The sequence below is a fragment of the Hoplias malabaricus genome, chromosome 2 (assembly GCF_029633855.1).
Source record: "Hoplias malabaricus isolate fHopMal1 chromosome 2, fHopMal1.hap1, whole genome shotgun sequence".
Classification (NCBI taxonomy): Eukaryota; Metazoa; Chordata; class Actinopteri; order Characiformes; family Erythrinidae; genus Hoplias; species Hoplias malabaricus.
The window spans coordinates 8,510,993-8,648,847 of NC_089801.1; the positions used below are offsets into that span (position 1 = coordinate 8,510,993).

Genomic DNA, 137,855 nt, shown 5'->3' on the forward strand with positions numbered 1-137,855 from the left:
ATCCAGATATTTTTAAATTGAGTTTTTTTCTGCATTAGAAAAAAATAAAATAAAATAAAATAAAAATCCACACCAAAAGCCTACAGTTTATTATTTTTTAAAATATTCACATCTTCACGAGAACACAAAATGACTCAAAAATTTGAACTGGATTGGCGACTCAAAAGTGTTCGTAGGGGTGAGTGTGTGTGTTGCCCTGTGAAGGACTGGCGCCCCCTCCAGGGTGTATTCCCGCCTTGTGCCCAATTATTCCAGGTAGGCTCTGGACCCACCGCGATTCTGAACTGGATAAGAGTGACAGATAATGAATGGATGAATGTTGTGTTGACCTTTTATCACATTTAGATGATCTCTGTAATATCTGCAGTCATGTTCACCCTTTATCTTGATCTAAAGTCCTTCACCGTAGGGTATGATTCTCTACAGCCCACATTACTCATCCAGACTGGACCTGACCCTGCTCCAAAGAAAGAACAAGACCGTGACGTACCTGCTGCCGCAGTTTGTATTCGTCGTCCTCCATGAGTGGACACAGGATGCTGTTGGCTGGATATTTTAGGTTGTTGAACAAAACTCTAGCAGCACTGCTGTATCTGATCAATACAGCACAATTTTATAGACCAATTTTATAGATCATGTAAAGGAAGTTGCAACATGGAAAACTTTGAGGCATATTACGTTTTAAAAGATTCTTTAAAAGTTTTCATGATTCTTCAGTCTACATCTGTCTTTAGTGTTAGCAGGTAGTGTCGCAGTCACACAGCTCCAGGGGCCTGGAGATTGTGGGTTCGATTCCCGCTCCGGGTGACTGTCTGTGAGGAGTGTGGTGTGTTCTCCCTGTGTCTGCGTGGGTTTCCTCCGGGTGCTCCGGTTTCCTCCCACAGTCCAAAAACACACGTTGGTAGGTGGATTGGCGACTCAGAAGTGTCCGTAGGTGTGAGTGAATGAGTGAATGTGTGTCTGTGTTGCCCTGTGAAGGACTGGCGCTCCCTCCAGGGTGTCTTCCTGCCCATTTTTTAAATGTTTAAACTATATCTCGAAATCAGAACACATCAAAACCAAAGACATTTACCTTGGCAGCCTAAATCATACCCTTTTTTTTTTAAAGCGGTAAATGCATGCTGCGTCAGACGCAGCACCAGGACAAGTGCTTCATCATGGTCCCACTGCTTAAAAGCTTTTACCTGATCCCCAGCAGCCAGCCAAAGACTCCAGTCTTGGTCCCGCAGAAGTGTGAGGCATCGGTTAGGAGTGATTAGGAAACAGCTACGACATATGACAAGAGATAAGGTCTACACCTTTTTGGGCACACAGTGAGAGATGGAGACTATGTTATACATGCATTAACAATATAGACTGGGGGCATGCAAATGTGTACAAAGAAAACCAAACTGTTTGTAATTTCAAAAGCATTTTAATTACTTTGCACATATTTAACAGACAGGGTAAAAGGCTACAGGTGCAGATCCATCCAGATTAAGTTCAGGTTCATGGTTTTTTTTTTACGTAATAACCAACAGATCCTGGCAGGGTTATGGCATTTTGACTGTGCAGTAATGACAAAAATGTATCGTTACAGTAGTTACACTGACAGAGAATGCACACTAATTTTATCAAGTAGCCAGAGAAAGTAGCAAAATGAGAACACAGCGCTAGAGCCAACGAGCAAGCAGCTGTTTTTTTGTCGTTTTTTTTTTTCAGTCATTACAATTTATCCAGAAAATGCTGCAATTCCAGTTTCCTCACTTAACAAACGATGCCCTTTAGAAGTTATAATACATCTATATTCATATTCTTTTTCTCTAAATAACCTTTAAACATACAATATAATGCAACTCAAGTACAAGATTGATTTTTTTTGTTTGTTTTTGTTTTTTTCTTGATAAAATTAGTCCTTCATAATTAGCCAACATTCTGACCGTTCACAATCATTTCCTTTAACTTTCCAGCATATGTTAATATTTGCCACTAAATGGCGAGTTTTGCATTCAGACGCGTTCGCTTCATACTAAGGTCTTTAGTAGCGAGATTGCCCTTTAAGGAAATTTCTAATGGCTGAAAGGTTTTTATTAGTAGTAACTTAAACCGGAGGACAGGAGGTTAACAACTTAACGGAGTCCAAAGCACCACTGCCGCCCTCCATCAGCAGAAAGACTGTAAACCTCACAAAACTGAGGGCAGATCCTAGGAACGTCTCACGCGTACAAAAACAAGACGAGGAGGAAAGGACGAGGAGACTTAAAGCACTAAAGCGGGTATATTGAAAGTAAGCGAGAACGAAGAAGAAGAAGAGATGAAAGATGTAAAGAAAGCTTATCGAGAAACAGGTCTCTTCCGAGACTGATTTATAATAACGGCCCGAAGCACCTCGCGAGAGTAACGATATTCCTCTTCTAGCTCCTGAGCCCACTCAGAGGAGCGAACAGGCACCGAGTGAGGAGTTTTGGCTCTGAGCTTTGCATGCTGGATTTTCTGCTTCAGGAAGAGGATGTGAAGAATGATAAAAGTAAAGGAACTGTATTGAGGGCTGCTGGAAATGGCTCTACTTCTTTTTGCTGAAGAGGCTGAAGCGCTTCTCTTTGTCTTTCTCCCTCTTGCCAGGGCTGGACTCTGTGGCCACGCCCACAGAGGCGGGGAGCGTGTGGGCACGGCCTGAGGCAGGGGTGCTATGGCTGCTGAGCTCAGAGGGCGTGGCGCAGGAGATTGCTTGGATCCATGAGTTCATCTCCTCCTGCAGCAGCACATGAAGTACAGAAGGTTAGGAAGGAGACACAGGACACAGCTCCACAGTGAATAGCACCATAACCGTCTCAACCCTATCCCTGTAAATGTCTTTACGTACTGCATCTTCCATCAAACAGAGCTCAAAACAAGCCGACAGACAGAACGACAGTGGAGGCAAACGAGTAGAAGTAATCAGGCTAAAAAACATCGTTGAAAGATGTTAGACCTCACTCTCAGCTCAATGAAAAAACAGTAACGCTGTTTCTTGTGCCTGGTGTAATTTGAACATGTCTAAGAAACACTTACATCGTCTTTGGCTTGGAAGAGATACTCATTCCCATCTGAAAGTCTGAAAGTGAAACAGGGAAGAGGAAAGAGTTCAGCACAAATGTTTCTAGAAGCCCCCGAGAGATTCAACACAACAGCATTTCAGAAACTGCACTTACCTGAGTTTGAAAACATGCTTCTTCTTCTTGTAATCAATGGCCACCTCGCTTGTGGAGTCCTTCAGACTGATGGGGATTTCACTGTGGTAGGGGATGCCCTGACTGGCACTCTTGCTGTCTTTGTAGAAGCCCATCTCTTGATTATTTATCACACAGTACACGTTGTGCCAGGATCTGTAATCAAAACCAGGCGGGAACATGGAGAAACTATGATTTAGAAAGCTTGTGTACGGCAGAAACCTACTCAGACACGAGAGCTATTCGTATTTAGCTACCAACACCTGTTTGAGTTAAATTAGCTTGTGTTACATTTGCGGAAGCATGATTTTAAAATGATTTTAGACTTAATTCCAGTGTGTGACATGCTTTGCTCAAAATACCACAGCATCATTCTCCCTCTGCCCTGTTCAGAACGACCTGTTTAGGCATCCGTTCCTTTAAATGAGAACGAGCCACCGCTCAGTTCACAGCGAGAGCCCAGGAGCCAGGAGCGAGGAGCAAAAGCTCTGCTTTAAAGCATTTTTTTGCTTGTTTCTCTTTCTTGTCAACATTTATCTACATTTTTGTGGATCTTTAGTTTTCTGTGTCATTTGAACACAGCAGCTGTGTGACTTCACACTGTGTAAAAGTTTCATGATAAATGGACCAATAGGAATGCTCCAAAATTACTTGGAATTAAATCTTCTTACACTGACTTCCATTAGAATTGAACTTCCAGTCCATAAAATAATAATTTCACTACATTTCATTAACCAGCCACATCTAGACATCGTAGATAACTCCATGGCTCTACAATGTAATAAAGCTTTAGTACAGAACTGAGGTATCACTTCACTGCAGCGTTACCTGTTTGAGGCTTTCTTGTTGTGCCCCTCCCATTCGTGTTTGCGGTTAAGGAAGCCCTCGATCTGGGCGCTGGGTGAGTCCTGGGCCTTTGTCGGGAGAGTTGCGGTTTGACTTACTTTACCCTTGCGACTTCCTGTGGGAGAGGAGCTTGGACTGGGCTCCGACACTCCATTAACGACATCACTTCCTCCCGCAGCATCCTGGTACAGAAAAAGATCAAGTTAGTGATAAGATCCTTCTGCAAAATCCAACACTGCATTTTCAACTCCTCTCAGAGCAAAGCTGGGCAGAAGATGCATCAGAAACTGAGGCTGTGTAGAAACATCTAGAACCATCTTGTCATAAATCAGCAGGAATCAGGAGGAATTTACACTAAACATGTCCGAACCTTTGTAGACACCCTTTAGTTGTAGTGAATTACACTACTTTAGTGGATCTTTATGAAGACTAGGTATAAGACTAGGACTGAATATCTTTGGCATGAGTGACTAGATCCAGAACTAACCATCCAGTATCAGTATCTGACATCACTAATGGTCTTGGGCTGAATTCCATCATCTACTCTAAATCATTCCCAGAAATATATAAGCTGTTCCTGCACCTAAGGAAGAGAACCTCCCAATTAAACACCCTTCATTTCAGAATAAACGTTGGATGAGAAATGTCCACAAGTGTTTGGTCATGAAGTTCATGTTTAAGAGTTGCCTAGTTTCTTTCTTTTGTCACAGGAACCAGAACCAAGCCAAATAATGCTTTCTATTTGTTCATACTAATGTTCCTACAGCAGCCTCAAATTGTTAAATGTCTTTCAATTTAACAACTCCATCCCAGCTTCTGAAGCTATGCACAGTACAATGTGCTGCTGAACCCCGCGCTGATATATATTTTTCTTAATCACCTAATTGTTCTCCTGCTCTATTGTTTTCCATTACGCACTAAGTTTAGAGAATAAAAGTAATTTGGTAAAACTCTCCCCTCTTATCACAGCAGGAGGAGATCTCCATGAAGCTGGGACGACTCAGATGCTTTTGATTGCACTCAGTTTAAGCAAGATGGAAAACAAGACGGCAGAGACATGCATAAAAAAGATTAGGACATTAGATAATGCACACCACACGGCCACTCGGCTGATAAACATAATGACAGAAGAAAACAGCCAGCGGAGACGCACTCAAAAACAAACAAGAAACTACAAACAATTTTAGAAATTGCTTGAGACCATCAGTAATCATTGGTATCATTGGCAGAGGAAGTGATTTTTGCAAGTTAGGATTACAGGATTACGGCATCACACCCACTCAAGACCGTCAGTTTATTACCCCATCTCGGGCTCCTCTCGACAGGACCGATCCCAGGCGCTTTTATAGGGAGCCTTTTGGAGGCTGGACCAAACCTAGACACTTCTACATGGAGCACGACGAACGCAGGACCAATTCTGGGCACTTCAACAACTTTTTTTTATAAAAACCTATCTATAACATGTCAAACATTCTTTCACAACGATGATACACCGGTTTGATGACATGCTTTGACTTTGCTGATAGTGAAATGTGTTTGATAGTTGGTGTGTAAAGGAATACCGCAGTGTTTTTTGAGGCTGATCATCTAAGATTATCAAAACCCATGTGTGAATTAATGAGGTTAATTCTGGAGAGACTAGGGCGGTGCAGTTACTGTCTGATCACAGTTTTTTAAGGAAAATAAGAATCAGCAATATGCTACACCCATAAAAGATACTGTGCAAAATCCCCTAAATTACCCTCACCCACCCCAGTAAAAACATCTGGATTAAAAACATTTGTTAAATGTGTGCGGCCAAATAAGACAGAACTGAACAAACCCACAGTGAGAACAGCAGTGCAAGTAAATTATAGCTGACAACTAGTGTATTCTATTGAGGATATAGTTCTGTGGGCTCTGCAGTGATTACTATTACATTCTATAAGGTTTCTAAGAGTGTTATTATTTTCTAAGCACAAGAAAACTGATGTCTGTTGTCATAAGTTATGTTACAGATTTAGGTTAAGTTTAAATGTGAAGAATTTTCTTAAATGTGTGTCTGTTCTTGTTAAAAACAAACGCCAACTTAAAATATGTTTAAATTCAGCCCCTGATTATTTAACTGTTTGTTATTTGTATCACACAGTTAAGCACCACAACAGTATTTTTAAGACTTGAACTATGCGATGATGTTTTAAATAATAAACAATGCAAACAATGAAAAAATGGAATGACCCACATGAATAAGAAAGATGTATTAATAGGAAAATTAATGTCGACCCATGAACAAGCCCAAGAATAACACCTGATTACAACATTAACAACCAACATTTAACAGATGCTATAAACATAAAATGACCAACATGCTAATAAAGACATGCACAGACCATAATTTATCACAAGCAACAAAAAGACAACACTGGTGAAGCATACACAGAGGGGGCTAATGAGTATCTAATAGTGCGGGAGGTTAATAAACTAGAAAAGAATGTTTGGGAACAAATGTGGTTAGTCTGATAAAGACAAATGATGCTTAACATGGCGACACTCAAGCAGCTCTTAATTGGCCCAAGTTTAAATGTTGATTTCCAGTCTTCACTTCTATTTCTGTGATGAAGAATCACTGAGTATCTTCCCTATTGTTTTACTTAATAGTTGCAAATTAAATAAACACTAACAATAATTGTGTGCCGCTGACAAGTCCGTTTTCCCTTTCTCTCCACAAGAGCATCAACTGGAGGCAGAAAGGAATCTGAATGCCTATTGCCAACATACATTATCTGCAATTGCTTAGAAGGCAGATATTGATCACGCTGGCTCTAATTAGACAGAGATAGAATGGGGTTGAACAGCATTGTTCTCATTGTATGTTAAAATGCCCTAATTGTTCAAAAACAAAAATAGTAAAGTTGCTTTATATTCTTAATTCCATGTAGGTAAGCAAACTATAATGCAACATATTTTCTAAAACAATTTTTGAATCTGGTAGCTGCAAGTATTAACATGTTATTGATTGACTTTCTCCTCCTGACTGCCTGATGTAGCACCTAAATATGGAGAATAGCAGCTTTCAAAAATCTTTTCTTTATCAAATAGTGGACACACCTGCCTTGATAAAACTAGACAAAAATGATCCTCCCTCTGCTTGAGTTCAGTTAAATACCCCAGGACCCAATGGTAGATTAATCCCGTCTTAAACAGGTTTTAGAAAAGATCTTTAACAGTTTAAAAATCTAGCTCAATAAAAAGGTCAAACAAGGAATATAATATTCAGAATCATGTATCAGTTACAGGACGTGACTTTCCTTAATCGCAGAGTAGAGAAACTTTGCACAGGGGTGAAAAAATACAGATGTAACATTTTAGATCCATGTGAAAGACTCGGAGCTGAACAGCCACCAAATTAAAAAAACAAAAAAACAAAAACTACCACCACACAAGCAACAAACCTCCATGCCATGAGCTAACCGAAGACAACACTAATCCTTACCTGCTCATTAACATTAACTCAAACACTCAGTGTTTTAAAGATCTATAGTACTACACTAATCATTACTGTGACATGTTTATTATTGTGGGGTGAAGTGGTGACATTCAAGCGAGGGCACTAGGGGACCCTGTGTAAAAATTTAAACATTTATATGTGGTCAAGAAAAAAAAATCATCTGCCATTTTCAATGTTTTTACCACTATGCAATAAATATACTTTTTATATCATATATAGCTCATACAGCTCCTATCCTCAGTAAGTATATGTGCTAGCTAGTTTCAATTAGCCACGTGTCCCTTCTCCCTTTCAAACAACCTCCCTCAAGCATTTTAAAAGTGCAGAAGCACAATAAATTAACGCTACATTATTTGTGACAACGGAACCACAGATACACGGCTAAATACACTAAAAGTAACAAAATAACGGCTGTTCTCCTCAGCCATCTTTTCCTCACCTTAGGCACCGCATGGTGGACAATATAACAATAAAATATAAAGCTGCACAACGGCTGCAAAAAAAGCTACAGGGAAGCACAGCCATCTACCTTCCAAAAACAAGCAAGATCAGGATAAAACAAAGCAGGAGAACTGACATGGAGTACAGTGGAGTGGGCTGCGGTGGGATTTTTCAATCTGGGAATGAGTGGGATAAAAGAACAGAGAGCAGTATGGTCTCTCTTTCTCTCTTCAGAAAAACAGGAGGAGAAGGTATTCACAGTCCTGTGAGGCCTCGGCGGCTATGATAGCTGGAGTAGCTTTGGTAGGCTTGAGAGCGATAACTAACCCGGGGAGAGTCCTGATCTGTTGGCAGCCCATTTTGAGAGACCTGCTCGCCCTCTCTGGAAACACAAACAAACAAACAGACCCTCATTAACGCACAACTCATGGTGAATTTTATTTGTGGTGTACTATATCCTGGCTTAATGAATCATCATCAAGTCAAATATACAACCCTACTTATTACTTTATATCATTTCTATATTACTTCTTATATTTTATTTCAGTGCGACTGGTTTATTACATTAGACCTCTCATCCTAATATAACTGTGATACCCATGAGTTTAAACTGAAATTCCTTCTTTCTCCTCTTTGTCTCTTCTCCTAAGTTCTTCTGTTTGTTCAGTGGCAGTGTACCTTCCTGTTTATTGTTTGGGAACACTTCCTAATTCAATGATCTGATTGGGTCACCTCTGTTGAGGAGACGCTGCTTCATCGGGTGGGGCTTCTACAGCTGGGGGCTGCCGCTTTTTCTCTTCTTCCTCTTGCAGTCTTCTCACTTCCATTAACTCCATCTAAACGCAATGTTTTTATTCAAAATCAGGAAAAAACATTTAATAATAGAGTGACAAATGCACTCCTTTGAAACTACTCAACAACCACAATAAATCACTGTTGCAGGTACTGGAAACTCCACCCTCTCACCGTGGTAAGTCTCTCCAGAGCAGCAAAGCGCTCCTCCCAAGTGGCAGCTGACTTCTCAAAGGCCTCGTGTCTTTTGATGAGCTTCTCCACCTCGTCCACGCTCTGACCCATTTCCCGGCTGGACAGGTAAGGCTCCTGCCCCAGCAACCATGCCTCGGCAACCCCTGCATCTCGAGAGAACTGGTGCACCTCCAGAACTTGGGGCAAATAAATAAAAACATTAAAATTAACTCCAAGTAGTAAAAGCGAGTATCTACAGTGTTGGTGCTTTAAGAACTCTTCTTTTAAAATGTGCTGTATTTACGTGTGTGACAAGCAGTGTTAACAAGCTGTGGATTGGTTGGAAAGTTGACTGTGATATATTACCCAATCTCAGCCATTCCCATCGGTCCTCCCACTTATCAATCATCTCTTTCCTCTTTTCTGTCAGTTGTAGCAACTTTTCTTTGATCTGAATAAAGTACAAAGGAAAGGTTTGTTCAGAGTCACAAATTACCTTCAGTAAACAAACTATTAACTCAAGTCCAGACGTTTAAACACAACCTAAAATTAATGTTAGATTTATAGTACTGTTGACTGTATGTCCACTTTCATCCGTAACACACTTATATGAGATATAGGAGATATTATGTCATCATGCCATCTGGTGGTCATAAAAATATAGCACACACTGGGCCGCTTGGGGGGGGGGGGGGTAATTATAGTTAATTAGTAGTACTCTTTAAAAATAATTAATAATAACGTTTATATAATAATACTAATGTATTATTATGAGCATTATATATACACACATAAATAAAGAGCCCTGGGTGTATAATCAATCAAATCCACAGTGATTCCTTAGCCATTTGAGGCACAATTGGCTCTGGGTGAGTGGGATCGTGGCCCTCTCCCCATCAGAGAAGCACAATGCCGGCCAGTGCAGATGTCTGCTGGCTGATGTGAGAGGTCTGGGCTGTTGGTGCTCTTCTCAAACACACTAAATTGTCCAGACTTATTGCATTAAGGCAGTTCAAAAAGAAGGCAGGGTTGGTTTCGTGTCTTGAAGGAAGCATGTGCTAGCCTTCGTTCTCCCAGTTTGGTGGAAGTGTGTGTGACTGAGGGAGTTCTAGCTAGATACTGGCTGAAACTGTGACGACTGGGGAATAAATTGGAGGATGACAAAAACACACTGTACTGTAGATATCACTACTACAAATGACTTTAACTTCATTACAGATCCAATGATTGCTTTATACAGGAAATCAAAGCAGAGGATGGAACATTGAAAGAGGAAATAGAAAAAAATAATTTGTAAATCTGACCTCTTCAGAAGCGTAGTGTTTGCGTGCCAACAGAGCTTTCCCCAACTCAATACAGGCAGTGAAGCTGTCATTTCGAGCGTCAATCTCAGCCTTGATACCTTGGTGATTGTTCATTAGGAGTTCCACCGATGACACATCCCTAAACAAGCCAGAAAACATCTTACGTTGAATTCAAGCTACAAGTTAAGTGGCTATAATTGTAGTAGGTAGCACTGCTGCTCTTCACATTGCAGACTGAGGATCAGCTGCCAGCTCCACACTCCACCAATAAGGTTTAAGTATCTGGCTGAGAATGTTTGCTGGAGATATGAGGCCAGCAAATAAGAGACATTTATTTGGCAAAGAATAGAGATTCAGACACCAAACGTATCCTAGCTGACAAACTGTAGATAGGACCAGAGGAAAGATTATACTGTGGAAATTGTGCAGATTATATTTTTGAAAAAACACCTTTAGCTATTCAAATGAATATGGATCAATGCCAAACACTTCTACAGATATAATGATTTTTAAACCACATAATTAAAACTAAAAGGGATTATACGGCTATTATTTCCATATCTGTTCCTCTCCGTCTAATTCTTCCGTCGTGATACTCATGAGGTAAAGCGTTAGGAAGAGGATGCTGCAGAGACAAATGTGATTACACCTATTCTCTCTGCCTCTGCCACTGATATCTCTGTACTGTCTTTCATTTCAGTGGTGCTCTTATTACACTCTCCATCACTCACTCACTCAGCCCAATTTGTTTGCTCTATTTTTTTTTCCTCTTGCACATTATTTGATACAACGCAGAAGCCAATTTCAGGACTAAGCAAACCTGAGCTGTCCACACTGATTACGATAATTACACAGAGCCTTTCCAAGAGACACAAGCAGATTAAAAACTAGCGATGGGACAGTTACCAGTCTAAAGCTCACAGCAGCTTGGTTTTATATGAGGAGGAGCTCATATAAGATACAGGGCTGGACAATAATTCAATATCAATAGATATTGCAATATAAAATATTTAAATAACAATGATATGCTTTAAACACGTTTTCAGTATTTTAATAGACATTATTTACAACATCTTTCACTGACTGACGGTCATTACCAGGCACTATCGTCAGTTCAGCGCACTTGATTTAAAATATTATTACAAAGCCAATAGGTTTATGGTTGAAGGTGATGCCATGATTCTTTTTGGTTCTTTTAATACTATATGCTGTGTACCTGGGCTTCTCCTGTGCATCAATAAGCCTGATGACATCTTCCATCCAGAGCATGAGGTCCCGCACCATGCTGAAGAAGCGGAACTTGTCACTGGTGTCGAGAAGGCGTACACGGCGCCCATCACTGGCTTCCAGCAGAGAGCGCCATGCCTCCAGGATCTCGCCCTCACGCCGCTGGATGTCATCCGCCTTGTCCCCAGCGTAGGCAGACTGCAGACGCACTGCATCCTCTTGCAGTTGTTTTACCTGTGCATCATTAATGCATCATTCAACATCAAATCTGAAATCACCCACAATATTCCACATATATACATGGCCTGTCACTGGACATAACGAATTTTTAGCTCTATACTTTCCATGGAAGCCTTCTGATTCCTGGTTTCAAAGGGAGCCCTCCACCACCCACCTGTGTTCCCAGGGCCTGGATGTCATGTTCGAAAGTGGTGTGCATCCTGTGCAGCGTCTCCACCGTGTTCTGGTCCCGGCCCAGCTCTTCAGGAAGCTTCTTGTGTTTATCTAGGATTCGTCCCAGCACCTCCTTGGCATCATGGTAGAACTTGTGTAGCTCGTAAGAGGCTGCCAGGATCTGGGTACGAGTGTCAATCAGCTCCAGCAGGTCTGCCCACGCCTCATTGAGCCCGTCCTTCCACTCTGCGATGGTTGCGGCATCGGTGTGACCGGAGTTGATCAAGTCGTCTGCCATCTTATTTACGGCATCAACACGTTCCTGGCCAATGTTCCCCGTGTCGCGGGCAAACTCTCTGAAACGATCCTGGAGCATCTGTTACCATGGAAACAAATATTCCATTGATTTTACTCGTCTTAAGGTGGGGAGTTACAGCAATCAAACTCATTTCTATTAAAATTACAGAGCAATAGACAAAAATGGACTTGTATATCAGTAGCTTACAGTCTTTAGACTTTCCAGAGATTCAGTGCTGCAGCTCAGCATAAAAACGACTCCTTCACAAACTAAATCATTAGAAATACTGTTCTGTAAGATTATAATTATAGTCCAGTATATATGTGTATAAATAAGAATATTAGGAAGTGTGTCGTACAGTGACATGTTCGTAGTCCTGGCCCAGCTCATGGGACCCTGCTACCACCTCCCTCTCTGCGATCCACTGCTCCAAATCGTCTACTTCACGGTTTAACTGGAACAGACGAGATCTCTCATCTAGTTTCCCACGTCTTTCTTCGGACAGGTCCTTCAGGCCGGCATATAGCTTGTCCACTTGGGATTGGCGCATGCTGATTCGCTCACTGAGAAGTGAGAGAGAGGGCACGTTGTGTCACTTCAGTATCAGTCAAATAATAATGAATCAAAGACCCGTACCTTATGTTTGTTTGTTAAAAGCTAACATTAAAGTAAATCTAAAAATATGTTTATAGCTCCCTTTGTGGGGAATGTAAATTACTCTAGAAAACAATGTTAAACTGCATTTTTCCACATTCTGCCTACAGTTAAGGCAAAGTAACCCACTGGTTGAGATGAATCATTTAAACAACTCATTCAAAATGTTAGATAAGAACAATTCAAGTCAACAGGTTTCAAAAGTGCATAGAAAATCACAAGCTTTACTTTCTGTGGTAATTTATGGTAAAAAACAGATGTGGCACAGGGAGATTAGGTCTAAATGACATTTCCCTGAAGAAGTGATAAGTTAGTGATGTCACCGCATCTTTTTAAATCAGGGTTTGAGGACCCAAGGACATTCTCACCTTTCCGGATGCCCAGAGCCCACCAAAGCCCTACTGGTCTTGGACAGCTGGTGCACAGTGTCAGCATAATCCTCCACTGCCTGCTCAAGGATCTGGTGTTTCTTCAGCATAGCCACCGAACTCTGCTCGTCCTGTAGTGAGAGTAAGAAAAGACACTGAAAATTGAGGATGTAGATATTTAGACAACAAATAATAGGCTTAAAATCTGTTCACCAGCAGCTACTCACAGAGATGAATGAGCAGTCACAGAACAAATCTCATGAAGCTTATTCTGTTTCCTCTCTGTGTTCATTACTCTACATTATACACACTACATTACTCTAATGATTCAGCAAAGCAACACTGCAATTTTTTACTGATCTGTCTTCCAAGTGACTGTATTCATCTGTAATTTGTTATCTTCCGCACAGAGTTTCAAAATCCCATCTCCTTAATTCTTATTGATTCCTTGTGACTGCACCGAAAAGGAAATATATTTATATTTAAAGCATTTGTTTGTGCAAAACCATATATAAATATATATTTATGGCATTTGGCAGAAGCTTAAATAAAAAGCTTGCAGTTTGAATCCTGTTCAAGAGGAGCATTTTGTCGAGCCACCCCCAACTCCGACAAACATGCCTTGTGAATCTTTATGAAAATTAAAAAAGTTATAGGTGTTCCTTACCTTGGCCTTCTCTTCAGACATCATGTACAGCTCCTGCTCACTCATCCAGGCCTCAGCTTCCGCAGCATCAAAGTAGTACTGCTGAGCCTTGTGTGCTTCCTCCAGACGGCCATGGCGCTTCTCCGCCTCCTGCTGGATCAAGCTCCATAAGCGCTGCAGATCATCTAACCGCTGTCGGATTCCTGCACTGACTGGACTGTCATCCTTCAGTGTGTGTGTGCTCCTCTCAAAAATGTCATCATATCGAGGCTGGTGACCCTGGATCTCCTTTTGAAGGGTCTGACAAATGCAGAATTGGACGGATAGTGATTTAAACACATGCAGACACATTTGTAAATAATTTAGACGTTTAACAAGGTGTGATATAACTTGTATTCTAAATTTGAAATCTATTAAATAAATAGTAAAATCAAGTCAACATTTCCATTTTCATTAAAAACTGACAGAGCAATGAGATACAGTGATGTGAGTTAATCTTGAGCTTGAAAAATCAGCATGCAACATTAGTCACAGTAGGTTTTTAATCACATATTTTCTAGGAATTTCCAAAAACAAATGTTTACACATAGTAAAATAATAAAGGAGTGCCATAATCAAATCTAAGCAACTTGAAAGCTATAGAAGTGATGGAACAGTGATAATAATAAATATAAAATACCCACCTGATTCTTCTTAATAAGCAGCTGCACAGTTTGTAGGTTGTTGCCATGGTCTGTGGACGTGGCCATCGGCATTCTCTCTTCAACCCAAAGCTTTAAAAATAATGAATAAATTATGAATTTCCAATATAAATACACTATCATTTTGTCATCTCAAGTCACTAGTCCACACAGCTCCAGGGACCTGGAGGTTGTGGGTTCGAGTCCCGCTCCGGGTAACTGTCTGTGAGGAGTGTGGTGTGTTCTCCCTGTGTCTGCGTGGGTTTCCTCCAAGTGACTGTCTGTGAGGAGTGTGGTGTGTTCTCCCTGTGTCTGCGTGGGTTTCCTCCGGGTTACTGTCTGTGAGGAGTGTGGTGTGTTCTCCCTGTGTCTGCGTGGGTTTCCTCCAAGTGACTGTCTGTGAGGAGTGTGGTGTGTTCTCCCTGTGTCTGCGTGGGTTTCCTCTGGGTTACTGTCTGTGAGGAGTCGGTGTGTTCTCCCTGTGTCGGCGTGGGTTTCCTCCGGGTTACTGTCTGTGAGGAGTGTGGTGTGTTCTCCCTGTGTCTGCGTGGGTTTCCTCCAAGTGATTGTCTGTGAGGAGTGTGGTGTGTTCTCCCTGTGTCTGCGTGGGTTTCCTCCGGGTTACTGTCTGTGAGGAGTGTGGTGTGTTCTCCCTGTGTCGGCGTGGGTTTCCTCCAAGTGACTGTCTGTGGGGAGTGTGGTGTGTTCTCCCTGTGTCTGCGTGGGTTTCCTCTGGGTGACTGTCTGTGAGGAGTGTGGTGTGTTCTCCCTGTGTCTGCGTGGGTTTCCTCCGGGTGACTGTCTGTGAGGAGTGTGGTGTGTTCTCCCTGTGTCCGCGTGGGTTTCCTCCAGGTGCTCCGGTTTCCTCCCATGGTGTAAGTGAATGTGTGAGTGTGTATGTGTTGCCCTGTGAAGGACTGGCGCCCCCTCCAGGGTGTATTCCTGCCTCCCGCCCAATGATTCCAGGTAGGCTCTGGACTCAACACGACCCTGAACTGGATAAGTGGTTACAGATAATGAATGAATGAATGAATGCAAGTCACTAGTCTGTGTGTAGACTCATGCTGATGTTTTACAGGATTAAATCTTTGTCTTACTTCACAGACTCAATCTACTTTGGCAGTTTGGGCAGAACAGAAGGGGGGGGGGGCGGATTCTAATCCCTTTGATTCTGCCTGAATGAGGTCAATACAGTCATTACTACTGAGAGCCAACTCGCACTGAAGATAAAAACACACCCACTGCTTCCCTTCTCCCTGCAGAACAAGGGTGAAGCGCTAAGCTTAAAAAGTGAGAATTTGCTTTCTACTTTGTTCGCCTCCATTATCCAGTATCCTGGAGTGTTGCTGCAACTGCAGCAGGGCTACACCCACCTGAGGCTGTGTCCCATATACAAAGCGCTGGAAGGAAACTGGAGCATACTGGAACATGATTTAAAACTAAAAGCCAAGTGATATACTGTAGATTGAGAAAACCTATGAATAAACCCTTGAATAACCTCCAATTTGAATTTAAAAACATTGTTTTCCTGAGATCAGAAAAAACAGGTAAACATGCTACTCACAATCTCGTCCTCCACATCACGGTTGAACTGGTGGATCTCACGTGAGGCCATGAGTTTGCTCCTGCGCTTCTTCAGAGGCTCCTGGAGTTCTTGGAACTTTTTCTCCACACCACGCCTTTGGCCGTCCACTTCGTCAGAGCCTTTGCCCTCCTGACTGAGCGCCTGGGCCTGAGAGCGCAGCTCCTCCACCTCCTTCTGCCTCACCTCCACCTGACTCTCCAACATCTACACAACAGGAGAGGAGAAGAGAAGTAGTAGATAGTAGAGAACACAAGGGAAATGGGCAGGCAAGAGACAGGAGAGGAGAAGGGATATAAAGAGGACACAACAGGAAAGAGGATGAAAGTAACAGAGCAAAAAGAAGAATGAGAACATATGGGGAACGGATGGCATAAAAATAAAGACGACGGGGGTTAAGAAGAAAAAAAATGAGGGCATAATTATGGAGAGAATACAAGAGAAAAAGGACAGAGAGAGGAAAACCAATGGAGAGATGGAATAAAGAAGTGGAGGAGGAAGGAAGGGAGACGAAATAGTAAAGAGGCAGAAAGAGGAAAAGAGAAAAGAAACAGCGAAAAGAGGAGGATAAGAACAGAGGAGGAAAGAAAGAAGAGTGAGAAGAGATGGAGAGGAGAGAGAAGGAAAAGGATAGAGGCAAAAGTCTTTAGGAACAGGCTCTCTTCATCACTGGCACATATAGAGTAAGGCATGCTTTCTCACTCTCACTTTCTCCCTTGCCCTGAGGCACTCTGTGATTCTCCCCTCTATTTGTCTCAGTTATTTCCTCAGTTACTCCCTCAGCATGTGCAGTGCAGCTCTAATGCATTCACACAGTAACATACACACCAGTACACACCAAGTAACGCATACGCACATAGCACAGGCTTCAACACTATCGGCATTCTCTTCTTTCTGCATTCCCTGCAGACCCTCTCACACATCCATTTGCATGCGTGCGCACACATTCGCAGTGTGAGCAAGCACCCGAGTCATTTTCAACACCACGGAGGCGAGACAGTGAGAGCGAGCGACATAGAGAGAGAGCGAGAGAGAGATTGCATAACTGCAGGAGGGGGGTGTGGTGGTTATGTAACAGCTAGTGAGAGCTGCTAACTGATGCTCTGACAGCAGCTATGAATGAGCTGAACTCAGCAGAGATCCAGTAGACAAACTAAGAGATTAAGAACTGTGGCACATGTAAAAGTCCCTGTAGTAAACTCTTAGAGCTCAAATAATTTGTTTAGCCATAACTGACTCATTAGGATGTGTCATTAGGACAGGGGAAGAACTGGATTGTCACCTGATAGTAATTGCTAATTACAAAGTACGCTAAAATCTTCGGTCACAATTCTCAAAGGTCTGTTTGGAGGAAACTAAGCTCTAGCCAAGTGTTAACAATAGAGTTGGATCTATTATGCGCTTGGACGGTACGACACACACAACAAACTGAAGAGGATTTCCTCTACAACAGGACAAGAGGAATAAACGAATCTCAAATTCCACTACAGACTACTTCCAGAAACACTTGCTTGGGTTTTGGGAATGACCCATCGCTTGGGGTCATGGGTTAGAATCTTAATGGATCAACGTCTGTGATGAGGTTTGGTGCATTTTCCCTGTGTCTTGTGTTGGTTTCCTCCAAGTGCCCTTCCACAGCCCCAAAACGTTGGTAGGTGGATTGGCAATAAAAGTGTGAAGCCCTGAACAGGGTGTGTTCCTTCCCTGTGCTCAATGATTTCAGGTGGGCTCTGGAGCCACCACAAGCCTCAACAGGATGAAGCAGTTATAGAATATGGAAGGATGAATCAATGAATGAATACTCTGCATCATCCAGATATTGAGAGATCAGCCTGTGGTTATGCGTCAGCCATAACTTGAAGTCAGGAGTTTGCAAGAGCATAACTGCCCTCATACAGCGCAGTGCTAGCGAAAACGCACCAAGTGTGTTGAGATGTTCAACTGCAATGCATTAGAGGCAAATTCCAAGTGAAACCAAAGCTAGCTCCACTCATCTCCAAGGAAGCTAGCCTTAACCCTACATGCTGTTGTACATAAACCTGATCAGACAGAAAAAGCTCTTTAAACCCAAAACCCAGTCAAAGAACTCACATCAGGGTTAAAACCCTCTCAGGAGAAACATTCCCATCATACCTGCTGCTTCTTCAGCAGAATGCTGACGCTTGTCAAGTCTTTGCCAAAGTCATCTGACTGGATCTGGCCCTCTAGGCTGGACAGCCACTTTTCCAGGTCGGCACAGCTCTGGGTGAAGAGCTCCGCCTTGTTGGCATCAAACAGGCACTGGGCCTTGGTCTGTGTGGTGGACTCCAACTCGTCCCACATCTTCTTCAGAGCATCCAGCTTCACCTTCACCACCGCCTCAGTCTCAGGCTTCTCTGCAACCAGAGCTGTTCCATCCTACAGTGGAGATAATGTGGGGAGGGAGGAGATCAGGACAACATCCAAGAGAAAGACACCCATCCGTCTAGAGAAAGGCTGCAAGATCTTAATTAGCTGGATTAGATCTGTTTGATTAGGGTTGGGACCAGTCACCAAAAAGGAAATCTCTAAAAGACTGGAACCAACATTTCAGAGTAGTGCTTCTCACTATGTTTACTATAAGCAAACTCACAAAAAACATGGACCAAGCCATTACACAGGATTTGTAATCCATCTGAAATTAGATTCATTTATTAAAGCTGGTGTAAATCATGCCAGCTATGAAAAGGAACGTCTAAAACTAGTGAATGCTACGTGAGTTAGTTGCAAGCTTTAAAATTGGCAGTGAAATACAACCAAGAGAGACGAAAAATATCTAAATTCAAGAAATAGTTATTTGCTGACAAAGCTAGTGTGAAACAACTTTGTGAAAAAGAGTTTTAAACCTTAGTAATGAAACAAATAGGCATTAATAATAAATCAAATCTGAAAATGTAGGCGTATCACATATTGATTTAAAACTCAACATGTTTTAAAATGTCCAGTAAAAAACACGCACCGTCTGCCGTGCCCTAAAGACCAGCTTTGACAAAAATGATGTTTGACGCTGTGCTTCAAGCAAGCAAACAAAAGTAATAAAACACAGCTAAGAATCTTCAGATCAGTCAGGTCCATCATCCAGATATCATTTCACTCAAACCTTCTGGATCTTGTCCAGCCACTCTTTGTTGGACTGCAGTTCTGCCATGAAGGCCTGGTGCTTCAGCCACTTGCTGTGCAGGTTGCGCGCTTCATCGTATGACATGTCCTGCGCTGTTAGCATCTTCTCACTGATCCACAGGGACAGCTGCACACAAAAGTGGCAATTATGAAGTTTCACAGCAAGCAGCCGAATATAAGACTTGCCCTGTGTGCTGTGTGTTTTTATACGGCTGTCAACGATTATAGAATTACTGGCAAATTGGAGCATTTTCTATGCAGGAGTTTAATCCTGGCTTTGTGTGTCAAGTCTGTTGTAGACAGCGACCAAAACACTCATTATTTGTAGGTTATTATGCAAATTCTTGCATGAACTGGGCACTAAATTAATGACTGCATTTCATATTCCATCATATAAACCATAATCAGAGTAGAATAATTCATTATTTTTGACCATTATCCTGCACCCAATTCACCAGGTGACAACTGGCCATAGGCCACAATCAAAACATTCCTTCTATCATGAATATAGATCAACATTTAGGTCTAATGTTAGGTCAAATTAAGTTCAGCTCACCTCCTGACAGTCCTGCAGGAACCTCTGAAGATCCCTATTGTCCTTCAGCTTTGTGAGTAGTTCGCTGGCTGCGCCACGATTCTTCTTATGCCTGTAAACATACACACCCATCCCATACGCTCAAAACCTTTTAATATTAATGGCTTTCAATGGAACATGTCAGTCAGTCACCATCACTGCTGTGAATGTACAGAATGCACTGCACCTCTCATCAATGGAGCCCACTTTCTCCTGAATGCGCTCGGCGCTGATGTTGCCGTCGCTGACCAGCCTGCGGCCCGTCTCCACTACGGCATTGATCTTCTCTTCATTGGCATCCATGGTGGTCATGAAATCTTCTTGCTTCTTAATGGCTGCCTCTGCTCCTTCCAGAGTGTCTGGCATCTCGGTGTGCGCCAAAACATATTCCTGAAAAAATAAGGAGGAGGAGGAGGAGGAGGAGGGAGGAGAGAGAACAAGCGTCAAGTGGCCATGGAAGCGTGCCGTTTCTGTAAGCTAACAGCAGAAGGATTATACTGTGTCATTGGCTTAAAATCTAAAACCTAATTTAGCTCTAAAGTGGCACCAGAAACGAGCTAGCCTCAGAGCCAGACATTTCTGACTGAACCCATCTCCTGTCATTAGGATCAAACTGACAGCACAGAAAGGCCTTTCATGACAGTCAAACATGAGTGTAAGTGCACTGTGCATATTCATGCAGGTGCACTTAAACCCCTGTACATGCATAATGCAGGTACTGACTGCCATGAATGCATGGGCAATAAGATATATATATTTATGCAACAAAGAGATACACCAAAATAAATTGTCTCAGTAAGATGTTCAATTTGTGGATGAAGGGAATCCTTGTCTTGAAAAAGACCACTTTCATCAGGAAGCCTGATTCAAAAGCCTGGTAACACACCTGGTTGTTGAGGAAAGCCTCGGCCTGCTTGGTGTCTCTCAGGAAGAGCTGATAGGCGTGAGACTGCGACAGCAGCTTCTGCCTGTTCTCCCACATCTTCTGCAGCTCGTTCCAGCCGGTGTCCAAGGCTTGGAGCCTCTGCCTCAGAAACATGTGCTGGGCATCTGTCTGGCCCTGGGTCACCATCTCGCCCATGTCCCTCATCTTCTGATAGTCCTCCTCATAGTTGCGGATCTCGTTCTTGATGCCCTCATGCTGAGCAAGTAGCTTCTCTGCCTCGGCCAGCGTGTTGGGCTTGTCCTCAGAGGCCACCATGGTCTGTGTGCGTGACAGCCAGGCCTGGAAATCATCCAGCTCTCTGAGGAACTGCTGGAGCTTGCTGGCCTCCCCTAGGGATTCTTCACGGTTACGTAGCGTGCCTTTCATTTCCTCCCAAACATCCTTGATCTCACCCAGTCGGCCTTTAATCCCAGGCGCCTGGTCTGGGTGTTCGTCGGCCAGTCGGTCAGCTTCTTTGCCCAGGTCACCCAGTTTGTCCTCGATGGCGTCCAGGTCACGTTCCATGCCGGTCAGCTTGCGCTGGAGGGCCATGACACCGGCCAGGTCATTGCCCAGTTCCTGGGTGGACTCTATGACCTTGGTTTTCTCGCGAATCCAGGATTTGGTCTCATTGCATTCGAGGTAGTAGTTCTGTACGCCAAGAGCAGAGTTGAGGGCATCCTTCTTTCTGTCGACCAGATCACGGAACTGGCTCCACCTGGACAAGGATGGATCATAAGTTTGGTTCATGTGAAATGCTGTAACAGTTGGACAAAAAAACGAATCAAAATTTATTCTACAATCATAAACTGAGCAGTTGCTGTGAAGTTAGCCAGATGCAGTCACTCTTTCTATGCATCAGTCTTTGAATTAAACTTCAGAAGCTGTTTGAAAAGTGCTTGTGGTGAGGTAGAGGATTATATACTTGCTTAGGGTAAGGTATGACTACCCATAAACTGCTTGGAAACAGCCTACATATTGGAACCATACAGGTTTTCAGTGGTGAGATTGGTGAAATATTTTTATACTGCATTACCGTTTAAAATTTATGTGTAGTGTTTTCATTCGCTTGTTTTTATTATAATTCTACAGTAATACAATTGTGTATAACATTCATGTTGAGCCAGAGCAATTATGCCGTTCTAGTTAAATTCAAGTCATGAATAGTCAACCTGTGAGAAAGATTACCTGGTGTTGAGTTTATCTTGCTGGGATTTGATCTCCTTCTCACTAGGGTGACCACTGTGGATCAGCTGGCGGGATATCTGGTTCACCACAGCCACTCGAGAGGCCTGGCTGTTCATCTCTGGCTCCAGACTCTCAAATCTTAAAAACACACACAAATTAAGTACTGAGCTTGTTTCCCTACGCAATATACACTGTAGTACAAGCAGCGGAGGGGAAAATAATAATAATCAACAAGTGCCTAAAATGTCTTTTCATTTGATGATTTAAATATTTACATGGAACTAGGGGCAATTTTATAACAAAGGCATAATGTAATTGATGCTAAATACTTGGTGAATCAGATTTTCTGATTTATATTTTATGTAATTTAAGCCATTTTTCCCTTTTATGCAACAGGTAGTGTGTCCGTGTGTTGCCCTGTGAGGTACTGGCGCCCCCTCCAGGTGTGTTCCTGCCTTGTGCGTGGTTGTTCGGGGTGGGCACCGGACCCACCGTGACCCTGAACTGGATAAGATGAATGAATGAATTTGCAATTACATTTTCAAGAAGAAAATGTACTTCTTTAGAGTCAATGTATAAATCTCTCAGGCTAAGATCATTTTATACCTTTTTGAATTTAGTAATATTTCTGTGATTCAGAGTTAATTCTTCAAAAATAAATTAGAGGTCACATTTTCTTAAATTATTTATTCAAACCAAATCATATAAATACAGGTGTAAAATAAAAATGCAGACGCCTAACTTAATTTGCTAAAGCTGTCTGTGATAAAAGGGAAAAAAACAAATCTTAAATATAAATGGCCACTCTGGCCCCAGGCTCTGCATTTTTAGTGGCAGCTCCCAGTCGGTATCAAGCTCCGCATTTAATAACACAAATGAAAACATGCTTCCTCTCTTACCTGTGCTGAATCACTTCCAAGTCTTCCAGTTTCTCAGGGATCTCCAAGCCATTGAGCCACTGCTCCTTCTCGTCTATCCACAGCTCACAGGCATCCGCTTCGCTCAGCATCTTGTACAGAGCCAGTGCGTCCTGCAGGGCCTGCTTTCTCAGTCTGGTAAGTTCAGCCACTTCCTTATAGCGTTCCTCAATGCCCGCCAAGCGCCCGCTGACCTCGGTTGACTTCGCCTGCTCTTCGGGAAGCGTTTTTGCCTGCTCGTGCAGAGCGTCCAGCACGGGCCTATAGCTGGCAATCTCTTCTGCCACATCCTTGTGCTTCTTGACCAGTGTTTGTGTGGAGAACTCATCATGGCCCACGTCTGCACTGGACACAATGCGCAGGACATCCAGCATCCAGGCGTCCATGTCGTCTGCGTCTGCCTGGAACTGGTGCAGGGCGCAGGCTTCCTGCAGACGGGTCTTACGTGCCGCAAACAGGCGCTCCAATGCTGCCCACTGCTCCTGGACATCAGTTATGCGTTGCCTGATCTTTTCGGCACCGAAATGGCCAGCAGCCACCAACTCCTCGCCCTGCTTCACAGTCTGCTGCAGGCGTCCAGCACGTCCACTCCTCTCATCCTCTAGGGCCTTGTGCTTGCTGAGCAGGCGCACAACCGCTGTCAAGTCCTTGCCGCAGTCGTCTGAAGACAGGACCTGCTCCTTCTCCCGGATCCATCCCTCCTCCTCGGCCATCTCCCAGAAGAACTTCCACAGGCGCCGGGACTCCTCCAGCCGGGCTCTGCGCTCAGCTGCCAGCTGGGTCAACTCCTGGTAGCAGAACTCCATATGGGCCACACGATCACGGATCACCTGTGGGTCGCATGGCTTATAGCCTGAAATGGGGATAGAATACAGGAAAAGTTGCATCATCTCTATTCTTTACTTGGTCAATTATAGAGCTGACAGTAAGATTCAAAGTTAATTCTACTTTTCATCTTGTAGGTCTTAACCAATACATTTCAAATGCATCTATTTCTATGCTAAATTACCCAGTAAGTTAGTCTTCTAAGTCACTGTCAGTAAAGAAAGCTTTTACATGATTTCCTACTACACAAAATGTGTTAAAATGTTTACATGTGTTTTCTCAAATCCATATATCTTTTATCATATATCTAGTTGGCAATATATAGACCTAATCATACAGTATAAATCTTCCCATTCTCTTTTTAGGACCCACCCTCAGAGTCCTCTGCAAACTTCTGTGCGTTGGAGTTGACTGCTTTGACGCGGTCAGCCTGGATTGCGATGTCTGCTTCCACCAAAGCATGCTTCTGCAGCAGGTCCTCCACACCCAGGAGGTGCTTCCCATAATCCTGAGACAGCAGGAGCATCTGCAGAGGCAAGTCACATGCTCCCACATGAAGTTTTCACACACAACCACATTTATTATTTGATGCATTCAGCTTAAACAAGCTGCAAAAACCAAACTCACCTTCATCTCATCCATCCAGTCCATGATATAGAGCATCTCCTGGAAGACCCTCTGCAGACCAAGGTTGAGCTCAAGTCTCAGTCTGCGAGCTCTGAGCAGCTCCAGCAGGTAATCCCACAGTCGCAGGACATTGTCTTTGCGAGCTGTGATGCGCTTGATGTCATGATAGTTCTCCGTCTCCAGCTCTCCGGCCACAGCCACCACCACTTGGACACGCTCCTCATAGGCAGCAATGTCCGTCTCGATGGCCTCATGCTTCTTGGTGGCTGCCTCAACCGCTTGCAGGTCAAAGCCAAAGTTGTCCTGAATGGTATCATTGAGACATCAGCTTATGTTTTGAAATTTAAAAGTAAACAGACCATACACTTTAATATCGTGCTGCTGTAAAAGTGTCAATTTAAACCTGTTATAGCTGACAATTAGATGTTCACTTCTATAAACACTTAGATCACATTAGTACCAGAAGTCACCACAAGGGTTTGCTAAAAGCTAACATTTTATATGCATAGGGATAGCCTTCAAAGCATAGCCTGCCACTGCTTAAGAAATTGCAGCATGTAAATCTTTAGATGTGTACAGATACTGTGAACATTAATTTGCAAATCAATGCGGCTCAGTTCTATCTTTCTCTGTTTTTCTCTCTCTATTTTATATAAATCTTGTAACGTAATGATGCCTTAACTAGTACCAAAAAAAGACTTAAAAGAGAAGATGTGATTAGATATTGTGGTCCATCACTGTGTGTGTTTTGCGTGAAAGCGTATAAGGCACCTGTGAAACGAGTCTCTGGTTTTCACTCAGCCACGTTTCTCTCATTGCTGCTTTGCGGTCAAACCGACGAGCGAGCTGCTCCAGCTTCTCCTGGCGAATCAGCTCTGTTCTCAGAGCCAGCTCTCTCTCATGCTCTGCTTTCTCTAGCCTCTCCCATGCCTATACACACAGTCACCAATCAGTTACGATATACACATCACTAGAGTAATTAAACACACGTGAAATCTGAAAGAACTAATGACTATTGTAGATATTAGGTTCTGCAATCAAGTGATTAGTTATATATTCAAGAAATATGAAATTACAAGAGCATGTACTGGCATTATTCACCTTGTTGATGTCTGATATGAGTTTTCCCTCTCGGGGCATGTAGACTTTCTGATTGTTGGCTCGCATTTTGCTCTGAATGGTGAACAGGAGGACCTCCAAGTTGCCTTTTTCTGTAAACCTGTGACACAAAGAGTACATTTGTTATCAGCATGGAATGCAAACACTGGTAAATTCTTTTGAACAAAAACTCACTCTTACAAGCCTTTAATCAGTGGTTCAGAAAAATATCCATTTTGAGATTTTTGTAGTTTGTGTAATTCCAATCACAGCGCTGGTCTGCTGCTTCTCACTCCTCACTCTCACTCATGGATGCTTGTGTTGCCGTAACACCTTCTACTCCTCTGGGAAGGTTTTTTATCGTATGATGAAACGTTTGTAAGAATTTGATGGCGGGGACAGCAGCATTAGAGAGGTCAGGCACTGAAGCTGAATGATTCGTTTTGGCTCACAAACAATACAAAAACGTATTCCAAATTTACTGGATTGTTCTCCACTCCAGAATACACAGCTGCACTGATCTACGACACTAATCCCAACACTAGAGGGACTGCCACATATCTAGCTGACACTAAGCATTAAGCACTGTGGCCTGCTCATGTACATCTGGTTCAGAGTATCCAATTATATATCATGCTTTTGTGGGAAAATTACACAAGCTGGGAACTTGTGTCCCCACAACGTGTGAATATTAAAATAGCTCAGTTCACTATTACAATCATAAGGAGTGAATAATCACTTGGAAATACTCAATGTCACAATCTATGAACTTTTGTAGACTATGACCAACAGATGAAACTCACTTGGGTGGTTTCTCCACTGTTCGGTAGGTGTTGAAGGCTTGAAGCTGTTGTTGAACACCCACCAAAGAGTTGGCAAACTTCCGATTATTGAGGATGATGATGGTTTGCTCAATCCATTCTAGGAGGTCAGAGGCAAGGGACTCGTACTTCTCAATCATCTTCTCTGTTTCAATGGCATTGTCTAGCACCTGTAACCAACAAAATTTGACCTCAACAAACTGCTGTATGATTCTTGGCTGGAGGGGACTATTCAAAAATGTATCACATTATTATTGCACATACAAAAAAATAAACATTCCTTTAAACAAACTTAAGAAAACACTACATACTGATCAGGGTTGTGGCAGGTACAGAACATATTCAATCATTGAACGTAGAAAAAACACTCTGGACAGGTAGTCAGTCCATCACAGAGACATTATTTCCTTGTGGCAAATCATTTTGTGACCAAGACGTACGGCACTAACAGTTTTAGATTTATCTAACAGTTTTTATTAATCATATCTGGACTTTTTCACCTTTCCAATACGCTTGCCCTCCACTTTCAGTGCCTTCATCTTAGAAAAGTAGTGGTAGTATGTGACAACGTAGGTGATAATTGATTTCTCATCAGGATGGTCAACGCTGATATCTGCATCACACAGAAAATACAAACACAAACTTTAAAAAACATAAAAAACAGAAGCCAGTCTTATTTATTACATTATTCCTGGTTCACACCAACCCAGTCTCACACTTATTCGTGATATAGTCACATATATAGAGGACTGCAATTCGTGACATAGTCGCATATTTACGACATTTTTTGCGACAAAATCACGATCATAAGTGAATGGGTAATTACCATAGAAACACTGAGACAGTAACTCGAAAACCCTTCCTCATTACAGGGTCATTACCCATAACATAGACAAAGGCATAATGCGAATTACATAACATAGGTTCTTATTCCAACATAAAGGCATAAAGTATTTTATTATAATATTTCTCCTAAGCAATGCTTATTATTGTTGTCCTACTTTAGCTTTAACGACAACATTTCTTTCACTTAACATTATTTTGACTAATTTTCAAAAGGTTAATACTGAAAAGAAAATTTCTCTAGCTGTTATTTGCTTCGATATTTTAGCAAATAATGAATTAGTAACGTTATATTTTCCGTAAATAAAAATAAGAACGTGGTATTAACGGATGGTAATGACGCCTTAATGAGGAGGAGTTTTCGTGTTACTGTCGCATTACACTTGAACCGTATATGACGGTTTCTATGGTAATTACCCATTCACTTATGATCTTGATATTGTCGCATAAAATGTCGAAGATATGCGACTATGTCACGAATTGCAGTTCCTTATATATGTGACTATATCACGAATAGGTGTGAGACTGGGTTGTTCACACTTATTTAAGCTAAATAAACATATTTTTCTCAGTATTTAGAGATATTTAAAAAAAAAAAAAAATTTTTAAACATGAGAAAAACGAGGAACATGAGTAATGCTGCATTCAAGAGCAAGTCGGGCGGTGGTTTCCTCTGAGGTCCAACTTGTTTCCCCTGATTCCCTAATCCTAACTACATTACTCTTAGAATTTAGTACAAATTGTACAATATTGTGTGTTTGCATTAACTTAGGCATCTGCATTGAAAATTTAGATGTGTCCAACTTCTGCTTCCAACTATAGAGGGTGTTCATGTGGTGCCTTCTGGTGGGAAACTCGTTTTTCCAATAAAACCGACACCACTTGAATGCTTGAAATATAGTTTATTTGTTAGCTATCATGCTAATTTCAATTTAGCAAAGTCATGTTTTTTAAAGATATGTTCAGTCTAGAAAATAATGCACAATATAGCTTGACACATGATTTAGTCTTACTACAGACCATCATACGGTAGAGTATAATTTGGCTACCTAGTAAGTTATTTATGAAGCAAGATACTAACTCAATGAGCGGTACAAAGATTTGTGAAAGCTACGACTGTTGTCTGGCACTCTGCCTTTTATTTTTACATCCTTTTGTGTGTCTTACAACATTACATTAGCAGCTCAACTTTAACCCCATTAAACTCTCACACCATCAGTGTCCCAAAATCACAAACGCTAACCGAGACGCCTCCAGACAAAACACCCACGTTAAGCTTCCAGACACAAAAATGGAAGGAAGCCTTACGAAGTGTGCTGTCTGAGGTGTTCTCTTAGAGCGTTCTCAAAAACAATGCCCCACTGCTTTCTCACGCTCCTGCTCTTTCCTTCTCTCTCAGCAGGTTTCTGAAAACTCCTGTGGAGATCTCATCAGGATGCGACACTTGCTGCTAAATCTGAATTAAGAATGTGCTGAGCAGCGTCAATAAAGCTTTTATCAAAGAACGTGTAAACTCTCCACTCCATAACAGCTGGAGGTATGCGTGACGCCATAATTGTGTGATTCAAGGGCTCAGCCCAAGGAAGCAGCTACTGTTTTTTTTTGGAAACGTTTAGCTGTTTTAACACCTGGAGCTCGGAAACTGGACTTTCGTGGAATTAAGATCAAAGTGTCAAATTTAACCATGAAACATGAAGCAAATTTCTTTGTATACGAATTCACACAAAGAGAACTCCCAGGTGACTCTGACAAGGAAAGATTGTGCAAAGCCAGAGCCCAATGTCTATTAAATTAGGGAACTGAGAATGGTTCGTCGTGTGCATCACAACTTGTCTTTTAATTTCTCATTCTCACAGTTTCAGAAAGGATGGACAAAACATGAATGTTTTTCAGATTTTAAGTAAAATTGGAGTCACCTGTAAGATAACTCTTTAATAAGAAAAGTTATCACTGTTAATCTGTTTTGCTGGTCCCATATTCAGTAGTTAAACCATTTTTTAAATTTCAGTTTTGGAATTTGCAAATGTATTTTTATTACATTCCCTAATTCAAGTAGATTATATTTTATATAATTCTTTACATTATAAAAAGTTCATGATTTAAATTAAAGTCTCACTGAGGCCTCAATTAAACCCATTAAATTATTAATTTTCAATCGCATTTACACCTTAAAAGTGGTTTAGATATTGCTCTTCACTTCTCGAACTTCATTCGGATCAATGATTAAGCAAAATGTCAGGGACTAAATTGTCTTAGTCTAACAGTTACACAGAGAATACTGTGTATTCTCAGCATGACTGTGCGCAGTGAACTGTGACCCCAGTAACGTGATGGTTCAGTATGAATACATGTACTGTTACACCCCTAGTCAGAAGGCAATCTGTGATGCCAGTATTGCAAAATTAATAAACAAACATTGTGCAGCTCTATGAGAGGCACCCATTTTGTGTGAGGAGTCCATTTTCCCTCTTCTTGCTCGTCTTGGCTGTGGCAACCTGTCACCACACTGTCCTACTTATGGATATAGGGCACAGTGAAGCCTCAAACACTGGACCATGAGGAGCTATAGAGTAACGAGGATCAGTGGGCTTTTCTGTTACAGCAGATGGTGTTCATGTGAAAGCTGAAACTCTATTTCTGGATGTTTTGTGAAGGACACATCCAAGAACTGAGGCACGATCCAGAAACTATGTTAAATTAACACTCATTATAAATGAGGGTATTGGCATTTTCCCTAACGTACAAATGTAATGTTGAATAAACTCCAAACACCCCCTGTGACAAGCTATTTCAGCTGCAGGTGCCCACAAACTATTGGACATACAGTATGGGAGATATATGCATCATTAAAATACGTGGCTCAGTTGACACCATCACAAAAACTCACCTTCTGGATCTAGAAGCTTTGTGAGGCCTAAGTGCTGTTCAGCAAGGTTGAAGGCATTCTGCAGATTGTAATGCGCATTGGACTTCTTCAGCTTGTCAAAGTCTATCAGGTCAGGTCTGTGGTGAGATGGTGAGGTGGAGGGAGGAGAAGAAAGAAAGAGTGATAGATGAGGGATGACGTATCTAGAAGGGCCACAGAAGGGCAAACTTTAACGCAATTTGATTACCTGTGTTTGTGAATAAGGGCGTTGAAGGCCATGCCGTCTCTCCAGCTGGTTGTGAAATTGTGAATGTTGACATTCGGATAGCTGAAAAAATAAAATAAAATAAAAATAAAATGCTGAGTTAAGGAATCAAATACAGAAGATGTAAATGGATGCAACTAGATTCTGCTTCTAGCACCGCTTCCTAGAAGTAATTTAAAAAGTACCACCCTCCTCCTTTAAGATACACAATCAAATGGGGTTTTTCCCTAATATTTAGAAATGTGGGCATGGTCCCAGAATTAATGATTAGAAATAATTAATCAGGGAAACAAACGAACTAAAAGATTAATTTTGTGTGTGTGTTTATGCATACGTACCCTGCCGTTTTCATCTGACACCACAGAAGCAGGGCATCCTTGGCAGACTTCTTTTCTTTGTTGTCCTCTGTCTCGACACTAATGTCCTGGATCTGTCAGACAAAAATATATCCCAATCAAACACGTACCACATCCTGCATACAGATATATTAAAAACTCTAGCACACTGGGCAGCAATGCTCCATTAATCCGGACAGTGTCAATCTATTCCTAATCGCAGTGCTTAAAAAAAAAAGCCACTTATACATAGCTTAAGGGAAACTTGCAGTGCTTTCTAATCCATGCATCCTTAATTAACAAGCTGTATTTAATCCTTTTTCTCATTTCTGCCCAAATGAAATCTAAATTAGTGCCAGCTCTACATCATCAAAATAAAGCAGATAATCCATACCTTCATCAAATGCTATTACCTGATGTTTTTCAAGATGTAAAATAATTACAGTACAGAAATTAGCCTTGCTTCCAACTGACTGCACACTACTAATGTACAGGGGTTGGACAATGAAAGTGAAACACCTGGTTTTAGACCACAATAATTTATTAGTATGGTGTAGGGCCTCCTTTTGCAGCCAATACAGCGTCAGTTCCTCTTGGGAATGACATACACTTGGGAAGTCCTGCACAGTGTTCAGAGGGATTTGAAGCCATTCTTCTTGCAGGATAGTGGTCAGGTCACTACGTGATGCTGGTGGAGAAACACATTTCCTGACTCGCTCCTCCAAAACACCCCAAAGTGGCTCAATAATATTTAGATCTGGTGACTGTGCAGGCCATGGGAGATGTTCAACTTCACTTTCATGTTCATCAAACCAATCTTTCACCAGTCTTGCTGTGTGTATTGGTGCATTGTCGTCCTGATACACGGCACCGCCTTCAGGACACAATGTTTGAACCATTGGATGCACATGGTCTTACTGGTGCAATGTGCAGTTAATGAAGATTGGCCACCAGTCTGCTCCAATTTAGTCATGAAACCTCCCACACTAAAATGACAGGTGTTTCAGTTTCATTGTCTCACCCCTATCAAGAGTATAAACCCATATTTTATTGTAAAACCTTTTAAGTACATACATATAAGTATAAATTACAAGTATTTCTGATAAAAGAATGAACCCATACTCTTGCAAGAACCATTGTTTTTAAGTCAATTTCTAAATTAATTGTTCACTGTTGTGATTAATGAATACAAAAATGAATGAATGCAGATCAGGAAAAATAAAATGTGGCTATTCAACTTAAAAAAAAAAAAAAAAAAAAAATACAGACCTGGAAGCGCAGGATGATGGTCCAGATGAGGCCAAGCGTAAGGCGGTGATTGCCGTCGACAATGTCGTGGGAACCCATGTTCTCCAGGTGAACACGCTGCTCTTTGAGGAACTGCAGGGCTTTGTCCACATTCTCGAGACAGTGGATCCGCATTCTGCCTTTTGTGGGCTTTGGCTGTAGAACAAAAGCATACATGACGTTGATAAGAACTGTACATGTAATGTCTAGTTTAATATGAAACATGGCAAAATAATCCGCCTTTTAATACATGTAAAATAAACTACCATTTCTTTCTTCATAATATAGTGATGTAACATTCTTGTCCATTGCACACCCTGAGGTCTGACGCCAGTTTCACACCAGTTAATGTTTCTGTGTTTGCTGTGTGCCCACTTAATCACTTGTAAAGAGATTGCAAGTTATACAATCTTCAAGGCTCTACATGGTCAGGCACCTTCATATCTGTCTGGACTAATTTCTTTGTATTGTCCTTCCCGCTGTCTCCGCTCCTCAACCTCTGGTCTTCTTACTGTCCCCTCAACTAAACATTCTACCCTGGGTGGCAGATCCTTCAGTGATGCTGCCCTTAAACATTGGTCTTCCTCTTTTGCTTCGTAGCTGTGCAACTTTGTCTTTCTTCAAATCACTGCTAAAAACATTTATTACGCTTTGGAGCGGCTGAACTTGAGCTTAAGCTCACCATGCTCAATGCCAAGCGTCAGCTAGAGTGGCATAAAGCCTCACGGCAGTGTGATGTGGAGCAGTGAAAGCAGAAGGTTCACTTCTCCACTGCAATGTATTGCAAGCTTCAGCATGAATGGTATTTTTGAGCTCATCAAAAGACTCAGACTCAGGTTCTGGCACAATTTTGTTGTTCCTGGCTCTTGGTTTCAATTATATCATGGTGACCATCCATCAAGTATCTCAAGATGTATCGTGCGCTGTATATGTCTCTTCCCTCTTAATGACAACAAAAACAAAATGATATCTTTGTATTTATCTGCCCACTTAACTGCTCTAACAAGCTAAAAGTAGGACGGGTTGGGGCTTAGTTGCCCGGCAGTGATGTCAGCAGCGAGGCAGAACGATTTTATTCCTGTGGTTTGAGGTTGAAACTATGGTCACAACTTTCTCACAAGAGACACCCAGAAAGCCTCAATAAACTGGATTTGGGCCTTTGGCCTGCTTCACTGGAAGTCACAAGACTGAGGAGAGAGGGTAATTGTCCACTATCCATAATCCATCTTAACTGAGTTTTGATTCCAGAGCTGGCAGCTTGCACTGTTCAGGAAAGTTGGGTTCAAGCTACAGGTTACATCCACAGAGACACTCAATCCTATAAAATAAATTCAAAAGCTTAACCTTGCAGGAGCATGTTAGTACGTGTTCAAAAGTTTGTGGACAACGCTCATGCCATATTCCTTATGAAATCAACAGCATTACAAGGTGTCTATCCGCCTTTCAATGGCAACAGCTTCTACTCTTTTGACTACACATGAAAGGTTGCATGATTTCTATGAGTCTTTGTTGGCATTCAGCCGCAAGAGCATTAGTGAGCTCAGATAACGATGTTGGTTGATACGTTCTAGAGCAGGACTCCTCCTGAAGCTGTTGGATGGTGCTCCATCATCATTTAAGAAGGGCTGGTATATTTTATGTTTATAGAGCAATACATTTCAGCTGTTAATTAATAAAAGGTCTTAGAGTGTATTCATTTTTTAAACCTTCCAGGGCAAGTGTTTTAACAATAATGAATTTTTATTCCCTAAAACTACTAGTACTAGTATTAAAAAGACAATTTTCCCGTTATCATGCACAAGACAGTGAGGAAACCCACACCAGCATTAATACAACAGTCCAAATTCCAAATATTCCAAAGATTTTTATATATGGAATCAACTGGAGACAGAAGATATGATAGTAGATACAACAAAATAGATCCCTCCGCTTCCAAAATCTTAAAAAGCTGTAAAATCTAAAAATCATAGCTGGGCAAACATATGACATTACTCTAAAGCTAAATAAAACCTAGGCATTTTGTACTTTAAGGGGCCTTTTACAAATAACTGATTTCCTTCTCTAGTGTTTGAATTGTCTGAGCTACTGTACAAACATTTCACTAATACAGTACTATCAGAATCACTTTATTGGCCACAGTGCTTGCGCACACAGGAATTTTTTCTCTGCATTTAACCCAATCCGTGCAGTGAAACACACATTCATACATTAGTGAACACTAGGGGGCAGTGAGCACACATGGCCAGAGCGGTGGGGAGCAGCTGGGCGTTAGGTGCCTTACTCAAGGGCACTTCAGTCACTTCCAGTTACAACTTTCCTGTTATAAGCCCAGTCTCCTACCCACCAGGCCACAGCTGCCCAGCCACTTAACTCCACCTCCTGAGATCTGACATTTGTAGCTTCAGCTACTCACCAGTCTTTCTCCTGACAGCACTTCCAGGAGCTTGATGAGCATGCGGCCATCCCTGAGGTCCATGTAGAGATCTGTGATGCGGCAGGAGACGCGGGCCAGGTGAGAGTTCACCCATTTGGTGAAGGTTTTCTTCTGTACTGCCTCGCGCTCATCTGCAGAAATGAGCAGAGAGAAGAATCAGGGTCAGGGCAACTAAACACAGACCGTATGGGCACTGTCCACAGACAATATGTTTAGATTGAAGATGAACATTTAAGGGCCTTATTGGAGCTGCTTTCGTACCTGTAAGGGAAAAAAAGAATCAATTCTGGGTAGCACCACCCTAGTACCCCTTTATTTTATTTTATTTAAGATGATTTTCTATGAGTTTGTTTTTCTAAGACACACAACACATGAGAACTCACTGTCATATGTCTTCAAACACTGAATGGCCATTAAAGTTGGTTTCTAACATTTAGTACACAACAGCATTGTTTTAAAGTGTTCACACAATATAGTTTGTGCTTTTCTGTCTTAAATGCACACATCCACGCCCTCATGTAGGCCTCAAGGCAGAAATATCACAAGACCTTGTATGACCCCTTGGCTAAAAGTAATCTCAATCAGCAAGTTGCATCCATCCTGTTTATACCCACCACTGAATTCATGTCAGAGGGCGTGTGCATGTTTGTGGAATCCGCACGACCAATTCACATTGTTCCAAAAATGGCTTTGGATGGGCCTTTGCTTCCACTACATCGCTGAGGAAAAGTATTGTCCAAGCCACATGATGCCAAACACAGAGACAGAAATGGTGAAAAATAGGAATGTGCTCCTTGTAGATTTGTTACTTCCACCAATTGTTGGGCTGTAGATACAGACTTAGCACTGGGTGTTTAAATGCTGCAGTATCTAATGCCTGCTTGAACATGCAAAGTGTCTTATTTCTTCCCAAGCCTAGTTGGGTGGTCTGGGGTCATTTTTCACCCTACTCCAGATTATGTATAGCCATAAATCACTCTTCTTTTTGGCTCATCAAGCCATAGGCAGCAGCATCACCTCCACATCTACTCACTCAACCACCCACCCACATGCACACTTTTCCTCTAACACACAATGAAGTGTGTCGACGCCAACGCTTCTGCTGCATGAGGCATTTGCCTAGTGCTCTCAAAAGCCTGTTGCCATAGAAATCTGGACAGAAAAATTGCAGCAGGCACTACTCTGATCTCTCCACTGCTTAAACTGCATTGGGAAACTACATTAAAAAAAAAAAAAAAAAAAAAAAAAAAATGGAGAGTCCTCCATCAAGGACCCTGCTCTGGGCATAGCAACCACAATGCTAGCACTCCAGCACAGGGTTCTGAAAGTTGGGCAGTGCATTAATTAGGGAACAAGATCGATGTGTCTACTCTGGTGGAATGACCGAATGATTATTATGGATGTCTCAGGAAGTCAGTGGTTTGGGACAAGGCCAAGACAGATTCTCACTTGAAGATTTGCCTGTATTAAACTCCATGTACAGTCATGCTTTACTGTGGACAGTAATATACTGTTGAAATTGCCCATTTTGTTCTAAATCTCATTTTATATTTGAATTTGAAATGATACTACGTAAACACTGTTACATTCTTCAAGTTTGTGTGAAAATAAAGTGCATTTTTAGTAAAATTTGACATCTGCTCATTCAATATTTCTTCTGGACTGAAGGGTGTTAAATGGGGGCTAACAGGTAGTTGGTTTCTTTTTGTTTTAGTAACAGCTCAGCTCTTCTGGGAAAGCTTTAGACTAGTTGCTAGAGCATTTCTGAGAGGAACGGTGAAGAACATTATTAACGTCAGATACTGATGTTGGATCATTACTTCTGTATCAAACCACTACTAACACATACCAAAGGCAGCTCAATCACTCCAAAGAATACTGTTCCACTGCTCTACACTCAGCCTGGGGGCTTTATACCCCCTCTAGTTGACATAGCATTGAGTAAAGTGAGCAGTCTTATCTGATCAATCAGTGTCGTAGTATACAAGACTGTGCAATCTTCTGTGTGCTGAAGTCAGACAATACGATAATGATTTTCTGGCAGTGGACACATGCAGAGAGAATATTCTTGCATCGTTTAAAGCCCGGGTGAATTTTGGCCCTGGTCACACAGAGATTTTGATTTAAGAATTTCAGACATAAGACATCTTCATTGTCTGTGACCATGGAATATGTCACATTGTACGATGCACAAGCCCACCGATTTTAACTCATGAACAGTTATTATTTATGATCTGCAATGATGGCCATGAAAGCAAATTTCATCTGGTCGCTCCAGAGGGTCCAACACAAAAAATGTACCCGTGTCCTACAGGAGAACGTTCTTGAGAAGTCACAGCGCAAGATTAAATTGTGACAATGCAGTGAATGATGGGACTTTCGGTTCGTTCTCAATGGCAAGTCACAAACTCATGAATCCTCACTACTTTGGGTGGATCTGGAACCTGGGGGCAGCAGTGCTCTTGATTACTGGAACATTACTTGTGTAGAAATGGAAGACAAACACGAGAAAGTAAGATCAAACAAAGAAACATGGAGAAAGAGCCTCTGTATAGATTCACAGACATCTCCTTCAAAAGATTATGAATGGCCCAACAGAAAAACACACAAAAAATAATCACTTTGAATAAATTACTCCTTCATTAACCAACATTAAATATTTAAAATGTTTTGACCTCTTTCAGTAAAGTTACCACTTTATAGATATTCGGTTTTGTTTTTGAAAGCAATTATAATATTATAATAGAAAGTGTAGGGGGTTCAAAAAGGGAACTGGGTGGGGCTGAGTATGTCCTGAGCTTCAGTAAACACACTATTCTCTTTTCTGAGGAGCTCAATTACTACACACAGATATGCACCTGCTCTCCAATGTACAGTCATGCATCACTACACAAACACACACTCACACCACAATTCTACACAGCTCAATTCACAGTCCTGAAACAGTCTGCTTATACAGTGTATGTATAATGTATGTATGTAAATATATTACTGCAGGGGTGGCTTTAGAGTGAGGCCACTGCAATTAAAATGATACAGTTTGGATACTGTTCATATTCACACTAATCACTCAAGCGACAGAATTTTTGACCTTTATTATAAAACTACTTATCACATGCTCATTAAATATTAACATGCTTTGGTTTAAAAAAGCTGTTGCTCTGAAAAGACATTATAAAAAAAGCATCTAAAAAGAAGCTAGATCTACCACTGTTACATGGGCAAAAAAAACTTTAAAGCACAACCATGTTCTCATTACGTGAACAGAAATGTTGATCTTCAATCTATACATCATTCATTCATTCATTATCTGTAAGCGCTTATCCAGTTCAGGGTCGCGGTGGGTCCAGAGCCTACCTGGAATCATTGGGCGCAAGGCAGGAACACACCCTGGAGGGGGCGCCAGTCCTTCACAGGGCAACACAGACACACACACACACACACATTCACACCTATGGACACTTTTGAGTCGCCAATCCACCTACTAACGTGTGTTTTTGGACTGTGGGAGGAAACCGCAGCTATATCATTCATACGGGTTTTTAATATAATACATAATGGTTTATACTGCAATACGCATATTTCATATGTCTCTTACAGTTTGTCAACTCTTAAATTACCTTAATTAACAATGAACTATGTCAGAGTGAGAGAAAGAGTGAAGTGAAGGGGGCAAGCAGAGTCAAATCCAAAAGAATGTAAAAGATAGGTGCTACTTTTCACAAGTTCCTGCTCCTCAGACAAGCCATGGTCATTTCATTGGCTGTATTAAGAAATCATGATTAAACAAGTAGGGGTTGATGAAAAATAATATTTAACCCTAAACATTATCAGAGGAAAAAATACCTGCTTAAACCCAATGAGACCCAACTGCTTGGATCATCGTGATCAGGTTCAGACATCATTTTGAGTTTACGTTTCATGTGCAGGCTGCTTGAAAGTTGTCTTCTTACTTAAATGGATTTTGCTCTACATTTGCAATCTTATCTGATTTAGTGAACAGAAAATATGGTGAAGAGATGGAAATAGCTTTAATTGCAGAGTCTGGCTGTTTGCACCAACTCCCTTTGTGACTTGGTGGAGTTTGATAAAATGCCGCAATTTCTCAAAACTCTGTTTTTGTTTATTGGAAAAAAAAAAGTTGTGCAAAGTTGTGAATATTCTTCATAAAAACCAAACTTTCGGGTTTATTTCCCCCCAGTGTGACATATAATGAATATTGTTGCCAGTGTTAACTAAAATAAAACATGATTTTGATAGAAAAAACATTAATATTTCAACTGTGTGTGCCTATGTGCCTTGGGGGGGGACCAACTCTCTGACCAGCCAAGACATGTCCTGCACATCCAGTTGTGAAAAACCTGGGGCTTTCCAGAGTTGGTGTTGGATGTGAATCTGATGAATGATATTGCATCATGGTAGTGGCAGCCAGAGCAGGATCTGGTCAAACCAGGACACATCATACTGTTGCAGTAGCCAAACTGACATGAACACGGAGACAAGCCAGCATTCAGTCATAAGATCAGCTGAAAAAAATGCAGCTGAAAGACTTCTTGTGTAGACTAGATCAGAATCAGGGAATGTACCATTGTGGGCCTTGTTAAGGCAAAGCAGCATGTAATTATTCAACTCAAGCAGCATTTTACTGCCTCTGAGCATGAAAATACAGAACAAATAACATTATGAACACTTTAAATTTAATCTTGGTCCACAACTGTTGGATGATGTGGGTGTAGCAAACAAAAGTGCAGCTTCAGCCTAGAGATATTTAATTATCTTACTGTCTGGTGCCCAGACACACCATTTCACACATTGGGAATAATGCAGAACACTTAGGGCTAATCACATTAATCAAAATAAGATAATATGCTGATGGGATGGTGTGGTAAAAGGTGGCTACTGTTCCAGAACGCGCATCACTACAGATACTCTACAATTGGATAAAACATACCAACACATAAGGTGCTTTAAAAACTGTACTCTACACTGTTTAAATGTTGCTAGGTTTCATTTACTTATTGTGATTCAATTTACATTTATCAGATGCGGCAGCTTCATGCTTTATTAAGTTTGGTTTGACACATTAAAGATGGAGTCATTCAGTGAGCCAGCAGGGAACAGTAGACAGCAATTGCATTTACTTAGTAAAGGATCATGTGACGTTAAAAGCATTTAGAGTTTCGCTGATGCACAGCAAAGTGATTGCTTCTGCTACATGGTCAAAAACGATGCGTCACAGAGAAGTCTGCTCAAGCTAATCAATACTGCTGAACAGACCGGAGGCTATTTCAGGCCTGCATTTCACTGCTTAGCTAAAAGAGTGGAGACACATTTAAAGAAGCCGTGTGTGGTTCTCTGGGTCAATGTCAGAGCCATTAAACAAGCTGTTTGGCCTTGACCTCAGCAGAGAACGGCTAGACTTTTCCTGACTCTGCCTTCTCACAAATACACACTTTGCTCGCAAAAACAGATGCTAATTTAGAGGCTCCTTATGTTCACTGGCTGTAGAAAACTAATAAATACAACACAATGAAGAAGACATCTGTAAACACTTAAAACTATGAATGTCTATTTTGGACCCGTTTGTAGTATAATAGTCAAAAACTTTACATTTTCATTATTTTTATTTTTTTAAGGCAAAACAGTGGTCAGTTCTTTTAAGTTCTTTAAGTCCGTTCTTTTTAGTTTTTTTTTCTTGCCGAATTCATGAAATATTACAAGATCAATACGTCTTTGAAGGCCTATGAGATACAGCTGATAGATTAATACAATTAACACAATTAATAGTCTATATAAAACTTGAAATTTTGAGAAAAAGGGACTAGCATTTTATACAGCATTTAGTCCTGCTAATGTATTATCAAAGTGCACCAAATATCGTTATGCATTTTCTTCCATAACAAGAGTTTCCTAGGGACAAATGATCTCAGCATTCTGCTACAATCGTACCTGGAGCCTTTGAATGAAACGGCGAAACATGAAAATAAAGAAGTTACGCCTGTGATGCAGTATTTGTCACTTATCACAGAGATTATACAAGCTGTGTCTGTGCAGTCAATTTAAAATAGGGGGAAATCACTGTTTAGAAAAAGGGTCTACAAACTTTTGAACACATAAGGCCAGCAGATACCCAGCCATCACATGCTGTTTATTGAGTGACACCTTCACGTCAAATATCTCAAGTTGTTGTCAACAAATAGAAGTTTAATTATAACTCCCATCTAGATAGAGCACGCCCAGACTCAATCAATCAAAAGCTCACAAAGCAAGCAAACAAAAGCGCATATCGCAGCACATTGTGAGTTCTAACAAAGCTACAGGAGCTCGAGAAGAGGGCTGAACAATTCTCTATTACTTCATCTAGAGTCCAGCCAAGGTTCAAGACCGGTAATGATATCATAGACTAATTTATCACATAATGCTCAAAGGTTGGGCCAAAGTGGTATTGTGAATGTGCATATGTATATGAAATGCACAGGGAAAGTGAAGGAGACATGAAAGAATTCCAGCGTATGGCTGTCAAGGTGTACTAGACTACACTGCACACATCCTAGACGACAAATGTCAGTAGAATGTGGAAAGGAGCCAAAGAGAAAAGCCAGAAGACATCGAACACTGGACTGTGTATTGAGTGTCCTTCCACACATCCTTGAAGTACAGTCCTATGGAGGGCACTGCCAAATGTAGGCCATAGTTTCTCATCATGTACACACCCTTCACAAGGCCTTCTGCACCCTAGCACAAGCAGCATGTCAAAATTACTGGGTACACATATGTAGCCAAAGATAGAACCAATGTTTTTTATTATTTATTTTTTTAATAAAATCAAAGCCATAACTAAAGAATTTGCCTTTTTCTGCCTTAACCACCGGCTCTCCTTAGGGAAGGCTTTAAACAAGACACTGGAGCATTGCCGTGGGGATTTTATTACATTCAGCCAGCTTAGTATGAAGCCAAGTCATTACAAGAAGTGTCAAACTTTTGAACATTTTTAGTGCCATTGTGAAAAAATAGTGGCATCTGAGGGCGTAAAATGAGAGCAAACACTTGTATCTTCAACCTCAGCATGTTTAACTAAAATAGAAGCATTAAATCACTGGCATTCCATCCCAGGAAATTGTGGTGAGATCTCATAACAGGAAAACTGACAGTCATGAGGGCTGGCCTCCACTGACCAGATACACATACTTTGACTCATGCCACAATATGAGCTAGGCAACAATACCGCACCAAAGGCCCTTAACAAATAAAGCTAGATCTTTAGGTCTAGTAAAGTGCAACAAAACAAAGATTGTGAAATTTCAAAAATAAAAACCAGGTACCCTTAAAGGAGACATAAATGATGGTGGAGAAAGACCGTTTTCTCTGGTTTGTTTACGTTCAGAAACTCCGCATTGTTCGTACGTTATACGTAAGTTTTAATTTACCACAGAAACTCATACGTAACTTGAGTTGTTTAGTTTTATATCACTTACGGTAATGCAGTTGATTGTCCGCCGAATTAGGAGACATTTCACATTAAGCAATCCAAAACAGCAATAAATAAATAAATAAATAAATGTCAATATTACACACCTATGGAGCACAAACAGAGCAATATCCTCATCTCGGTTCAGGGTTTTCAATGTTTGGAGTTCTCCCTGTTGTCTTAAAACATTCTAGATGCCTTTATCTGCCATGAGCAAAGAGAGAAAAGCCTATCATACTGGACTGAGACACTTTTTTGACCCATTTACAGACACTAGGACTTCATAAACACTTCAAGCACACAAACAGACTGTAGCACTAGCAAATGGTGAGGAAAGTGTTTCTGGATTAAAGTCATGAACTTCGCCTTTAAGCAAATATTATTAAAACAAACCAAAAGGTTCTGCAATTATGATACACTTGACTGCTCAGATGACTTTGTGCACATATGCATTTACTGATTTTTATCTTAGCATTCCTTCGCTTGTTTCTAAATAGTTCTTGGCGTGGACGTACAGTACTGTGCAGAGACTGCCTTTCATCTATTTAATTTCCTGTCAAAAATGAGGAGAGATTTCTGAAAGATTAGATACAAGATAATTCATTTTGCACAAGGACAAAAGAAGCCAGAGGAACATAAAATGGATAAGCATTCATCTTTATAAGAGTTTCCAAAACTGCTGTTATAAAAAATAATCTTACAGGATATGGACATAATGGCTCATAACTATGCAACACAAACAGTACATGAAGTTGATATCTTTGAGGGGAAAAAAGTACCACTCTCATTAGATTTGAAAAAAAGACATCTTTGTATATACTTCCAGAATGAGAGGATTACTCATTAAAAGGAGGTTTAGCAGTTACAAGGCTGTTACTCAGAAATAGAAACCATCCAATCATTAAACAAGACACAGAAGAGTTTAGACGCAGTTGATCACAGAATACGATACAGATGTGGATCAAGAATGCAGGTATTACAAAAATGATTCCGAATCAGATCTTAACTTAAACCTATGCATCCTTTTACAGCCCTTAGTTAATTCTCTCTACTTTGAATGTCAAAAGTAAAATGACTTATGACCACTGGAATAACTTACAGATTTAACTGAGATTTAATGCTCTAAAGCAGCCTATACTGAAGAATAAATACAAGCAAGAAAGAAGGCATTAAGAACGTATGCCTCCGCAGCTTTGTTAATCATTTCCTACAGGATAAACACAGCTGACAGTTTAATTGAACTGTACTATCAGCACCTGTGTTGGTTTCAGCACTTGATTCAACACCAGCAGTGCTCGCTCAGCTTAGCTACACATCAGACTGTGGTATTTAGTACTGGTCGATGGTAAATGCAAGTCACAATGTTTCTGGCGTAAATCTGCCCATGTCCCTTTGTTACTTTTTAAACTTGTTACAGACATATTATTTTACATATGAGTGAATAAATTAATGATAATATTAAACATCTCTCTCTGTGATTTCTAAGCCCACTTTGTCTTGGGTTTATCCAGCAGATTCCTAGTTTTATTTGCATTTTGGGTTTGTATTCTAACCAGCAGGGTCTTTCATGGTTACAATAAACACTACAACGTCTGAACAGGTCATAAACTGAAGTATGAACTGCCATCTCCACATCCACCAAAGAGGACAAGAAGAAAATATTTTCATGGCCACGTAACTGCTGCAAAGAGTTTCATTTCCTGTAGAGAGCCGAAATAAAAATTTGTGCAATCAGTCAGAACAAGGGCTGTTAAAGAACTACACCGTGGTTTTGTTTAACCAGAAGGCTGTGTTTGTGGAGAGGTGCCAGGAGGAGTAAACTGATACGGCAAAGCAGAAAGTTCTGAAAGCTGTACTCAAAGGCCTCATATGCTAGCCATTCCCAGTGTTGCTTTAGAAATGGGTCAGGGGGATGCTAAAGCAAACATGAAACCTTCCTCTTACTGCACACCCCTTAGAAACTGAACAAATTCCACTTAATCTACATCCCGCTCTGTGAAGATATTTTTGTTAAAAACTGACTCGTTCTGTGAAACATGTAGCATATGCTAAAGTCATGGTCATGCTAAATTATCCCACTAGGGAAGTCATTGTACAATTTGATTTTAGAGGAAATTTATTGCTAAATTAGCTTTTACATTTATACATTCACTTATTCTCGTTTAAGAAAATGATCCACAGAGGGATTTTTTGTACTTATTTTAGAAATTAATACCTTTAAGTATTCTAATGTCAAAGGATCGATTTTCATTGCATTCTGTCAGACTGTGAGAATAGGTCTCAGAATTACCACAGTACAAGTACCGTCAGTTTCCCAGACAGGGATGAAGCCTAGTCCTTCAACATTTACTTTTAGCAGAGAACCTGTATTCATAATATAGCTGAGACAAACTACAGTCCCTGTCTGGGACACTTCAAACTTTTTACTGACATGTTTTCTGAGCATTAATCAATGATTACATAATTAAAAATTTCCTACCTGTCTCTTAAAATAAGAGAAAGAGCAAAGTTTTTGAAAGGCTAATTACATAAAATAAATAATTTGATAAAACTGGCAATTTAAAAGGTAAAATTCAATGAAATGAAGAAAAGCATAATTTAGATCACATTAACGTCACATTATCTCATCCATTTAAAATCTCAAAAATCGTTTATTTGGCCACTTGGTCAAAAGAATCAGATTATTTGAATGAAAATACTGGACAATCCTACAAATTGTGACCATTTTCTACCGTTTTCATTCACTGAATGTGCCTCCTTTGAAGTCATGCTCACTTTGGACATTCCTTCCAATTCATTCATTCCAATGCCCCCTCTTATCATCACCTACAAAAAGCAGGGTCATTAGTGTTGGAAGGCAGTGTCATAGCCAGAATGTCTTGTTTTAATTACCAGAAGGCTAAAGGAAAACATCTCACACACTGTGACATCAGTCTTTGTACATAGGTGCTATTTCGAGAGGGGTGGGCCCTGCAGGCCTGAAGATGTTCATTATACCCAACATCTGTCTTCAATAAGGGCAGAGGAAGGGTGGGTGTGGTTGCATGTGAAACCAGAAGTCCCTGCTGCTACTGTCATGGCCCAAATTCACAAACCCCCCAACAGCACTACGTTAAGTAGACACCTCATCTGCGTGGTTTCTTCTACATCTTTATAAGAAAAGCACTAACCCTATGAGTGAAAGGTCCCCATTCTCAATGGCAAAATGTCAGGGGGTTAAAACCTGTTGGCACTACGATGAGCAGCAGTAGAACTGAGTTCTCTGGAATGGTGGAGCCCCATTGAATACCTCTGAAGAGTTTCATTAGTGATCCAAAACTCATCATTTATCATCCATCCCTAATGCTGTTAATGTAGCAATCAAACCCCCACAGCAATGTTCCAACAGCTTCCTAGGCTTTATAGGAGCATGCTTGCACACACTTTTGGCCATATACTGTAAATTATCCTGAGCCTCTAGCTTTGAGGAGCTTTCTAGAGACTTGTCTCCCCCAGTGATCTCCCCATTCAAATCCTGGTAAAGTAAACTCAGTCATGGATCATTTGATCTGGATTGTACTTGAAACAAGACTCAGCCCCAAACCCCAGGCTGAAAAATCCCATGTTTCCCAGATGGCAGAACTGTAATAGACTGCAACACTCGCAGGCAATGAAATTACATGGAGCGTAGCAGTTCTATTCGACAAATGTTTTGCAGCAGACCTAATTCTGGGGGAGATAGTGGCACACACTGCCAGGCCTCTCTCCTCTTAACACGCAACTCAATTAGAGTGCATCTGGGCTGAGGCTGGACGGTTAGTGTTCCTTGGTGGCAGGACATCCTTGGGTGCTCAGCCGCAGAGTGTTCACCTCCTTGTTTGCAAAAGCCTACATCTGTTATTGTACAAGGATAGCATCAGTGCCCAAGGCGTGGGTGACTTACCAACATCTGAAATGTACCACTGGCACAATATTTACAAATTAGACTCAAGTTTTTCGGCGAAAACATCTGAAAATTATAGCAGCTTAAAAATGAAAATAATGCTCAATAATGTTTACAGTCCTGCAACAACATAAGGAGCTTTTAAAGAAAATAAATCTTTGAGTACAGATCAATAAATATATATATGAATCAATGAATTAATGTAGGCATATATAGAATAAACCTCTTGTGGAATGCTGCCCAATAAATGCTTTTACTGTGGGGGGGAGGGGGGGTTAAATGCTATTGCAGGTGTAATTTAAGCAGCTCTACTATATGTTGCTAAATGGTGCTTATTTCATTTTTTTTTTATATTTATTTCAAGAAGAATTTAATCTTAATTAATTTATTTTAACTTGATTACAGAGTCCAGCTATAAAATTAATGGCTTTTACTCTTGCCTAAGTGCTTCTCGGAGTCCTTAAGTGCATACATCATTTAATTTAAACAGCAATTAATAATGACCCTATTCAAAATAATATTAAGTAGAAAAGCTAGCCAGTGTCAATATACTTTTGTCTAGACGAGTGTCAGAAAAGTCTGTGTTCACAAACACAACACTTTCATTCCAAAACGGAAAAGACTACGACAAGCTCAGCAACAGGGGAGTAATGAAAAAACTGATGGATGGGTCTCAGATTCCGAGTTACTGCAGTGTTATTGCAGGTGTGAGATTTACTTTATGTTTCATGTGAATGATTTGCGAGTCCTAACCAATAACAGATGTTCCTACATTTTTGGTTCACTTGTCAATACTTGTGCAACTCCATGCTTCCTAGGCTCGCCTTTCACTTCTTTATCTTTTTGATCACTTAGGTAGAATTTTCCTACATAAAGAAGCTTGTAAAGTCTCTGCTATAACCACGGGAGCACACAGCACAATAACACAAAGCAGTCAAACCATCCTGAATCCTTAATCCGCTCCCTGTCGTTTGTTCATCAAACGAACCAATCATATTATTGTGAAGCCATCCATCCAATGAGATCTATGTAAAAACTGCATCAGCCAGTGAGCTCCCAGTCAGGATTCTTTGCCACCTCTATGCCAGAGACTAGGGAACACAACACGGCTGTCATCTCAGATCATCATCATTCTCGGCCACAGCCACCCTGCCCCGTTCCCAGTGCTGCAGACAGCTGGTAACAATGCGCTGATATACTGGGCCTTTGTGCGGAGAATCCTGTGACCACGCTGCTTTTGGACTGTCATCTTTCTTCAGCCTGAAAAGTCATTCAAACCCTTTGGCGGTGGTCTGAATCTTGGGCTGAGAACTGGGCTTTTGCAGAATGTCTTTCTCCCATTAGCCCTGAGAAAGCTTGACTAAGCCAAGAGTTAAACAGAAGGTCATTGAGCTGGTTAACAGCGGGTTGCTTCTGGCTCTTGTCAAACTCGTCCAAATGCAATCACATCTTTTTTTTATGCAACACTTCCGCATCCCATGCCTGCTAGGCTTCAGATAGTCAATGAAAAGTTTCTGTGTATTTCCTAGCACTGAAAGAAGTAGAATTCACTGTAAATCCCATGTTGTGGTCGTCACGGTTGAGCTTGGACTTTGTTCCAGGGCTAACACGCCTGCTGACAGCGTTATCACTATGAGTGATCTCGATAAAGACATGGGAGATCACCAAAGAGCTGTTACACTGTGCATCACAGCAAGATAAGGACAAGCCTGTCACTTCTAAAAGAGGGCTAACTTGCCTTGAGCCCTGGCTTTAAGCAGCGATTTGCCCATAATACCTACTTGGTATGGAATTCTAAGATAACAGGAATGGCTTGGAAGTTCACAAATTAAAAGCTCTGCTCACATAAACACCCATCAACCCATAGACAGCTAAATATCTATCCATTTTGGCATGGCACTGACTAAACTACACTTATTCATGAATCATTTAGGAGTTCAGTCTCTTTTAGAGGTCACTGTAATCAAACGTGGGCAAGGATTAAAGATGTGTAATGTCCCCCAGAGTTGTAGGGCAAAGAATGTCCTCTGGAGTGAAAGAGCATCGTTCAATACCTTTAGAAGTGAGTTGGCGTAGGGATTTTGATCCATAACTAAATCTTACTCACTATTACACTCGTGTCTGGATGCAATCGATTTCCCTTAATAAAATGTTCTAACATCAAGTGTAAAATCTTCCCAGCCATTAACCGCCAACCACTTCGTTATAAACAAAAAATGGCTACAACGCATTCTGTGTTAAGTCCGTATACAGGCTACTGGTACCTAGAATTATATAATGGAATGATCTTTCCCCAAAACTTTTCCCCAAGTCCCAACTACTTCTGAGAAATCACAGACAAGTCCTTTCAGCTGTTTCTTATAAATACGGCAGCCAAGAGAATGTCACAGAAATGGATGTTTCGCATTTCTCGCAAAACTCATACTCAGTTCAAAAGTACAAAGTACAGTTTCAATCTTAATCTGCAATCCTCATGGAGATGTGTCACCTGAATGCGGTCCAGTGTCACATTTCAGCTCTAGATCCACATGGTCCTGCTGAACGTCGATGTCTTGTGATGTGTTTTCATTTCCAGCTCACCTCAACAGGTTCCTTTTAATTAAGTCTTTTTAGCCTTCTTCCACTAGCCACAGGCAGCAAGTAAAGCATCACCAAGAATATATTTCCTCCATAACTTGGATAACATTCTCTCGTTTTTGTCCTAAAAGCACTTTAACTCTGTATATATCCAGCACTATGCAAGGCTGCACAATCAAAACCTTTACTCTAGCATTTCCATATACTCTCAGAGGAAAATAAAACGATAATCTAATGTGTTAACTGAAAGACATTAACATATCCTGTCCCATTAAACAAAGCATCAGCCTGTTCAATGCGACTGTGACAGTGAGCCTATTGTTGCCTACGGCCTCCATTCATATGACAGATTCATTCTTCAAGAAGGAAAGAAAGAGAGAGTAAGGACAGAAGGGAGAACGAATTGAAAAAAAAAAGTGATTATGGGTGTGTGTGAGAGAGAGAAGGGAAAAAAGAGAACACATGCGAGACGAAAGCAACTGAGAAGCATGGTGAAAGTGTGTTTGTTGACTTTAGCCACTGATTTACACTTCTTTGACTTCAGTGCTGGGAAGTGAAACTAATGATAGTTGGATAATTCCAAGTAACCTGAGCTGAAAATGTCAGTCATGGATGACCACATACCTGAGGCACTTTCAGGGGCTTCTACTGACTGAGCATCGCAAATGAAAATACACAGTGGAGTGACTGAATAAGAAGCATCTCCCTGCAACCCCTATAGCCTTGCACTGGATCTGTGTCAGTCAGGCGAAGTGAATGTATTCATGTCTTTTTCTTATACCCTCTATCTCAGAAACGTGTTGACACCAATGATCAGATGTTTGCTTTAACAGAGCAAGAGACAGATGCAATGACATCTCTATCTATCTTAAGTTTTATTTCAACTCCTGCTTGTTCCCCCTATCTGTTATTGGCTTCCCCTACGCATGAGTGCTTTCTGTTACAAAACCCCTGAGAGTTTTACTGCTTGCAATACAAAGAAAGCATCAAGCATACAGTGGCACTATAAGGACAAGGATGCTTTATGACGGTGGGTCTGCCAAGTGTGCTTGCAATCTCATGGTTTCCATGGTTACTTCCATGATACAAACATGCTTCCCAGTTTTCTAGCCTGGAGGCTAAGACTTAGCATTTGTGTGGTCTGACACACACTGTACAGAAGCTATAGGACAAGATGCTGATTGTCGGTCTTTCTCCCCTCCACTGTGTCTCCTGGCACATCCAGGCTTAGACGATGGCTTGTGCGCTTTCCTCTTTCAGCGGCTAGTCTCCCATCAAAGGTTTCCTTCATCTCCTGCAGCGGATGTGGAGAAACATGAGCTCCTGTACTGTACTGTAGCCCAGAGCCACATTCGGCATGACACCACAGCTCTACTGGATTACAGTCTCTACAGACAGCAGTCACAATATGTCGTTGGTTAATTGTTTGTTAGGCCTTTGCGGTTGCAGCTCACTGTAATCAGTGGTGCAAAGTAGTAAATAAAAACAGGCCTCTGGGTCAATGAACATTGTGGCCAAAACTTGTGGCCAGAGTTGTAGAAACATGTCTAACATACTTACAGTTAACAAGGTGATGATGAGGGTCTGACTGCTTTTTAAACCACGTTTTACATTCACGACTGTAATCAAAAAACACCTTTATAAAATGTATGTGTTTCGTCTCCATTTGCTAGCTCCCCAGTCTGTGCGCTGGAACCCAGTCTGATGTGTTTACAAAGCCCCAGTGTCTGCAAGTTAGTTTAAAAACGGGCTTGGTCCGGAATGCTTGGCTTTCTCTGTTGTTTAAGACAACGAAGAGAACTCCAAACATTCAAAAGCACGAACTGAGATGAGGATATTGCTCTATTCCTGCTCCATAGGTGGGTAATATTGACTTATTTTTGCTGTTTTGGATCACTTAAGGATTACTATGAAAGTGCTACCAAACTAAACAACTCGAAATACAAATGAGCTCTTGTGGTAATTCAAACAGTGAATAAAAAGTTCAGCCACGTTCAAAGTCATTTTTCTTCTCAAAACTTTCCATTCCACATTAAAAGAGAGAACTGCATTTTTCCCCAAAATTGTAGAAATCCCCTTTAAACCTTAATTTATAGTGATATTATTACCAAAGGGATCTAAATGTCAGACAGACCAGCTCAGCAGGGGGACTTCCAAACACTGGACCACCACCACCACTGTTGCTTTTCTTGTTATGGTTGTAGCTGCTGCAAGCTGCACAAAATCTGATTTGTCCCATTAGTCCCATTGTATAAAGGGGTTGGGGATAATCACCCACAGTCACAATCGTCTGGCCCAGAGAACAAATGCAGTAAGCAACATCTATTCCTGACAATGCAGGTTGCTATATGATGTTAAATAGATTCAATATTTTTTAAATATTTCACACTCGCAATCTGTAAAATATATTCATAATGTGGCATTCTGTGCAGGCCGAGTACACAAACAGTCGCTGAGCATTCTCTCACCATGTCTTTGTTATTGTTGTCATTGTTCAGCCAATCAGAATGCTCCAGTGTAATGTTGGGGGGGCACAGGGGAGCAGAGGGCTTTTGTAAGGGGGTGGGGACTACTTTGAAATTCACCAGTGCTCAGAAAAAAGAGGGCTTCCCTTGAGGACTGAGCCAATATTATGTTGTTAACAAGGCACTGCAGAAAAGCAGACACTTGAATAATGTGACGTGTGAGTGCACACAAGCAGGTGCCTACGTGTGAACAAACGCACACATGGACACACAAGTAGATACACTTGCAGAGATAGCAAAGCCCCTACTCATCCCCTCCTGCTTCTCATTAATATTTCATAGGCTGCTGAGCCTCCTGTCAGGTCCTACTGGTTCTGGTGCTCTCAGTGTCCCCTACTCTACTATCACTTGAAAGCTGTAACTCCAAAAGCCGGTCCTGGAGAGTCATTTATAAAAAGACAAAGATGTAAAAAGGGTTCTTTGGTCATCATTAACAATCTTCTGGTTCCCTAAAGAACCTTTCAGCTGAACATTTCATTAATACCAGGTTTCATTAAACCAACTGGAAGTACACATCCAAGCCAAAAAAAACATTAAAGGCTTATAATCCGTTACAGTGTAACCCTGCATTTAAACATGAGTTATCCAAGATCCAAGTCTATCAGAGTTGACAAGAACATAAAAGAGCAGGGGCACTCCAGGAGCACAGCTCTAAACCATTAGGTGCAAAAAAGCTGCTCCAGCAACTTTCCAACACTTCAATTAATATCTGTGGTTAGCCGCAGTGGAGCAGCTTGCTTACCTTGAAGCTGCTTAAAACGACCCTCCAGCTGGTTGTAATTGAAGGCTGCTCCACCATAAGTATGCCCTGGGCTAGCGGCCGGAGCAGAGTAGGCACCTGGGGAAGATGGCCCAAGCCCTGGAGAGAGTGGTCCAGGAGACATGTGCCGGGGAGAAACATGCCCTGGAGATAAAGGTCCAGGAGACAAAGGTCCAGGCATGCTGGTGGCCCTCTGAAGCTCCATCTGTCCGCTAGCAAAAGTATCCCCTCTAAGCAACCCCTCGCAACTAGAAATACCAGAAAAGAGGGGGTCCAAGCGTTCAAGCTGCTACTCTGGCTCAGCGTAGCAGAAGCTCAGTGACAGCCAGACAGCATGATTCCTCCTCTTCTTCTCCTAGCCTTCTGCTGCCTTCCCTCCAGACTGTTCAAATCAGAACACCCCCATCCTCATTCACTAGCAGCCGCAGAGACTCCTTGATTGAAAGGGAGACAGCAGCATGGAGAGAAAGAGTACGTGTGTGCAGTGGACTCCTTGCACTGCAAGAGCAGCATTGCACAAACAGAGCACACCTTTCAGAAATGAGAGAGGGGCGGTGCCTTCGGCTTGGAATTCACCCAGTCAGCCAGTCAAGGCCCATGTGTGCTGCTGTGATGTCAGTATCTCATTAGCATAAAGAGAAGTGGGAGGGAGAGCAGAGGAGGAGGAGGAGAAGGAGGTGGGCTGAACCATTCCGCTGCTGAGGGAAGGGGGGGATGCAAGCAGGATGTTCCCCATTGCCAAGCACAGCTGTGGTTCTTAGCAAAGACAAAAATATTTTTTGATGTTTGACAGCAGGAAATGTTTGCACGCTGATAGAGAAAGGCTTTGAGACTGACTTAGCTCGCAGATGACACATCCTTGATGGAGCCACAAAAAATGAAAGCACCCCGCCTTTTCACTGCTGGACACCAGTGTGTGGGCCAAGCAAAAATGCAGTGGCTTTTGAGTGGTGGAACAAAGCGGGAGAATTAGCAGGCTCAAGTCTCAAGCAGCACTCAACACTAGTCTACACTCGCGCTACCCTCATCTGCACTCTGTCCACCTCTTTTCCACCTTTACACCTGACCCATCAAATCAGCTAGTTCTCTGGTTATTTTCTTAATAGCTCATTCTCAAGTCTCAATTTGTCATAAGTCAAGTTTGCTTTCGACATTTTCTACTGCAGCTTGGGTGACCTGTCCACTGGAAACCAAGGGAAAGCCACAAGCCAGAGAGAAGCAAAGAAAGCATGGCAAAGACCAGTTGAAAAACATAATTGCCTGGTGCCCGTCTGAAGTACGTTTTCTTGAACACGTTCCTGACTCAAAATGTGCCCTCAAATTTCAAACATGGAAAAGTAAGGCAAATAAATCCGGAGCTACATATGTATTTCAAATGGTTAGCCGTATCCCATGGGAAAGCCCACCAACACCAGTGGACTTCCTTTCTTCAGTGGCGTTGGGGAAAAATCCATATACACATACTGGTTCAACCTTCATTACAGGCTATAATATGTATTTATGTTGGAACCTATATAAACAGCAGTGTGTTTTCAGCAGAATAACGGCCTGCTCTAGTCCACCCACAACATACAATCCACACTGGCAGACTTTAATGGGAGGCATGCATATATTTTGGAGTTATATGAACCTTAAAGTGTGTAAATCACTGTATGCATACGTTACAAAAAGGACTGTTTTGTTAGCTCCAACATATGAAATTATACTAAAAATACTTTTTTTTAAATCTAAGGATGCTTTAAAAATGATACTAGAGTTAAGAATGTGTAATTTGCACAGCTAAAAAAAATGTAAAAATAAAGCTATTTACATTTCCAAATATCAAAACTTTGTGTTTTTCAAATTGACCAAAAAAAAATCTGTCTACTTGTGTCCCGACGTATAAGCAGTGGGTGTATTCATTAAATTCATAGTCAGGTTATACTCAAATATGTGAATATACTACTCATCTCTGACGTACAGACTGGAGCTCCAAGGAGATGTGTGCAGAACAACAGTACCCTAAAGCAGCTGAATTCTCCAATTATAAGGTGTTTATACATGTCTGGAGACAGTGTATGAAATTACACTACAATAATCATTGGCCCGTACTCAACACTAAAAGTAATCAGGCTAAAAATATAGCATGAAAAACGGATTGGGACATCCCTTCGTTTCAAGGGATTTTTTTTTTATATCTATTCTCTGCACATGTTCAGAACTGTCAATGAAATGAAAGAGAGGAATTCATACAGTTTCACTCAACAAACTCAAGGTATGTCAGCTGTGGTAACTCTTGGCAAACTCAACAAAGCAGTCAATTGTAAATGAATCTACCTTGGAGCAGAAAGTGAATTTACACCGACATGATACTTTCACTTTTAAGGTTTCGTCACTAAACGTGTTTGGTCAAAGCACACAGCCTGCAGCTTGCTTTCCACTTTGTTACTGAAACATCAAAACATTAGATCAAACAGCTTGATTCATGGATAGGCTGATAATTACTTAAAATTATAGTGGCTTATTTAATTGTTGGTAGTAAATCACTGAGAAAGATGAGTAAAAATAACAGTTTTAGTAGGATGTGGAAATGTATTTATGAAGCAGGTTCATACCCATGCTGAGTAGCTTCGTCATTGCTGAATGTTTCACTAAAGAATAAAAGTGACTAAAGATAATTAGGTCATCCACTGGGCCAATATTGAATCTCAGCATGACCATTAACCACAAACTTGTGGAACTGTCTTGAAGAATTTCACACAGTCTTTCAGTCGTACCCTGGTGAGACCAGCTGTGTCCAAGCCTTGCAGCACACAATTAACTTAAATGTTCAATGGATGACACAAAACAAAACTGCCATTACCCATCCTTTTGGCCGTTGTTTATCAATGACTGAATCATCAAAAGAACGTGAGGAATGTTTAGGGGAAATGAGAAGGTCAATGTGCAGGAGAATAAAGCCTCTTTGTGGGGCAAGGCTGGTTTTAATTATTCAGGACGTCTTGACTGGGCCTTGTAGAATGCATCGATAACTTCTAAAAGTGGCCTGTGTATTGCAGCCAAACTTGTAGCATGTGAATAACAGATTTAAACTTGCTCCCCTCTGGGAGGAGTGGGTTTTTCTTACCAGAAGCCCACAAGGACTAAGAAGATCAATCAAAAATTTGCTAAGGCACAGCCACAAATAAGAATTTATTCCTAAAGTTAGAGGAAACGCACATAAGACTCTAAGGTTATGACATCTAAAAGACATATTCCAGCAAGTGTCAGTTATCATAAAGGCTGATTTAGTCCGATTCGCACTACAACGTTTTGGTAATAAATAAGAGATGTATGTCTATATGTTTATATCAGGAAAGATACATGTAGGTCTCATGTAGCCTTACAAAAATACCTACAGTAAAGCGTTGGCTAATTGAAAAAGTATATTTTATTAAAATAAAAATATATAATTCACTTATCCAGTTCAGGGTCGCGGTGGGTCCAGAGCCTACCTGGAATCATTGGGCGCAAGGCGGGAATACACCCTGGAGGGGGCGCCAGTCCTTCACAGGGTAACACATACACACATACCAACGGACACTGGGTCGCCAATCCACCTACCAATGTGTTTTTGGACCGTGGGAGCAAACCGGAGCACCAGGAGGAAACCCACGAAGACACAAGGAGAACACACCAACTCCTCACAGACAGTCACTCGGAGGAAACCCACGAAGACACAGGGAGAACACACCAAACTCCTCACAGACAGTCACCCGGAGGAAACCCACGCAGACACAGGGAGAACACACCACACTCCTCACAGACAGTCACCCGGAGCAGGACTTGAACCCACAACCTCCAGGTCCCTGGAGCTGTGTGACTGCGACACTACCTGCTGCTCCACCGTGCTGCAAAATATTTTATAAAATTACATTTAAATAAATTATATTTATTTAATATTTTATATTAAATAAATATAATTTTATTTTGTATATGTGACAGAATAAAAACACATTTAGGGATGTCTAGGTTATTTATCAATAAAAATGGACCAGCAGTGATTCATTAGAGCTAGCTTCTTGTACAAGTGTACTTAAAATAAGTGACTTCTGACCCTGAATAGGTGCCAAAAGTAAGATTCATACATGTGATGTCACTGTCTGGCTGGAAACATGACGTCATGGTCAGTCTTTCCCAAACTGTACCCTCCCCACTAACACTCCATTAGGAAGTGTCACTGCATATGAAATTACACACCCAGTTGTGGAGGGCACTCCAGCAGAGAGGGCACTGCTGTCACCATAGATACAGTCCAACCCTTTGCGTTCTGAGCTGTTATCATCATGGGGAGAAATTTTAATTAAAGGTTATATTAAATAAATAAATTTGAGTTTTATTTTTGTCTCATTTTCCATGATGTTTATAAGCATTGTGTAGAGACATTTTTGTGCATAACCAAAAATAGCATTAGATTCAGTTGTATCATGGAACTAGAATTTGTGCTGTTTGTCCATCTTGCTTATTTTGTTGCTTGTGGTAATAGAGTAAACGGTCCTTTTCTCCAATGATCCTTCATTATGTAATGGACACCTGTTATACTGACACCTAGGGGCCTGGATGTTACCAAGATTTAGTACCACCTGTTTTAAGCATGGTCTCTCCATGTAGGGGACCCACTCCTTGGAGCTTAAACTTCAAATCAACAACAAATCATTATGTGAGTTGCATTTTATAATAAATAAATAAATAAAAGTATATATATACAGGAGGTCCCCGAGTTACAATGTTTAAAGCCTTGTTTCGACTTAAGTGGTATTGCGTCGTAAATGTCGTAACGCGAACTTCGTGTTTGGTGTGCGCGGCGCGGCGGAAGAATACAGTTATGCGGCTCGGGACCGAGGAGTATAGGTGTTGGGATAGGATAAGTGCTTACAGTATGTTATTTACGTACAGTATGTACGTATTTTCTGACTTGCACCGAAAATCGGTTTACGACGCGACGTAGGAACGGATCAAAGTTGTAAGTCGAGGACCCCCTGTGTGTGTCACACACACACTTTTACTAATTTCTGGTGTCAAAAATGAGTTAACTCACCTTTAAGTCTGCATCAGTGCTCTTTGTGTTTGAAAGTTTATTGTTCACTTTCACAATTACTTTAGCATAGCTCTCAATATGACGAGTTATTGACATAACTAGAAAAGTAGAACACCATAGGGAATAGGAGCTGGAATGAGGCTCGGGGTCAGACACTAAAATATTACCCCACCCATGCCAGAAGATATTGAAGAAACAATTGTATGAAGATGTTGGCTTTATATTTTATTAAATTGCATGTTTTATTGCTTTCTAAGTTACAATAAGTGAACACCTTCTACAGAAAACTAGGTTAAATATTATTCTGTCTTAACAAAATATAAAATGTCCCATAACTTTTCAAAGGCACTATTTACTTTTTTTAGATTACTAAATTTAATCTAATAAATTAAAATATGCAGTAATGGGTTTTCTGTGGTGACGGTTTTAATCTTGTTGTTTTTTGCTGACTTTCAGTGTGAAAATGATTGACCGCCCAAATGACTATAACTAAAGAGAAAGAGTAAAGGCAAGACCGAAAGTCAACCAAGGATAACAGACAGACAGACAGATGTAGCAAAAAGACAAGTGACACCAGAACCAGATCAAATTAGAAATAGAACAGAAAATAATCTTACAATAAACCCTTTAAGCCCCAGCCATCAAGAAACACTAAGGTGCAGCATAACAGCTTAACAACAGTTGAAGTAGCAATAAAGAACAGCGGTAAGAGCCACATGGCAGTGAAAGGCTTTGGTAGTTTGTGTAAGACAGAGGTGAGCCATGAAGCCTCAGTAACTCCTACATATTTAAGAAGGATTTTAATTATTTAGCTCCCTGAATGGAACTTGAGTATTTTGGCCTACTATCCAGTGAGCCGATATATATAGTCAACACCACCAGGACATGGATGAGAGACCAGCAGCAGACCTCACAAAGACCCCAAAAACATCAATGTCCACAGATCAATTTTAGAATCACAACATTGCTGATGAAATACTACCATGTTTTTCTGAGTGAGGACCAATACCGGCAAAAAGGCACAGCCCGTGGGCCTTGTGTGACCTAAATACGACTAAATGAGACCTACATTAGAGCTTAATGTTAAACAAAATAAAGCTGCATATTTTCACTTTACATGAATGCATTACAATGACATACACACAACGTCATTATTTCCATTGTTTCCAACTTGGAAAAGTAGCTACTGGCCTAAATAGCACCTAAGCATTTATATACTGATGAGGAAATAGGGCTGGACGATATGGCCAAAATTTATATCGCGATACATTTCTTAATTTTGTTCGATACAATATAATTCTGATATCAATATGAGCAATATAAAATCCACAGAAGAAACAACATCATCATCAAATATAAACCTCTTGACTTTGTCAATATAAATATTTTTAAACTAACTTTAAAACTCAGTTAATCAATCAGTGAGGGATGCTTTAAACAGCATACAGGAGGTCCTCAGGTTACGTCAGTCCCGAGTTACGTTGTTTCATGGTTACGACACATCTCCCATTTACTGTATAAAGCCTTGTTTGGACTTAAGTGGTTTTGCGTCAAACATCGTAACGCGAACTTCCTGTGTGGTGTGCGCGGCGGAAGAATACACGGTCACGCGGCTCGGGACCGAGGAGGATAGGTGTTAGGATAGGATAAGTGCTTACAGTATGTTATTTACATACAGTACGTACGTATGTTCCAACTCACACCGAAAATCGGTTTATGACGCGACGTAGGAACAGATCAACGTCGTAATCGAGGACTCCCTGTATAGTGAAATATTGAAAATGTGTTTAAAAATCATATCATTGTTATCACTGTATTATGTGATATATATTGTCAGGCTCAACAAGTAGTCTTGGTTTGACCCCATGACCGAGAATCATTTGCATATGTTTAAAAAAAAATAGATTTTGTTCATTTTCAATATTACATAGTAGGGCTTCAACATTATTTGTATGCATCACTATCAAAATACAAGTTTGCATAATAAACATTGTTCTGCTACATCCTGGGCTTCAAACATACATCGCCATGAACCATAGTACACTTTCATTAGCATCTTTAGGTCTTTATTTATTGTTTTATTATGCAGCCTGTGACTTGTGTCCTATTTAAGTAATGATTTTTTTTTTTAAGACCACAAACTACATGATTTCACTTTCAAAAACCTAACTACATTTACCTGCAAGGGCCTTGATGCGAGAGCGCTCAAACAGCCGAGCTGAACTATTCTCGTTGTCCCACTCGTCAGCATCCCAGCGGTTGTTGACGTCGCCGTATTGCTGCTGGATCTCCATGTGGTCGTATTCGCCAGCTACTGAAGTCATCTTGGGCCCTCAGAGTTTGTACCTGGTCATCAGTCCTTTCTGTTTCTTGAAGCCCTGCAACATATGCACACAGAGTATACAAATGGAGTTCAGTAAAAAACTTCCAACAAACTGTGGTTTAAAGGAGTAATCGATTTTCTTTAATGATTGTTCTTCACATTATGAAACAGCTATTATACTGACACCTAGTGGCATGTGTGCGTCAGTGATATGGACTAAACCTGGTCACGCCTTGTGGTGGACCCACTCTATGGAGCATACATTGGTTCATTCAGAGGGTGAAGAAAAAACAAAAAAATAAATCCCACACTATTTGTGTTAACGTTTCACAAAAAACCTGATCTTTTAGTGGACAAATCAATTTTATAAAATGATGCAGAACCATTCACCGAATAGTGACCTAAATAAACCATAAAATTCCCACTTCACAGCAGACTGTCTACTTGAACTACACTGTACCTTCACATGTTTGCAGACATCCATTATAATCACAGAATTCTTCTACTTTTAAGCGGACTCCTTCTGGAAACAGTTGCTCAAAATTTCATAGCTTATATAATCTTAATACAAAAGCATGAAATCAACTCGAGCACCAGTGAATGAGCCTGAGGCACCACTGGCCTATGCCAAGCGTGGGCTGGAGCAGTATTAAGCCCCCGAGCAACGGGCTAAGGAGAAGCAGAACCGTGTTATTTTGAGTGATGAGGCACAATCCATTATCGCTGGGGAGAGTTAAGGATGCCGTTTGTGATCAATACCTAGTGTACAATCAGCACTTGGCCTAACTAATGCTCTCTTGGTGGCTGAATGCCATTAAATCCTCATGGCAAAAAGTTCCAGTACATTCTCTAAAGGCTGGCAAAAGCAGTGGATTCTGTAACTGCATTAAAAGGTGGCCACTAATATGTTTAATTTCAGAAGATATTTTGATTGAGATTTGGTTATTGTATACATTGCATAAAGATGTATGAGATTTTAGAGCACCCTCTGCTGGTGATGAAAGGCAACAGCAGGAACAAATGAGGTCATTGCTGGGATTTAGCACCATCTATATGCCAGGGGACAAAAGCATCAGTGCAAGTAAATCACTTTTCTTTGCAGCTTGGTTATGCATGGACCTTTTTGTCCAGGAGATGCGGTGTGTTTAACAGTATGAACTGCCACGCTCAGCAGTTTTAGCGTGTTGGGGTGAGGTGTTGTGGGCACTGTGTGAGGAAGTGTTTGAGGGTGAGCTCAGCAGATGCACCAAGGCCAGGGACGCTAGCACAGAAAGCCTGCCATCAGCATGCTGTCTCTGCAGTAAGTCGCTACCGCATAGAGTTGTCAAAAGCACATGCTCTCTCTCACACACACACACACACACAACACAAATACTCAAGGGCAATCAATACACTGAGCACAGGGTCATAGGACTCCATGAAGCATGATAAACATCCCAATAACTACAGTTACACAAAGGCAAAACAGGCTATAGCTGGCCCGAAAGACACTTTACAGACTCTGAATACAATCTTGGCCACAGATTTGTGGACTGCTTATCCAACACTTCCTCTGAAATGAAGGGTATCCGTAGACCTCCTCTACTGTTCCTAGAAGACTCTGCACTTGACGTTGGAACCTTGCTGTGAGGATTTGATGGCTTTCAGTCAGAATAATAGAACTCAGACTATTCTGCAATTAACAGCTTATTTCAAGGTTGGCATCTACAACATTGCAACACCCATTCAGCCACACCCCTGCTGCCACTGACGTGCAAAATGTGGCTGTCATTCCACACCAGGCTCCACATCATAAAGGAGGATGACAAACTCTGCAAGGTCAAAAGAGACAAGAAATGCTAATGAAATCAAAAAGAAAACCTGAAAGAGAAAGAGAGAATCAAACAGAGGAGACAGGCCACAAACAGCCAACAACATTGGACAGTTTAATGATTTAATGGAAGGGTATGAAGCAAATAAAAGATACATTTTCACTGGTCACTCAGGTTATCATTACTATGACGTATCAGCACCCTGTATGGGTAACTGGGAAATTTTTCATAATTTCTCTCATTAATAACAGTGTACTGAGCACCCACCATTGTATTCATAAGCACATCAATTGATTAATTTATGTTCAGGCTTAAAACGCTAAACAATTCAGATGACTGCTAATGAAAATTAAGATGATAATTATCTCTCTCTCTCTTTCTCTCTCTCACACACACAATGCATTTTTAAGGCAAAATGTTTCCCAATAACATTTTTCATTTGTCATTTATAGAATTACCAACTTATATAATATTAAGTGTAAGCTCTGTATGTTAGACCTGGTTCCTGTTGATGACTGAAACTACAATAATTTCTCTAAAATGAACATTTGCCCCGTAAGTGGAGGTTCAGCGGAGAGTCTTAATATTTTTATAAGACTCTTCTGGAATCTTAAAGGCTGAGCACCAGCTCTATGAAAGTGTCAAACAAATAAATACAGTGGAATTTGAGTTCCTAACTTGTGTTTATTGATAGTCAGAAAACATGTTATTTCTTACTAATTTAAGGAATAAGGTTTAAAAGACCGTTGCCCCCCCCCCCCCCCCAACGGTGTTCGGAAACTCTAATAGGCGTCTTGTCTGTGACGTAGATGGTGGACAACACTCTAGAAGTTGCACTTAATTTAATGCAAAATGACGAAAAGGTGTGTTGTTTTTGGCTGCAATCATTCAATGTACAGTGGGACATCTGTGCACAAATGGCCCAAAGATCCCAAAATATCCAGAAAATGGACTACATTTGTCAACTTTTAACGGGCACTTTGGAAAGGACCCTCCGCTCACTCCATTATCTGTAGTGCTCTGTATGGGCATGTAAGGAAACCAACAAAAGGTGTTCAAGAGCCTCTGTAACATGGAGGTAAACAGGGTAAGGACACTTACTTCGCCTGTTTTAGTTGGTGTTAGTTAACGTTAGCTTGACTTGCTAAACTCGGTGGCTCAGATTATACTAGACACTGTCATAACAGTGTTTTACCGCGGCGTTGTTCAGCTGTTGTCCACCAGTGACGTCACGGTCGCGTTCAAGAATTTCCGTAGCGAGCTCAGGTTTTTCCGTCAATTTAATAAGATTGTCAGTTTTAAAGCAAATTAAGCTGCTATTTTCATTTTAATTCATACTTATATCTGTCAGTAACTACTATAATGTGAAATATTCATGGAGGTCCATTAAGTGGTGCTTAGCCTTTAACAAATTGACTATTTGTTAATAAGACTCTATTCAACCACAACACCGAATAAAATACTGAATAAGTATCTCTCATATCTGCGCCATCCATTTTACTGAGGTTAGAATCTGTGCCAAGAATCGTCCATACTGGTCTGGCGCATCACTTCGATAGACTTTATTGATTTTGTCTTCCATGCTGCCAAAAGCAAATGACAGTCTATATTGATCAGCCATAACATTACAACCTCCTTGTTTCTACACTCACTGTCCATTTTATCAGGCCCACGTATCAAACAGAAGCATTATTAAATTCTAAAATACTCCACCAACCCAAAATATCCAGTCAACAGCATTCTGTGACCACTGCTGCATGACTAAAGGATGACTAACATATGTGCAGCAACAGAAAAGATACTTTCTCTGACTTCAGGCTAACAAGGTAGGTGTGTCTAACAGTGGACAGTGAGTAGACGCACTGTTTTAAAACACCTGCAAAACCTGTGTTTGATCCACTCGTAACAGCACAACACACAAACACACCACCACCACTACCATGTCAGAGTCACTTCAGGGCAGAAAGGGGGGGGGGGTCCTCATGCTGAAGAACAGGGTAAAAGGCAGCTCACAAAGTACAAAGACCTGCAACCTGTAATTAGACGGTAAATGGAGCTGATTAATTGGACAATGATTGTAGAAACATGGTCATTTCAATGTTCTGGCTTATTTAAATCGTATTATTTAAAGAGCATCAGTGCAGAAGATGAAACAAAAGCCATAATGCTCTGTTGTCTTTTAGAATGCAAGCTATTGTGTGTATAGATCAAAAGCATATGTTAGTGCATAGTGTACACCAGCCTATATTACTGCACAATTTGGAATTCAGTGAAAATCCCATTAGACATGAGCTAAGAGAACATAAGCACCAATGACATATGAGACTGTGACCACTCAGAGGAGAGAGAGAGAACGAGAAGAGGTATTTTTAGCTGGTGCGGTGGCGGAAGGCGAGTACTGACACTGCAGTGCAGAGAGAGAGAGAAAGAAAAAGATGAGAAAAAAAACAGGAAAAGAGCAAGCAACCCAGCAACAATCTGAATCTAAACGAGATCTAAACAAAGATCAGGAAAAAAGAGAGGAAAAGAAAAAAAAAACAAAAAGGCACATCACAGGCAGACCTTAAGTTTTCCTTTTATGAGCTGCCATTAAGGAGAAGCTTCATCACTCGCTCCCAAAAAGTGCAGAGACTACTGATGAGGCAGTGAGATGAGAGAATGAGACAGAAATGTAGCCTTGAAGAATTATCACTGTTTAACCATGAAAACAGTTACAGATATTTTTGCATATTTGGACGACTGCAATCAAAGTAGGGTTGTTCAGTTAAAATCTAACTAAGCTAATTAAAACCAAATCAAATGTATGTTTATGATGTATCAGGAGCACCTGGAGGAAACCCACACTGACACTGGGAGAACACACCAATGTCTCACAGACCCAGGACCCTAGAGCTGTGTGACAGTGACACTACCTGCTGCACCACCGTGCTGCCCTAGAGCTGGGCAATTCATTCATTCATTTATTCTCTGTAAGCGCTTATCCAGTTCAGGGTCGCGGTGGGTCCAGAGCCTACCTGGAATCATTGGGCGCAGGCGGGAATACACCCTGGAGGGGGCGCCAGTCCTTCACTGGGCAACACAGACACACATTCACTCACACACTCACACCTACGGACACTTTTGAGTCGTCAATCCACCTACCAACGTGTTTTTGGACTGTCGGAGGAAACCGGAGCACCCGGAGGAAACCCACGCGGACACGGGGAGAACACACCAACTCCTCACAGACAGTCGCCCGGAGTGGGAATCGAACCCACAACTTCCAGGTACCTGCAGCTGTGTGACAGCGACACTATCTGCTGCACCACTATGTTGCCCTAGGGCTAGGCAATTAATACAAAAAATAATAATTTATCGAGACCGACATTCAAAATTTCTAAGTGACAGAATTTTGCCTAAATCAATCAGATCTATTTTTATCTTAGTTCTGTTCAAACCCTTTTTTTTCTTAGCAAATCCTATTAATATGTCCCCTACGGTGTGTTAATGTACTGTCTCCTCAAAACCACACTACCGCGCATGTAGTCACATAATTCTGCTCCATTCAGTCTGCAACATGAAAGAGAACCTATACACAGAGGTCAACTGAGTTATTTGAGAAGCTTGTACCACAGAAACATGCTGTGTCTGTCGTTTGGTCTTGTTTTGTCTTTAGTGAAGATGAAAAACAATAATAAACCCACTGACAAGCTCCCAGCAACATTAGAATAAATATCCCAGCCTTACTACTTCAGGATTCATTAACTGTAAATGTAATAACGTTCAATAATTGTGATATTCATTTGTGGTCATATTGCTCAGCACTAGAACGTAGCCGTTCTAAACAGATTCTCCACAAGGTGGAGCTATTAAGACTTAACGCTCACTGACTTGTGAGCGTCAGTGAGCAAGAGGTAACCCGCACTAGCAGGATCTAACGTATATTCCTAAATACCTACTGCTTGTATATGAAGTAAACCAAATGCTGTCTCATAGAAACAGCTCAAATAATCAAAACCTTTTAGGCGAGTCAAGTTTATTTACAGAGCACCTTTATTACAAGGTCAATTTGAAGTGCTTTACATGGTCAAAGGAAAAGCAGTGCAATTAAGAATAAAAATAAAAGTATAAAAATACTTCAACCAATGTGTGCGCCGTATGAGTTTAACTCACAATGGTGTGTTGGCAAGAGGTTTTTAAAGTCTACCAGAATCAGGCTGTGGAGCAGAGGAACTTTACTCACTGGAGCCAATCAATATCTTTTGAATGAACTGGAGTGGTGTTTAAATATTAAAGTTAACAAACCTTAAGTGGCTTTACACATGTTAACATGAGCGGATGCTATTACATCATCATTGTTCAATCTAAACCTATACAGTAAATACTTCCCAGAAAAGTACACTGTCAGAAAAACTCACTGTGTTGGTATCGTCAAGGGTACATAATCACCTTTAATAAGGGACCATAATTTTACCTTATTATATTATAACTGTACATTTTAATGTTGAGACCCTAACCCCTTTTAAGGATTTTATTTTATTTATATATATATATATATATATATATATTTTTTTTTTTTTTACACAGTTCTATAACGAAGGATTACAAGAAGAAAATGTAACGTAACTTTAGGGAAGACAACTGGACTTTAACACTATTGCTGTATCTTTAGCGCATTTACATTTACACTGGGTGTTCCTTTAGTGACAATAATATACATCTACTGTACATTTTTCTGAGAATGTTGAGTCTCTTTAGCAAAACAGAACAAACACTGTATACACTTTACAGACACACATTTTCAAAGGTTTTTGTACATCAGTGTATCTAATGAATTCCTTTGATTTCAGAAGATATGATGGATATCCAAAAACCATTGGAAATATGCGTACACAACATACCACCCAACTCCAGCATAGGTGCAAACAAGATGTTTCTCTGTCTATATAAAACATGTCACATTCAGGTGTTATTCTCATACCCTCTGGACAGGCCCAGGAGAATCAACAGAGAATATATTTTAATGCTGAACAGTTTGGCGCAACCCAGTCACTAGCATCATACAGGACTTCCACAAACACCCCAAGCTGTATGTGATGTGTAATGAAAACTGTGAAATGCTGGATGGCTGAAAGACTACAACCCATGGACCTTGTTGCCAAGAAATGCAAACAATTAGCAGGTATCGTAATGGCCCCAAAAAGCTCAGACAACATTTTGAACATTCTCAGACCTGAACAAACACACTTCCTTAGCACTCAGACGGCTCGTGTTTTATTTGGCTGAAGGTATAAGGCTAAAAATGCTCAAGACATTAAGCTTTCTTTGGACATGTTTACAATTCTGCAAGAGCCAATAGATCTAATACTTTTCCAGAGAGAGGAACCTAGGATTGTGTAGTTTGGAAAACGCAAAACTCAAAAGCAAGCCAAAACATCATCAATCAAGAACACCTAAACACACCACAAATGACCAAATAAAGAATGCAGGGTTCTGTCATCAGCCAAACAAGGTGTAAGGATTAACTTCATGTTATTCGCTGAGGAAAAATCAGCCATAATATTTAGACCTACCCAATTCCACGGGTGTAGTTAGATGGCTGCAAAGCTCCACTAACAAAAGCAAGCAGTTACACACGTCACACTGAACTTGCACAATACCCATCATGGCAATATGTTTAATATTAATATGTTTAACCTTTAAGCATTATTCAGTATACAGCGTGTTTACACTGGAGGCAGGATGGTTTTCATGTGAAGTTTCTATGGCCTATTTATTTAATATCCATTTTTAAGATATTTTGTGTGATTAAAATCTTAGCTAACTACATGTTGAAGGTCAAACTGCTTAGTAAACGGGATTTTTTTTGGCATGAGCCTTTGTAACACACTCACATCTCAGTATTTAATAACTATTTTCAGAGAACAGTATGTGCTTTAAAAGCATAAGGCACCTGGTACCAAGAATAATATTATTTAATATTATTAAGTGTATCCAACATTTTGCAGCTTCAGTATGTTCTGCACCTGCACTCACTAAAAATAGGTTTGAATTAACTTTCAAGTGCCTTAACATCTCAACTGAAATCAACCAAACTTGTTAATAATTTGAGGTCATCGTTAGTTTTATAAAGAACACTTATACAGAACAGAACAGTGGTTAAAGATACAATGCACAATTTCACCAGTGTGGTTGCCTGGGTTACTGTACACTACAGCGTGAGGTCACCTACTGTACAGCGTGAGGTCATGCATTCTTAATCTCAACCAACAAACTACATTATTAGTCAAGATTCAAGATACAAGACCTCAAGCAACAAAACAGGCCAACCACAACAAAACAAACAAATCAGGCACTCCTGACCAGAATGGAGGTTTAAAAAAATAATAAATAAATAAATAAGACAGGTTCAGAATACACTGTACAATGCAATAATTATTTAAACTTCTTCAGATTGAACTATGTATTCTTAGTATTTAGCAAAGCCAATGAAACAGTTTAAATGCACCTTTAAAATTAATTTTACCACATGATAAACAACTTGTCTGGTGGAAACATGTCAGAAGCAACATCTACTTAGCAGGGGAAAAGGGCAAATATGCGCATCCCTGGTCAACAGGTCTAACATTTCAACCATTTTACTGACCTAACTAATAGTCTGAGAGACAGTCAAGTAAATTTCAACTTTCTATATTAAAATAAACTTTGTTCAATCAAGGTTTGTCTGATTGCTCAATATCATTCCTTGGGGAAACATTCTGAGGCAGCAGGCTTTCCACATCAAGGCCACATCCTAGAGAAATCTCATTTAATGATAAGAAAATACTTTATAAGGAATTTCCCCCTATTTAAAGTATGTGCATATCTAAATAGTTCAAATGTAAACAAAGTTATTCAGAATGTTGTGCTTTGTATTGCTCAGTTCTAAAGAAACGTATCCATCATACAACTATGGTAAATGTTGATCAACATGCTGCATGTGACATTGCTTTATCACAGTTGTGGGATTGGATTTTGAAGTGAAATTTTAAAATCTGAATTAGAAAAGTACATATAGGGAGCTGTAATGTAACATTCTCAAAAAAAAAAAACCTTAACCCATAGAACCCATTTCATGCAACTTGCAACCTACAACTAGATTCATGCCAGCTTCAACAAATAAAGCAAGCCTTTGACTCAGCAGTTCACTTGCGAGTCCCTGGTGTCACCAGAATGGTAACAGTCTCCCATTATGTTGAGAGTACAAAAACGTAGGGAAGACTAAAGCACAATCCAGATGAACTAGTGAAAGACTGAAAGCCTGTCATTGTTTAGAGAACCTCAAGTCAGGCATGATGTCTCAAGAGAGAAAGTAAAACATGCCTGACCACTCTCTGGCAGAGACGGCCAGGGAGGATCAGAGAAGAGAAAATGGTGAAAAAAGAAATGAGTAGAAGGTAGAAGCCTGTTGAATTAATTTTAGAATACTTCAGTGATAAAGCAATGTATGTAAGCCTAGCAACTGGTGTATGGTCTACAACCTGTTGAGGACAGAGAGACGTCTGATTGAAGCTGGCAGTCTGATGAAGCTCTGCGGCAGACATCAGACAACCTCGTTAACATTGTTGTAGTGCTTGAAATAGCAAGGGGCTTATAACACTGCACAGTGTTAATACTTCCCCTGAGAGATCATGAAATAGCTGATCACAACATGTTTTACTGCAACAAGCAGGATACACCCTTTTACTTCCACAGGAACAGGCTAGAGGACTTAACTATTAATTAGAGCTGTCACATATAGCTCATTTAAAAAGGGATGTCATTGCAACATCTGCAGTAAACACATCACACAGTACTCTCTACAGCAGCTGCATTCAAGCTGTGGGGCATGAGGGAACATACATATCAACATAGCACATAAAATAAGGAAATTTGTGTTTGGTAGATTATTTCTTTGTTATAACAATGCTTCTTGGCAATAAATCTTATATCGTTGGAAAGCCTGTAATTTCCCTTTTAAATCCTCTCTGCCATTGCAAAAAATGGGAGCCTCAGTAGCGTGTGGAAGAACCATACACTGCCACAACAGTCTGGCACCTCCTCCTCATGCTGGTCACACACTGCTGTGGGATGGCATCCTATTCTTCAACCAGCATTTGTCGCAAGTCAGCCAACGTGGTTGTGTAGGTCACTCTGGCATGAACAGCATGCCCAAGTTGATCCCACAAGTGTTCAATGGGGTTGAGGTCAGGATGCTGGCAGGCCATTCCTTCCTCTCCACACCCTAATTCTGGAGGTAGTCTCTGATAAAGCCCGCTCTGTGGCGGCGAGTGTTGTCATCTTGGAGGATAGAGTTCGGTCCCAGACTGTGGAGATATAGGATTGGCACTGGTTGCAGAATTTCATCTCGATATCTCTCTGCATAGATATTGCCTCCAATGATGACAAGCCTCGTTTTTCCAGTGAGGGAAATGCCGCCCCACACCATCACACAAAATACGCTGTTTGGCATTGGCAGATTTTTCATGGGAGCAAACCACACTCAGCTCTACTGCTCATCCCACAAATGCATGTTCTTTACAAATGGGGCACCATTTACAATGGTATAAGATTTATTTATAATTGTTACAGCAAAGAAATAATCTACCAAACACAAGTTTCCTTACATTTGTGCTATGTTTATAAGCAAAATTCTCTTAACCCTTATTTTCCCCATCATTTTCTTATTTTTCACAATGCCAATTTAATAAAATCAGTATATTTCTATATTAAAAAAATGTAAAGTTCTCAAAGAAAATTTTTTTTATTACTTTGAGGTGATGGTCTGCAGTTATTTGTTAGTTAGAGAATGTAGAAGCAATAACATTAGCTAATATTACAGCTATAAAGCTGAACATCTAGATATACATGTTCCAATCTGGACTACAGTGTTATTAATGCTAAAGTAAATAAGGTGCCTACAGTGTGATCTAAACATTGTACCTCAGTCTAGCTTCTTTCCCAAGCAAAAACACTTAAAAGAATGGTCCATTTATAGGAAACAAAGCTGACTTAACTTTCTCAATACAGTATTCTGAAATCTTTGAAAGGCTATGCATTCTTTGTTAACGCTCAACTTCATTTTTAATAATAATTTTACTTCATTCCTATAAACAAAAGTGACTGCTACTCTTAATACAATTCCCATACACTAACCACTATAATACAGCAGACTATCACAGATAACTGTAGCTGGCAGTTGCCCTCATTTGCCTACAATGTGTGCCCAGATTTACATGCATATGTGCAGAAACAAAGTAGCAATACCTGCTTCATCATTTTGTCAAGCTTCAGCACATTTGGCCAGACTAGTTAGTTTAGTTACTCCCTAACTTTTCATTCATTAATTATCTGTAACCAATTTTCCAGTTCAGGGTCTTAGTGGGTCCAGAGCCTACCTGGAATCATTGGGCGCAAGGAAGGAATACACCCTGGAGGGGGCGCCAGTCCTTCACAGGGCAACGCAGACACACACACATTCACACCTATGGACACTTTTGGCGTCACCAATCCAACTACCAACGTGTGTTTTTGGCCTGTGGGTGGAAACCGGAGCACCTGGAGGAAACCCACGCAGACACAGGGAGAACACATCAACTCCTCACAGACAGTCACCCGGAGCGGGAATCAAACCCACAACCTCCAGGTCCCTGGAGCTGTGTGACTGCGACACTACCTGCTGCACCACCTACACCCTAACTTAACTAACTTAACTTGGGGATTTCCTTATTCAAACTCAGTGGTTTGCTTTAAGGGCTGTGATGGTGTCTTTTGTAAATGTTCTCAGGTGCACTTTCTGTTCTTTGTTGTCTGTGTGGCAACTGAGACTAATTAATATTGAGGATGCCTTCTTTACAGTCAGAGTACATTTATTATTTCTCAGCGTTAAATCCAAATATTTCATTACTCATGTCAACACTATGTTCTCAAATTGTATGCTAGCGTTCATGAGTGTCTTACATCTAGGCAGAAGACATGCCGCACCTCAGGTTTAAATCCCCACTACACAGAATCTCAGGCTGAAGTGACACCTGAAGATCTTTCACTATTGTTAACCCAGTAGTCCTCAGCACTCACTCTGGAGTACTACTACTTTGCACATTTCAAAGCTTTGCTCTCAGAAGACATAAAACCATTAAGAACTAATCAACCAGCATGTTCTGGGCTGAAGAACAGTACAGCTTAGGGTTGGACGATATGGGCAGAATTAGTTCTGAAAATAACCGTTAATCAATCGTAACCGCGATATTGATTTGCGCTCATATCACTCAGCACTAGTCAGAATTTATATCACAAAGTCTCTTAATCATGGTCAATACAATATAATTCCAATATCAATATGAACAATATTAAAGCCACAGAGCAACTGCCAAGAACAAACAAACATGACATCATCGCCAAATATAAACCTCTTGGCTATGTCAATATACATTTTAAAGTAAGTTAAAAATAAATAAATAAATAAATACTCAACTGACGGCAGCACCCTGTAATGAACGTCAGTCAGTGACAGATGCTGTAAATAATGTACACCGAAATATTGAAAGTGTGTTTAAAAATAATATAGTTATTGAAATATTTTATATTGCAATATATATATATTGATATTGAATTACTGCCCAGGCCTAATACAGCGATACCCAAACTGCCACGACTACTCATCAATGATGTACACAAATATAAGGACCTTATTTTAATACAGATCATAACCCCTAAAATGTTTTGCAAGCTAGCAATAGTTGAATATATTCCTTTAAGGGACACATTTTACTGGCAGCAAAGCAGAATTACAAGAGCCAAGCAACCTCTCTGGCCTCAAAGTGTCATGTCTTTCCAAACTAAACAGTTTTGATATGCAGTTGTCCAAACATTACGTGAGGGATCCAAATGTGGCATGTATATATTCAAGTGAAAAATGCTCTCATTCTCGAACCAGCAAGTAGAGCAAATGACCGCTATGACCCGAATCCAGCTGAGCGTTTCAGACATAGCAATGCATACGCACCATTAAAACAACAACAAGCAATGACCAGATGCCTGACTGTGCAGGACAAGCACGATACACAGCACAGGCAAATCAGCAATGTCATATTTAAAGACAAATTTAATCTCTCTCTTTCTCTCACACACACACACACACATACACACTACATTGAGACACACAAATGACACTGCCCTGCCAGACAAACAGCACACAAATACACTACCATCACTTTCCAATTTATCTGTGTGTGTGTACAGACTGTAGTCCATCTGTTGCTCTGCATAATTTTTGGTCTTCAGGAACACAACAGAGCAGGTATTATTTGAGTGGGTGATCATCCTCAGCACTGCAGTAACACTGTTAGTCTGGGTTGTGGTGCTACAAGTGGATCAGACACAGCAGTGCTGCTGGAGTGTGTAAACACTATGTTCAGCATTTAAACCACTGGAGTGAAGGCTGTGATTGGAGAGACTCGGGTGAAAAGGCAGGACAGCTCTGCAATGCCTGCTATCTACAGAAGAATCAGCACAAAATCAGCTTGTTTTATTTCATATTTTCGGACTTAGGAAGCGCACATAAAATTTCATTTCACTTTGTGTTGTTCACACGAACATGAATTTGAGTGCTCATGCACTCAAATATTTCTTTTTTAAATTAAAATGAATAAATAAAAATGTACTATTGTTTCTCAAAAACCTATCTGAACATTATATTTATCAGAAAAGATATTTTTCTTAGTAATTAAATTAGATTATGTAATGAGGGACTGTCATTCAATGTATAATGTTTTAATATGAGCCTGTACTGTTGCTGATTTGGTCGATTTACAGGCTCTCTATAATTAGTCTAAAGGCAGACGCTCAATGTTTCTGTAAAGGCGATTTTTTTCCCTTCCCGGCTCCCTGTTGCTAAGCAACATCAGTATCACAAAGTTTTTAGTACTGACTATCAGAATTATCTACACCAAAATATCTTCGTGTTCATGTGGTAATAATAATTCATATTTCATCCTATGAAAGCAGACACTAATACCTCCTCCTGTGGTGACTGTAGCGTACGCCTTCTCTTTCCTTTGATAATCCCAAGTTGTAGGCTTCATGCTGAAATTTATTTATACATACTTTTTGACTTGGCACCTGGAGCCACATAAAACAGCTCAACAAAACGCATAAAGCCTTCAACGTGCAAAACCATTAAAGCCAATAAGAAGATTACGAAATGCATACAACACAAACGCTCATGTTCCTCTTAAAGATGCATGGAGTTATTATTCTAGACACAGACTGTCACAATAACGATGGCGTACAGTTATATCACCCTTGTTTTGCTCAACCAACTTCTCCCCGTTATCAGCACAAGTGGTAGAATAGAGCCATCTCACTGGCATTAAGCTTAATTACATACTTTCTTTTCAAATCATTCTCTCTATTTCTGTGCCCGAGTCTCATCTCCTTCCTCCAATTTCCTGCGCTTACGTAATATGATTGTACATCTGCCAGAATGTCCCACAGCCCTCCACATCCAAAATATTCACTACACACCCCTTTACTCTCTCTCTCTCACGGTTTCTTTCACGCTCTCTCACATTCTGTGTGTACCTCTCCCCTTTTCTCTTCCGCCTACACTCTCTCCCAGAAGAATGAGTGGAACAGGAAAGGAGGGGGAATGAGAGGAAAGCGAAAAATGTAGAAAAGGAGCCAGTGAGGTGGGCACTGTGCGATGGAGAGTAGCAGCTTTCAGAGCTCGGAGTCAAATTCATAACCCCAGTGATAAGATCAGACAGATTTAACAGAAACAGCAGTCAATCCTGAGGTCAAAGTCATCAGTGGCTAACGTTTACAGCCAGCGCAATGAAACAGCTGCAGGGAAAGGACATACAAACAACCCGCAGGGAGCCTTCAGAACCCATTTTCGTCCCAGGGGTATTGTGTAGTCTTAAGCAAATCAGACCCTAAAGATACACAAAGCTGAATCCAACACCTCTACATTTCTGTTTGAACTTGAATTCTAATAGAGCTTCATTAAACTTCAGCCAATGACACTTCAAAACTAAACCCAACAGAGCAATCCAAACTTCATCCATTCTTTCATGGAAACTGCTGCGAGAGGGAGTTTCTTGTCATTAGGAAATGGCATGAGTGATCATCAGCAATGCCAAAGCTGGGAATACAGAGTAAGTGCCCTCACTATTTGGTTGGTTGGCATGGTCCCACCTCTGCCTCTTCACTCAGCACGATGCTAGATGTTGCTGTGTCATGAAAGGCACTCTCTTATTTATGCATCTATAATCACAAATAGGTGGGTTGAGCCATCACTCTTTGCTGAAGTAACAGAACTGGGAAGTAGCATTCTCCAAACTCATTAAGCTGTTCAAAGTTTTATTAGTGTTATATAGCACTGTTGGTTTCATATCTTTGGGAGGAAGCGTGTGCAAGCTTAGCTCTTTGGCAATGGGAGAGCTCTAACTAGCAGGTATATTCAGCATGAAATAAAATGAAAAAATGTATATAATAATTATCAATACCTCCAGGGACCTGGAGATTGTGGGTTCCAGTCCCACTCTGGGTTTCCTCCGGGTGCTCCGGTTTCCTCCCACAGTCAAAAAATACGCATTGATAGGTGGATTGGTGACTCAAAATGTGTCCATAAGTGTGAGTGTATCGCCCTCCAGGGTGTGTTCCTGCCTTGTGCCCAGCGATTCTGGGTACGCTCCGTACCCACCGTGAACCTGAACTGGATAAGCGGTTACAGACAATGAATGAATGAATAATAGTACAATTGTATTTGCTTCAAATTCTCAATTATTTTAAAAGATAAGTCTACAATGGCATTCTAGTTACTCTTCTGTAAAAATGGTCCAACTCCAAAGGCAAGTGGTATGAAGATCTACTTCAGACTTCTAAACATAATTAAAGCTGAGAAAATTACCAGTCATAACAAATATCATCTTACACATCTCAAAATCTAACTCCCACCACACTCATACTAAAGTCGTATTGTTTTTGCTGGCAGTCGTCACCGCCACTTCACGCCTGGCATGCCACTCATACACACCGTTCCAAATGAACGGTTGATCCACTGCCCCTCCTCCAAGTACAAAGTGGGGATTTTACTAAGCAGCCCATGTGTTAAAAGTGACCGTTTCATCCACTGGCTTCAATCCCAGACGAGTCAACATGAACAGCTGGGTGGGCTTTATACGACTGGACTGAACCAGCAGAGAGGAAAAGGATAGAGCACGGGGTTTAAGTCCTTTTTCTAAACAGAAAATAAGAACTCTGATTAAGCCTAGGGTAACTGTCTGTTCAGTCTTTCACTGAAATTGCTAAACTCCTCAATAAATATATAAAACCCGATGAAGAACGTTGTTAATCACTCCAGCTGGAGAGCGGTTGCCTGCCAGAAAACGCATTTCTCCAAGCCACAATCAACAACTAAAATCCCACGCAATGCAGAAGAACACAAACACAACCTTTGACATGGATGGTCTCAGGACAAAACGGATTTGAAAATAACACAAATGAAAGTAAATTAAAATATTATCTGAATTCAACTCTCATGAAATGACCAGATCTAGTGGTTTTACTGTGTCTCAGCTGAAGTAGGAAATGTCTAGCACACAAGCAAAGATGCAAACCCTGCTGATAACTTTCACGTTGCCTTCAAACATGCCATTTCCTTGTCCAATAAACAGAATATCAAAATCAAATACCAACAAGGACCTTACATTAGGCTTTACGCTGTTAGTTTATTATTGTTACATACTAACTGCCTACAGTCTCTGGTTTCTACTAGAAACATTATTTAACAAATGCCCAAATGAGACACTAATGAAGACGAAGGCAAGCTTAGAGAACACAAACTTAAGAATAACAAACAGCTATAGAGAACATTTGATGTGATTTTACCTCTATTCTGCAGGTTATAGAAGCTGGAATGGTGCTTTAATTCAGTGTATAATAAACGAATTCCCCTCTCTTTATTCCTTCCGAGGATGTATGGAAGCAGGCTCCAGACCCCTGCTGGGTTGAAAGCAAAAGTTGTTCTGATGTTCACCAAACTGGAAGGTCTGGATAACAATTTGTTACTTCAAAGACTTCCTTAATGTCGACACAACCCATAACAATATGAATAAAGATATGCTATTGGAATCCATGAGAGGGATTTGTGATTACAGCAAAGCTGTAAAAAAAATATACTACTTTGTAGCATTCAGAGCCTTGCCTGATCAAACATGTTAACAGCAATTGACAGTGTTGTGTTTTTGGTCACTCAATATAAAACCTAAAAGTTGCCAATGTAGTGGCTTACATAATGAAACAAAAGACCTGGTCAATTTGACGGTATCATGTATCACCCAAAGCTCCATTAGTCCAAAGAGGGTTTGGCTGATACCTATGCTCAAGGACGTTCCCCCAAGCCCCTTTCTGCAACCCACACAGTCTTCCCTGCATGCAGTGGGGGAGGTACTGTATTTATGGGCAGAGAGCAAAGCCCCTTAATACCCTCACAGCACTTCCAAATGTACTGCTCAATATAATCTAAAGCCAGAGCACACACATCCAAGCACATGAGCAAGAGTGTTGCTGTAGCTGCTCTTCTTTTAATTGGTCAACACATCAGTTTAATTACACACACCCCTAGCAGAGAAAAACTGAAAGGCACACACTTGTGCTGATGAAAGTTCACCACAGCATGATCTCTTGGGATACACTGGGAACAGCTCTGCTGATGGAGGGAAGGAAAGACGGATGGTGGAAAAGCAAGTTCCTACTGTGCTTCTACAATCATGAGCCTCGCAAAGCCTTCTGTGTAGAGCCGCACTGCCTGGAAACCAGATAGGAGAATTCGCAGTACTAGAATAATACCCAATTGTATAAGAAACAAAGAGAACTAAATAACTAGATGTAAGCAGAGTACACTTCTAAACATCCTGAACAGGTTTTTTGTTCCATAATCCGGTGTTATTATTTTACACATTGACAGTACTGGACTGAACTAGCTCTGTTTTGGAGCTCAAGATGGAGTTGTACACCACAAATAGGCCAAACCTGAGGCTGAATTACATGAACAAAGCACCACAAACACAAATGGAAATGACTACATCTTAGCTACGTTCCAGCTCTTGTTGTATCTAAAATTATTTGGCGTTAAAAGGGAATGTTTATGATTCTGGGGTAAAGAATAGAGCAATATCCTTATTTTGATACATGGTTTTCAATGTTTAGAGTTCTCTCTCGATAACTAAAAAACATACAGATGCCTCTGCCATGAGTAGACAGAGAAAGCCTAGCCTAACTAATTTACAGACAACAGGGATTTGTAAACACAGACTGGAGAGCTACCAAATGGTGAGGAAACATCTGAATTTTACAAAAAATTTCCAATTTACCAGCATCTTTCTGGACACTGAGCAAACAATCTATATTAATCAGACCCCAAGCACTCAAACTGTACTGCACTAGTGCAACTATTGTGCAACACTAATTCAGCCAGGTCAAGTCTTTTAGCAACAGGTTCAGTTGCTGAAGGTGAAGATGTAGGCATCAAAAATCTCAAGTAGATGTTGTGAAGAATAACAGTCGAAAAAACAACATTGCTAGCATTCCTTCACTATCTCCTATGTCAGGAGGCAGGTAAACAGGGTAGAGAAGTGACATCTCCAGGCTATGAGAGAAAACGGGCAGCCAAACATAAAATAAGACCAAGTGTGGGAAGCTTCTTTGCCTCCATTAAGGAATGAAAGGTCATTCCTGGAGGTTAGAACTTGTTAGCTACTCCCAAGTGGTCCAAACTCCTAACCATTATAACTCCTAGATGATATAACACACAAAACAGGAAGGAGTGACAAGGAGAATGTGGGGGAAAAAAAAAAGATTTAAGGCAGGCTTCTCTAAATTTAGCTTGACTGGGCCACAGGGCAGCAGTGCTACTTTTTGTCGCACTGCTCCACTTACTATCTTCTGGCAGAGTTCCAGCACCAGGCCCCCTCCCCTTGTCTGTTTTTTTTTTTTGCTTGGACTCAAACCCACTTACCATTTCCTGGATACAATGAATTTCTCACAATGCAAGGTCACCCAAGCCTTCAGCAAAGCTCTTGTCTCTCAAGGTGGGGCAAGGAAATTTAAAGGAGCACTCTTTATACAGTTTTCCCAGCTGAGGAGCCTGAAAACTAATCAGACAAATGGAATGAGTCTACAATAAAAATGTCCTCTTTAGTGCTAGGTTGCAACTACTTTGCATTCAAGGTCTCCCTGGAGTCTGAGAGCCAAAGACACCACTGGACAGCATCTCAGGGGCTACTCTGCCATGTCTGTGATGCAGTTTCAGTTCCAGATGCTTTTTCGATGCTTCTTTCTAACCCTGAAAGTCTGTGTATATTTCAGTAGCAGCTGAGTCACTGTGAAAGTTTCATGGAGGTCCCGTTCATGGTATTTTATTAAACCTGTGAAAATAAGATACTTGAATTCAGAATCAATAAAACTGTTCAGCAGCCACATGTCCATGCCAAGTTTTTTGATGAGGTGGTTCATTAGATAAGCAGCTTCTTTTTAATACACAATTTCCCATTTCCCTCACCCTAATCACGTCTCCTGCTTTCTTAATAACACTACAGCAAAGTCTAACTCTAACAATTATACCATTACCACATCTACACCTCTCTGGATATCCATTTTCTACTTTTCTTTAAGGGCTGGGTTCCTCAGAAAGGGTCTAAGCGTAGTCCTGGACTATATCCACTTTTCAATGGGGGGGTGTGGAAAGAAGATAAAAAAATCCGTCTTTGAATCCATGCCTAAAAGCTTTTGAAGTTTATCAATATGAAAATTGTAGTGTTCAGTTGTCTGCCAGGCTGCTTGATTCTTCTAAATTCTATGTCATTTTTTAAATACTGCTTACATTTTAAACAAAAGTGTTTGTCTGCCTCTGTTTGCCTTACTCTACATTTTATAGTGCTGTGATGCCTTGGGTCCTGTCTCATGAAGCACACTAAATATTCTTAACTTACAGACAGGTGACTAAGCAAGGACCTCTGCTGTGAGAAACAGACTTTACTGGTTTTAACACTTTGCTGCTTCCAATGAGCAACAGCAGCTAATGTCACTAAAAGAAACTGCCATCCACAATCAACCCTAGACCTAAGTTATACGCAGCCAATTCCCAACCATTTTACTGTGTTCAAAAAGTGCTGCAATTCCTAAGTGGTCCACTGAGTATAAGTGCAATCACATTAAAGGTGACAGTCTGCTCTATGACTTAAGCCTCATTCTTGACAGCAACCTTAACTCCCCCATAGAAAAGCAAGGGTGAGTACTTTGGCAAAAATATAACTGAGTAGGTTCACAATTAAACATAAAGCCCCTTCACTGATCCTCTCAACGTTACTCTGAAAGACCAGAGTCTTGATAGTAGACAAAGCGGCAGGTGGCCAGGCCAATTTCTGTCTTTAATAAAAAGGCTCAGGGCATTCTTTCCAAGAGGACACGTACATGCCTGTTTGACAGCAGTACGAACTATAACGCAAATGCAACACTGGAGCTCTTGCTCATAATAGTCAGTGATGGTAAAAACATGCTTCTTCCCCAGGACAGGCTCATTCCTGAAAATAGCCATCATCTGTCTCTCTTAAATCCAGCAGAATGAGTTTTTGTCTGGAATGGAAGGCTATCTCAGTCCATTCAGAAACAAGGAAGGTCTGTCTCTACTGAACACACAGCCTTGGCGGGATGCTTTCCAGATGAAATAACTGTGCTAAGTGATGTGGCGACAGCACAAACCCTGGCAGGAAAAGAATGACAACGGCTTACGCTAATGGCCTATGCAGGCATCCCGAAACAGCCTGGACTTTTAATTGGATCTGAAGAAATTAAATGCTTTAAAAAGCTATATGAAACATGACATGATTCAGTGGAAGGCCAATAGGAATGAGGAGAGGTTTGTGCTTATTTGACTCTTATTCGTGGTTAAAAATATAAGCTATGTAATACATGCAAAAGAAAATCAGAACTGGCCAGTCATCTTCAAAAAGGCACAGCCTATATCTGAAGTTTAATAAATGTTAGCATGCGACAAAATGCTACCACAATGGTTTTCCTTCATCAGAATTCTCAGCACCAAATATACCTTAGAACTATGTTTCTCTCTGCTCTGGTAACAAACCTTAACTGCTCACCAGCCAGTGATCTACCTACAGGGGAATACAACCAAGACAGCATCTGGTTAATACTTATTGTTAGAGAAAACAGCAATTCTCTGTTTATTCAGCATGTTTATATCTTTTTAATCACAAGAACTTGCATGAGGTCAGGTACTAGTGTTGGATTCTAAACAGGAGTCTGGATCATAAACACCACTCCAACGCATCCCAAAGCTATTGGATAGTGCTCCATCACTCCAGAGAATGCAGTTTCACATCCCAGTCTTTGGGGAGGGGAGGCTCTAGCCAATGCCAGGCCGTGAACAATGTGACCTTAGGCATATGTGCAGCTGCTCCAGAGCATCCCACTTCATTTGTACCTATGAAAGGTTACATAACCTGTGTGTCTGCACAAAGCTGCAACAACCTTATGTCAGTGATAATCAAGTTTATAAGATTGGACTTTCCCTAGTCTTATAGCCCACTGCAGGACGCAAGTTAGCATGTTTACATGTCTCATTCTGCCATGAGTGTCCCTTTAAGAGAAAATACAGTAGCTCGTCCCACAAACCATATCGTTAAACAGGTGGCCTGCATCAGAAACATGATGCAGCTCCATCTGCAAAGCGTCGTTTCGCCCTGAATTCAAGTCCATGAGCTTCTCCTATTGTCACATATCGGGAGAGAATATCAAACTTGGCTGCTCCAGGTACACTGCGGCAATGCATTGGTTGAATTTGGATCTTTTCCCACTTTAAGAGAATGACTCGCTTCACTGCAAAGCCTACAGACCCTGCAGCTACTGGTCTGCAACGTTAAAGCACGGGTCACCGTCTTGTTTTAGCCCCAGCGACGCAAATCTGTGAGGATAACATTCCGAGTCACGGTGCCTTATTTCTCACAGAGCAGAGACACACATGTCGCAGGCGCTTGATGGTTAGCCTCGGATTACGTAAGAGTCCATCAGAGGCTTAACCAGAACGCTTCATCCACTACGCAAACAGCGTAAATCCAATGTAAGAGCCAGCGGCGCTAATATTAAACAAATGCCTTAGTATCGAGGACATGACGAAGGAGAAAGATACACGCCAAATAGTCACCATTTACCTTCCCCGCCAGTGCTAGCAGATATGTCATATTCGGGCGGAGCTTCCCTTTAAAGTCCACAAAGCTTAAGTTAGATTTTTATTCCAATTTCCTTTACCACCTTAAATGTCGCAGCGCTCAATGGCACAGCGGTTCCACTCTTGCGCGTATTGACGAGCCGTTTAAGGTGGAACGGACAATTCAAAATAACAAACCGCTTTCCGTCTCGTTTAAGAAGCGCTTTGGATGAAGCAGCCGTTAAAGGCGCGCGAGGCTGAAGTTGGCTAACACCGTTTAAGGTGGAACGGAAAACCCAAGTACAAGAAGCCAATTAAGAAGCCTCATTTAAAAAAGTGCGCAATCTACAGAGACTGACTAGAAAACGAACTGCTACCTCACGATACATTTTATCAAAAGTATTTTGTACTATACGGGCCAAAAAGGACAAGTAAAGGCCAAGGACACAGTTTCCACAGTTAACGAACCTGCGGCAATAGGCTCCAGTTGCGTTTCACTGCTTCGCATTGAGAGCAGAACTGGCACCGAATCAACGCTGCAGAGTAAACCCACACAAATCACGGCCACCTGGAGAGAAAAAAGCAAGCCTCGAACAGACTTCTGTCGGCGGCGGTTACTTTTCACTCTTCACGTCTGCGTAGTCGCTCGAGCGTTTTAAAGCTCTAATGTTGCCTTTAAGTGAGGACATCGCACCATTTCTGAAACGTGTGGTGTTCTACCGCAGTGTTTTTACAAACGTTTAATAAACATTCAGCACTGAGACTCTATTTGTATTTATTTATTGAACTCACCTGACGAGGAGTGCGCACAATCTGGTCGCCGGAGAGCAGGAGGAGGGATACACTGCTCACAGCTCCGTAGTCAAACGCTCTCTCTCTCTCTCTCTCTCTCACACACACACACACAGATCCGTTAATATCTCTCCCTCACACACACTCAGCCCCGTCAGGTCTCTCTCTCTCTCTGTCTCTCTCTCTCTCTCTCTCTGTCTCTCTCTCTCTCTCTCTTCTGTCTCTCTCTCTCTCTCTCTCTGTCTCTCTCTCTCTCTCTGTTTCTCTCTCTCTCTCTCTCCTCTCTCTCTCTCTCTCTCTCTCTCTGTCTCTCTCTCTCTCTCTGTTTCTCTCTCTCTCTCTCTCTCTCTCTCTCTCTCTCTCTCTCTCTCTCTCTGTCTCTCTCTCTCTCTCTCTCTGTCTCTCTCTCTCTCTCTCTGTTTCTCTCTCTCTCTCTCTCTCTCTCTCATCTCTCTCTCTCTCTCTCTCTCTCTCTCTCTCTGTCTCTCTCTCTCTCAAAGGCGGGAGGAGGTTCCGCGAGCGTCGCAACGGTAAATTCAAATAGCAACGGACGCGTACGTTACGCGTATCAGTGTTAGTTATCAGATGACTGACGTATAATTTTCTATAATACGCCGTAAGTCAAATGTAAACCAAGTAATTGATAGTGGTTCGAATCTTGAAGTAGTTCTATTCTAAAATGAATTCTTTACACTAAGATAAACGAACCAGGGAGGGTTTGGTTTTCAAACTTAAAATGGCCTTAAATACATTGTGTTATCTGTGCGCCTCTACGTTATTATTGACTGTCTGACGTAAGCATTCGTAAAAATTCATATTGAACGGGTGTGAAGTGATGGACTGTAGAACTCAATGACCTCAACAAGTGAATTTGGCACCTTTAGTCCCTCAGCCCTCCTCCACACTTTGGTGATGTCAGCTCTGCAGACCTTAGGACATTCTTGGTTCAAACACTTGGTTTTGGGACAGAATCCAAGTGTTGACGTGTTTGAGTATATTTCATAAAGCAAATGTAGTCATTTTTACAGCAGCTAAACCATTTAAAAATGAATGCAGCTCAATAACGAGTTGAAAAAATACAAAAACACATTTACTTACATGTGAATCTCCTTACTACAATATTAGTCTGATAGTACTAAACCAAAACATACATTCTGATTGGCTGATCTAGGAATTCTGTGTAAGAAACTTTTGTTGAGTTAACATTGTGGTTCTCCCTGAAGACATTGACAGCACTGAAGGTATAGGATGTCCATGATTGGGGAGCCAGCAATACTGCCCAGAGAGCGCTAAGGGTTTCAGTGCCTTCTTCAAAGAATGTTGGACATTCAGGGAGGAGAAGGAACTGTTTCTTCACTCACCACTTGCCATTATTTTGCCTCTGTCCCAAATCCTTTGAAGTGTGTTGTAGGTCTCAAATACTAAATTTAAATTTGAATGAAAACACTGCAAATGTTTTTTTTTTCTTTTTTTTTTAATGAGCATCAGTCCTATTGACGTAAAGCTGAAAGGAAACCAGAAGCAACCTGCTACAGTTCCATTTGTGTTCATACTCTATGTGAACTTTAAATGGGGCTCATTTCTTTTTATGGTGTATATAACCCTCTGGCACTGTTTAATTTTCACAAAGTACAAGTTTCTAGAGGGTGTCACTACGGTTCATTTAAGAAAGTCCTCAAAGTTTTGCCTGGTGCTGTTTAAAAAAGTTCATAATTGCTTTATTATGGAAGCTATAATCATCATACACATTGTTCTGCAGAATAGCTTGAAACAAAATCTGATCGCTGAAGAACGAACATGGAAAAAGATCATATTCCTGGACAAATATGGATACGCTTTTCTTTTTGGCAGAGGCTAATCAAAGCTTCAGCATTATGCCACCTACACAGAATGTGGAATTATTGTAAATTCACACCCCACTCATTCTCATGGACCTCTTAGAGTTGCTTAGCAACTCCTGCCTCTGAAAAACTCAACAGGTATTTGCAGACATGTACCATACATTCCAACTGAGCACGTTATAATTACAGTATATACATTAGACAGATAAGAATACCTGGCCGTACAGGGTATCAGAACCAAACCTTATATAATGTTGTCACTGTGGTTGTCAAGGAGGGGAGAAGACACAAAAGTGGGCAAGCTTCACTGGCACAAGCACATGGATTACATCCCACTCTTTTCAACAGGTCTTTTAGGCTGCCCTTTCTATTGAAAAGGGAGTTGGGGCTACAGCAGTGCAAAGGCAAGCACTTTACATATTCAGAAATGACAAAACTAATATGTTCACATACACAAATGTAACCTAATGAAGTTTGGATTCGGATGTGATGACGTTTAGATTCCCTATATGATATAAACGTATATATATATATTTGAGTATAACTGACTATATAATGTTACATTTGTGAGTAAATATAGGGCGACCAGATCTGAGATGGTGAAAAAGAGGACACATCTGGGGGGGGGGGGTGATGAGGTCACGCCCCTCACTGCCGTTGTATGCTTAGCTGAACCTATGTGTGCTTTTAGGTCCTTTACACCTTTATTTGCTGCACAAAACATGGGAATTTCTTTTTTAATTCATCCGAGAACTTACATTTACGTTTCAGCATAGCTGCTCGAGATGAGGGTAGGTACATGAGCTTTGCTTTATGTAAATAAGGACTACTGACGTGCAGACTGACCAATTAAATGTTTACAGAGAAGATTATTGACCAATAACGGTAGCTCTACAGTCAGACCGTCCAATCAGAATATTTTAGGCTACTTCACCACTCCCCCTTCTCACTCAAGCGAACCAATCGGAGTAGGGGAGGGCGGGACTAGTTTGTGAACGAAACGCTTCTCGAAATTCTATGTAAACTCTAGAAAAACAAAATCCCGGACGTTTGTGAAATTCCGCCTGGACATTTTTTTAAGTCTAAAAAAGAGGACATGTCCGGGTAAAAGAGGACGTCTGGTCACCCTAGTAAATATGAGTAGACTCTTCCTCAACACTGAACATGCCTATCAACCTAGCCATCAGTTAGCTGACAGCTGAACTGGGCAGTGGTCTCATTCAAGTATGTTGATCTCCAGGGGCTGGCTTTGTCAGTCTCAGCTTTTTAGCCACATGTAATTAAGGGGAGTCCTGGTTAACTGGGTAAAGCAAAGCTGAGATGTTACTGAGATTTATTACTACTTTGTTGTTTGTTGTTGTAGTTAATCTAAACTACTCACACTCAACATTCTCAGCTTCATGCTAACGTTAGCATGTTTAGATAACAAAAACTGATTTCTGTTGATGCTCACATTTCATGAACATTCATTAATTACCTGTAGGTGCTTATCCAGTTCAGGGTCCAGAGCCTACCTGGAGTCATTGGTAGCAAGGCGGGAATACACCCTAGAGGGGACGCCAATCCTTCACAAGGCAACACACACATTATAAGTTGCCAATCCACCTACCAACGTGTGTTTTTGGACTGTGGGAAAAAACTGGAAAACCCACACAGGGAGAACACACCAAACTCCTCACAGACAGTCACCCAGAGCAGGACTCGAACCCACAGCCTCCAGGATCCTGGAGCTGTGTGACTGCGACACTAGCTGCTGCACCACCATCCAGTTTAATCCCTGGATCTTTGTTTCATCATTTGTACTTAGACATCCTGCATAATACATTGGTACTTTAGTGTAGCTTTTGTGGAAACAGGCTTTCAGGTCTGATTGAGTGTACAGCTTGTAAAATCTCCTTCTGGAGAAGCTGCACATAAACTCTCCGGAGTTCCATCCAGCACCTATTAAAGGAGCTGATGTAGTGTTTATGATGCTGAATAAATCATCCAAAAACAGTGCCTGAGCTCACTAATATTCCCATAACTGGTAAACATTCATTCATTCATTCATTCATTCATTGTCTGTAACGTCTTATCCAGTTCAGGGTTACGGTGGCTCCACAGCCTACCCGGAATCACTGGGTGCAAGGTGGGAACACACCCTGAAGGGGATGCCAGTCCTTTGTAGGGCGACACACACTCACACATTCGCTCACACCTATGGACACTTCTGAGTCGCTAATCCACCTCCCAGCATGTGTTTTTGGACCATGGGAGGAAACCGTAGCATCTAGAGGAAACCCACACAGACACAGGGAGAACACAGCAAACAGTCACCTGGAGTGGGGCTTGAACCCACTTACCTGCTGCGCCAACACGCCACCCTCAAATTCTAATGTTCCAACATTTAGTGTAAAAGAATAGAGGCATTTGCTGCAGCAAAGTGGGGCATACTATTTATACCTTTACATTAATGCTGTAAAATCTTCAGCCATTGTACTTACACTGAGGCTTAAACATAGTTAGTAAGGAAGCAAATCATTTGTTCATCTGACAGATACGCATACCCACCGAACACTGTACCATCTTTTTCCAGGCAGGGAGGTGAGACGAAATCAAAGAAGGAATGTTTTAATGGTGCAGGCACATTCACTCATTCAACAGGTCTCTGAAATAGAGCCTGAATCTTTGGAGAAGAGTGGGCAAGGCCAAGGGATTGGAGTGTGTTACTACTTCTACTTGGTGAAGGCTGCTTTGTGGTGAGCGGTGGGACGCGCACAGCCGGACGGAAAAGGCATCTAAGCTCTTTGTTGAGTCTTACACAAATTTCTGCACAGAGCTGTTGCTATGGCCACAGCGAACAGTGCCTTGTCGGTGGAGAAAGGGCCATGATGAAGAGGAGGAGGAGGAGGAAGGCAAACAAGGGGGGAAAAAATGCCTGATTTCAGACACTGCAAAGGGAGTGAGTGAGTGGGTGGTTGGATGGAAGTTCACTCACACTATTTCTCTTTCTATAACTCTTTCTTTTCTTCTCTCTCTCTCTCTCTCTCTGCCCACGCTTGGCTTCCATCCAAAGGGCATGCAGGTGAATGTAATCACTTGCACTGTTCAGAAAAGCTTGGACTACACTTCAGAAAAGAATAACAAATGCAGATATCCAAGTACAACCCATATCAACCTCATACATGACTGATCTGTGAACAGCACAGTTCTCTACGAGAACCCAGTGTGAATACAGCTTTGAATTTTTGGTGGAAAACAACATGAAGTAATGACGAATATGACATTTGGTAGAAATGTCACAAGCAACAGAGCAGAAACACTGCTGCTAACAGCAGCAACTACAGTCTGAAGGTGAGGATTTAACTTTAAAGTTAGTGCTTACAGATCATTATTTTCTAGAATTAGAAAAAAGGGTCATAACATATGATAAATGGTAAAGTGTAATTGTAACACAAACTTCTCTGTGTTTTAAAATGTGTATCAATGTTTGGTCTGTTCTCCATGTGTCCATGTGGGTTTCTTCGGGAGCTCCGGTTTCCTCCCACGGTCCAAAACACACATTGGTAGGTGGATTGTCCAGTCGAATGTCTCCGTAGGTGTGAGTGTGTAAGTGTGTGTTGCCCTGTGAAGGACTGGCGCCCCCTCCAGGGTGTATTCCCACCTTGCACCCAATGATTCCAGGTAGGCTCTGGACCCACTGCGACCCTGAACTGGATAAGCGCTTACAGATAATGAATAAATTCTTATTGAACAAAATAAAATATCAAATCACATTTACAGTGGAATTATTACAATAATTACAATTATTACATTATTTAATATTATCTCATTAATTTGCTTTGTGTTGACTCCATACTATGTAGAATTCCATACCAGCTGAACTTAAATATGTGACCACTGGTTCCACACAACACGGCATTAAAGCACTAGACAAATCGTGACTGAGAACTTCCAAAGCTTCTCCAATTTTCTCAATCTCTTGATCTCTAACACTCCCACCCACCCGCCCCCACTGCTTTTGGAAACAGTGATTAAATGTTGGCAGCCTGCATCACCTTGTGTTCTGGGAGAAGACCCGTAGAAGAATGGGCGGTATTGAGATGTGGACGCCACTGGCTGAAGGCCACTTTGTTAGCTGTTGATTCTGTCTGAGGGATCTCCCCCCTCCCAGAGTCCCCATGATCTCCACACTGGACGTTCACTGTCTCTCTCCACTGTGGGAATGCGTGTTGTCTACTTGCCAGTTGTATCTTGGACACCATGCAACGCCATGCCTCCCATTGCTACGGTCTATGGTAGCATCTCAACTTCAGTTGTCCCTTCCATTTAAGAGCACTACTACTTTGGTATAACACCATGGGTTCCAGCAGAGTGATATAAAGCATGGCTTTACCACACAGTCCCTGTGAATCAAGAGCCCATCCGCTCATCTCCATAGAAACCCAGGCACTCTGATGAATACCATGACAAGCAAACAAAAGCTGGAGAGAGCAATCAATGGGGATTGTTGTGGTTATGTAACTGGGACAGATCGGCACTCACTGTGCTCTATGGCCTTTTCACTAGGCACATAAATCCTATGTTTTCTGGCTTTCTTCATGCGTATGACCCATGTGTAGAGGCATACTTGATATTTAATGGGAAAGCTGTTGAATCATGACAGTTCAACTAAGCAGAAGTAAACCCAAAAACACATGTAGACCTACTCCACATCTCAGATATCCAACTTTGGTATTCTGCTGCAAAGTTTCTTACTTTTGTCACAGAAAAGTTGCCATTGAGAATTCAGAAATCCTACTGGTTTGATTTAGTTCACAATTTGTAAAGCACTGAAAATGTGATATTTTAATTTTAACATGAAGGATAGACAAAAACACCTTTGGATTTTGAACAAAATTGCAGATGAACTCTCAAATATAACATTATTGTTGGGATGCTGAGAGGCTCGGTTATTTATCAGGTGGTGTGTGATCATTACTGGTTCCATTTTTATTTTACTGATTTATTTATTTATTTTGGATATGTGTGTGTGGGGTTTTGTTTCTTCATTTTCTTTAATGAATAACATCCATAATGACCATCGCGACTGGAAATGGAATTAACAGTGGTCTCTGACTTCTACTCACTGCTGTAATAACAGATGGGCACCTTTAAAATCCGTTACTGATCCCAAATGTGTCTTGTTCTGCCTTGGCGTTAGACTTTTGGCAAATGTTGCTGACTGTTGGTGACTCAGCATTTTGAAAAACTGCTGATCTAAGATGAGCTTCTCATTCTAATTATTTTATTGAGGATTTGAAGGGCAAGTCAGTTTGTACATCAACACAGAGGGGAAAGCTGTTTGAAAAGCCTAGGTTTGTTCTAATTGGACAAAGCCTAAGGTTTGGAGGTATAAACCCTAGTGTCTATGGTTATTCCATCTAGGCCACTGAGGAGGTCACACTGAGGTTAAGTGGTCATTAGCAATGGCCCGACTGAGACACTTACTCCTCCAAACTCATCTTTATCTTGTGATGAAGAGATCACATTGAAACAGCTTACTTTAAGTGGTACTATGGCCCTCACTGCTTAACAGCCTCTAGGCACTTAGACGGAGTAGAAACCATGTGCTTTGCCTTGGTGATACTCAGTGTAATCCAAAGCTATTTTTACCCCAGATAGGTTGCTAGAGAAAACCTTTGCACATAGGGTGACCAGACCTGAGATGGTGAAAAACAGGACACGTCTTTCGCTGCTGTTGTATGTTTAGCTGAACCTATGTGTGCTTTTATGTCCTTTACACCTTTATTTGCTACACATCGGAAAACATGGGAGTTACTTTTTTAATTCATCCGAGAACTTACATTTACGTTTCGGCATAGCTGCTCGAGATGAGGGTGGGTACATGAGCTTTGCCTGACGTAAACAAGGACTACTGACGTGCAGACTGACCAATTAAATGTTTACAGAGAAGGTTATCGACCAATAACGGTAGCTCTACAGTCAAACCGTCCAATCAGAAGATTTTAGGCTACTTCACCACGCCCCCTTCTCACTCAAGCGAACCAATCGGAGTAGGGGAGGGACTAGTTTGTGAAGGAAACGCTTCTCGAAGTTCTATGTAAGCTCTAGAAAAACAAAATCCCGGACGTTTGTGAAATTCCGCCCGGACATTTTTTTAAGTCTAAAAAAGAGGACTTGTCCGGGTAAAAGAGGACGTCTGGTCACCCTATTTGCACAAAACCATCAAAACCTGCTTTGAAATGTAAAAGCTAAGCAAAACTCCACTAGCTAATCTGGCACTTGGTCACCCATTACTGCCACACCACCAGGACCCAAATCCATATTTAAAAGATATCCTTCCAACTAAATGCTGGTTTACACGTTATAGGCAACATTGCTGATTACAAAAGCGTTTTGAACCTAAATCTAAGACTGGCCACAGACATGATGGGAAAGCATGAGGTAAAACAGCCCGTTCCGATTTTGCTCAGCTTCCAGAATGTTACCACCCCTCATCAGAATATCTCTAGTCACTGCACCAGACCAGTGTTTATGTGAGAATGCAAAAGTAGGGTGAAACCATGTAAAAGAGACACTACAGCAGAGAAATTACAGGACGGAGCAAAAGTAATAGCCGAAAAGTCTGAAACCACAAATGTGAAAGCAGACTAAACAAGAATTTCTCTGTGCTTTGCTTGATATTGCTACTTGTTATGAGCCGTGTGTGACTCACCATTTAAAGCAACAGGTGCCAAAACTGGCCTTTTGAGGAGGGAGGAGAAAGCTGCTGTGTTGTTTGGTACTTGTGGTATTTTGAGTAAAGCATATCACAGATGTTTCAATAAAAGCCCAGAACTGTGTCAGTCTTGTGAAAAGGTTTATGTCCCCTATACACAGTCAAAACATTTTCTCTGTGTGTGTTTATCCCCAGAACATGTGTAGCATACATTCATAATTCAGCACATGGGAGATTAGTGTGTCTGAGAATTCAAGCAAGTTTATGCTACCACATATTTAGAGAATTTTATAGGCTAGATAGATAGATAGATAGATAGATAGATAGATAGATAGATAGATAGATAGATACTTACCTTACGAAGTTTGGTACCATCTTATCCAGGTAAACAAGATCTTCTGAACAGACAAATCAGTCTTTTAGAGTAGGTTACAATTCGAAAGAAACCCTCTCTCCACCTCAGATAGATGTCCAGAAGTGCAGTTAGTGGTCACTGTTCAAGAAGTGTGTTATGTTGTACTGATAAGAGAAAATATAATCAGAGAATACATTAATCAGCCTTAACACTAACATGACCTCCATCATGGTCACCACCAAAAGAAACCTGATGGGAAAATCTTCCTGAGCCATCCATTCATTCATTCATTATCTGTAACCCTTATCCAGTTCAGGGTCGCGGTGGGTCCAGAGCCTACCTGGAATCATTGGGCGCAAGGCAGGAATACACCCTGGAGGGGGCCTTTCTGAGCCATCCAATCCAAAATAACTTTAGCCATAGCGTTCCTGGTCAAACACAACTCATAATTTATTCACAAGCTTATTTGTATAGAAATGACAAAATACAAAGAAAAACAGGAGAAAATCCAAGCGTTGCTTCTGTCTTGTTTTTAAGAAAATAATTTACAAGCTCCTTTAGATTTAGAAGCAGTTATTGAAATCCTGAGACGCTGTTTCTTATCCCACATAAGAGTTAATTTCTCCACCATCTGTACAATCTGTAGTGCAACAAATCCATGCAAACACACACACACACACACACACACACACACGCAACAAGATAAGAGAGTGGGGAGAAATCATTTATTATTATCACATTACTACAGAATTTCACATCTCATTATATCTAATCATTCAATTATATATTCCAGTGTTAACTGTCACATGGTTAATAAGAACATTAAGGGGTACTTAGCTGTAAATGTGTTGTACAGAAATACAATTAAATAACTGCCTTCAAAATCAACGGAAAATTCTTTTTTTGTTCTACTACTAATACACAGTGGTCAAAACAATGCATTTATAACAAATATTACTAGCAGGTATTTATTTTGGGGCAATGTAAAATATACATTTGTAGAAATGGTGGGTTGGTAATGATGGGTTTCCCATGTGGAAGATGGTGGTTGTGGTCATCAAGCAGAAGCGTTTCTGTGGTTGTGTTGTGCGTCAGAATCGAGTGGAGAAGCCAGAAAGCTCCAGCTTGGGGATGTCTTTCTCATTTTTAAAAACAGCTCGGGTGATGCGGCTACTGGGGCTTCCCTCCTTACTCAGCCACACCTTCCTGTGGAGAACAACATGCCTTCAGTTTTTCTACGGATTTAAACAGGCTCTTGTTGATTTGGTTACTCCCAAAAGACCACCTTAAGGGCTGTTCTGTTAGCATATTTGCTAAATAAATAAGAAATGAAAGAGATGAGTAGAGATAGGTTTGGTGTTATGCTAGCTATCTACTTAGCTATCTACCTAGCATGCTTGTCAGAGACCTCACAGATATTTAACAGGAGTTTAGATTTAAACAGTACAGTTTCTGCAGCTAATTCAAGAATTAAAAAAGGTCCACTAAAGACTTGAAACATGACTCTGACTTCAGAGAGTCTCTTTAAAAACGTAATTAGCATAATCCCTCCACAGAATGAATGCTATACACCATGTCTGTGTCATGGTATTAACTTAGAATATTAAACTGAATGTGATTCAATTGTGTGGATAATCTCTCTCTCTCTCTCTCTCTCCCTCTCTCTCTCTCTCTCTCTCTCTCTCTCTCTCTCTCTCTATATATATATATATATATATATATATATATATATATATATATATATATAAAACACTGAAATGAAATAAAAATATTAGCCCAACTTGTGTACTATCCAAGCTATAGTAGCAAGATATGGCCGGAGCCCACATATGAAAATAAGGTCACCAGCAGCATATAGGTCAGTCAGCCTGTAGCAGATGATTACAGTGTGTGGATTAGTGCAGCACAGACTAGTTTAGCATGAATGAAGTAAAGTCAGGCTAAAAGATAAGATCTGTCTGTTTGTATGCTTATGGTGTAAGTGTGTGAGCATAGACTTGGAAGTGGTGAACACCACACGATACACACAAAAGTAATGTAAGCAAAGCTTTACCAATTAGCATCGAATAAGCATCAGAAGCTATGATGCTAGTATTGCTGAAGGAAAATTCTCACCAATTACCACTGTACAAAAACGACCTGCCCAGTTGGTCTACCACTAACATCTTACTGACTGAAGTTTTTGCATTTTTATTTTCACACATTCACACTTAATATAGTTGTTAACAATTAATGGAGTTTAATATGCATCACGTACCCTTTTTTATTTACATATGCTCTTGTTCCTTTGAGGTGACTTCCACTGAAATATTTACCGTTTGCAGGGTGGGAGTTGGTATTATATTAATGCCCCTTATTTAATATTTATATTAGATTTGTAGCAAAATCACTCCAGAATTTGTCCAAAAATGACTTTTTTGGATCCTATAATGAGTTATATTCTAATACGCTTCCAATTGAATAAACAATTTCAGATTGCTGTCTCTATGTGACGTTTGCTGGTTTAAGATGTTCACTGCAGTGGAACAGCTGTATGAGCTGGAGTTGTTGGGCATTAGAACATCCAGCAAAGTACAATGAGGGGATCATCTAAGGGCATTAAAGTGTGAGTGGTCAGGGAGGGATTACAGCGCAGGCTCAAGGCCATCTGTCCTCCGAACAACAGTTCAACACCAGGGTATCAGCTCTGTGTTCTTTTGGCTCTTCTCTGTTCTATTCTTCACTTCTCTTTGCCTCATGGCAGTTGTCTCGTTCTTACCTCAGCATGACTGTCTCCCTCACTTCAGAACATTCAGAATTAATCAGTATAAATGGATCTGTTCTTCATTCTTTTCACTTGTCTTTTCTGTTGTCATCTGTCCTTCATTTCTCTGTAACTTGTTCTAAAATGATCAACACTATAGTCTTTTATCTTTTTTTCCCTCTATTTTTAAGTCTCCTGCCTTACCTCTATTTGTTTTTTTTTTTAAATAACACTGATCCCCTCTTTTCCTCTCACCACACCTTTTTTTTCTGCTGTTGTCCTATGTTTTTTTTCTCCACTTTTTTTTCAATATTGCAATTTCTAATTTTTTTCTTGGCTGCTTATATACAGTATATTTATGAGTGTGTGTGTGTGTGTGTGTGTGTGTGTGTGTGTGTGTGTGTGTTTAGCCGCTTTCTCCCTCACAAGTCAGTTGTTTGATTTTGCTTCTCTTCTCGACTCTAGTTTTCTACAGTAAATTTACAGATTTGGTGTTTTTCTGTCTCAACATGCCTCATGCCTACTTCATAATAAAGAATCTCACATGCCCCTGTTTTTGGTGTCCCCTTCATTCCCATATGCAGAGTTTTCTTTGTGTGTCGTTACTGTCTGATTTGGGTCAGGAGGCCCCTGGGAACACAGAGATTCTAAAATAGGAAGACTGGGCAGTGGGTTGACTCCCTCAGTGCTGTTAGAAAGCTTAAAGAAAAGCAGAAAAAGAAGACAGGAGCATGCATGATGACCTTGCCAATACTGAGCAACATCTGTAAGCCATCTTCAGGTGTCTGAGAGAATCCCAGCGCAAATAAAATGACAGATGTAAGAGAACGTGTGGGGGATTAAAACTTGAATGAGGTGATATGCACTGACTATTTTAGTATTTAGTACTCATAAGTACAGTCATGAGTTGGTCAACCAAAACACAGTTTTATTAGAAATGTACTATAGACATGTGCATAGTTAGAGCTATGAATCTAACAGATAAGTAGCGGAACATTGTGGCCCACTGGCTAACATCAAGAATTCTCAGTTGTTATGAAAATTATGAGAATTATTTTAGTCTACATAAAATTTGGAAACATCCACATTCATTCATTATCTGTAACCCTTATCCAGTTCAGGGTCGCGGTGGGTCCAGGGCCTACCCGGAATCATTGGGCGCAAGTCAGAAATACACTCTGAAGGGGGCACCAGTCCTTCACAGGGCAACACACACTCACACACTCACACCTACGGAGACTTTTGACTTGCCAATCCACCTACCAATGTGTGTTTTTGGACCGTGGGAGGAAACCGGAGCACCCGGAGGAAACCCACGCAGACACAGGGAGAACACACCACACTCCTCACAGACAGTCACCCGGAGGAAACCCACGCAGACACAGGGAGAACACCCCACACTCCTCACAGACAGTCACCCGGAGGAAACCCACGCAGACACAGGGAGAACACACCACACTCCACACAGACAGTCACCCGGAGGAGACCCACGCAGACACAGGGAGAACACACCACACTCCTCGCAGACAGTCACCCGGAGGAAACCCACGCAGACACAGGGAGAACACACCACACTCCTCGCAGACCGTCACCCGGAGGAAACCCACCCAGACACATGGAGAACACACCACACTCCTCACAGACAGTCACCCGGAGGAAACCCACGCAGACACAGGGAGAACACACCACACTCCTCACAGACAGTCACCCGGAGCGGGAATCAAACTCACAACCTCCAGGTCCCTGGAGCTGTGTGACTGCGACACCTACCTGCTGCACCACCATGCTGCCCGATACATCCACAATTTATCTAAAAAAAGACTAAAAGAAAGCTTGTCCCCTTCTGTTGCAACAACAACTTCTACTATTCTGGGAAAGTGCTACACTAGGTGCTCTATGCTTGCTATTAGGATTTGATGGCATTTTGCTTAAAGAACATAAGTGAGCACTGGGCAAAAATAATCAAGCAATTATTACTGAGGATTAATAATATAGCCATAACCAAGTCTAACTGATAACAACACTGTTTTCGCTCGTATGTTTTATATATTTAAACAACACTAAAGAGCATCATTAAGCTTCCACTTTAAGTTAGTTATATTATCCATGTCCTGTGTGACTGTATACATTTAGAGTAAGAAGTAAATTAAATTACATGCTTGATGTTCAGTGCCAAGAGCGTATTAGAGAGGTTTAAAAGGCTGTGGAGTAGTGGAACAGTGTTCTCTCGAGTGATGTAAGTACATAATACACCAATGGAGTTAGCTGGAATGGTCTATCCTTTATCTTTACCTGACCTCACTAAAGTTCTTGTGGCTGAATGTAGTCAAGTCATCACACAAATGTTCCTTGTTCTAGTCTAAACGTGTTGCAGGTAAAGTATAAGTTGTTACTACTGCAAAGGAGGAGACATTTCCCAATTAATACCCATAATTTCAGAGAGAATAGCAACACTGCGGCCATAAAGTGTGGCCTGTTGGTGGGCTGTTACAGTAAAGGAGTATGGGATGATTTTTGTCACTGAGCTCACCCCCAAGCATTAGAGTCAGCCTAGGGTAATTGCATTAGGGGGATTTAAGTGAATTATCATTAGAGGGGAAGGGTATCAGCCAGGACGTGTGCTCTGCTAAGCTTCACAAAGTACTGCAGAGGTAACAAACAATCAAACTACAGGCATAAAGACACTAAACATCCACAGAAACCACAGATCATGGAACAATAAGTCATACATGCACCAAACCTAACAACAAAATTAGCTGCAGATCCTGATGTGTTTGCGCTGATTAGAATTAACCACTTGATGTTGTGATGTTGCAGTGAATGTCACAAACTGGTCCTAAGTCTTAAAAGAAACCAACTCTCAATTTATATATATATATATATATATATATATATATACATATATATATATATATATATATACACTCATTCATTACACACAGACTGATATATTTTAATTTTTTTATTTCGTTTAATTTGATAATTATAACTGGCAACTAATGAAAAACCTAAAAATTCAGTATCTCAGAAAATTAGAATGTTACTTAAGACAAATACAAAAAAAGGATTTTTAGAAATGCTGGCCAACTGAAAAGTGTGAACATGAAAAGTATGAGCACGTACAGCACTCAATACTTAGTTGGGGCTCCTTTTCCCTGAATTACTGCAGCAATGCGCCATGGCATGGCAAGGCATGGAGTTGATCAGTCTGTGGCACTGCTCAGGTGTTATGAGAACCCAGGTTGCTCTGATAGTGGCCTTCAGCTCTTCCGCATTATTGGGTCTGGCATCCTGCATCTTCCTCTTCACAATACCCCATAGATTTTCTATGGGGTTAAGGTCAGGTGAGTTTGCTGGCCAATTAAGAACAGAGTGTGCAGGTGCCAAGTCCTGTTGGAAAATGAAATCTGTATCTCCATAAAGTTGGTTGACATCAGGAAGCATGAAGTGCTCTAAAACTTCCTGGTAGACGGCTGCGTTGACCTTGGACCTCAGAAAACACAGTGGACCAACACCAGCAGATGACATGGCACCCCAAACCATTACTGACTGTGGAAACTTTACACTGGACCTCAGGCAATGTGGATTCTGTGCATCTCCTCTCTTCCTTCAGACTCTGGGACCTTGATTTCCATAGAAAATGCAAAATTTACTTTCATCAGAAAACATAACTTTGGACCACTCAGCAGCAGTCCAGTCCTTAGCCCAGACGAGACGCTTCTGACGCTGTCTCTTGTTCAAGAGTGGCTTCACACAAGGAATGCGACAGCTGAAACCCATGTCTTGCATACGTCTGTGTGTGGTGGTTCTTGAAGCACTGACTCCAGCTGCAGTCCAGTCTTTGTGAATCTCCCCCACATTTTTGAATGGGTTTTGTTTCACAGTCCTCTCCAGGGTGCGGTTAAACCTATCGCTTGTACACTTTTTTCTACCACATCTTTTCCTTCCTTTCACCTCTCTATTAATGTGCTTGGACACAGAGCTCTGTGAACAGCCAGCTTCTTTAGCAAAGACCTTTTGTGTCTTGCCCTGATTGTGTAAGGTGTCAGTGGTCGTTTTTTGAACTAGACTGAGGGACCATTTAAAGGCTTTTGCAGGTGTTTTGAGTTAATTAGCTTATTAGAGTGTGTCTTCAATATTGAACCTTTTCACAATATTCTAATTTTCTGAGATGCTGAATTTGGGGTTCTCATTAGTTGTCAGTTATTATCATCAAATTAAAAGAAATAAACACTTGAACTATATCAGTCTCTGTGTAATTAATGAGTATAATATACAAGTTTCACTTTCTGAATGGAATTACTGAAATAAATCAACTTTTTAATGATATTCTAAATTTAAGACCAGCACCTGTATATAAAGCTGATAGGAAAACTTCAAACTGATGATAGCATTTGTGTGGAGAACATCTGGATGAGTACTACAGTAATATTACAACTAAGGCTATGGTAAAGCGCAAAGTCTGTGACATTTATTCTTTACAGTTGTATAAGAAAATAAACAAGTGTTTGTATCCTTGGTTTGGATCATTAACGTAAAATTGTACAAAGGTGTTGTTTTTTTTCTTTTGCAAAGAAAATAGTTTAAAACAACAATCTGACCACACCAGCCACATTTTTGAAGTATGGACTACTTTGCCAAAAGGAAAATATGGAGTCTTGGAAGGGTCTGTTTAAAATAGTTGCTAGTTAATTTTCTATATATATATTTTTTTCAAACAGAATGGATTAAATACATTTTTAAGTATGGCACAAATGTCCTAACACTTTTTAGGGGCAACTGTATGACTGGTAAACTGCTGTTCTCAAAGGGCCACATTCAGAGTTAGTAAAGCCTGGCCTCTGCTGGTAAGGAAATGTATTTGTATGTGAAGAAACTACTACACAGTGTTTGATAGGGGTGGGTAGGAAGGAGGCAGGTCTGTACGAATGTGTATAATGCACTCACATCTCATTAACCTGTTGTTGGGGTCCCTGCACCTGCCCCACAACTGTACCCCTGTTAGTGTTCTTCACCCAGCCCACCAAGCCTAGGCTGAGGCCCTCTCTTTCTGTGTACTGGCAGAGAGAGAGATTCTCAGATTAATTTTTCTCACTGTCTTAAGGAATTATAAGATCATAAAATGCAAGGTGAAAATACACAAAAATAATAAATTATAACAATAAACAATCAGTGGATTTTATTGTAATATATCACTGCACTGCAATCTTCTCAAAACTGCTGGAGGGCTGCAACACTACAAAGCTGTTTCTTAATGAACACAACCATGAGATTAACTTACCATACGAAAACAGACACCTGCACGAAAGAAACAAAAAGAAAAAATCACTATTTGTCCAAATACATTGATTTTTTGACTCAGCAAAGGTCCTGCAAACTCTACAGTGCTAAGAGTGTATCTAAGAGTGCAAGATTACCGATCCGCTACTCTGTAACGAGTCTAAATTAAGAAGCATTGCTAATTCTGCAGCCATCATTGGACCTGAGGCCTGTAAAGAGCAGGACTGTAAAATAAAGTGAGAACATACCCTGAACATGTCCATATATCTCAAAATCCACAGAGCACAGGTTACTGCCCCTCAAGCCTGTGTCCTCAGACATTATGAACTGTGCCAGGCTGCGCTGGTGAAGGCTTTGGGGTCTTTCGATCACTGGATCAAGTTACTCCTGGATTTGGACTTGACCAGCAGAGGAATGTTTAAAGAGGAAGACACACTGTGAAAAAGACCCATCAGACACTATAACACTGAGGGGAAAAAATACATTGCTATATATTTGTAATATATATATATATTCTAAAAATGAGTAAATGAGTTAAAATCCCAACCACAAACAGGATAAAATTGTCAAAGTCACAATTTTAAGGAAAAAAAAATTAATTCATCTCATCTCCAGAAGGAGAGGTGAATATTTGTAAATTTAATTATCAAACTGTGTCAAAAAAAAAGATGAAACATAGCGTATTTTAAAAATCTACAAGTATGATAGAATAAGGTACAATTATGTTCCCTAGTTAAAGGTACAAAGAGACAGCAAAAGGTACCACCACAGTGACAAATTTTCTGACAGTGTATCAATATAAAAAACAATAGTAATAACAAAGCCAACAGAGAAGAGAAGCTGGCAGAGAATCTGGGATTTTGGGATTTAGACAATTCAGAGGTTGAAAAATTCAGAGAATCCTGAGAAATCTCTGCATGCAGGAGACAACACTGAAATCCAAATATTGACTGGCTGTGATCTTCAGGCCCTCAGATGGCACTGCATTAAAAACACAATTGTGCTGTGGAAATCAGCTCATGGGCTCAGGAACATTCTCTGTGAACATAGTGTGACCTGGAGGTTGTGGGTTTGATTCCCGCTCCGGGTGACTGTGAGGAGTTTGGTGTGTTCTTCCTGTGTCCGCGTGGGTTTCCTCCGGGTGCTCCGGTTTCCTCCCACAGTCCAAAAACACACTTTGGTAGGTGGATTGGCGACTGTGTGAGTGAATGTGTGAGTGTGTGTGTCACCCTGTAAAGGACTGGCGCCCCCTCCAGGGTGTATTCCAATGATTCCAGGTAGGCTCTGGACCCACCGTGACCCTGAACTGGATAAGCGCTTACAGATGATGAATTAATGAATGAATGAATGGTAGTCATGAACTGTAAAAATAAAAGGATACTTGAGGCATCTAAATTAGGGTTCCTCACCTTGCCACACTGGTGGAGCCCCTTGAGAAGCCTTCAGGAACCTTTTAGAAACATATGGTTCTCTGAAGAACATTTAGTTATTTACAAGGGTCCTTGAGAAACTGTTTCATTAAGCATGATCTGAGATCTTTATAGGTGCTTCAGGGGGATATTTTTAAGCTGTTATGTATCATTTTAACCCAACAGTTCTTCTGGGAACCCCCAAAGCTGCTTGAGATCATTAAAAATAATGTGTTCCTCCACATTTATAAGCGACAACTCTTGTAAATACTGAAGAAAGCACAGTGCGCAAAAAAAATTATATGTTTTGTGAAAATGGACAAGATTTTTATCAATGTATGTTCCATTAATTCATTCGTTCATCTCCTCTAACTGCTTCATCCTGTTCAGGGTCAGTGTGGGTCTGGATTCTATTCAGAGTCATTGGGTGCAAGTCAGGACCACACCCTGGGCAGGGCACCAGTCCATAACAATTCACCACACCCTCATGAAGTCACATATGGGCAGATTTCCAAAGCCAGTCCACTTACCAACATGTGTTTGGACTATGGGAAGAAACCAGAGCCCCTGTAGGAAACCCACGTGGACACGGAGACCACACTAAACCCTTCACAGACAATGACATGAGGAGGGTTTGAACCCACGTGAGGACACTGGGACTGCGTGGGAGTGACACTACCTCTTCCCGTTCTTTCACTGTGCTGCCCCCGTGCCACCCCATGTATGTAAACTCACCCGTGCAGCCATGCTTCCAGTCATTTACAGTGTTTTATTGTTCATTTCGAGTGTGTGCTTCTGACTGTCTATTCAGTTGCCTGTTCAGGCTCATATCAAAATACTTCATTCATTTCCAGGCTTAGATGTCACTGACCCGACATATTAGGCTCCGAGCTGTAATGTCAGTAAATTCATTCAAACAAATCAACAGGAAACTGCCACAACCGGAAACCGTCTATGAGGCTGACAAAGCAAGTTTCAGATCTGCGGCCTGTCACCTCTTTTTTTTTCCATGCAGTGACAACTTGTCAATGGAGGCCTTGATTTGCATATGACCCAACACTGAATGGACTGAGTTACAGACAGGACCATTACTATCCTGGTGTAGTTGAAATAGTCTGAGCTCAACACCCAGATTACTGTTAAATTGATTGTGGACGTTTTATACTCAGAGCATGTTCTGCTGAAACTATCCCTTAATATCACTTTCACTTACACCTGAGCAGTATTGTACTCTATTTATTATATCTATATACCTATTTTATACATTTACTTATCCTACATTTTCAAACATTATTACACACCTCTTCTACTGAGAGAATTCCACTATTTAAAGTGTATCAATAGCTAACACAGTTTGTATATCTCCATATTAAAGGATTGCCAATAAATGCCGGTCGAATATCATACAGGATGCTCTGATATTAGTGTCCCCAGTGTCAAGCCTCAGCTAGAGAGGTGCAAATGAGAAAATAATTCACAATATTTAAAATATCAAGTCATAAAAGTATTGGCCATTATTTACAGAAGCAAAGATGAACTAATAACCAGTGCCTGGTGTGTCAGATGATTCAGTATCATTTCTTTTTTTATTATTATTATCTTCACCAGTTCCTCAGTGCACTTCGTTTTATGATTGAGAAAGTTACTGCTGCGAGCTGCAAAGGTTTACGGAGCCCCGGAAGGGACATGTGGGGGTGGGGGGGGGGTGGACGAAAAGGGGATTTTTTTTTTTTTTTCATGATACATTAGAAGTTTTTTTAAGTACATTTGTACAGTTCATTAATTTTTTTTCTCTTACTTTAAAGGCTAAGCACCACTTAATGGACCTCCATGAATATTTCACATTATTTTAGTTACTGACATATATAAGTATGAATTAAAATGAAAATAGCATACTTAATTTGCTTTAAAACTGACAATCTTATTAAATTGACGGAAAAACCCGAGCTCCCTACGGAAACTCTTGAACGCGACCGTGACGTCACTGGTGGACAACAGCTGAACAACGCTGTGGTAAAACACCGTTATGACTGACTGTTATGACAGTATCTAGCTAAATAACCAACATTATTCATGACAATAGCCTAGCAATAAGCTAAACTCAGATTTAGAGGTACCGTTATTCTTGTAAATGTGATCGAAGTCGAACTCGAATTCATCCGACACTATAAACCTCCGTAATGCAGCTACGTAGCCGAGTATAATCTGAGACACCGAGTTTAGCGAGTCAAGCTAACGTTAACTAACACCAACTAAAACAGGCGAAGTGAGTGTCCTTACCCTGTTTACCTCCATGTTACAGAGGCTCTTGAACTCCTTTCGTTGGTGTCCTTACATGCCCATATTGTTGGAAAAGCGCCAGTGAAATGAGCTACAGATAACGGAGTGAGCGGAGGGTCCTTTCCAAAGTGCCCGTTTAAAGTTGACAAATTTAGTCCATTTTCTGGATATTTTGGGATCTTTGGGCCATTTGTGCACAGATGACCCACTGTACATTGAATGATTGCAGCCAAAAACAACACACCTTTTCGTCATTTTGCATTAAATTAAGTGCAGCTTCTAGAGTTGTTGTCCACCATCTACGTCACAGGCAAGACGCCTATTAGAGTTTCCGAACACCGTTGTGGGGGGGGGGCGGTCTTTTAAATCTTATTCCTTGAATTAGTAAGAAATAACACGTTTTCTGACTATCAATAAACACAAGTTAGGAACTCAAATTACTGGGGTCAAGCTATCCGCACTTTGGAAATTGACGGTGAAGCCATCCGCGCTTCAAATCCGAATGCACGTATAGGCGCGTCATTACGGTTTTTCATTGCGGAGAACACCACATCCGCATTGGGACAGATAGAGAATCTGAAACCCACGTTTGAGCAGCGATGTCTCTGTTACTACATCAATAAATGCACGCATTGCTAAAATGGACTAAAATTAACAAGCCATTGTGAATATATTTCGTTTTAAATCACTAAATCTTTATATAAAAGAGGCAAAACACGCATTGATTATTTCATATATTTACGTATTTTTTTTACTTTTCTATAAACACTTAATTGGGTTTGAATGGTAATCCTGGTGGACATGTAGAAATACAGATTACAGATTCTCATAAAGTCATACTGAATACCTACCAATATGGATTTCTCAAAAATTACCCATAATGCCTAAACCATTCCTCTGTCATTAAACAGAGGGATCTCCTGGCTATTAACTGTATGATTTTGGTAAGATTTCAATGTATACTTTTCTCATAAAGTCATACTGAATATTTACTGATATGGATTTCTCAAAAACTACCCATAACGTCTAAACCATTCTACTCTTATTAAACAGAGGGACCTGTTGACTATCAACTGTATGATTTTGACAGAATTTCACTGTATATGCTTCACATAGATAAGAAAGATATTTTCTGAAGGCCATGGGAAAGGACCTTGTGCATTTTCATATCATATGGCAAAAGCATTTGAGTTACAGTTGTTTTTCTGTGATGCTTGGAAGGCAGACTGCACAGCTGTTTTTAAACAGAATCTGGAAATACACAGTAATTCAAGTTCTTCATAATTTTGATAATTATTAACGTTCAAGTTGTTAGGATGTTGGAGTTGGGGGCGTTAGAGGTGGTGGGGTATAGGTTGGAAACTAACCCTAGCTCTCTATGTTTTTGAACATAGCCAACATGGCAACCAATCAAATGAGAGCATCCATCCGCTACAGCAATCCAGATTCTGATTAAAAACAGCTGCACATCACAGAAATACAACTGTAACCCAAATGCTTTTGCCATATGATATGAAAATGCACAAGGTCCTTTCCCATGGGCTTCAGAAAATATCTTTCTTATCTATGCGAAGCATATACAGTGAAATTCTGTAAAAATCATACAGTTGATAGCCAAGAGGTCCCTCTGTTTAATAAGAGTAGAATGGTTTAGGAATTATTGGTAATTTTTGAGAAATCCATATCAGTATGTATTTAATATGACTTTATGAGAAAAGTATACAGTGAAATATTACCAAAATCATACAGTTAATAGCCAAGAGGTCCCTCAGAGACATCGCTGCTCAAACGTGGGTTTCAGACTCTCTATCTGTCCCAATGCGAATGTGGTGCTCTCCGCAATGAAAAACCGTAATGACGCGCCTATACGTGCATTCGGATTTGAAGCGCGGATGGCCTCACCGTCAATTTCCAAAGTGCGGATAGCTTGACCCCAGTCTCAAATTCCACTGTATTTATTTGTTTGATACTTTCATATAGCTGGTGCTTAGCCTTTACTTATCTTTGGATCTCGATCGAGATCTACATGTCCCTTCGGGGACTCCGTACAGCTTTACACTGGAAAATTTACTGGACATTATTTCACATTATTTTCATGAATTAAACCTCCACAGGTATTAATCTGGCGCTGTTATAATTCTGACTCTATTCTAGAAACTCTGTGTTTCTGAAATGTTGAGTATTCTCTCATTTGTTTATTCATTCATTTAATCCGTCCGTCAGTGCGCTAAAACAAATAAACAAAAAAGTCGATAGATCGATAGATAGGTTTTTCGACTGGAAATGAAAAATAATCGACTTCAGGTCATATTTCACACATCGACCCGAGTCAAATTCTGTAATACTTATGTAATAAAGCTACATTTTTTTGGGGCGGACAAATCAAACGTCTTCGCTTCACGCGCGGAGGCATGGCCTTGATCTGTGAATGTAAATATGTTACGAATGTGGGGGGTGTCGTTTAGGAGCTGACGTCACTTTGCCCTCTCGCCTTAGTCATCCCGCGCACTCCGCTTCGGCTGGTGAGACATACTCGCTCATACCTCCACACTTATTTAACGAGTTTGTTCGTGCGGTTCTGAGATCAGAGCTCTGCTGTTGTGTGGATGTTTAACCTGTTTAAGTCCTATGTTATGTTAAACTAACGTTTGTTGTGTGTAGACAGTAAACTGAGCAAAACATGTCGAGGAATGTTTGTAGGAAGGGAAGGACTGGAGCGTAATCGGCGCGTATTATCAACAAGATCACGAAGGAATAAAACTACTCATTTGTTTCATCTGTTTTAGAGGAGGCTATAGCCCCCCACACGCAAACCGTCCGCAGAAATAAGCTTGGACGCTAAGACATGCGCTTTGTTTCGTATTTTAGAGGTTAGACGCTTAAGACGGATGGTTTGAGACTGCAGACACTCCGCTGCTCGCCCTCAGCCGGAATCCGAGCGACGTCCCGTCTTCGTTTTCTAAAAGGTTTGTTGGAGCGCAGTTTTCATTTGCTTTGTTGTTATTTTACGGTGTTAGACAGGTGTTCAGCTGGGAAAATGCCAAACGACTAGTTCCAGATCTGCCTGTTATCTTATAATTGAATTCTTAATGTTGTACTTATCCCGTATGCAGCCACAAATTTGATTTGCATTATTGATTATTTATGCATTGCTTTAATCAACAATATCCGGGATTTGAAATGAAGAAGAGACACCACCTGATCCAGAACTGTTTGGTTCCCTTTTTGGTGACCTTTGATTGTTTGTTAGATTTGATCTTGGCGTATGTAATCGAGGTTAAATTGCCAGTTGCTAAAAGCGTTTTATTAGACATCAAATTAGCTACATTTTCACCACCTCTCCGGACAAAAAAAAAAAAAAAAAAAAACACACAGCGAAAGTGAAAGTAACCCAAACAGCTCACTGACGTGATCGTGACTAACGTTGGGATAGACTCATCAGGACTGAGATCCCAGGATTACAAATTACAACTGTAATGCCACGTGTCTTAGTGTTTACACATAGGCTACACATTTGTAGATAATGGGAGAGTGTATTTTATAACTGCACAAAGCTTCCGTCCCCACCACCTGTGTTCATAATTCAGATAAATCACTTAAAATAGTAATAAAACACACATGTCCAAATGTTAATATGAGCCCTTATATTCTTAATTCCATGCCTGGACCAGAGGTGTATGAAGCGTTGAGGGGTTGTAAAGCTGTGAATCAGAGCTCTCTGAGGTAATGGAGAACCAACTGTTGCCACCACACCCACAAGTGTCCTACCTATATGGAATGTAAAACTCTTGTATCCCCTGCAGGCTTCAAACAGTTCTTTTAAACGGGTCACCATGGAAAGAGAGGCTTTATGAATACCAAAGACACATCAGAGCTGTCTGTGTAGTGCTGAAGCTTACCACTGAGGTATGTTGTCATTAAGAATTGTTTCTTTCAGTGAGTTATGTGTGTACAAATGTATTTGATGAGCCTTGTGGATGTTTGAGGGAGTCCTTGTCGTCGTGGCGCCTACACCATTGTCCAAAGACAAACATATATCTCCAAAATAGTAACTTTATAGGGGAATTAAAAAAATCCTAAGTGTAATTTTTTAGCACTCCCATTGGTCAATTCATTGTGAAATTGTCACACAATATGGAGGACATCTGCTGTGTTCAAATGATGTAATAAAATGTAAAAAATCCACAAAAAAGGTGGTCATTTTCCGCTGTCTGATCCCGCTCACCACCAGATGGTGATCTGTTGACAGCTCATCATCTTTTTTTGTCCAGATTTCCCAAACATGGGTTCTTAGGTCAGCCGACAACCCTCATGTCTATCACTGACTTGTGGTCCAAGGTCTTCTGATACACTTATGAGCAATTATGTGTTGGAATATGATGTCTGTTATGGACAGACCATGACCAATTTACCATTTCCTGTAACAACCCACCTCTCAGATCAGATCCCAATCACTCCTCTCCAGGTTTTTCATGCATCGCCTTCATGAGAAAAAAAAAACTGGGTCAATGCAAGGGAGGTTTTCCAGAAATCCAGCCACAACCACCCACAATGGAAAGGCCCGATCCAGAAAGGGGCGATGAAGCGCTCTATAAAAATAAAACTATGGATATGAGATGTTCTGCATGACTGCAGACATTTTAAAGCAGTGAAAATGTACAACTTATTTCATAGCCTTTAACGTGGACATCTTTTTTTTTTTTCTCCTTCTCTCTGCCTGTTTCATAAACACACATAGGTACGTCCACAGACATAGATGAGCTTTTGGGTAACCACTTTGCAAATTTGGAGCAGAGATGCCAGGATCGACCAAAAAAAAATGCAAGCGTTGTCAGGCCACCATTGGGGTGGCAAGTAAAACATGCAAAGTCTGTGGAGAAGCACAGCCTTATAAAGCACTTCAAAAGAAAAAACTAGAAAAGGCTAAAGAGAAAATGAGAAACTCTCCCCATAGGCTGAAGGCAAATGCTGTTAAATGCAAGGATGCTGCACATTTGCACGTGAGTCAAAATATCTTTCAACATGCTTTTATGTGTGTGATGCCTCTAATAATGTCATTAATGCACACAAACTCATGTAAAAGGATTTCAGAATGTTTGATAAAAGCTCTGAATGTAATGTATAAGCATCAATTCGAACAACGACATTTGCCCCCTAACCATTACATTTCATTTGTAAAATCTATTACGTATTATTAAGTTATTTTTTTTTAAAATCACTCAGAAATTTGCAGTACATAGGTTTTACTTTGGCAGTGGTTCAGATGAGGATTCCATTTTCTTACCTAGAATGTTTCCATCCATCTTTACATGCTGTGATTTCAGCTTCACAAGCTTCGGGCTGTAGGTTATTGCCCCGTTCTTTTGCTGGGTAAGAAGAAGGGGTCTAAGATGGACGTAGAAGTCTTGACATCTTTGGACAACACCAGCATGCAGAAGTGTATGGCATTGAAAGATGTCCCGGATGAATTAGAGAATGTGTTTAAAGGTGAATACACACAATACAGCTATAATTATCTGTAGCAGCTACTTTTAACGTGTTTGGGCTAATTAAGAAATAATCAATAATCACCTAGAAGACATATTCAATCATATTTGGTCATTTGTTTACAGGTTACTTGGATGGAGCAAACATTACTGACACTGACTCTGCATTTAGTTCATCAACTCTGATCCCATCTGCCTCCACCCAGCTACTCCCCAATCAGCCTTCCACTACCTCATTCAGCTGCACTTTACCCATATCCACCTCTTCTACTGACTCCATTCATAAATCTACCTCCACTGTATCAACAAACCCAGCATCTACCTCTGACTTACTGTTATACATCCCAACCACATCCAGCATACCAAATAAAACAGGTAAGCTACTTTTATATGAAAATGTGTGACCTCCGGGCTTATAGGTTACTTGAATTATTGACATAAGTTTTAAATATAATGTTTGTTTACTATTCATCATGAATACATCTATTATATAAACTGTAAAAACCACTGAAACTGGCAGGTGATGACATTTAAATCAAAGTTTCCCAACCATTGAGCTGTGGACCATGAGTGGATTAGTGAAGGTGATAGTAAGCCAATGATGGCATATTTTCATAAATCATTAATTCTTTATCTTCAAGCACTTATCCAGTTCAGGGTCACGGTGGGTCAGGAGCCCACCCAGAACCACTGGGCGCAAGGCAGGAACACACCCTGGAGGGGGCGCCAGTCCTTCACAGGGCGATACACACTCACTCATACACACCTATAGACATTTTTGAGTCGCCAATCCACCTACCAACGTGTGTTTTTGGACCGTGGGAGGAAACTGGAGGACCTGGAGGACACCCACGTGGACACAAGGAGAACACACCAACTCCTCATAAACAGTCACCTAAAGCTGGACTTGAATCCACAACCTCCAAGTCCCTGAAGCTGTGTGACTGCAACACTACCATGCTGGCCCTATTTTCAAAAATTGATAACCAAAAACAAAATACAGTTCTCCACCTTGCACAGGATTAGTGTAAGAAACATTCAGCTTCATTTGCCAACATTTTGTCTGATTTCTAGAATAAACAAACTTACAAAAGCCTAATCTGTTAATATTCAATTTTTGAATACATGTTTATACACACAAGTGCACAATAGTTATCTAATAAATAGTTTACTCAGGTGTCTGAAAAAAGTGTAGTTAGCTAGCTATTATACACTACCAGCTAGCTAGCTAGAAATAAAAATAAATAAATAAAATAGTTTAATATCTCTTAGTTTCTAAACCCCAGAAACACAGATTTGCCAAAAGTTCATTTTTGAATCACATAAGAAGTAAAATGTAAACAATAAACTGTAAGTAATTATGTGTAAAATATTGTTTACTTTTATGTCTTGTCGGTCTATTTCTGTGCTTAGTTTAGATAATTAAAGAGTTATAAAGTATAAAATATAAAGACTGTAAGTGTTAAAAATCAGTATTATGAATAATAAATCTGAAGTACTCTGAAGCATTTACTAGTAAAACTGAAAAATAAAACCCTTTGCCAACAAATTTAGCTAAAAACAAAGACTGTTCAAAAGAATAAGCTTTTATATTAGGGAAGAGAATCATCAACCTATCAATGTAAAAGTCCCTATCCAAAAAAAAAAAAAAAAACAGAGCTAAAAACTATTTCTAGAACTGCAGAGTAACTTTAATTATATCTACCTTTTTGAAAGTTTGGACTTGTCACAATAAGAAATTACACCGCAAGTGTCAGTAATATTCACACACTCTCACATTTACAGAATGCGCCACAAGGGGGTACTATTGTACTTGGCGTCTATATGACCATTTCACACTCTGCCGCTAGGCAAAATGGAGGGTAGGGTGTGAAATGTTTTTTACCTCAATATAGTCATATAGTGTCTCAGTTCTTGCTGGGATAGAGGGGTAGGGACCAAGCGGAAGGGCTACATATCCTTGAAATGTAGATTTGTCAGGGGCATATTTCAAATGAATGGTTATGAATGCCTTGGGGATCACAGGCAAAATAGGCAAGTGATCAAAGAAAGCCACAAATATCATGATCTGCTCCTTTAAAAACTGTGATAATCATTGTATTACCTTAGCTTAATGTGGTAATGCCTTCAGGTTTTCATTTCCCAGTTAATCAAGTCGAGCTGTACAGTCTAATTGAGTATGTTCTATTTCATTTGTTTGAAATGATCTGAAAACAATGTGGAATTTGTTTTTTCAATCTCATGTATTTTGCTTGTTTTCATAAAGGGCAAGAAAAGAGTCCTTTACTGGGAGTAGCCTCACAAACTGTGGTAAGTATACAACATATTTTGCTGCATTTGTTTATTTGTTTCATTCTTAGATTCTTCCCTTTTTTTATGTTGAAGTCAATGACAGAAAACCTTGTTCTGCATGATATCAGCACCAGTCTGAGATGCTCTAAGAAATGCTTACTACACTTCCTGTTTAACTGTCTGAGCAACATGTCACCTATGTGGAAAGATTTCAGTCTTTATACCAATACAATAAACATTAGATTAATAACCACTATTTATTTATGGTGTTAATGACCTGTTACAGATTATACACACACCATAGGACACCTTCAGAACACAGTAGAAGAACAGAAGCAGGACGAAAATCTTGAACACTATCACCATTTATATGTAGTTAAAATCATTATTATCAATTGTCAGTTCATTGTGATCTTCTAGGACTTTGCATGAGGAAGACACTAACTGTCCATGTGTCTGTGTGTGTGTGTGTCTGTGTCCAGAGTCAAGATTACGACAACAGTGTAGCTATAGTGCCTTTTGTCCCGATGGTCCATGATACGGACACTGCTTTGGATTTTCAGCAGATGGTTCACAGCAGCTCTTCAGAAAATCCCTGCAGTGGTAAAAAACAGAGTCATCTACTGACGCCTCAGGAGGTAGCGAAGTCCACCCCTCCTAGAGAGCGCAAAAGAGCACCTGCTTACATGATGAAACCACAACATAAACAGGTACTCAGTCATTGCTATGTGCTATAAGACACACTTACATACTTTGCACTACATCCTCTGGAAAACCTCGTTTTTCCAGATCGTTCCAAATAGTCTTCTGTTATACAGCTGCTTGAACAATAATAGTTTTGATGCAAACTTGACAGTTAAGTTGCTGTGAAGAACTGTGCTTCCTCCTTGTGCCCTGTGATTCCGGGTAGGCTCCGGATCCACCGCGACCCTGAACTGGATACGCGGTTACTGACAATGAATGAATATCATTTAGTATTGATCGTTTATTTACAGAGAGTTAGATTTTTAAAATCTATTTAAAAAAAAAAAGCAAAAAGCATCGTCCAACAATGAAGGCTCTTTTGGCATGTGATATTTTGAAGTTTGAATATACAATGTAATCAGATTCATTAATTCATCACCTGTAACCGCTTACCCGCTTCAAAGACCAGATTAACAAGACCAATCCTCTTCCCACTGCTGTTCTGCAGGAGACTCCTCTAGAGAAAAAAAATGAGATCAGCAAAAAGCAGAACCAGCAGCCTGAGCGTTTCTCAGAAAAGGATGAATCCCACTGTGAATCTCAAAGCCAAATATTAGAGGAGGTCTTCATGGAACCTCCCGCTGAAGACCAGGTGCCTGTCCAGTCCCCTTTCATTTTTGATTACCCGAACAGTACTTTGTTGTCTGCTCTACCCAACCACCAGGTTCCCATCAGCCCCCCTCATACGAGAGATTCACCGATCTTAGACTTAGACTTAGACGTCAATATGAGAAATGTGCTCATGGATGAGGGCGACGACGCCATGCTCCAGCACATGCCTGTCATGTTTGACAGCACCTCACTGGACATACAAGACATCCTGAATATGACAATGAATGATCTCAGCACCACTGCACTGGTCACTGATGGCAGAGACTTGACTGTAAATAACGTTCCTAGTGCAGACACTCAGTGATTTGAAAACAGCAATTATTTGGGTTTGTAAAATGAAAGCAAGAGATTTACACGCTCTCATTAACTATCTTTACTGTCACACACAGCTACCGGACAGGGGCAACTTATTACAGCTGGATTGTTAAGTGACTCAGCTATTATTTTTATAGCATTATGCTTAAAAATGCCACAACCCAGGATGTTAAAAATGGACCTTTATTAATAGATGGTGTTGTTTGAACATATGATACTCATCTTAATTGCCTCCCTCTTGGTGCTAATTCAAAGCTTGAAACATTCCTTATGCTTAATTCTGGGTACATGAAAGGAAAAGCTATATCACAATGTTTAGCATTATTTTTGTATTTTACTGTTTTAAGGAAGATATTATTGATTGCTAACATTTCCTAAGAAAATGTCCAAAATTTGCACTTGTTTATCCAATTCTTTACCAATCAAGGTTCTGCTTGTGGCTGTAGAGTGTCCCATTCTAGTGGCAGCATATTTCTATGCAGATTACACAAGCTTCATGATGGACTGTGCTGTTAAATGCCTATATATGTATTTACTGTATCAGCAGGTTATATATTTTGGAAGGTTGCAGAGTCCCAGTGTCTTGATTTTCATTGACTTTACCATTTGTTCTTCTGGAGACAAAGTGACCATTTTGTTTGCTTTCTTTTACTTGTTTGTAATTTGTTTCCATTTTTGTACTTTTTTTTCCATCTTTTCTAAATGAGGCTAATTGAAATTGTGCAAACTGACAGAGAAAGGGTGTTTTATGATTTTTGTCATAACATGCAAATGTTACTGAGGGCCTTTGGAGTGGACCATATGCATGAGTACGTTGCATTTTATTTAACGAGCAAAGAGAAACTAGGCAAGCCTGATTTAGCCGGATTGCCGTTAGCCATATAGCCGTTGTCACAGAGGATTTCTGGCACTTCAAAAACAGGAAAGCCCAAAATACATAGCCTTGTCTTTGGAAGGTCTGAAGAACCTTTGGTGCTTCACATCAATAACAAACTATAAAAATAGTTTATCTTGTCAGTTGTCGACATCGCTGGAACTAGTTATTTATTACTGACTTACATTTCATTACATAGTACATATTACATCAACAACGTTCAACGCATTTCTGTGCGAGGCTCCAGTAAAACACTGCGATGCACTGCGGTGGACGTCGGACCTACAGCACTGAAGCAGCGTGAGTGTGTCCCAGTTCAGCTCTCAACTCTCTGACCCCTTGAACGTGCAATTCTAGATCCCAAAAAGAGCACTTGTTCAGGGAAAAGAGGACCTCTGGTCACCGCCGAACGGTTCCAAATTTAGTTCACGAACTAGAATGTGAAATATGGCTGAAGTAACAACAGACACGGTGTAGTGGTGATACCTTAAGTTCTCTCTGTGAAATACGGCTGTATTAACAGTTCCGTCTTTAACATAAACATTTAAGTTCATTCTCATGTATCAGATTTCTCAAAATGCAAGAATCAGAAATGCCTTTATGTTTTGCACAGTCTTTCCTTGCACTTTTATTGCCCACTTATGTAATGTTCTTCTTATTGTTTATTGTTGCCTTTTGCACATATTGCAACAAATCTGTTTTTCTTTATGGCAATAAATAATCTGTAATATATTCCTAAAATACTTGAATTCTTGTGTCTCTTAGGCTGGCTGTCTAACAACTTCAAATGGAATATGTAGGCATTTAAGACACTATTATTTTAAGCACTTAAGTAAAATGTTACTATTTGTAATTTCCTGAGTAGTTTCAAATTCATTGTTTACTTGTACTAGGTGAATAACAATGGAAATCAAAAATTAAGGGGATATGGGATTGAGGTGGGGGCATACAGTCATGTGAAAAAGTTGGGACACTTCATGATAATCTTTGTCTTTTTGACCATATTAAACATATAAACATTTGAGCTTCCAAACAAATAAAACTGAAGAAATTACTTACAAACATAAGTTGTAAAATGTAATTAACAAAATTGTACATTTCTTCTAAGTAAAAAGTTAGGATATGCCCTAATAACTGTTATTTCCCACTCAATTAGTTGTTTCCTGTAACCATCTACCAGTCTCTGACATCGACTTGGAGGTGTTTTTTCCCCATTCCCCCATAAAGAATTCTTGCATGTGATTCTTGCTGTGTGATATTTCAGGGATTTCTTCAATGCACAGATCACCCCACAGCATCTCAGTAGGATTAAGATCCGGGCTCTGATCTGGCCGTTCTATAATTCCCCATTTCGTTTTTTGAGCCATTCCTTGTGAATTTACTGGAATGTTTTGGGTCATGGTCTTGTTGCATGATCCACGTCCACTTCAGCTTCAGTTTTTGGAGAGATAGATAGTCTCACATTTACCTCAAGCACCCTCTGATACAGTGAAGAATTCATAGTAGATTCAATGATGGAGAGCTTGCTGCAGCAATCAGCCCCAAACCATGACATTTCCACCACCCTGCTTCACAGTTGGTATGGGGTTCTTGTGCTCAAATGCTGTGCTGGTCGTCTTCTGTTTCTGTGCCCAAATAATTCAGCTTTGGATTCATCTGTCCAAAGCACATAGTGCCAGAAGTCCTGGTCTTTGTCTGTGTGCTCTCTGGCAAAGTTTAGTCTTGCCCTGATGTCAGCAAGGGCTTCCTCATTGCACACCACCTATGAATGGTATGAATGTACCTTGACGTCAACTGTGGTAAGAGCTACTTGTAGGTCCCGGTGTAACATTTTAGGATTGTTGGAGACTTCTTCACACATCTTGTGGTCTGCTCTTGGACTGAACTTGTTAGGATGGCCTGACCTGGCCTTATTGGCAGTTGGTTTAAATGTCCCCCGCTTGTAAATGAGTTTTCTGACAGTGGAATGTCTGATTTCTAATTGTTTTGAGATCTTTTTACATCCGTTCCCAGACTCATATACATCTATAACCTTTTTTTCAAAGGCATGGTGATACCACTCACTTCAGCAACCAAGGACAACTCAAACTAATGTCTGAGGTTTAAATAAATCAGCCTCCTCCAATGTCCTCTTTAATGATGGTCTAATTATTCGACTAAGGCTTTCATGAGGTGTCCTAACTTTTTCACATGACTGTAGGTCTGATCCTGGTAAGAATGCACAATGCACAAAGCTACACAAAGCCAACAGTGATATCTTCACTTTGTAACTAGCAAAATCTAACAAATATTAAAACACATTAATAAAAAGCATAGATGCAAGATTAACAGTGAGTTTTCAAAGTATGACAAATTCATGCTGAATGCCAAGAGCATGTGTGGTTACTACTTCCTTTTGCCTGGCTCCTGTCACTCAAAGGTCCATGCAGCACAAAGGTTAGCATGTAGCACACATTCTAAACTCTGCCACAGAATTTCTGCACTGCTTTTGGGCTAACTGTACAAATGCTGTAAGCATACAACACAACCCAGAGTACCGTAATACTAATAGTAGAACGTAATCCTCCACAGGAGCAGAAAAATAAGTGAGAAAGGTTAAGAGATGTCATGCTTTCTCCACAGCCGCCCTCCCCCAGTACAAGAAACATTCCCTGCTATCCCAACAGATGAGTGGTGCATAATTTAAGAAACACATACATTTTTTATAACTATGAATTTCCTAAGCACTGTCCCATGCACGCGTCAGACATTTCGAAATCTACTCCAATGAAACTGATTTCAAAGAAAAAGAGTCAGAATAGTTTGCTTTACAGAGCACTTTTAAACTGCTTTTACCACAGTGCAGTGTACTATGTATTTTATATACTATTATAATTTGTATACTATAAAATGCTATATATATTATATACTAATATTTTCATGTGGGTTGTTTTTTTTAATTCTCTTAAAGGATTATATTTAATATCACCTAAACACCCTAAACAAGGTGGCACGGTGGTGCAGCAGGTAGTGTCACAGTCACACAGCTCCAGGGGCCTGGAGGTTGTGGGTTCGATTCCTGCTCCGGGTGACTGTCTGTGAGGAGTTTGATGTGTTCTCCCTGTGTCCGCATGGGTTTCCTCCGGGTGACTGACTGTGAGGAGTTTGGTGTGTTCTCCCTGTGTCCGCGTTGGTTTTCTCCGGGTGACTGTCTGTGAGGAGTTGGTGTGTTCTCCCTGTGTCTGCGTTGGTTTTCTCCGGGTGACTGTCTGTGAGGAGTGTGTTGTGTTCTCCCTGTGTCTGCGTTGGTTTTCTCCGGGTGACTGTCTGTGAGGAGTGTGGTGTGTTCTCCCTGTGTCTGCGTTGGTTTTCTCCAGGTGACTGTCTGTGAGGAGTGTGGTGTGTTTTCCCTGTGTCCGCGTGGGTTTCCTCCGGGTGACTGTCAGTGAGGAGTGTGGTGTCTTCGCCTGTGTCTGCATGGGTTTCCTCTGGGTGACTGTCTGTGAGGAGTGTGGTGTATTCTCCCTGTGTCTGCGTGGGTTTCCTCCGGGTGACTGTCTGTGAGGAGTGTGGTGTGTTCTCCCTGTGTCCGCGTGGGTTTCCTCCGGGTGACTGTCAGTGAGGAGTGTGGTGTGTTCTCCCTGTGTCTCCCTATGTCAAACCCTATATTTGACATATGTACTAGACTTCACTAATGTTATTTAAGCAAAATGCCATCAAATCCTAAGAGCAAGCATAGAGCACCTAGTGTACCACTTTCCCAGAATAGTAGAAGTTGTTGTTGCAACAGAAGGGAAGCTTTCTTTTAGTCTTTTTTAGATAAATTGTGGATGTATCAGGCAGCACGGTGGTGCAGCAGGTAGTGTCACACAGCTCCAGGGACCTGGAGGTTGTGGGTTCGATTCCCGCTCCGGGTGACTGTCTGTGAGGAGTGTGGTGTGTTCTCCCCTCTTCTGCGTGGGTTTCCTCCGGGTGCTCCGGTTTCCTCCCACAGTCCAAAAACACACGTTGGTAGGTGGATTGGCGACTCAAAGTGTCTCTAGGTGTCTGTGTTGCCCTGTGAAGGACTGGCGCCCCCTCCCAAGTGTATTCCCGGACAAAACAGAGAATATGGGACCTTGATATCTACATACTACATCTGCTGCTTCCTTTGAAAACAGAAAAGCTCTAGAATCCAGCTTTCCAACTTACTGTCCTTTTAACGTTAACAGAAGTTTCCATACACACTCAGCCCACTTTCACAGCGAGTGGTACACCAAGAGGATTTAGCCTGATGTGGGCAAAAGCCTGGGTTTATGTTAAAGTGCCCCAGCTGGTGATTGTAACTGTGTTGTGTCTTCTTTCATGTCCCGCTGACCTACTGTAATAAGCCTGGTCCCAGGTCGAAAGAGCTGTTATCACAGAGAGCAGCTCCATACCCCGGCTCTATTAATAGCATAAACTCCCGCTGACCCTTGAGCTGAGGCGATGCAGTGTGATTCACTGTGGCACTCCAATGAAGGCTTTAGCCATTTGAACTCCAACTCGAAACCTCTCCCTGTGCCAACAGCCATTGTCCTAAAGGAGGCAGCACTATACAGCAGTGTTTTCAGGCGCATTGCCACAACACAATGTTTTGACACAGGTCTGGCCTATTACACTCATGTGTCTTGACCATCCTTGTGTTCCTTCAATGCTGCTGGGCTCCAAGCATTAAACTTTTATGACAGGCTATATATATATATACATATTATTCCAGATATTACAATGAAAAACAATTCTCGATATGGGTGCTTAGATTAGCATACAATCTTAAACAGATATCACTATTAAATATTGGGCAATTTTTTAAAATATTGACTATTGTAAGTCACTTATTTCCTTAATCAGTTGAAAAGTGGTGAGTAGGTGAGACAGTGGGACAGTGCATCATACATCTCCAGATACTGTGTATTTAGGGACAGAAACAGTACAAAGTAACAGGGTTTATGTGAAAATATGAGTGTTCCTTCAAAATCTTAAGTGTATAAATAAAACACATTTGTAAATAACTTTCTTTGAAACTGACCAGTTGCTTGTTCTCATTAGGAACATAAATTCGAATGCTTTCATTTCACACTGATACAAATGTGTCTGTGGTTTCATTTTCAAAGACAAATGCACTGAACCCAACTGAGTGGAAGGAGGCAGACCGACCTCTTGGCGTTGGTGCATCACCAGTCCCCAGACGCCAGAGGGCGTTATATGCGCGTCAAAAAAAACAACGAACTGTACCACTGTGATTCTACGCGCCAGTGCGTACGTGCGTGCGTTTGTAAGTGGGAGAATCTGGCTGCGGATTTTTGGCTACATTGCCTCTCATAATTCATTTTATCCCACCTAGTCCGTTTCCCGGAGGACACAGGGCGGAGTCGAGTCTGGCACCAAATTCACGAGGGGGGAAACATCAAAGGCTGTGTCCAAAATTGCATATTAATACTGAACTGTACACTACTACATTATACTAGACCATACTCAACTATACTGTATTGTACTGTTTTATACAATACTATAGAGTGCAACACTTTCCTCTACTACACTGAAGAATACTATACAACACTACTGTGCTATACTGTATTACTTTATAATATAGTACAGTATTTTATGATATACTAACACAGTGCTGTATTATACTACACAGTTCATTTCTTCATTAAGGTATAAACAATGTAAATACCCTCTTTTAAAAATTGTGTTCCTTTTTAAAAGGGCACTGCAATCATTCTCCCAAAAGGCAGGGAACCTACTCGTATTTTGTAAGACATTTCCGCTTAGAATAAGATGTAGTATAATGCATATTTAAAAATGTAGAAGGTACAAATTGTAAATGCCCTCAAACTGAGATTGCACTGTAAGAATTGATGTATTTATATGGCACTTCAGACCCACTGAAACGGTACGGTAGCGTGGTAGTACGCGGTTTCGAACGGAGCACAAGCCACGCCCCCTCAATGATGTCGCGATAAGTGGGAACCTCCTTTAATGACTAATTTCTCTCTCCCGGTCCCAGCTCCTCCTGTGTGTCCCACAACTTCTCCCTCCTGCCTGCTATGCCCTGATCCCGCCAGCCCCCTCGCCTACTCTGTCTGAAACCAACCCAAAACAAAAACAAAACACAAACAACCCACAACAATGGGAGATAATCGGAAAGATCACGGTGCTTCGGTGCAGAGATGCGCCTCGTTCAGCATCACGAGTCTTCTGCTGGGGACCACCGACGTGGAGCCCCCCAAAGCTGAGGAAGCCCCTAAAGCTGAGGAAGCCACCGACGCGGAGCCTGCGAAAGCGGAGGTGCCCAACACCAACAGCTCCAACAACAAGGAGGAGAACGGCAAGAACGGCAAACTGGACAAGCCTCCATTCAGCTATAACGCGCTCATCATGATGGCCATCCGCCAGAGTCCGGAGAAGCGGCTCACGCTCAACGGCATCTACGAGTTCATCATGAAGAACTTCCCGTACTACCGCGAGCACAAGCAGGGCTGGCAGAACTCTATCCGCCACAACCTTAGCCTCAACAAATGCTTCGTCAAAGTGCCGCGCCACTACGACGACCCGGGCAAAGGTAACTATTGGATGCTGGACCCGTGCAGCGACGACGTCTTCATCGGCGGAACCACTGGGAAACTACGGCGGCGCTCGGCCACGTCCCGCGGAAAACTGGCGCTCAAACGAGGCCTCCGTTTCGCGCCGCTCGCCATGGGAATCCACGAGAGCCCGCTGTGCTGGCAGCTCTCGCCTTTCATGTCCTTCCACCACCACCACCACGGCCACTACAACAGCTCAACGCCCGGTTTCATGAGCCAGGGACACGGCTACGGAGCGCTGCTCGATCCGCTGGGCAGCGGAGACGTAGGGCGGCCGTTCGGACTCTCCAACACTTACGGCATGAGCGCCTCGCCCGCAGGGCTGCACAGTTACTTCAGCTCGGGACAACAAGCGCATCCTCCGCCGCCGACGCAACCGCAGCCGCCTGCACTCCAGCAGCGCTCGCCTGCCTTTAGCGTCCCCGCACCTGGCGCCTTTACCGGAGTTTTAGCGCCGCAGAAAAGGGTTGCGCCCAGCTCCAACACGTTCTTAAACTAAAAAACCGAGGGAAAGGAGGGGCGAAAGCCTATAACAGTTCCCAGAGAAAGGGTCTTCGCTGGAGATTTAGTGCCGCAGAAACAGGGTCGTTCTTCGGTCAGTTCGAGGTCAAACTGAAGAAATGAAACAACAGTGACCAAAAAAGAGGAATTATGCAAAACGCGAATAAAGAAAACGAACACGAAAAAGTTGCCGGCACTTCTTTCGCTTTACGCGCGAACACACTGTTGTGAAGGGACGCTGTTACCTTTGAGCTAAAGAACTGTGACTAGATTTGCCAAAGGTAACGCTCTATGATACACAAACTATTTACATATTCCGCAGATTATTTCCGAAATTTAGAGAATTTTTCAAAATGTCTTCATTATTTATGGCCGAGGAGCAGTCTAACTCGTTCAGAGTGGTTTGATTGTCAAATGGTTCATTTTAATTTTTTGTTTTATTTTATTATTATTTTGTTTTACAGCGTTGGTGATAGGAACGCAGATTCAGCCATTTTAATGAGCCACCCAAACCCTGTACTGTTAATAAAGAGCAAACTAACGGTACGACCCACCATGTTGTGTATTTGCCCGTACTCTACAGTCGTAAGTAAAGTTTGGGCGCCTTAGGTAAAAGTACAAGTTTTGTTACGTTTCCCATTTAATTTTTATTTTAATTTTGTCAAAACTTGTTGCCGCCTCTATTTATTCATTTAACATATTGAGGAAAAATAAAAATGTAAAAATTATTTTTCTTCACAAATATGTTAAATGTAGCAAATAAACAGCAGAACACATGCAGACGTGTGTTCAGTGTATGGGGCTGTGTAGTTATTTTAACTGGGAAAAAAAGGTAATTAGTCCACCAAGACCACGACATCTTACCCCTCCGTCATTTAAAGTAACACGTTGGACTGCTGAAGACACTGAGAACCCTGGTTCCTATCAACATCACTGTGAACATTTCTGATTTGATGAGTTTCTTCACAACGGAGCATTTCCATTAGAACACCCTCAGTGGCTGTTTGAATCTTAGTTTTTGGGAGACATTTTGAAGAATCAGCGAGATTCCTCTTAAAGTTAATTTATGTTTTATATTTATGCAGAGAAAAAAAAATATGTATTTAAATTTATAGCGTCATTGTATTCATTCGTCCAGTACCAAGTATTATATGCTAATATAAATTATTTATGTAAATAGAAATCGTGAACTTGGACGTCTTTTCGTTGAGATGCGCCTTAAGACAAATCAGGGTACGTGAAGAAAAAAAAAGAGAAAGTGAGAATCAGAGAATGGCACTCATATTTTCTCAGGTCACACAGACATAGCCTACAGACTGCAATTTTGTAATACTCTGCTGTATGTACATAAAATATTTTAAACCTTATATGCAACACATTTTACATAGAGGACGTTTTTTAAAACATGTATGTGTTTAAAATGCCTGGTATCTGTCGTTACTACCAACTCTTAATTTGTCACGTGAACACAGTTGAGTGAACACATTTTTGACGACCCCTGATCAAATGACATGTTTTGTTGATTTTCTAAGCGATAATACATGCACACGCTTTAATGGGAAAAAAATTAAAAGGGTGCTTGTGTATGTTATGGTAACTTTAATTATGTTTAAATTAAAAATAAATTTTGCTGTAACATTTACATGAAAATGAAATCATATTTAGGCTTCAGTAGGAAAATACACAGTACATTCACCAGTGTTAAATCAACACTATTAGTGTTAAACTAACACTGATAGTGTAATAATTAAGTTAACACTAATAGTGTTGATTTAACACTGGTGAATTTACTGTGTATGGTAATTTGACTTGGAAAATCACAACAAAACATGTCATCTGACCATAGGTGTCCAATGTTTTGGAATTTATACGACTGTTCAGACAAGGGACGCATGTCTGTAGACCTCACATTAGCTAGCATGTTAAGGAGAGTCACTATCACTTTCATTCAGTAGCAGAAAATATCGCTTGTGAACGCCATCTTCCAAGCAGCTTCGTGAAGGCCAATCGAACTATATGTAAAACTTGGCTAAAATATTCACATATAATAGCAAGCCTTATAGGCTTTAAAACTTGATTCCGTTTTTTTTAGTCGTAGCTAAAAGGCAGAGGGGGAAAAACACTTGAAAAATCATCTAAAAAGCCCACATATATTGTTTTGTCATTTACCTCTCTTTTTGAGGAATGGTTGTTTATTTATTTTATACTATTGTAATTTCAGTGTCTAGGTTGACATTTTTATATACAAGTGTAACTTCAATCATTTTTGCACTTTCTTTTAGGCTAGTTTACTCAGTGTAAATGTGTATGTTCGTTTTTTTCCCTGTACTTTTTAAAATGACTAACTTGTTCAGAGAATAAGATATTACATATTAAAATCTCTGGTTTGTCAATTACAGTACTTGTTTTTACAACATTTCTAAGAATATGGCAGAGTATGGCTATATAATTCATAAACATTTTGTTAGACGAATTCTTACTATAACTAACACATTACATATCAATATAAAGCAGTGTTCGAACACGCAGTCCTGTATTCAGAGCCTTATCATGAATGATTAAAATAATATTTAAGACTAAATAGTCCCAAGACACCTTACGGGGACACGGTCTTGTCTTAAAATATGCTAATAGCTGCTATGTGCTCAAACCCCATAAGGCCTAAGGCCACATCTTTTGTGATTTTCCGTGGATTATTTTAATAATCCGTGTTTAATATCTGTGGTAATTTCCAGGATTTTGTTTATTTCCGATGCAAAAATTTAAGAAACGCTAGCTACACTAGTAAAAAACTATTGGGTAAAACTGAGATGATGTCAGGATGTCTTGATTATTTAAATTTCTAGCTAATATATATGATTCTGGAAAAAGCAGGCTGACCCTTAGACCCTTTGTGACGTTGACCTGCCTCAATAAAGGGGAAATGGCCTACTCTCTCGTATGGCCTACTGGACTCATTATGGACATTTTGAACATTTTGACTATTAAGGTTCAGCTCTAAAATATTTGTAAAAAAATATCAACATATTCCAATGTTAAAGACACAAAGAGTTTGATGGTAAACGCACAGTAGAGTATCTTTATATTGTTTCGCTGACAGGAACCGGGGTGGCCAAGTCTACAATGCAAATATAGCCATTTCTATATAATATCCAAAAGGACAAGTAAACCAATTAATATATTTGTAATATTTATATGTAGAGTTGATACTCTATAAAGTAGTAGTCAATCAGAATGTTTTCTGAAGGGACTATTTTTGTTGTAGAACACACTCCTGTATCTCTCCGCCAAGTAAAATCCCTGCACTGGGCCAAAAGCTATTCGCAAGGCTTTAGTAAAACAATGTTTTTTGGCATCAGGCAGATTTGTGTAGCCATTACGTGTACCAAGCCTCTACAAGAACGCAAAAATTCACAATGACTTTGACTACTTAACGATTTCTGAAATATCTTTTGGATTTTTTTCAGTAATTAGTTGATTCAGAAATTTGCAAATGAAACCATAAAAACTATAGGTTTTAATGCGTTATTACCACAAAAAAATATGGGGCAGGACCTAAAACGTACACAGCAAATTCATCAGTGTTAAATCAATACCATTAGTGTAAAACTGTAAACTTTTCAACACTCTCAGTATTAATTTAACACTAATAGTGTTGATTTAACACTGGTGAATTTGCTGTGTAGAAAACATTTTTAAAAATACAGACTATATTTTGCTAATGTGTTCACGGGCAAACTCTGAGTGTATCGTCATTTCTATAAAGTTAATATCGTTACGGGAAAACGGACTTACTAATTTGTCATTTGTCAAGTTTTAGACACAAAGCTGCGTGACTTCAACTTCGCTGTTTTTAGGCTGTACACAATTCCTTTTAAATTTGATAGTAGTCATTATAATGGAATGCTCTGCTACGTGATTCTAAGAAATCATTTATAACAAACGCTATTCAATCCAAAACAAGGTTGCACGTGTCGTAGCTTTGTACAGTGATTGTTCCACCCGTATTCAGGACGACCGCTTCCAGTGCCAGGGCTCTATGCAAATATAACTCTGCTTGGCTTGGATAGGCTAAAAGCGTATCCCGTAGGCTAATCAAAACGCAGGAGGCGGGGCTTGTCGGAAAACGGGTGTATATAACAATTGAGATTTCCCACAGGTGACAAGAACTAGAGCACACAACGTAAAGAGGAATGAAACCGTAAACATTAAAACAACGTGGCTTATTGTATTAAGCATAAACCCTTTTAAACGTTCTTCAGTAAACGGTGAAAATAAGAATCTGTATAAGTTCACAAATGTATTCACGAAAGGTTTAAAACAAACTAAAAGCGTTATAATGTTTCTCCTACCGCCTTAAAAACGGAACTATTGCACACTTCATTAAATAATCATAACTTGCATGTATTAATAATTATATAAATATTTCCCCAAGCAAGGTCGATTTTGACGTTTTAAGTTAGAATTTCTTCACGATAATGGTAACATTCATTTAAATCAGACGTTTGTCATTTAATAATGTTTTCATTATTAATTTAAAAGTACAGCTAAATGAAAAATAGAAAAACAAATACGAACCATAAGAAAACAGTAGAGTGAAACTGAAATATTTTCCTTTTTTTCCCTATATATCTCGCCCAATTAAGATATTTTGATACTCAGGAGTTAAATAAATAAATTTACCAACCAAATAACCAATCAATACTCTGTAAGATCATGTGTCTGTGTATTGACAACCATTAGTGTCAGTTCAAATTCGATCGAGAATAAAAAATATATAATATCTATGTAACAGCTCGCATGTAAGAAGTCTGCGCACGTGAAGCAACATGGGATCAGTCATTTTCCATTGCTTGTCTTAAATTTATCTTAAAGGCATATTCCAGTTTCCTATAGATTATATCCAGTGGGAACATGTCAGTTAAAAAGACGTTGAGACGACGTCTTTTCCTGACGTCAGCTGACGGTCGAAATATTAAATGTATTTAAATACATTGTCCTAGTCATAATTATAGAAAATATGTGAAAGTGCAGCACAAATACACAGTATGAGATTAAAGCAGAATATTAGCTACTGTATTTATTACATGAAAACATTTAATAACATTTAAAATAACGTCCCACTCAGTTTAAGCACAGTTACATTATAAGGCGGATCAGATTTGATGTCTGGCGGACGTTAACAGGTGTTTTCACATCAACTGTGAGTGGTTTTATTGATATGGATGATCTTTTTATAAGGTACTAAAAACATTAAACGCTCTCTTTGATTCTCACTCGCTCACACACACTTAACGGCATTTTAATCACCAGACATTATATATTATTGAACGTTTTTACGGTATTATTTTACGTTTTACATACATTTTGTTCTTACCAGAAGGGACTAAACAAACTGTCCGAGCACGACCGCTCTGAACAGCGTCTGGAGTAAAATAACGGTTTAGAACTCTCCAGTGTTTTGATTTGAACGGCAGCGAGCCGCTGATCTCCAACTCATTTTACCCTGAAGCTGGGGCCGTGCATGATTTACAGATCAGGAGATCTGCCACCTTGGTTTTAAGTGAGGCGTTTGAGAAGGTTAATATGAATGGCAAACAATAAATAAAATAGCGATAGCAAAGCCATAAAATGTTTAGGAATATGTTAATGAAAATGATGGAAATAAAAACTGGATGCAAACTTTAAACAAAATTTTGGTTGCAACCCCAACCAAAATTTAACATACTGCTTAAAATGTCTACAAATTCAAGTCGCATTTCAACGTTATGTCGACGTTATATATTGCATAAGTTTTAATGTTGAATATTGATTGTATTTGGGTTATGTGACGTCGCGACCAGAATGCAACTAAAAAAAAAAAAAAAACGTCACATCAACGGTGTGTGCCCACTGGGTAGTTGTCAAGTTTCACTTTTGACCAGAGGTGCTGAAACTGAGCAGAGGTGCTTTGACACCAGGTGATGAGAAAAAATGAAAAAGAACATATTTTATTGGCGTACCACTATCTTATTAAATACATGTCTCTATTGCATTCCTGGGAGAGAGAATTTTAGGAAAGCTAATAAAATACATTTTATACATGGAAACCACTGTGGAAACGCCAAGATAACATTCGTATTATTTCTAAACAAATTTTTTTTTTCTAAAAAAGTTCCAAATGCACGTTTTACGAATGTTACAAGTATTAACGTTAGAAATTAGTTTGTTTCTGTCAGTTTTGGAACACATTTATTTATTTGCTGAAATAAATTAATAAAACATGAACTGTGGCACGCCCATCTCCAATATGTTAAATTTGATATTGCACCTTGAAGAGAACGTTTGCACTTATTAGCACTTGGAATATCAACAGAATGTTGCATGTTAATGTGATGTTATTTTTAGATAATCCTAAGTAAACGTGCTTAAAATCTCGTTGTAAAGAATATTATTATAATTTACAAATAGACACTATAAATAATACTCATTTAAGCCCAGACACAGACAAGATTTGCCAGTGATACAACAACAACAAGAACAAAACTGCAGCTATTGTGTGCTGGCTTCTTCTCGGCCAGGGCTCAATTGTAAAATTTACTTGAATCGTGGCGACTAAACTGGAAAAAAGAATACATTTAATTTAGAATAATCATATTAATGTCAAAACAATACAAAGCTCCACTCAGTCGCAACTATATTTCTTTTTTTTAAATGTAACACACATCACGTGTTTTCAAGGCGGGGTCTTTTTAATGTTAAGCGATGAGCTAAACAAGACGCTGCAGTTTTTGATACACAATTTAATAATGAATTCGTCAAAACCCTCGCCACTAACACAGTGACCCGAAAAGAAGGTGGAGAAACGTAAACAGACACCGACAGAAAAGTGAAGAGATGTTAATATCTACACGAGTGAACCAGCAGGCCCTCGGTATGAAAACAAGAAACGTGCACAAATCAGGAGTTTTAACAAGGATTTTATTTACCTGAGACAGATTTATACTGGATAAGAGAATAAAACGATAGAATTCACACATGTACAGCTTTCTAAATCAAGCCTAAACCACATTTACAATATGGCGTTTGTGGTTCCTTCCAGATTGTGAATTTGCCACAGAGAAAAACTGTCTCTTTGTACTAAGCAGGAAAGAGCATTCTCATACTGCAGTCCCACCCTCGTGTGATCAAAACTCTCAATAAGCGATTCTAATTTTCCTAAATTTCCCAGAATTCAAATGGTTGAAATGTAAATAGGTCAAACTCAACTGAAGTCTAAACCACTTCACAGTGGTTCAGATGAACGTCTGAAGAGTTAAATACCTATACACTCTCTATCACAGTAAGTTATTACATAAAATACCTATGATTAAGACTGTAATTTACAGATGTTTAAACGTCGTTTTAGGGAAGCAATATTGTCCAAGAAATAAATTATTTTTATTTTTTATTATTTAATTAGAAATAAGTAAAAAAAAAAAAAAAAAAACACACACACACACACACACCCCCAGACACTTGGTTCACTAGTCATTTTAGATGGTAAATGGCACATGGTTCCTCACGCCACCTTTGTAAAGAATTCAAGTAGTTCAAGTCAGAATGCAAGTTATTTCACACCCAAGCACTTGAGTTGACTGTAAAAATATTTTTGACTTTGAAATTTTTGAATAGTGCAGTCATAAGAAAAGATTGACCAAAAAAAATGCGTACCATATCATCAAAAAGAGACCAACCAAATAGTCAGAAAAAAAGATAAACAAATATACATTCTTGGCTTTACATGTTCATATAACATTTCTTAGAAACCTCAGAAATCTTACCATTAGGTCAATGGTTTAATCAAAATTGTGGCTATTTAAAGCTTTTCTACACTAGTCTCTTTCAACTGTATTATTTACATCACACTTCAGAAACATCTTTTGAACATTACGGTTCAGTGTTGTTAACACGGCAGATTCCTTATGCCACGTGAGTTATGTGAGTATCATACTATATCCACACATTCCCATATATACACATGTCCTACTTCTGCCTTTACAGCTCAATGACTTCAGGGCTATGTTACCTACACTGTTTTGTTGGCATTAATAACAATATATACACTACACTGTACACATCCACTCATCACTGCCTTAATGAAACACTTCAGGTCATAAGCCTGGAGGCTTTTAGGAGCTTCAACAGCACCTAGAGACGTTCCACATGAACGCCTGAAACTAGCTTCCATGCTGTTTCCTGTCAATGCTTCATTATATACACAGCAGGACATTTCTAGTATCACGTGGTGACTAAGGAGAAAAATGATTTTTGATTATTTATTAGAAATTTTCAAACATGACAAGCATTATGAACATCCAGCTGTAAAATGGTTTCAATTATTAAATATGTTTGGCATGCTTTTAAAAATACCATTAACAAATACCATTGTTTACAATTGAGAACATATCAAACCTTGTATGCTCTCTTTAGATAGCCATGCCTTTGGGATTATTATTTGAGGTCAGATCATGTGATCAAAACCCTTTGATTATGTCAATCCATAAAGGTGGGACACTATGGCTAAGCAGAAGAGGCAGTTACACGGACAAATGGCAGGGCATACAGATTCTCATAAGTAAACAACAAACAATAAATATTTGCATATAATAACTCACTTCTTTTTGGAAGAGCAACATTAAACATAAAGATATGTTGAATAATGCGCTCTTAATGTTGGTATTTTATCTAGGAAATAACAGCCGTAAAATATTAAATAATGGCCACTGTTCCACTGCTTCAGGAATAAGCCCTGAAAAGTTATAGAGTGGTTTGATGTACTTCTTTAACTTGAGTAACTTTCTGAATGTGTTTTTGTGGTCTATGCGCCTGTGTGGTCCGTGCACCTAATCAAGCTCACTGTGTGTGAGGTAACAGGACTTTCACTTACATAATGACAACTCAGTGGAAGTAGAAAGCCTTACAACCTGGCAACTTCAGACATGCCCTTGTAGTTTAACTCTCAGTTCATAAAGGGGAAAATAAATAAGGAAATAAATCATAGCTGTCAGACCCTAACTGTGCACTTCGATTAACATAAATTCCAGTTGCCCTTGTGTGTAAATTTCATTGTGAAGGAACCAACAGAACAAGTGCAAAAATCCACTTACTTTTGAAGAATGATAGAACTAAGTATGCTTTGTCTTTTTGGGTACAGCTACTATTTTTGTTCATTTTATTTCATTAGATATATTCACTCACAATGGTTTGCTCAGACAGTGATATATATTGATTACATTTGACTCAAATTCTACAAATGCAGGAAGTGATAATAAAAACACTGCAGCATCAAGAATTACAATTCTAAAAACTATGTTCCCTACAGTTAAATTGCTAATGTTTATGATCATATATGATAGTATGTAAAAGTCGTTTGCACCAAAAAAAAAATAAAAATAAAAATAGTATTTACATTTATTTTCCTCAGCAGTGTATTTTGGGTGTAAAAAACCCAATAAAGTTTTATAGAAAAATGTCAACAAGCAACAAGAAGTGGTTCCTGACTCTACTAAGCCCTCAGCTATTAAATGAATTTATGAAATACTACAGCAGCAATCTTGTATAAATGTACAAAATATTATTGATTAAGTACTGGATAATAACTACGATTAACACTGTTCTGTTCTGAGGAGAACAAAGGGTATTAGAAATCGCCTCCTTGGGACAGAAAAGGAAAACTCTGACACTAAAAATGTGTTATTAGTGTTTATTCTAATATTACCATGTGCAAATATATCCTTATTAACCCGACAGTAGCCTGAGCTAAAGTATGTTTATAGTTTTTTTGTCCCTTGTAGAGTGTTAAGGTATGTTTACTTTGGAAACTCCTAGTCACATGCTTTACGCATTTATCCATCAGTGGGTATTAGAGACCGAGGTGTAGTGTCCCAAAGAGTACAGATCTCAGATTTGCACAGGCGGGTGCAAAACAATGTATGGACAAAGCTGCACAACAAATACATAGAACATTTACTTAAGGTAACACTCAAAGAATATGAAAAAAAAAAAATATTATCTGAAATAACTGAATCTGAAATTAAGATAACATCTCTATTATTTTTAGGAAGAGAGCTTCATCCATAAAGTTTCATGCAGCGCCAGGAAATTATCAGTGTAACATCAGTAAAATGTAAAATATTTTTACACATTAAGATTCAAGGATTCAAGGAAACTTTGTCATTCGCAACACGTGTGATACATGGAGTGGAACGAAATTGTGATCTCAAGGACCCAGTTTCACCCAAAGAGCTATAATACTAAATAAATAAAATGAAAAAAAAAGAAAGCAGAAAAAAGAGATTCTGTATAAATAAAGTGTTTTTAGCACTCCATCAATCCGTTTTTCCTCTTTCTGAAGCTAAATTCACCCACTACACAAACAGCTTTCATGTCCTATTGGCAATGATGTGGTGATTGAAGGAAAGTAACCCTAGCAGTTCAGTAAGACAACAAACACTGCTGCACAGGGTCACAGACCTCTAAAACACAGCCGTGGGTACATATAAACTTTGCAGATGGAGTGCTCACTGAGTGACTTCTTCCCCCTCGCCCTGGATCAAAACATATAAACATGATCGTAAATAAATTTGAAATATATCTCTAGAGAGTAATACTCTTCTTTTATAAATGCCTTTAGAATCATGTTTTTATATCACTGTACAAACCAGACAATGTTTAGTATTGTTTCAAAAATTAAAAAAAAAATAAGTTTACATAAAATAGCCTAAATTAACATGTGTAAATATCATGAATAGCCAGAAAAGCATGAGATAAGCAACAATAAGCACATGCAAAAATACCAGAATATGCGAGTGTGTGCAATTTTAATTAAAAAAAAAAAAAAAAAGTTGACCAAAGCTGCGAAAAGTGACAGGAAAATTTTAATAACAAAAAATGAGCAATATTTAAAACAACATAATTTATGCAAATTTAGTACATGAAGCTCACAATATACCTGAAATTAATAAAGAATATGAAATACCTGCCAATGTATTTAAGTATTTGGGGTATAATTAATGCTTATATCAAACAGATAAACATTATCATACAATTATGTATTATTCAAACAATGCAGAATTTTTTTATCATGATTAAAAATGAAAATTAATATAATATTAAACCATAATGCTGTGAATTGTGTGACAACATCACAAAGCTCTACATTTCCCATAATTCCTATACATCTCCTCTCATGGCTTTGAAGTACTGAATTCTTTATAAATATCAATATTCTAACATAAATTTTTTAATGTGCATTTACTCAGACTGAGCCCAAAAAACTGCAGACTGATTACGTGAAGCTGTCCGCCATTTTGCTTTAATCCCTGTGTACTTTGGCTTGGGGTCAGCAGACGACATTTTGAACATGGGGGCCTTGCCATTACGTGCCACAGCATTACATTTTATCGTGTTTTGTCGGTTTGTTGCTATTCTGCTGTTTTTACCGAATGTCAAGCAGCAAACATGAGGCTTCAACTTGTAAAACATGACCACGCCGCTTCCCCCCCTTGCACCCGCCTCTTCTGGTTGGGACCTTTCAACCTCGTGATGAAACCCCTAGCCTTGTGATGCCACTGCAACTGTGCCGATTGCGTTAGCTTAGAGAAAACCTACAGGAGCCGCTGACCTTCCTGGAGCACGCAAGGATGCTATCAGGAGGCTGTGCGCATGCTCAGAAGCATCTGCAGCGTTTCGTGACAACACTAATAGTCTGCATGGATCACTGGCACGAAGAGTCACTTCTAATTACAGTTATCTCAGGCACTGACTTGCTCCATTTTCAGACAGCCCATCTGAGTGGTCATTGGAGCTGCCAACAAAGACCAGGCCCCGCCTCCAATCCGGCTGCTCTGCGTTTAGAGGAACAAAGAGTCATCATACTCTTCCACTCCTTCCATTCATTTCACTCCTTGTTATGTATCCATGATTTCACCTTACCTTTCATATGCCAGCTGTTTTTACGTCTGTTTATAGCTGGGCTGTGTGAATTTTGTGCTAAAGTAACTCTTGGTGATTTCAGCAGCACGTAATAATATTTGGGCAACAGCCGAAGGTAGGCCTTTTCTGTGCTTGCTCTAAGTAGCGGTAGTTGTATAAAATGAAAGTCATTTTGGCGAATAACGGTGGTAGAAACGAAAGGCAAACCCACTGAAACATAGCTCTGTAAAGTGTAATAAAGGTCCTACCAGATAAGACTTCAAATACCACAAAGGTGGCAGTTCCGAGCCGAAAGTAAGATTTACTTACACTTTATACAAAATCTGAACTGGTTTGTCACAATAAACACCAAATAACACAAAGAAAACTTGCCAGACGCAGTAACACATGCTCCTCTGCCACTTACCGAAATGTTACACCACTGCAGGGCAACGTATCTCCTCTGTTTCGGTGCCATTTTTTGGAGCGAGACTTCTTTTCCTCCACTGCAGAGGGGGCTGTGTGGAGAGACAACTAAGGGAAGCACATTCTTCACACCCAAAGCTTAGGCCTGGTCACACAGAGAAACCCCAGACAGAAAATGTATCACTAAAACCAAATTCTGAAAGTCTTCCTCATGTTAATATAGTCCTACATTGGAACAAGTGCAACAAAAGTGAGAAAAACTGTCTGGGCACAGCACAGCTTCATTCATTTTGATAAAATATTGTGTTTCATTTTCTGTTATTATATTAATTTAATATATACTCACTTTATTTGCTGAGTAGCAGTAACAAAATTACAGCCATACACTCATCAATATGTACTGAATATTTTAATGATTTTCAGTCTGGAATGCATAAATGCATGCCTAACAATATTTACTTCACATTTAAGTTAAAAAATAAATATGTACAGTTATCAAATTCACATGACCAGTCATACGTTTTTTAACGGTACTAAATTTGAATAACATTTGCCAAAACATGCCAAATGTATTCACAATATGCTGCCCAAGAGCACTTTTAAACATCGGCACTTTTAGATGCTATCACCTACCGTTTTTTTCAGGTTTAGTAGCTAATAAATTATTCATAGATACTTTATTCATATTAAATATATGCATGGTTTACAACAAAAAACAACAACAAACTAGAAATCTGTAGTGAATTATATATTTTCAGTTAATATCAGTGTGAAGGAATACATTTCTACAAGTCTTTTTTTCTACAAAAATATAAACAAATTAAAATTTCAATTTCAACACAATTTAAATAACGAATGTGCGTTTTGCCCTTATTCTCTACACTTTGAACTGTAGCAGTTTATCATAATGTGTTCAATAACATTTTTGTAATCAATAAACATTAAACATAGAATTTAATGATATAATAAGGCTTTTACAAACAACATTGCATAAAAATCTTGGGTCTGGTGCTCAATTCATGTTCTTATAATGGGCCAGATTAGTAATAACTCTCAGGGTGAACTCCTCTGATACACTATTTTACCCTTTTAGCTTTGTAATTGCTTCATCCTGACCACAGTCACAGTGGGTACAGAGCCTACAGGAATCACTGGGCACAAGGCAGGAACACACCCTGGACAGGCACCATTCCATCACAGGGCACCACACACTCACCGACACACGCACCAATGGGCAATTTCGCACAACCTGTCAGCCTACCAACCTGTGTTTCTGGAAACATCCCGAGCGTCTGTAGGAAACCCATGCCGACACAGGGAGAACGCATCTCATAGACAATAACCTGAAGCAGGGATCGAACCCAGGACCCCAGGAGCCGTGGGGCTTAAAACTGTTTTAACTTCGAATGGAAGTTATTGGAAGAATCATTTTATAAATAATTTTTAAAAACTGTACTGGTAAACTCATCTGGAAATGTTAACAAAAGGTAACTCGTATTTTCAAACTCTGTTCTAAAATAAAATAAAAATGCTGATTCTATTTACAGTTGAATGTATTCATGATTATGCATTTGGGTAACGTCAGGTAAATATATTTATATTCTTTATAAACAGAGAATTATTTAATGTAGTGTTTTAAAACGTAATCTTAATAGTAAGTTGTGTGTTTATTTGTGAAGAGCTCATTTTTTCTCTCATTCCAAATTGCAGCTTATTTTCTTCTATGTGATTATTTGATGAAGTCAAAATATAAGTAGAAAAGCATAAATTACAAAATTCTCTGGTAGCTTTGGAGCAGAAACTGATAACGGCTAATCGCTGACAATATTAGATCTAATGCAGACTGGTGTGTGAGACGCTTCTGTTCACTCAGATCAAGCTTTAGGTAGTTTTTTACGTTAGGACTGAACTACTATTGCCAGCAGATTATTAACAGAGATATAACATTAACTCACATTGCAATGTATCGTAATTGTTGATGCAACATAGTCAAAAGAAAATTAATAAATTATCACAGAATTACCTATTTCATCATAGAGTGAAAAATGACATGCTTAATTTCTGTATAGTTAGATTTTTAAATAAAAAGTAAACTATTGAAAATAGAATATATCTAATACAATTTTTATCTGTGCTGTAATCAATCTCTAAAAATCATCATGTGTCTAAAAGGAATGTGTTTTTGCATGGAACTGGTCTGTATACTTTGCCTGGGACAGATTTCATACAGGATTTGCTTAAATCATTTTTAAAAAAAGGCATTCATATTTCTGAGGTGTATTAACGCTGATTTTAGGCAAAATCTTTTAAAAAAATGTGAAAATTCAAAAATGTCCAATGTTTACATTGTTTGTATTTTGCAAATAGCAATGAATGATTATCATGTACCTTTGTTACATATATGGTGGTTACACAAATCACCTTTTGAATACATTTCTTAATCATTTGGGAACTGAGAATACCTTTGTTTAAGTTTTACATGTGTTTTTTTTTTTTGCTATATTTTTGCTTGATACAAGACCGTATCAATAGTCTATGGTCGCTGCTGCCAATTCTTCTCTTCATCATGAGCCAAAGTCGTCAAGCACACATACTTTGTGTCTTTGAACACATGCTGTTGCAGCAGATACAGAATGAGAAATTGCTGAAAATGGCATCTTGGTGGCAGTATAGGTTTCACTAAAATGCCAATATTCACTGTCACAATCCTGTAGGCACTGAGGCACACCCATACCATGATGTTGGCTTTTGCACCGCTAACTGATAACAGACATCCATTTTCCCTGAAAAGCATTTGAAACATGGACTCCGCTCAGATCATGTGTTTGCAGTCTGGTTCAACTGAGATGAGCTTAGGCCCAGAGACCTCAGCTGGGTTTTTTAATAAACATTATGTATGTTGTTTCTTCTTTTGTAATGGAGTTTCAGGTTTTACTTCTTGGCGCCGTATAGGACTGTGCTAAGTGAAAACCATTTTCTGAAGTTCTCCTAAACTTAATGATACACTGATTCAATCAAAATGATTTTTCATGCAATGTTCGGAGGGCTCAGAGGTCACATTCAACACTGGTTTCCAGCCTTGTCATACAAGAACTGAATCTTCTCACTTTACAAAAATTTACATTCTTTTTGCAATGTTCTCTTTGATCTCTCAAAGTTTTACACAAAGTAGTGAGCCATGACCTGTCTTTGCTTGCCTTTGGGGAACTCTTCATTTATACGTTTAATATTCACCAATTTACTGTAGCACATGAAGAAGTGTTTAACTTGAATATTCTCTAAACTTTGAAAAAAAAAAACAGTTGTGATTAATTTGGAAAGTTTTATGGGGAATATATATATATATATAAATGCTTTAAATATTTTTGTATTTACATGCAATGAAAGCTTTTGGTTTTGATTTGAGTTTTTTTTCCTCATCAGTTTTTTACTTAATTTGAAACTTCACAGTGAATATACAATTATCTGGAGACCATATTGTTTTCTTTTTCCTTTAACTTGGCATTATAGTGATAAAATATTTAGTCATGAAATACATCAACCAACTTTAAACTTTTAATACATCTTAGACTTCAGACTTGGAAGGAGTAAAGAAAAACTACACCTTTATCATTTGACTTATGACTCATTAAACTGCAAAAGTAACATGAAATGCAAGTGAACAATCTTTCAGTGACCAAGTAGGAGGAAAGTTAGACACATTTCCCCCCAGAAAGCCATAGCCGTCGCCTGGTTAGGGTTGGCTCAGTGACCCTGTGCTCTGGGTGTGCCTGATGACTTGTGAACTAATCGGGCTAACGACAGGGGTGTATCTGCTGTGCTGACCCCTGCTGGAGGGCAGGTGAAAAGGTTAAGCAAACAGCCATGGTCTGTGACAGTAATCCTGCCATTCTGACGGTGCGTGCACTGCTGGGGCAGAGCCTCATCCTAAAGGACTTAAAGCCACAGTGCCACAAGCCACCAGCAAATTGTGGTGATTGAAAAGGACCTGTTTATCTAAGGAAGCAGAGTGTTAACGTAGCCCTTCCTGGGACACCATCAGAGGCCTCTGGCTATTGGTGGGCAATAAGGTGATATATCGTTATCACAATAAATATTAAAAACAAATTTTTTTTCTAAGAAAATGATGGATATCTTCTTAACTTTTTTATTAAATGTAGAGCCTAATACATTGTGATAAATTGGAAAGGATATATTTTTTATCCTATGCCCCCCGTCTTCAATGGCGGTTGTTAAGTTTGGAGAAAATATTTTTTTATGTTTCATATAGTGTAAAAATGCCATGATATATTTTGACCTATCACACACATTTACTTACATCTACAAGCACTCAATAATTAAAGGACCCAACATTGTTTAATCTGCAGTCCATTAGATTACAGCCTGTTCAAACTTATTGTTTCTGTGATAAAACATTTACATAGACACAGCTATTCAGCCTAGAGCGGTGTTGCCCTGCCCCTTGCAAGTAAATGGTATTAATGTTTCAGCTTGGATTGCTTTCTGAATGAGGCACAGGAGAGGGCAGTCAACAGAGTACATATGTGTCTTAAACGCACACAAACAAGAACATGTGTAATTCTCAAGGATGGTCAAAAAACTGTTAATGGAAATCCCCATCAAATTGGAGCAGGACAAATGCTGTTGCAAATTATTACAGAAACTAAGGTAATGAACAGCAACTAAATATAGTGTGGGTGAAATATAGTGGCAGTGAAAACTCCATTTTAGATTAGAAATAATTAAAAATAAATATATAAATAATATGTACATAAACACCAAAAACACACCAAAAACAATAACAGCCAAGTCTTACTAGCATACGTGTGAAAAACCTCTGCCTTCGCCCGTCTCTTTCTGAAAAGGCAGTCTGGTCATTCATGTACCCCTGGAGATTATTCACCCCTGGAGACTGACAGCAACATAAAAGTGACTCAGCAACAGGAAGTAATGGTGGGGAAATGCTTCTAAAACCTCCCCTGACTGCAAAGAAAAGAAGATCCATAGGTGGCCTTTCAGGCCTTTAAGGTCTCAGGGGCATTCACAATTAGCTGAGGAACTGAGAAACTCTCCAGGAGAATTTCCTGCTTATTAAGGATCACTTGATCCTGCCTCTTGAAGAGCTGTTTGTATAGAAAATTTAAGACGTCGTCTTCACATCACATTTAACGACAACAGCGCAACAACACGCATAAAAATGTAAACGAGACGAACGAATGTGAATAACGTCAGGTCATATTTATGCTTTACCTTTCCACACCAAAGGTGCCCCTGAAATGGCCTGTTAAGAGAAAATAACAATGTATAAACCTGTTATATTATCAACCAATGCTTCTTCAGCACCTATTATTCATGAATAACGATGCTTCTATAATGACTCCTATAAAGCTACAGCTTTAGACCAGTGCTGTAAACATAGAGCGATCATGATTAGTATTACTACATGTTTATATAAAGTCGACGCTCAGGCTCTCACACTGGGTTTGGGTGTGTTAAAACCAGACCACCTACAGTAGGGACATTTACTTAAGCTACTCAATCAGCACTGAATGTGCAGTTCATTCTGAATATACAGGGAATAGAATTAATATTATGAATAAATTAAAATCTAAGTCAAACTGCAATAACAGCAGTTTGTTTTTTTATTATCTTCAGATGGGTGTGTGAAACTTGTGAACTGTGTACGGAGCACCTTTCACTTATATGTTACAGTGGAAATAAATCTGGGTATAATAGTACTTAACATTTAACAGCGGAGGGATAAGATTGACAGAACACGTTATTTCACAGAGGGCTGAGAG

General features: G+C 40.2%; 4 protein-coding genes and 1 long non-coding RNA gene across 7 annotated transcripts; 2 read left to right on the plus strand and 3 right to left on the minus strand.

Moving 5' to 3' along the window:
- Nucleotides 1-1,415: 1,415 nt before the first annotated feature.
- Nucleotides 1,416-81,818, minus strand: LOC136687069 (spectrin beta chain, non-erythrocytic 1-like). Of its 3 annotated transcripts, none has more exons than XM_066661289.1 (36): nucleotides 81,679-81,818; nucleotides 58,711-58,909; nucleotides 34,203-34,354; nucleotides 31,772-31,945; nucleotides 30,506-30,597; nucleotides 30,150-30,230; nucleotides 29,924-30,039; nucleotides 26,694-26,806; nucleotides 26,176-26,363; nucleotides 25,376-25,493; nucleotides 25,046-25,204; nucleotides 24,275-24,577; nucleotides 24,020-24,173; nucleotides 22,805-23,675; nucleotides 21,906-22,043; nucleotides 20,679-21,435; nucleotides 19,980-20,182; nucleotides 19,775-19,865; nucleotides 19,199-19,345; nucleotides 18,214-18,477; nucleotides 16,063-16,287; nucleotides 14,502-14,591; nucleotides 13,840-14,118; nucleotides 13,173-13,303; nucleotides 12,509-12,713; nucleotides 11,854-12,228; nucleotides 11,449-11,693; nucleotides 10,233-10,371; nucleotides 9,295-9,379; nucleotides 8,929-9,125; nucleotides 8,695-8,798; nucleotides 8,290-8,344; nucleotides 4,017-4,216; nucleotides 3,171-3,344; nucleotides 3,031-3,073; nucleotides 1,416-2,731 (listed from the first exon to the last, which is right to left on the minus strand). In XM_066661289.1, the coding sequence occupies exons 2-36, from the start codon at nucleotides 58,853-58,855 to the stop codon at nucleotides 2,543-2,545; spliced, it is 7,002 nt and encodes a 2,333-aa protein (XP_066517386.1). In that variant the 5' UTR covers nucleotides 58,856-58,909; nucleotides 81,679-81,818; the 3' UTR covers nucleotides 1,416-2,542. The 3 variants fall into 3 exon arrangements, with proteins under 3 accessions (XP_066517386.1, XP_066517387.1, XP_066517388.1); XM_066661290.1 differs by lacking the exon at nucleotides 81,679-81,818 and adding an exon at nucleotides 81,355-81,503; XM_066661291.1 differs by lacking the exons at nucleotides 58,711-58,909; nucleotides 81,679-81,818 and adding an exon at nucleotides 51,458-51,827.
- A 9,703-nt stretch (nucleotides 81,819-91,521) lies between these two features.
- LOC136687738 (acylphosphatase-2-like) lies at nucleotides 91,522-102,347 on the minus strand. The gene is made up of 5 exons (XM_066662280.1): nucleotides 102,287-102,347; nucleotides 98,846-99,032; nucleotides 98,599-98,615; nucleotides 98,265-98,374; nucleotides 91,522-91,780 (listed from the first exon to the last, which is right to left on the minus strand). The coding sequence occupies exons 2-5, from the start codon at nucleotides 98,916-98,918 to the stop codon at nucleotides 91,666-91,668; spliced, it is 315 nt and encodes a 104-aa protein (XP_066518377.1). The 5' UTR covers nucleotides 98,919-99,032; nucleotides 102,287-102,347; the 3' UTR covers nucleotides 91,522-91,665.
- A 2,447-nt stretch (nucleotides 102,348-104,794) lies between these two features.
- On the plus strand, nucleotides 104,795-113,323 carry LOC136687018 (uncharacterized). The gene is made up of 9 exons (XM_066661197.1): nucleotides 104,795-104,808; nucleotides 105,155-105,252; nucleotides 106,090-106,192; nucleotides 107,025-107,286; nucleotides 107,611-107,773; nucleotides 107,899-108,147; nucleotides 110,039-110,082; nucleotides 110,547-110,774; nucleotides 111,257-113,323. The coding sequence occupies exons 4-9, from the start codon at nucleotides 107,083-107,085 to the stop codon at nucleotides 111,722-111,724; spliced, it is 1,356 nt and encodes a 451-aa protein (XP_066517294.1). The 5' UTR covers nucleotides 104,795-104,808; nucleotides 105,155-105,252; nucleotides 106,090-106,192; nucleotides 107,025-107,082; the 3' UTR covers nucleotides 111,725-113,323.
- Nucleotides 110,412-111,399, minus strand: LOC136687020 (uncharacterized). The gene is made up of 3 exons (XR_010800401.1): nucleotides 111,202-111,399; nucleotides 110,813-111,014; nucleotides 110,412-110,659 (listed from the first exon to the last, which is right to left on the minus strand). It is a non-coding gene; the product is annotated as an uncharacterized lncRNA (long non-coding RNA).
- Nucleotides 113,324-118,738: 5,415 nt separating the features above from the next.
- Nucleotides 118,739-119,692, plus strand: foxg1d (forkhead box G1d). Its single transcript, XM_066649015.1, has one exon. The coding sequence runs from the start codon at nucleotides 118,739-118,741 to the stop codon at nucleotides 119,690-119,692; it is 954 nt and encodes a 317-aa protein (XP_066505112.1).
- Nucleotides 119,693-137,855: the final 18,163 nt, after the last annotated feature.

What these genes read in the sequence shown, in the direction of transcription:
- LOC136687069 (XM_066661291.1), bottom strand. Translation starts at nt 51,680, where the DNA reads ATGGAGCTTCAGAGGGCCACCAGCATGCCTGGACCTTTGTCTCCTGGA. An exon ending in TCATATCAGACATCAACAAG is followed by an intron (nt 25,205 to 25,375) that starts GTGAATAATGCC and finishes CTGTGTGTATAG; the next exon opens with GCATGGGAGAGGCTAGAGAA. An exon ending in AACACTACGCTTCTGAAGAG is followed by an intron (nt 9,380 to 10,232) that starts GTCAGATTTACA and finishes TACTTTATTCAG; the next exon opens with ATCAAAGAAAAGTTGCTACA.
- LOC136687738 (XM_066662280.1), bottom strand. Translation starts at nt 98,918, where the DNA reads ATGTCTGAGGACACAGGCTTGAGGGGCAGTAACCTGTGCTCTGTGGAT. An exon ending in CAACAACAGGTTAATGAGAT is followed by an intron (nt 91,781 to 98,264) that starts GTGAGTGCATTA and finishes TGTTCTCCACAG; the next exon opens with GAAGGTGTGGCTGAGTAAGG.
- LOC136687018 (XM_066661197.1), top strand. Translation starts at nt 107,083, where the DNA reads ATGCCAGGATCGACCAAAAAAAAATGCAAGCGTTGTCAGGCCACCATT. An exon ending in AGGATGCTGCACATTTGCAC is followed by an intron (nt 107,287 to 107,610) that starts GTGAGTCAAAAT and finishes CTGTGATTTCAG; the next exon opens with CTTCACAAGCTTCGGGCTGT. An exon ending in TGAAACCACAACATAAACAG is followed by an intron (nt 110,775 to 111,256) that starts GTACTCAGTCAT and finishes GCTGTTCTGCAG; the next exon opens with GAGACTCCTCTAGAGAAAAA.
- foxg1d (XM_066649015.1), top strand. Translation starts at nt 118,739, where the DNA reads ATGGGAGATAATCGGAAAGATCACGGTGCTTCGGTGCAGAGATGCGCC.